We start from the raw sequence: 144,179 nt of genomic DNA, 5'->3' as shown, positions 1-144,179 counted from the left end.
ATACTGTGCATATGATATGAGTAATGTAAGACAAGTAAACATTATTAAAGTGGCATTATTTAAAGTGACATTGTTTAAAGTGACTAGTGATCCATTTGTTAAAGTGGCCAGTGATTGGGTCTCCATGTAGGCAGCAGCCTCTCTGAGTTATTGATGGCTGTTTAGCAGTCTGATGGCCTTGAGATAGAAGCTGTTCTTCAGTCTCTCGGTCCCAGCTTGGATGCACCTGTACTGATCTCGCCTTCTGGATGGTAGCGGTGTGAACAGGCAGTGGCTCGGGTGGTTGTTGTCTTTGATGATCTTTTTTGCCTTCCTGTGGTGTCATGAGGTGTCATGAGGGCAGGCAGTTTGCCCCCGGTGATGCATTGTGCAGATCGCACCACCCTCTGGAGAGCCTTGTGGTTGATGGCGGAGCAGTTGCGCCTTCTTCACCACACTGTCTGTGTGGGTGGACCATTTCAGTTTGTCGTTGATGTGTACATTGAGGAACTTAAAAAACGTTCCACTTTCTCCACTGCTATCCCTTCGATGTGGATAGGTGGGTGCTCTCTCTGCTGTTTTCTGAAGTCCACGATCATCTCCTTGGTTTTGTTGATGTTGAGTGAGAGGTTGTTTTCCTGAGTGCCCTCACCTCTTCCCTGTAGGCTGTCTCGTCGTTGTTGGTAATCAGTCCACTACTGTTGTGTCGTCTGCAAACACAGTCATTGGTGAACAAGGAGTACAGGAGGGGGCTGAGCACGCACCCTTGCGGGGCCCCAGTGTTGAGGGTCAGCACGGTGGAGATATTGTTTCCTACCTTCACCACCTGGGGGCGGCCTGTCAGAAAGTCCAGGACCCAATTGCACAGGGCTAGATTGAGGCCCAGGGCCTCCAGCTTGATGGTGAGCTTGGAGGGTACTATGGTGTTGAATGCTGAGCTGTAGTCAATGAACAGCATTCTTACATATTCCTCTTGTCCAGATGGGATACAGCAGTGTGCAGTGTGATGGCGATTGCATCGTCTGTGGACCTGTTAGGGCGGTATGCAAACTGGAGTGGGTCTAGGGTGGCCGGTAAGGTGGTGATATGATCCTTGACGAGTCTCTCAAAGCACTTCATGATGACAGAAGTGAGTGCTACGGGGCGGTAGTCATTTAGTTCAGTTTGTATTTTTATTTATTATGGATCCCCATTAGCTGCTGCCAAAGCAGCAGCTACTCTTCCTGGGGTCCAGTGAAAGTAAGGCAGTTTATACAATTTTAAAACATTACAATACATTCACAGGTTTCACAACACACTGTGTGACCTCAGGCCCCTACTCCACTACCACATATCTACATTACTAAATCCATGTATGTATAGTGCGTATGTTATTGTATGTGTGTGTGTGTGTGTGTGTGTGTGTATGCATGTATTTGTGCCAATGTTTGTGTTGCTTCACAGTCCCCACTGTTCTATAAGGTGTTTTTTAATCTGTTTTTTAAATCAAATTTTACTGCTTGTGTCAGTTACTTGATGTGGAGTAGAGTTCCATGTAGTCATGGCTCTATGTAGTACTGTGTGCCTCCCATAGTCTGTTCTGGACTTGGGGACTGTGAAGAGAACTCTTGTGGCATGTCTTGTGGGGTATGCATGGGTGTCCAAGCTGTCAAATCAAATCAAATCAAATCAAATTTTATTTGTCACATACACATGGTTAGCAGATGTTAATGCGAGTGTAGCGAAATGCTTGTGCTTCTAGTTCCGACAATGCAGTAATAACGAGCAAGTAATCTAACTAACAATTCCAAAAAAACTACTGTCTTATACACAGTGTAAGGGGATAAAGAATATGTACATAAGGATATATGAATGAGTGATGGTACAGAGCAGCATAGGCAAGATACAGTAGATGATATCGAGTACAGTATATACATATGAGATAAGTATGTAAACCAAGTGGCATAGTTAAAGTGGCTAGTGATACATGTATTACATAAGGTTGCAGTCGATGATATAGAGTACAGTATCAACGTATGCATATGAGATGAACAATGTAGGGTAAGTAACATTATATAAGGTAGCATTGTTTAAAGTGGCTAGTGATATATTTACATCATTTCCCATCAATTCCCATGATTAAAGTGGCTGGAGTAGAGTCAGTGTCATGACAGTGTGTTGGCAGTAGCCAGTCAATGTTAGTGGTGGCTGTTTAACAGTCTGATGGCCTTGAGATAGAAGCTGTTTTTCAGTCTCTCGGTCCCAGCTTTGATGCACCTGTACTGACCTCGCCTTCTGGATGACAGCGGGGTGAACAGGCAGTGGCTCGGGTGGTTGATGTCCTTGATGATCTTTATGGCCTTCCTGTAGCATCGGGTGGTGTAGGTGTCCTGACCACATGACTGAACAGAGCATCACTTTATTATAGACAGACTTCTCCCCATCTTAGCTACTACTGCATCAATATGTTTTGATCATGACAGTTTTGTTACGGTTTTCCTCTGGTGAAAAAGAGGAGGACCAAAATGCTGGTTATCTTTATACATCTTTAATGAAAGATGAAAAATGAACAATATACAAAACAAGAAACGTGAAAAACCGAAACAGCCCTATCTGGTGCAACAAACACAAAGACAGGAAACAATCACCTACAAGAGACCTAAAGATTATGGCTGCCTAAATATGGTTCCCAATCAGAGACAATGATAACCACCTGCCTCTGATTGAGAACCACTCCAGGCAACCATAGACTTACCTAGAATACTTAACTAAACACAATCCCATAAACTACAAAACCCCTAGACAAAACAAACCACATAAATCACCCATGTCACACCCTGGCCTAAGCAAAATAATAAAGAGAACACAGAATACTAAGACCAGGGCGTGACAAGTTTACAAACTAGTGTTACTCCAAGCAGTTTAGTCTTCTCAACTTGCTCAATTTCCACATGATTTATTATAAGATTTAGTTGAGGTTTTAGGGTTTAGTGAGTGTTTTGTTCCAAATACAATATTTAGGGCTAACTTATTCCTTGCCACCCACTCTGAAACTAACTGCAGCTCTTTGTTGAGTGTTGCAGTCATTTCAGTCGCTGTTGTAGTTGACGTGTATAGTGTTGAGTCATCTGCATACATAGTAACTCTGGCTTTACTCAAAGTCAGTGGCATGCCGTTAGTAAAAATTTTAAAAAGCAAGGGGCCTAAACAGCTACCCTGGGGAATTTCCTGATTCTAACTTGATTATATTTGATAGGCTTCCATTAAAGAACATCCTCTGTGTTATTTTAGACAAGTAACTCTTTATCCACATTATAGCAGGGGGTGTAAAGCCATAACACATACGTTTTTCCAGCAGCAGACTATGATCAATAATGTCCAGGGAGATGTGAGACCAGGAGCAATGAGGGATGGGCAGAGGCTGGAGGAGGCCAGCCAGAGCTTGTCGAGTGGTCTTGTTCTGTGCACAGACCGTTATAATGCGGCGACAAAGGCGGCGATGTCCGGAACCTTGAAGTTCCGCCTCCTCGAGCCAGTGCCTCCATTCCTACAATGCCAGCTTCACCGCGAGAAGCTCATGATTCCCCACATCGTAATTCCTCTCTGTGGTAGTGAGGCGGTGGGAGAAGAAGGTGCAGGGATGCAGCTTAAGGTCCAGGACAGAACTTTGGGACAGAACAGCCCACACCCCAACATTCAAAGCATCAGCCTCCACCACAGGAAGGGTCCGGATGAACCAGGATCAGAGATGTGGTGAAGCGGTGTTTAAGGCCCCAGAACACCCGGTCCGTGGCCGAGGACCACATGAACAGAACCTTGGTAGAGGTGAGGGCAGACAGGGTTGAGGCCAGGGTGCTGTAACCCCGGATGAAGCGGCGATAAATGTTGGCGAACCCCAGGAAGCATTGCAGCTGGACCCTGGACATAGGCTGAGGCCAATCCACCACCGCTTTAACCTTCTCTGAATCCATCTTGATGCTCCCAGCAGAGATGATGTAGCCCAGAAAAGGAATGGTGGAGCGATGGAACTCGCACTTTTCCGCCTTAACAAACAACTGGTTCTCCAGAAGGAGCTGGATAACCTGCTTGAGATGGAGCACGTGTTATTGGGGGGTGCGGGAGAAGATGAGAATGTCATCAATGTAGACGAAGACAAACCGGTTCAGCATGTCGTGGAGAAGGTCATTTACCAGGTGGCAGGCGTTACGTAGATCCAGCTTGGGGAACACAGTGGCCCCCTGGAGCAGCTCGAAGGCTGAGGAAATTAGTGGTAGCGGATAATGGTTCTTAACCATGATGTCATTAAGTCCCTGGTAGTCAATGCATGGAAGCAGGGTCTTGTCCTTCTTCTCCACGAAGAAGAACCCTGTGCCAGCGGGAGAGGAAGAGGGACGGATAAATCCAGTAGCTAGGGAGTCCCCAATGTAGTCCTCCATAGTCTTGATTTCAGGTCCCGACAGCGAGTACAGACATCCCATGGGCGGCGTGATGCTAGGGATAAGGTCAATCCCACAGTCATAGGGGCGGTGCGGCGGAAGGGAAGTGGCCCGGGACATGCTGAACACCTCCTGGAGGTCCAGGTACTCTGGGCGAATGGCGGAGAGGTCCAGAACCATCTCCTAGGACCCAGGAAGACGTCCCGGGGAAGGTTGCGCTGACTTCAGACAATGGGCGTGGCAGAACGGATTCCAGCCCATTATGGCACCCGTAGACCATTTGATGAGTGGGTTGTGTCGCTGGAGCCAGGAGAATCCCAAAACCACTGTGATCTGGGGGGACTTGATGAGCAGGAACTGAATGATCTCACTGTGATTCCCTGACACCCGTAGGTTGATGGGAGTGGTGTTATGGGTGACCCAACCTATAGAGCGCCGGTCCAATGCTCTAACATCCACGGGAATGGAGAGAGGCTGATTGGAAATGTTCAGCTCGGAAGCCAAAAGTCCAAAAAGCTCTCATCAGTCCCAGAGTCAATGAGGACCCAGAGAGATTTGGACTGGTTTCCCCACTGCAGAATGACATGAAAAGGGGTGCGAGTAAGGGAAGCAGAAAAGTTCCCCATATGGCCCACCAGAGTACTCGCTCCTACCGGTGAGCCTGGTCTTTTATCGGGCACGAGGACACAAAATGACCAAAAGTCCCACAATACAGACAGCTCTTTGTGCTGATCCGGTGTTGCCTTTCCGCTGGCGACAGCCCAGCCCAGCCCCGCCTATTTGCATGGGCTCGGGAAACAGTGCCTCGGCCCTCCTCGGTGACTCTCAAGGAAGGTTTGGAAATCTCAGGTGCTCTCAGCTACAGGACCGTCAGGCACTTCCGGTATGACTCGGAGGCGAGGTGGAATCCCTGGACGTGCGAGTGAAATCAAATTTCCTCTCTATCCATCGTTCCCGCAATCGCCCTTCAATGCTAATGGTCAAATAGGTGAGAGAGTCAAAATCTGTGGGTAACTCCCGTGCCGCAAGCTCGTCCAACCTCCTCTGAGATGCCGTGCAGGAACATGAGGAACAGTGCTTCTGGATTCCATGCATTTTCCTCTGCCAACGTACGTAAATCCACCACAGTCAGCCATAGTGCGGGCGTCCTGCCGGAGCTGGATTACTTTCTGAGGAAACTTCTCTCCCATAGAACGGGGCATCAAAGACCTTCCTCACCTCTCCCACAAACCCCTTCAGGCTCGTGCATATGGCCTGCTGCTGTTTCCATAAGGCGGCAGCCCAGGTGAAATCCCTTCCAGACATCAGCGTGACGAGGTAGGCTATTTTGGAGCAATCCGAGGGGAAGGAGGAGGGCTGAAGCTTGAAAATGAGGTCACACTGAGCTAAAAATGCCAATGGAGGCAAAACACCAATATCAACGTCAACAGTGAAGAGGCGACTCCGGGATGCTGGCCTTCTAGGCAGAGTTGCAAAGAAAAAGCCATATTTCAGACTTGCCAATAAAAAGAGAAGATGGGCAAAAGAACACAGACACTGGACAGAGGAACTCTGCTTAGAAGGCCAGCATCCCGGAGTCGCCTCTTCACTGCTGAGGTTGAGACTGGTGTTTTGTGGGTACTATTTAATGAAGCTGCCAGTTGAAGACTTGAGGCATTTGTTTCTCAAACTAGACACTGTAACGTACTTGTCCTCTTGCTCAGTTGTGCACCGGGGCCTCCCACTCCTCTTTCTATTCTGGTTAGGGCCAGATTGTGCTGTCCTGTGAAGGGAGTAGTACACAGCGTTGTACGAGATCTTCAGTTTCTTGGCAGTTTCTTGGAATAGCCTTTATTCCTCAGAACAAGAATAGACTGACGAGTTTGTTTCTAGCCATTTTGACCCTGTAATTGAACCCACAATGCTGCTGCAGATACTCAACTAGTCTAAAGAAGGCCTGTTTTATTGCTTCTTTAATCAGCACAACAGTTTCCAGCTGTGCTAACATAATTGCTAAAGGGTTTTCTAATGTTCAATTAGCCTTTTAAAATGATAAACTTGGATTAGCTAACACAACGTGCCAATGGAACACAGGAGTGGTGGTTGCTGATGATGGGCCTCTGTACACCTATGTAGATATTCCATTAAAAATCTGCCGTTTCCAGCTACAATAGCTACAATGTCTACACTGTATTTCTGATCAATTTGATGTTATTTTAATGGACACATTTCTTTCAAAAACAAGGACATTTCTAAGTGACCCCAAACTTTTGAACGGTAGTGTATATACAGTGGGAAGAACAAGTAGTTGATACACTGCCGAATTTGCAGGTTTTCCTACTTACAAAGCATGTAGAGGTCTGTAATTGTTATCATAGGTACACTTCAACTGTGAGAGACGGAATCTAAAATAAAAATCCAGAAAATCACATTGTATGATTTTTAAGTAATTAATTTGCATATCAAATACTTGTTCTCCCCACTGTATATATAAGTCCAAAAACGTAAGTGGCAACTAGAGATTTAAGTATATTAAACATGTACAAGTTTGAGCATGTAACTGTTAGGTTTATACATTTTTTTGTTGATCAGCAAGAAACAACGGTAACTGTGCTCCATTACGTTACCAGCAGAAATATTGTAATCAGATAACAGAACATTTTGAGAAATTACATGATTACTTCGAGGATTACTTTTAAATTCAGAAAGGATATCTGCGGAAAAAATCTATGACACTTCTCTGTTTTCTCAATGACATTCAAATCAGCATTGAAAAAAGGCGCAAGTTTAAGTTTGTTCCACTTGAGCGAGTCTAACCACAAGTCAGAGACCACTATGATGACACACCAAATGTGTTTGATGAATCGTGGGAAAAGAGCAGGAATAGGCGTTTATAGGCTACAGTCTAAGCTATGTCTTCCAAATGTTGCGACTGCTGCCGGCATCCAAAGATTATCCAACTTGAATAAACACTTGGAGATAAGGATGACAGCAAGGGTGTAGTCTACGGCGATACGAATATTACTTATTATTTATATCTACATAGCGCAATGATGTAAATCACACTGCTTCTCTCTCATTTAGCTATTTGCGTCTTACGGATTGTGGTTGTTGTGGATGGCTGTATTTGAACCCAATAATGGTTGAATTCAAGAAGTTTAAGCTTCCTATCAATCATTGTTTTTGAAACCAGTGGACAGCCAGTGAAAAATGTGGTCTTGCAACAGCTGTAAAGTGCGGATCCCAGCCTATGGAATAAAAGTGGGGCTTTTATTGCTCAATCTAATTCATGCTGATCAAAAAGAAAATCCATAGGCCTAATGGACACATGCTCTAACTTGCACACTTTTGATAGACTTAAAGAGGCAGTTGCTACATCCGTCTTTGGACTTATACATTATATATATATATATGTGTATATATATATATATATATATATATATATATATATATATGTGTATATATATATATATATATATATGTGTATATATATATATATATATATATATATATATATATATATATATATATATATACATACAGTTGAAGTCGGAAGTTTACATACACCTTGGCCAAATAAATTTAATCTCAGGTTTTCACAATTCCTGACATTTAATGCGAGTAAAAATTCTCTGTATTAGTTCAATTAGGATCACCACTTTATTTTAAGAATGTGAAATGTCAGAATAATAGTAGAGAATTATTTATTTCAGTTTTTATTTATTTCATCACATTCCCAGTGGGTCAGAAATTTACATACACTCAATTAGTATTTGGTAGCATTGTCTTTAAATTGTTTAACTTCAAACGTTTCAGGGTCAAACGTTTCAGGTAGCCTCACCCACTGGGAATGTGATCAAAGAAATTAAAGCTGAAATAAATCATTCTCTCCACTATTATTCTGACATTTCACATTCTTATAATAAAGTGGTGATCCTAACTGACCTAAAACAGGGAATTTGTACTTGGATTAAATGTCAGGAATTGTGAAAAACTGAGTTTAAATGTATTTGGCTAAGGTGTATGTAAACTTGTGACTTCAACTGTACATATACACATATACGTTGGATACGTTGGATCTGTATCTATTTTTGACTTAACCCTTCTTTTTCTTAAAACTGCATTGTTGGTTAACTGCTTGTAAGTCAGCATTTCACTGTAATACACACAACCTGTTGTTTTCGGCGCATTGGACAAATAAAATGTAATTTGATTTTAGTTATGGTCAGGCCTTAGGGGTCCTAGCCCGCCCTACTGTACCTCCTTGCCGGTCCAAATAAAATATTGAAATATTGATAATTTATTTAATGAGACACCGACAGAACGAAACATCAATCTCAGATAAAGCATCCGATCAAGCGAAACAGCGATCTGTATCTGATGCTGTCTGGACAAGAAGAGTATGGCACGTCATATTTCTGTCCAGACAGGATCAGATACATGTGCTACATTTAGTAAGGCAGAGGGGTGCTGTTGAGGTCGCTCAGATGCTTTCTCCAGTGATAGTTTTAGCAGACAGGAAGAGGTGAAGCGAGAGGGCTCACTCTTGCCAACATCTGTCCAGAATACATACAATATGTTTTTATGGGCATATTGTGCAGACCTAAGCTTGCCTTTGCGACGACTCCCATTGTTAGGGTTGAGACATGAGCATCTCATCATTATATGGGGCGGCAGGGTAGCCTAGTGGTTAGAGCATTGGACTAGTATATGGAAGGTTGCAAGTTCAAACCCCTGAGCTGACAAGGTACAAATCTCTCGTTCTGCCCCTGAACATGCAGTTAACCCACTGTTCCTAGGCCGTCATTGAAAATAAGATTTTGTTCTTAACTGACTTGCCTAGTTAAATAAAGGTAAAAAAAAATATATATATATATATATATATATATATTGATCTCTGGTTTCAGCCTCTTTCGAATTGGAAAGGACAGTTGCACAGCACACTTTTTAAAATAAATTCCCCATTACATGTCACCAGTAGGTCTAGTAAATGTACCACCATTTGGTTACATTAATATCTGTTAATACATATATTAATGACAATAATTTAGCCTACCGTTCTCATTGCCGTAGTGGAAATTGTTTGAATAGTTCACAACCTGCTACACTTATGAGAAACAAGTTTGGGTTTATTTCATAACCATCATTTACGAGTTTTGTCAACAACAAAAAAAGTATTTTGTTTGGAGTGCTCCATGTAAGCAATGAACATCTCATCATTATACACATATTTCTGGTTTAAAACTACAAGGGTTCAATGAACCACAGAACGAGGAATACTTCAGAAAGAGATTCAGTGATGAGAGCCTGGCTAACAGAATCATATCCCACATAAAGACATCTAGGAGTCTCCACAATGGTCAGCTCTGGCCTTTGTTTTGCTGACTTCAGGACAGGTCCTGGACATGTTTGACCTAAAGAAATACATCGGATCAGAAGAATGTCTTCTGAGCCTGCTGCCTGTAGTCAATGTTGTGAAAACAGCTATGTAAGTATGCACATTATATTTAAAACCTGATGAGCAGGGATATTTATCATGTGTTACATCATCAAAAGCAAAACCCTCATTGTCTTTTTAACGCATCTTGTCTAGGTTAAGTCAATGTAAACTTACAGAGACATGCTGTAGTCCTCTGGTCTGAACTCTGACCTCAAACCCCTCATACATGAGAGAGCTGACGTGAAAGATTCAGGAGTGAAGCTGCTCTCTAGTAGAGGATGATGAATCCTCACTGTGAACTGGAGACACTGAGGTCAGTAACTCTAACTGGTTCAACAAGTGTTATTTGCTCACAAGATTTGCATGGGTGTATAGAGCACAATATCAGCCTAATGTGCTAATGTGCTTTATTACCGCTAAACTGGATATTTGTATATAGGGTCCTGTCATCAGAGTAGATAATTATCACAGACCTCCTAAATTCTGATCATCAATGCAAATAATCAATTGAATAAGAAGCTAAACTGCAGTAATTACTGTAAGTGTAAAGGTAGGTTTACAGTTTGTCTGTTGACATGTCTGTAGGCAACTGTCACAGCGACATCATGAACATTCTATTGTCATCTGTTATCATAATGGCTCGCCATTACCTTGTAAATAATGATCTTGCTGTGAGTCTATTCCTGTAATAATGAATAAAAATGTGCTAGAGTCAAAATGTCAGCTAGCTAGCTAACAAGCTACCAATGAACCAAGACATAGTTCAGAAAGTTGTTTTAGTTGCCTGGCTTGCATATACAAAATATGTTTTAAATGGATGAGTTTATTGGGGTTAAAATAGAGGAAGTATGCTGTTTGGAGTACAAGGCTTCTGATGTCATGCACACCTGTCAGCATCGTTACGCTCATCTGCGCTGAATGACACTCACCTGGACTCCATCACCTCATTGTTTCTGTTTCTGTTTCATGTCTGTGCGTTGTTTTTCGTGGTTCTTGTTACGTTTCATTCATTCACTCCCTGAGCTTCCCGACTCCTAGCGCACACGTTACAGTCATGATGGAATAGGTTTGACTTTGAACTCAACCACACACACGCTCAAGTCAAGAGTTGAAAACTGTCAGGGAAGTCAAACTCCTGTTCAAACACAACCATGTGTCATGGTGGAATAGGTTTCACTTTGAACTTGACCACACACACGTGAACACACTCAAGTCATGAGTTAACATCTGTTTATGTACTGTACATAATCATTAATATACTCCAATGTAGTTGACCACAGTAGTTGAATATATAGTTGAAAGTCCGAGTTGCCCAGCAACAGCCCCAAAACATCACTGCTCTAGAGGAGATCTGCATGTAGGAATGGGCCAAAATACCAGCAACAGTGTGTGAAAACCTTGTGAAGACTTACAGAAAACATTTGACCTCTGTCATTGCCAACAAAGGGTATATAACAAAGTATTGAGATAAACTTTTGTTATTGACCAAATACTTATTTTCCACCATAATTTGCAAATAAATTAATTAAAAATCCTACAATGTGATTTTCTGGATTTTTTTTCTCTCATTTTGTCTGTCATAGTTGAAGTTTACCTATGATGAAAATTACAGGCCTCTCTCATCTTTTTAAGTGGGAGAACTTGCACAATTGGTGGCTGACTAAATACTTTTTTGCCCCACTGTACTCCACTGTAGTTGACCACTGTAGTTGAATATATTCCATCGTAGTTGACCACACTGCACTGTAAAAACATTTCATTTGGAGGAATCTCAAAGAGTTGTCTCATCATTTCTTATCCTTGGTTTTTATAAATATTCATGTTAATGTTTAGTTATGTCATTGTTGTGACTGTAATTCTCGTTCTCTATGAACTCAGTACACTGAATGGAATATCCTGTACATGTCAGTTTTATTTAGCAAAATTGAGTTGAATAAAATAATATTGTTTTGTTATAGCATGCTAATACCGGTTGTTTATCAATTTTATTTGCTTGATAGCGAGTTCACTCATTTTAAAATGCATATCTCCCATGCCTCTCTTGAGTCACTGCTTCTGTACATGGTTGGATTCACTTAGAATGTAACACTCAAACTTCCATCATTCCTAAAAACTCCAGCATTGTTTGCATTATATTTCAAACCCCCATTTTATCATCCCAGGTTCATCATTCATCTCTCTTCCTTTCTTCAGGCGGTTCAGATAACATTTCCTCCTCTTTTTCTAACCCTGCGTATCACTACTGTAAAGTCTTCCAAATGGATCTCTTTTTTCTTTTCTCAAATGGAAGGAGGCTGACAGAGGAGCGCTTTGTTTCTCACACTTGGTATCTTTAATTGCTGGTAAAAGACACACACACACACACACAGACAGTGTGTTGTTGAGTACTTGGTGACTGCAGTTCTTATAATAGGATCTCCATAAATGGTGAAGTAAACTAAAACATGCAGTCCAATGAGATACAATAATACACGTATAATATAATAAAAAGTCAGAAGTATGTTCGCGATTTAAGTGGGCGTTTTACAATGAAATGACAAGGGAACAACATTCCCACCTCTTTCATTGTCAATAATACAATTTTGTCCATATTCTTGATGAAGAATGTTAATAAACTCACTCACTTGAGACCACAAAATCAACGAAATAGTGCTGCTAAAAGCTCTATGTTGAAAACCAGAGATTCAGTTATAAAATAAATAAAGTTCATTATCCTTTATACAGCACAGCCATTCTACCTGGTTTAAGTCATTTAAGTTCAGACGGGAGTATTTTTTTTTTCATCAAAAATAAATAAATCATTATAATTGTATTTTTCTTTTAATTACTCAGACAACCGAGACCCACTCAAAACCTCCCAAATTTGCATCGTGACCCACCAGTTGAGAATCGCTGCATTAAAATACCTGTGTGACATACCTAGAAAGGACACACACACACACACACACAAACAAACACGGTGCTGTGTCTTGGTGAATACTTGGCGACTGCAGTTTTTACAACAGAATCTGGGTAATTAAGATAAAATAAAATCATATGTCACTTTTCACGAAACCAATGCTAATGTGAGCATAGCTATAGCATAACCATATTAACTAATGGACGGAGCTAGCATAGCTAACTGAGGTGAAATGCGAAATGTCCAGTTACTGGACAAAAGTCCAATTAAACCATCACAAAACACGCTAACATAAATAACGAGTATAGCACTTTAGAGGTTTGCAACTTACAACAAGTTATACAGTATATCAAAAAAAATATTGAAATACAATGGACAATAATACATAGCTACCTCCAGCAATGGTAAAATAACTAAGCTGAGAATGCAAAAGACCCAGGATGTAACCACAGAACTGCAGTCCCATTTTACGCCAGTAGAGATCACTCTGAACACATGACAACATGAAAAACAACTACTTTTGGCGAGTCCCTCAACTCAACAGGGACATTTCTAACCCTGTTAATGTATTTTATTCATTTATTTAACCTTTATTTAACTAGGCAAGTCAGTTAAGAACAAATTCTTATTTACCCCTGCCAAACCCTAACCCGGAGGACCCTGGGCCAATACACCTGTCTGTTCACAAGCTGCTCTGTTGCGCCATCAACAGTGTGTAGCAACATCTCTGCATATATGCACTCTGTTATTAATACATACGCATGTTGTGATGTAGCCCGATGTAATCATTTTGTTGTTACATTTTTTATTTGAATTATAGTGTTTATTGCTTAAGGAGATTGGACACATACAAACTCTCTCTCTCTCTCTCTCTCGCGCTCTCTCTCTCTCTCATACAAGTTCATATATATTGTGAGTGCAATAAAACAAATATTAGGATTTTAATATGCATATGCCACCATGTGATCACATTATAGCAATAAAATAGAAATAAAAACAACTTAGTGGCTGCGGTTCCGTATTTTCTGGAACAGGTATTTTCTGGACTAATGATATGGAGATTTCTGCACTTGTGCAGCAGGATCCGTTACCGCTTCCACCTTCGAGTCCTTTCACCTGCTGCTCAGTGCTCAATCTGTGACTCCGCTGCCGCTTGAACAAGAAACACAGCTTGAACAAACGTAGTTCTTTGTCTGTTTAACAGTAATCTATTGCAAACATAAGCACGACACAACAGGCAGTCTAGCGATTTCTTTTTCTTTTTTTCAGGAGGGGAGTTAGCCTACATGCAGCTATTTAGGCATTACTGCATGCAAGACACTGACAGGCAGTCAATAGCAAACATTGGCTATTGAGAGGCAGGAGGCAGAGTTATTTGTTATAGCAACACTGGCTATAGCAACACTGGCTATATGGCAGCATAACTATAACAACAGATAGCCTTCATATTTTTTGAACGTTAATTCAAATCAGCGTTTAAAAAAAAAAAATTCAGCACAAAACAACACCGGCAACAGACCAACAAACAACAACAAAAGAAACACTGCCGCTGCCACAGAGGTGAGTAAACCGCCCCATCCCACGACCTACCTTGGGTACTCATGACAGCAGGCCCCCATTTCTAAGGTGTCTGTTTGTCTTGATTTGACTCCCCCCTGCACTGCCTGTGAATTCTGAAACATTGCCTACTCAGATTTTCTTTAAACTACAGTAGGCTAGGCCTGCTTACAGTAGCCTACACACTTCAATGTAAAATATCAACTGTCTGTTCACCTGTTCAATTCTACTGTATGTTATAAACTGTGCCCATTTCGCATGCATAGAGTACAACATTGAAATGATAATAGGCACAATTAAATGAGAGATGCACATGGATGTATGGCTTCTTCGGGAATATGAACTCATCATGGCCGGGAAAGGTGAGTAATTGATTCTGCAATGTTTAGGATGTACACGGAGTGTACAAAACATTAGGAACACAGGCTCTTTCCATGACATAGACTGACCAGGTGAATAGGCTACAGGTGAAAGCTATGGTCCCATATAGATGTCACTTGTTCAATCCATCAATGAAGGGGAGGATACAGGTTAAAAAAGGATGTTAAGCATTGAGACAATTGCAACATGGATTGTGTATGTGTGCCACTCATAGGGTGAATGGACAAGACAAAATATATAAGTGCCTTTGAACAGGGCATGGTAGTAGGTGCCAGGTGCACCGGTTTGAGTCAAGAACTGCAAAAAACAATTTCCCGTGTATATCAAGAAGGGTCCACCACCCAAAGGGCATCCAGCCAACTTGACACAACTGTGTGAAACATTATCGTCAACATGGTCCAGCATCCCTGTGGAATACTTTCCACACCTTGTAGAGTCCATTCTCCGACGAATTGAGGCTGTTGTGAGGGCAAAAGGGGGTGCACCTCAATATTAGGAAGGCTTTCCTAATATTTTGTACACTCAGTGCATGTATTATGTTTATTAATGAAATATTGTCTACTTGAGAAATGTGACATTTACAGTAGGCTATTCAGACATAGTCTACAACCGTCAATGGAAAAGGTGAACCATCTGTTCTACTGACTGTGCTTCGGATCGGATTGCATAGATAGAGCAAAATACTTGAAAAGGCTTCGATTTACTACAGTGAAGTGGGTCCAATTAAATGAGAGATGGGACAAGTGGTAGCCTATATCCTAACTTGTTGTAGGCCTATAAGGCTATTTCGCGAGTATGAAACCATCACATTCAGAAAATGTTCTGCAATCATGGAAATGAAATAAAAAATACGAAATAGACGCCAATGAGCATCAATCAGAATGACTTTTTCCCCACAAAAGGGCTTTATTACAGACAAAAATACCCCTCAATTCAGAGGAATATTGAAGCCATATTGGGGAACACAGATTAGATTAACAGATTTTTTAAATGTTATTATTTTTAGTTGGCTAGGCCTTATTTATTTAATTTGACTCCCAGCTTCTGATAAAAATGTGATGCTGAACCAACCAAAAGTTTGATTGAGTTGTGGAATGACAGTAAATTGATGTCCCGACCACAAGATGGCCTCTTTGTCGCAATGGACAGAACATGACCAGCAGCGCTTGCAGCTTGTGCAGGGTCCCATATGAGAGACGACTAGGAGCGACCCTTTCAATTCCACCACACACACAGACACACACAGTCACAGACACACAGACACACAGTCACACACACACACACACACACACACACACACACACACACACACACACACACACACACACACACACACACACACACACACACACACACACACACACACACACACACACACACACACACACACACACAATTACGAATGGCCCTCATTAGTGGGATTGAACAGTGAACGTGGTTTATATTGATCTATGGAGCAGACTTCTCAGACTACCTTTCATATCCATTGTACCTCAGGTTAATGAGAGCATTGGTTTATCACTGCTACATACCCTCAGCTCTCTCTCCACTACAATGTCACCCCCACACACACCCACACACCTGCCTCTCAATACAAAAGGCCTGCTCGCAATGACAGACCATATTGATCCTTGTCAGTCTGTCTTTCTCCTCTTGTTGTCACAAATTGGATCTTAGGATAAAAAGGGGACAGTTATATCATTTGGGATTGAAACCTGCAGACATGTGCCAATGCATAGAAAGGTTTACACTACAGAACGCATTATACAATTGGTCAAATTTAGACCATTTAGAGGTAAAAAATAAATAAATGTCTGAAACAAAATATAGTTGATTAAACAAACAGGCCCGTCGATAAATGTTTGTTCAGATTTGAGATTTTCCACATCGTAGATCAATACTGTCTGTCCATGTCTGTCTTTACCTTGTTTATTATCTTGCTATGAAGTTTGTTTAACTTCACCACACATTTTCTCTTCCTCCCAGTCTTTTTAAAGTTGCCAATCACTGTCTAGGGAAGTGACATCATCGACCGGGAGTTGTATAAAGAACTCCGGTTACCACTGATCGTTTTCAGGGGTCAGAGTCAGACGGCATGTGACTGGCACATAAGATGACTAGGGCACGGGGCCAGGAATAACCCCACCCCTACCTTCCCCCACCCAACCCCACTTGTATAAGGAGGGGGAGTGAGGAGTAAGCCGTGGTTCATGACGCCTTTTCGACAGGTAGGCCTTATATTTAACATTCCATGTGCACCCGTTCCCAAAAGTGTGTGCGTCACGCATAGGGTGAACACAATAGAACTGGAGGGACTGAGTTGAAAAAGGCGCTCTTCACGTATGAAAATAGTATGTGAATAATTTGAGTCGATGTATAATTCAAACCCTACTTATACAGATATACCACGTATATGTAAAAACCACATGCACCAGGAAGCGAAGGCTGTGGAAGAACCGAGACTCCAAACTTGGCTTGTCTCGTTGAACATTTCCCAAACAGTAGCACGTACATGCACAGCGTCACATTGCTCCTTTCAACTCCCAATCATTTTCTGTGTTTGACTTTTTCCCAAGGGTTTTTGTGACTGGCTTGGATTGAACAGGTGGTGTAGTGTGGAGCTGATCTGGCACTTTTACCGGCTAATAAAAATAGCTGCGGTCTCCATGATGTCACCGCAAAGTAAATCACTGTCTCTAAGCTCTCTGGGTTGACTGTCCGTAGCTGCTCTGGGTAGGGGACCTACCTCCCTAATTATCCACCTCTTCTTTCCTGTAGTCTCTCTCTCTCTCTTTTCACTCCCTCTCTCTGTCTCTCTCCCTCACTATTTACAGCAGGTGCCACCCCTCACCCAACCTCGCTCGTTATGCGGCTGGTCACTTCGTATTTTTTTCTCGCTCTCCTTTTCTCACATTCCTCCTTTCTATTTGTGTCCCCCCCCCCCTTAGGTTTCTCTCAATGCCTTGATCGCTCTCCCTCCACCTCTCAGCTTGCATTCTAGTGTTTCACCAGCCTTGTCACCCTCCGAGTGCTTCACTCTGCATGCCATGTGGTACATAGGACTAACCGACAGAACCCAGGGCACCTTGGAGAATCAGGGTGATTCAGGAAAGGATGCAGAGGCAAGAAGGGAGATACTTGGGGGCCTGGGTGCACAAACATCTCTGCCATCTTGAACCCTGCTTGGTTAGAAAGGCACCGTCTAAAAGCGCCCCCCTGACATCACTCCTCCATACCTGGCATTCTGACGCGGAATCCGATCGCCTGTAAATCAGACTCTGTTTGACCATGTGACATGCCACATTTGTGTGGCACCCCAACCCACCTCCCCTTACACCCGTATTACCCCCCACCCCCATTTCCCTGCCTCATTCCCCTATCCATGTCTTCTTCACTGGGAGCTCACCACCAACCTCCACAGCCCCCCTATGAAGCTCGATCTCCCCCTCTGGAAGAATGTCCGTTGGGAAGGTGACAATCCCCTGTCCCCACAGCAGTGTATGTGACATGAGCGACCCACTGGCAGCTCTGCATGCACGCCAAATGGGGGGGGGACTGCGATGCATGGCCATACAGTGGGAGGAATGTGGCACCCGCCAGCTACTCCTGTCAATCTGTTAATTCGCATTCTGTCCATTTGAGAGGGTTAGTCTTTAATAAACAGACAGAGTGAGGGGAAAGTGGCTGCATTTGCAGACTGCCTGGGTTCGCATTGGACACATTGAACACTGGTCTTGCATTGGACACTGGTCGCACAATCAATCAACTTTATAGCCATCAAAATACCCTTATCTTGTATACTGCTTTGTCTTGCTATGCTAATGACATTTCACTGTGGTGACTGAGGTCATATCTTCTATTACTCCCTCAGGCTATCATCTGGAAAACAAATCAAAATCAAATCAAATTTTCACCTTCCCGTGAAATGCTTACTTACAAGCCCTTAACCTCTCTGAGGTAGGCGGGACGCTTGCGTACCACATGGCCAATAGCCAGGGAAAATGCAGAGCGCCAAATTCAAATACATTTCTATAAAAATCAAACTACACATGCAAGATAGCAAATTAAAGCTACACTCGTTGTGAATCCAGCCGACATGTCAGATTTCAAAAAGGCTTTTCGGCGAAAGCATAAGATGCTTTTATCTGATGATTGCACAACAGTAAACAATGAGAGTAGCATATTTCAACTCTGCAGGCGCGACACAAAACGCAGAAATAAAATATAAATCATGCCTTACCTTTGACAAGTTTATTTTGTTGGCACTCCTATATGTCCCATAAACATCACAAATGGTCCTTTTGTTCGATTAATTCCGTCGATAAATATCCAAAATGTCAATTTAATTGGCACATTTGATCCTGAAAAACACTGCTTCCAACTTACGCAACGTTGCTACAAAATATCTCAAAAAGTACCTGTAAACTTTGCCAACCCCCAAACGAGCCTCAATGCCATACAACACTCCTTCCGTGGCCTCCAACTGCTTTTAAATGCTAGTAAAACTAAATGCATGATCTTCAACCGATTGTTGCCTGCACCCTCCCACCCGACTGGCATCACTACTCTGGACGGTTCTGACTTAGAATATGTGGACAAATACAAATACCTAGGTGTCTGGTTTGACTGTAAACTCTCCTTCCAGACTCACATTAAGCATCTCCAACCGAAATTTAAATCTAGAATCGGCGTCCTATTTCGCAACAAAGTCTCCTTCACTCATGCTGCCAAACATACCCTCGTAAAACTGACTGTCCTACCGAACCTTGACTTTGGCGATATCATTTACAAAAAAGCCTCCAACACTCTACTCAGCAAATTGGATGCAGTCTATCACAGTGCCATCCATTTTGTCACTAAAGCCCCATATACTTCCCACCACTGTGACCCATATGCTCTCGTTGAATGGGCCTCACAACATATTTGTCGCCAAACCCACTGGCTCCAGGTCATCTATAAGTCTTTGCTAGGTAAACCCCGCCTTATCTCAGCTCACTGGTCACCATAGCAACACCCACAAGTAGCACGCGCTCCAGCAGGTATATTTCACTGGTCATCCCCAAAGCCAACACTTCCTTTGGCCACCTTTCCTTCCAGTTCTGTCAATGACTGGAACGAATTGCAAAAATCACTGAAGCTGGAGTCTTATATCTCCCTTTCTAACTTTAAGCATCAGCTGTCAGAGCAGCTTACCGATCACTGTACCTGCACACAGCCAATCTGTAAATAGCACACCCAACTACCTCATCCCCATATTGTTATTTATCCTCTTGCTATTTTGCACCCCAGTATCTCTACTTGCACATCATCATCTGCACCTCTGTCACTCCAGTGTCAATGCTAAATTGTAATTGTTTCGCCTCTATGGCCTATTTATTGCCTTACCTCCCTACTCTTCTACATTTGCACACACTGTATATAGATTTTTCTATTGTGTTATTGACTGTACGTTTGTTTATGTGGAACTCTGTGTTGTTGTTTTAGTCGCACTGCTTTGCTTTATCTTGGCCAGGTCGCAGTTGTAAATGAGGACTTGTTCTCAACTGGCCTACCTAGTTAAATAAAGGTGAAAAAATAATAATAACAATAATATATAAACTGCTCAAAAAAATAAAGGGAACATTTAAACAACACAATGTAACTCCAAGACATTCACACTTCTGTGAAATCAAACTGTCCACTTAGGAAGCAACACTTATTGACAATAAATTTCACATGCTGTTGTGCAAATGGAATAGACAACAGGTGGAAATTAAAGGCAATTAGCAAGACACCCCAAATAAAGGAGTGGTTCTGCAGGTGGTGACCACAGACCACTTCTCAGTTCCTATGCTTCCTGGCTGATGTTTTGGTCACTTTTGAATGCTGGCGGTGTTTTCACTCTAGTGGTAGCATGAGATGGAGTCTACAACCCACACAATTGGCTCAGGTAGTGCAGCTCATCCAGGATGGAACATCAATGCGAGCTGTGGCAAGAAGGTTTGCTGTGTCTGTAGCAGCGTAGTGTCCAGAGCATGGAGGCGCTACCAGGAGACAGGCCAGTACATCAGGAGACGTGGAGGAGGCCGTAGGAGGGCAACAACCCAGCAGCAGGACCACTACCTCCGCCTTTGTGCAAGGAGGAGCAGGAGGAGCACTGCCAGAGCCCTGCAAAATGACCTCCAACAGGCCACAAATGTGCATGTGTCTGCTCAAACGGTCAGAAACAGACTCTATGAGGGTGGTATGAGGGCCCAACGTCCACAAGTGGGGGTTGTGCTTACGTTTGGCATTTGCCAGAGAACACCAAGATTGGCTAATTCGCCACTGGTGCCCTGTGCTCTTCACAGATGAAAGCAGGTTCACACTGAGCACATGTGACAGACGTGACAGAGTCTGGAGACGCCGTGGAGAACGTTCTGCTGCATGCAACATCCTCCAGCATGACCGGTTTGGCGGTGGGTCAGTCATGGTGTGGGGTGGCATTTCTTTGGGGGGCCGCACAGCCCTCCATGTGCTCGCCAGAGGTAGCCTGACTGCCATTAGGTACCGAGATGAGATCCTCAGACCCCTTGTGAGACCATATGCTGGTGCGGTTGGCGCTGGGTTCCTCCTAATGCAAGACAATGCTAGACCTCATGTGGCTGGAGTGTGTCAGCAGTTCCTGCAAGAGGAAGGCATTGATACTATGGACTGGCCCGCCCGTTCCCCAGACCTGAATCCAATTGAGCACATCTGGGACATCATGTCTCGCTCCATCCACCAACGCCATGTTGCACGACAGACTGTCCAGGAGTTGGCGGATGCTTTAGTCCAGGTCTGGGAGGAGATCCCTCAGGAGACCATCCGCCACCTCATCAGGAGCATGCCCAGGCGTTGTAGGGAGGTCATACAGGCACGTGGAGGCCACACACACTACTGAGCCTCATTTTGACTTGTTTTAAGGACATTACATCAAAGTTGGATCAGCCTGTAGTGTGGTTTTCCACTTTAATCCAAATCCAGACCTCCATGGGTTGATAAATTGTGATTTCCATTGATAATTTTTGTGTGATTTTGTTGTCAGCACATTCAACTATGTATAGAAAAAAGTATTTAATAAGAATATTTCATTCATTCAGATCTAGGATGTGTTATTTTAGTGTTCCCTTTATTTTTTTGAGCATTGTGTATATTTTTTTAATGTAAAAATAATATAGGTCCTGGAAATCAGAGGCTGTGTTTACACAGGCTGCCCAATTCTGATATTTTGCCCAATTATGGGCAAAATATCTGATTGGTTAAAATACCAATTAGTGACAAAGGATCAGAATTGGACAGCCTGTGAAGCTCCTAGTTAGCTACAATGCCTTTAGAAAGTATCCATACCCCTTGACTAATCCTAATTTGGTTGTGCTACAGCCTGAAATCAAAATCGATTAAATATACAGTACCAGTCAAAAGTTTGGACACACCTACTCATTCAAGGGTTTTTCTTTATTTTTTACTATTTTCTACATTTTAGAATAATAGTGAAGACATCACAACTATGAAATAAGACATATGGAATCATGTATTACCCAGAAAAGTGTTAAACAAAACAAAATATATTTTAGATTTTAGATTCTTCAAAGTAGCCATACTTTGTCTTGATGACAGCTTTTAACACTCTTGGCATTCTCTCAACCAGCTTCATGAGGAAGGCTTTTCCAATGGTCTTGAAGGAGTTCCCACATATGCTGAGCACTTGTTGGCTGAAAACCGTCTCAATTGGGTTGAGGCCGGGCGATTGTTGAGGCCAAGTCATCTGATGCAGCCCTCTATCACTCTACTTGGTCAAATAGCCCTTACACAGCCTGGAGGTGTGTTTTGAGTCATTGTCCTGTTGAAAAACAAATTATAGTCACACTAAGCGCAAACTACATGGGATGGCGTATCGCTGCAGAATGCTGTGGTTGCCATGCTAGTTCAGTGTGCCTTGAATTCTAAATAAATCACAGACCGTGTCACCAGCAAAGCACCAACACACCATTACACCTCCTCCTCCATGCTTCATGGTGGGAAACACACGTGTGGAGATCATCCGTTCACCTACTCTGCATCTCACAAAGACACAGCGGTTGGAACCAAAAATCTCAAATTTGGACTCATCAGACCAAGGGACAGATTACCACCGGTCTAATGTCAATTGCTTCTGTTTCTTGGCCCAAGCAAGCATCTTCTTCTTATTGGTGTCCTTTAGTAGTGGTTTCTTTGCAGCAATTTGACCATGAAGGCCCGAATCGCGCAGTCTCCTCTGAACAGTTGACTTTGAGATGTGTCTGTTACTTGAACTCTGTGAAGCATTTATTTGGGCTGCAATCTGAGGTGCAGTTAACTTTAATGAACTTCTCCTCTGCAGCAGAGGTAACTCTGGGTCTTCCTTTCCTGTGGCGTTCGTCATGATAGACAGTGTCATCATAGAGTTCTTGAAATGTTCCATATTATCTGATCTTCATTTCTTAAAGGAACATGAACTGTCGTTTCTCTTTGCCTATTTGAGCTGTTCCTGGCATAATATGGACTTGGTCTTTTACCAAATAGGACTGTCTTCTGTATACCACCCCTACCTTCCCAAAACACAACTGTTTGGCTCAAACGCATTAAGAAGGAAATAGATTCCACAAATTAACTTTTAACAAGGCACACATAATCATTGAAATGCATTCCAAGTGACTACTTCATGTTGCTGGTTGAGAGAATGCCAAGAGTGTGCAAAGCCATTATCAAGGCAAAGGGTGGGCTACTTTCAAGAATCTCAAATATGAAATATATTTTGAATTGTTTAACACTTTTGTGGTTACTATATGATTCCATATGTGTTATTATTCTACAATGTAGAAAATAGTAAAAAATAAAAAGACAAACCCTTGAATGAGTAGGTGTGTACAAACTTTTGACTGGTACTGTACAGAGATTTTTAGTTAACAATCTACACACAATACCCCATAATGATAAAGTGAAAAAACATTTAAGAAATGTTTGCAAATTTATTGAAAATGAAATGAAAATGAAATACAGAAATATCTCATTTCCGTAAGTATTCACACCCTTTTCTTATGACACTCCAAATTGACCTCAGGTGCATCCAATTTCCTTTGATCGTCCTTCCAAGGAACTGTACGTATATCTGTGAGATAGAATTGTGAAGAGGCATATATTCATATATTTGGAGAAGTGTACAAAACTATTTCTAGAGTGTTGAAAGGTTGTAAGAGCACAGTGGTCTCCATCATTGGGAAATGAAAAAATATGTAACTACCCAGACTCTGTCTAGAGCTGGCCATCCAACCAAACTGGGCAACCAGGCAAGAAGAACCTTGGTCAGGGAGGTGACCAAGAACCCAATTAAAACTCTGACAGAACTACAGATCAAATCAACTAAAAAAAATGTTATATAGCCCTTCTTACATCAACTGATATCTCAAAGTGCTGTACAGAAACCAAGCCTAAAACCCCAAACAGCAAGCAATGCAGGTGTAGAAGCACGGAGGCTAGGAAAAACTCCCTAGAAAGGCCTAGGAAGACCTAGGAAAACCTAGGAAGAAACCTAGAGAGGAACCAGGCTTTGAGGGGTGGCTAGTCCTCTTCTGGCTGTGCCGGGTGGAGATTATAACAGAACATGGCCAAGATGTTCAAATGTTCATAAATGACCAGCATGGTCAAATAATACTAATCACAGTAGTTGTCGAGGGTGCAACAGGTCAGCACCTCAGGAGTAAATGTCAATTGGCTTTTCATAGCCGATCATTGAGAGTATCTCTACCTCTCCTGCTGTATCTAGAGAGTTGAAAACAGCAGGTGTGGGACAGGTAGCACGTCCTGTGAACAAGTTAGGGTTCCATAGCCGCAGGCAGAACAGTTGAAACCGGAGCAGCAGCACGGCCAGGTGGACTGGGGACAGCAAGGAGTCATCATGCCACGTAGTCCTGAGGCATGGTCCTAGGGCTCAGGTCCTCCGAGAGAGAGAAAGAAAGAAAGAGAAAAAGAGAGAATTAGAGAGAGCATACTTAAATTCACACAGGACACCGGATAAGACAGGAGAAATACTCCAGATATAACAGACTGACCCTAGCACCCCAACACATAAACTACTGCAGCATAAATACTGGAGGCTGAGACAGGAGGGGTCAGGAGACACTGTGGCCCCATCCGATGATACCCCCGGACAGGGCCAAACAGGCAGGATATAACCCCACACACTTTGCCAAAGCACAGCCCCCACACCACTAGAGGGATATCTTCAACCACCAACTTACCATCCCGAGACAAGGCCGAGTATAGCCCACAAAGATCTCCGCCACGGCACAACCCAAGGGGGGCGACAACCCAGACAGGAAGACCACGTCAGTGACTCAACCCACTAAGGTGACACACCCCTCCTAGGGACGGCATGGAAGAGCACCAGTAAGCCAGTGACTCAGCCCCTGTAATAGGGTTAGAGGCAGAGAATCCCAGTGGAGAGAGGGGAACCAGCCAGGCAAAGACAGCAAGGGCGGTTCGGTTCGTTGCTCCATTGCCTTTCCGTTCACATTCACACTCCTGGGCCAGACTTCACTCAATCATAGGACCTACTGAAGAGATGAGACGTCATTAAAGACTGAAAAGGTTGAGACCGAGTGCGTCTCTCACATGGGTAGGCAGACCATTCTAATAAAATGGAGCTCTATAGGAGAAAACCCTGCCTCCAGCTGTTTAATTAGAAATTCTAGGGACAATTAGAAGGCCTGCGTCTTGGGACTGTAGCATACGTGTAGGTATGTATGGCAGGACCAAATCAGAAAGATAGGTAGTGCTTTGTAATGCTTTGTAGGTTAGCAGTAAAACCTTGAAATCAGCCCTTGCCTTAACAGTAAGCCAGTGTAGAGAGGCTAGCACTGGAGTAATATGATAAAAAATGTTGGTTCTAGTCAAGATTTTAGCAGCCGTATTTAGCACTAACTGAAGTTTATTTAGTGCTTTACCCGGGTAGCCGGAAAGTAGAGCATTGCAGTAGTCTAACCTAGAAGAGACAAAAGGATGGATTAATTTTTCTGCATCATTTTTGGACAGAAAATGTCTGATTTTTGCAATGTTACATAGATGGAAAAAAGCTGTCCTTCAAACAGTCTTGATATGTGTCATGTTCTGACCTTAGTTCCTTTGTTATGTCTTTGTTTTAGTATGGTCAGGGCGTGAGTTGGGTGGGTTCTGTTTTCTATGTTGTGTTTTTGCGTTTGGCCTGGTATGGTTCTCAATCAGAGGCAGGTGTCGTTAGTTGTCTCTGATTGAGAATCATACTTAGGTAGACTTTTCCCACTTGTGTTTCGTGGGTGTTCATTTTCTGTGTCTGTGTGTTACACACACGGAACTGTTTCGGTTGGTTATTTCACGTGTCATTTATTGTTTTGTTTCAGTGTTCCTTTGTTTTAATAAAGAGCATGAACACGTACCACGCTGTGCATTGGTCCTCCGATCCTTACTACTCCTCGTCGTCGTCGTCGTCGGAAGACAGCCATTACAATATGTCCGTTAGAAGAGAGATCAGGGTCCAGAGTAAAGCTGAGTTCCTTCACAGTTTTATTTGAGACGACTGTACAACCATCAAGATTAATTGTCAGATTCAACAGAAGATCTCTTTGTTTCTTGGGACCTAGAACAAGCATCTCTGTTTTGTCTGAGTTTAAAAGTAGAACATTTGCAGCCATCCACTTCCTTATGTCTGAAACACAGGCTTCCAGCGAGGGCAATTTTGGGCCTTCACCATGTTTCATCGAAATGTACAACTGTGTGTCATCCGCATAGCAGTGAAAGTTAACATTATGTTTTCGAATGACATCTCCAAGAGGTAAAATATATAGTGAAAACAATAGTGGTCCTAAAACGGAACCTTGAGGAACACCGAGATTTACAGTTGATTTGTCAGAGGACAAACCATCCACAGAGACAAACTGATATCTTTCTGACAAATAAGATCTAAACCAGGCCAGAAATTTTCCGTGTAGACCAATTTGGGTTTCCAATCTCTCCAAATGAATTTGGTGATCGATGGTATCAAAAGCAGCACTAAGGTCTAGGAGCATGAGGACAGATTCAGCGCCTCGGTCTGACGCCATTAAAAGGTCATTTACCACCTTCACAAGTGCAGTCTCAGTGCTATGATGGGGTCTAAAACCAAACTGAAGCATTTCGTATACACTGTTTGTCTTCAGGAAGGCAGTGAGTTGCTGCGCAACAGATTTTTCATGTTTTTTGAGAGGAATGGAAGATTCGATATAGGACGACAGTTTTAAAAATATTTTCTGGGTCAAGGTTTGGCTTTTTCAAGGGAGGCTTTATTCCTGTCACTTTTACTGAGTTTGGTACACATCCGGTGGGATAGAGAGACGTTTATTATGTTCAGCATAGGAGGGCCAAGCACAGGAAGCAGCTCTTTCAGTAGTACAGAGTTCCTTGGCTGAGATGGGAGAACTTGCCAGAAGGACAACAGTCTCTACAGCACTTTACCAATCTGGGCTTTATGGGAGAGTGGCCAGGCGGAAGCCACTTCTGAGAAAAAGGCACATAACAGCACACCTTGGAATGTGCAAAAAGTCTCGTGAAAGACTCTGAGATCTTAAGGCAAAATATTCTCTCAAATCAAATCAAATCAAATTTTATTTGTCACATACACATGGTTAGCAGATGTTAATGCGAGTGTAGCGAAATGCTTGTGCTTCTAGTTCCGACAATGCAGTAATAACCAACAAGTAATCTAACTAACAATTCCAAAACTACTGTCTTATACACAGTGTAAGGGGATAAAGAATATGTACATAAGGATATATGAATGAGTAATGGTACAGAGCAGCATAGGCAAGATACAGTAGATGGTATCGAGTACAGTATATACATATGAGATGAGTATGTAAACAAAGTGGCATAGGATATACATAGGATACTGAAAAACAGCTTCTATCTCAAGGCCATCAGACTGTTAAACAGCCACCACTAACATTGAGTGGCTGCTGCCAACACACTGACACTGACAGTTTAACAAGTGGCTAGTGATACATGTATTACATAAGGATGCAGTCGATGATATAGAGTACAGTATATACGTATGCATATGAGATGAATAATGTAGGGTAAGTAACATTATATAAGGTAGCATTGTTTAAAGTGGCTAGTGATATATTTACATCATTTCCCATCAATTCCCATTATTAAAGTGGCTGGAGTTGAGTCAGTGTCAGTGTCAGTGTGTTGGCAGCAGCCACTCAATGTTAGTGGTGGCTGTTTAACAGTCTGATGGCCTTGAGATAGAAGCTGTTTTTCAGTCTCTCGGTCCCAGCTTTGATGCACCTGTACTGACCTCGCCTTCTGGATGATAGCGGGGTGAACAGGCAGTGGCTCGGGTGGTTGATGTCCTTGATGATCTTTATGGCCTTCCTGTAACATCGGGTGGTGTAGGTGTCCTGGAGGGCAGGTAGTTTGCCCCCGGTGATGCGTTGTGCAGACCTCACTACCCTCTGGAGAGCCTTACGGTTGAGGGCGGAGCAGTTGCCGTACCAGGCGGTGATACAGCCCGCCAGGATGCTCTCGATTGTGCATCTGTAGAAGTTTGTGAGTGCTTTTGGTGACAAGCCGAATTTCTTGAAGCATGTGGGAACAGCAGACTGGTATAGGGATTGATTGAATATGTCCGTAAACACACCGGCCAGCTGGTCTGCGCATGCTCTGAGGGCGCGGCTGGGGATGCCGTCTGGGCCTGCAGCCTTGCGAGGGTTAACACGTTTAAATGTCTTACTCACCTCAGCTGCAGTGAAGGAGAGAACGCATGTTTTCGTTGCAGGCCGTGTCAGTGGCACTGTATTGTCCTCAAAGCGGGCAAAAAAGTTATTTAGTCTGCCTGGGAGCAAGACATCCTGGTCCGTGACTGGGCTGGATTTCTTCCTGTAGTCCGTGATTGACTGTAGACCCTGCCACATGCCACATGCCTCTGCCACGGCATCTTCAACGCACGTTCTAATGAACTCGCACACCGAATCAGCGTATTCGTCAATATTGTTATCTGACGCAATACGAAACATATCCCAGTCCACGTGATGGAAGCAGTCTTGGAGTGTGGAGTCAGCTTGGTCGGACCAGCGTTGGACAGACCTCAGCGTGGGAGCCTCTTGTTTTAGTTTCTGTCTGTAGGCAGGGATCAACAAAATGGAGTCGTGGTCAGCTTTTCCGAAAGGGGGGCGGGGCAGGGCCTTATATGCGTCGCGGTAGTTAGAGTAACAATGATCCAAGGTCTTTCCACCCCTGGTTGCGCAATCGATATGCTGATAAAATTTAGGGAGTCTTGTTTTCAGATTAGCCTTGTTAAAATCCCCAGCTACAATGAATGCAGCCTCCGGATAAATGGTTTCCAGTTTGCAGAGAGTGGTCTGATGAGAAAAATAAAACCTCCCCCCTGAATGCAAAGCTTTATTGTCGAGAAAAAAACAGGTACAGCTCATCACCCATCTAACACCATCCCTACCGTGTAGCATAGTGGTGACAGCATCATAGTGGTAATAATAGAGAGAATAATAAATGGAGCCAAGCATAGGCAAACCCTTGATGAGAACCTGCTTCAGAGTGTAAATGACCTTCGGGGGCAAAGATGTACGTTCCAACAAGACAATGACCTCAAGCACACAAGCCAGAGCAATGCGGGAATGGCTTCAGAACAAGAATGTAGAAGAAGTCCTTGAGTGGCCATGCAACGCCCCGACTTGAATCCCATTCAAATCTGTGGAAAAACTTAAAGATTGCTGTTCACCGCTTCTTCCCATCGAACTTAACAGAACTTGACAAAAACCTACAAGAAAGAATGTGAGAAAATCCCCATATCCAGATGTGCAAAGCTGATACAGACATACCCAAGACGACTGACTCAAGGCTGTAATCGCCCCCCAAGCTCCTTTGACATAGTATTGACTAAGTGGTGTGAACACTTATGTAAATTAGATCAACCCTATAACAGCCACTATAGTGTTATGGAATAGGTTAGGTAGTTCACAATGCACGCTTTAGCTCACTACCACTACCACTTCCACACTCTATTCCCCCCAGGGGGCAGCTGCCAGCACCCAGGTCCAAGTGTTGTTCTGCCAAGCCTTGATCAGGACATGTTCTGCAAATGAAGGTGATCATCAGTGAGTGTCCCAGCTGGCAAGAGCTGTGAGGCTGCTGGGTTTCGCCTGTTTGTAGTTTTCCTTTTTCGTATGTGTTTGTTTCTGCCACCATCTGAACATAATTGGCTTGGGCTCTCTGACCCAAAGGAGTCAACTGGCCCTGGACCTAAGGTAAGGTTACTGTCTCCATGTGCATCCAACACGGTCCTCTCAAACGCTGATTTCTCACATAGATGCACACATTCATTCAGGTTACAGACCATGTAACTAGGCCTAGGACCTCTAATCAAAGTGAGCGCAACAATATCCGTAGGCTAGTTATTGGTTATCGTAACAATAGACCTAATAACTCAAGCCTGATAATGCAGTTTTCCTATATTCAATATATTGTCATGGATACAGTCTGGTTTAAGTAAAACAATGGTGAGTGCAGCATTCAGTCTGGGCTACCTTTGTCTGTGAACCAGCCAGACCTGTCTAGTCTAAGAGTCTGAAACTGTGTGTGTGTGTGTGTGTGTGTGTGTGTGTGTGTGTGTGTGTGTGTGTTTCACTGTCAGACCTATTTGGATGGCTCAGGACAGCTGGAGGGACTGTGAGCCACTGGGAAGACCAAGACAAGAGAGCAGCTGTTATGTCTATGTCTCTCTAACACATGCTGCATGGAGCAGGGGGGATTTGTGTAGCTAAAGCTAAAGCAGGCCAATAGGATAAACAAGTGTGGAATGCTGTGAGAGGCAGAGTGACCCCCTTGGGTCCATGCCAGACAGAGACCTTAAAAAAGGCGTTGTTGTTTCAGAGGTTATGGTTCAATCTTCCATAGCCGGGTTAAACCAGAATGAACGCTGCGTTCGCAATTGAAGTAAAGTAAAAACAATGGTTGTCTGCTTTAACCATGGTATCTATCTGTGCTCTGTCCAAACATGCAGTACTGTATATAGCCTGTGTGTTGTGTGCAAGTCATGCTTTGCTGGCCACTGCGACAGGTTCTTGGATGTTACTTAATTCGTTTTTTAGAATATGTTCAACGGTGATTGATAGCATGGATTATAAAGTATTCCTGGTGTCACGATCATATTGGAGGTCTAAATAAAGCTGGTGCCATTACTTCTTTCAACAGGTCAGCCAATCAGAGGCGTCGGAGCAGTTCTCCTTTAGCCTGTGTAGAAAGAGGATGGGTTTGGATGTCTGGGGTCATATGCAACAATGATGTAACTTGTTTATTTTCAGCTAGCGCACGCCACGGACACACACACGCAAACACATACACATTATTGTGCTTTAATACACAATAAATCATTCAAATAAATAAAGTATAAATCAATACAAGTAATTATTTATAAATCCATTGCCTAAATGAGCAATCATTATGCACAAATAATGGACACTAATGCTCATAATGATGTATGCAGACATTAACCTATTTTAACCTGCTTGTGCCCCACCTCTATTCTCTGCTCCAGTCAAGGGGTTGCGTCACTCGCCCTCCTCCCTTTCCTAGTGTGGTCAGTATACGACAACTGTTGCATTAATAACCACACACACACACACACACACACACACACACACACACACACACACACACACACACACACACACACACACACACACACACACACACACACACACACACACACACACACACACACACACACACACTGTTGCCAAATAGTGACAAATGACTGTAGATGATTGTTTCAGAGGAAAGGCAGAGTGAGGTAAGACAACGATGAGGTTTATGTGTTGCTGGGGAAGAGAGGGAAGAGGGAGATAGAAAGTCATGGTCATTAATACTAGAAGTCTCCATTCCATCAGCAGCAGCTGTTTATCACGCTGTAAGTTGGAGTGCACCAACATTGCATCACACACGGCTCTGGCTCCAGCACCCCAGCCGCCGGCTCTGCCCAGCTCCGTCCTGTATGTTAAATATTTAGGCAGACGACAACATCGAAAGAGCATTGTAAGAAAGAAAAAGACAAAATAAATGAAATAATGCCACAGCAGTGCTGAATCAGAGCTTAAACTGCAAAAGTAAAAGCATTAGTTGATACGCAACACATAAACACAACAACATGATATCCAAAATGTCCTTTGCAATGTTTCTACCTTCTGTAGACATTGTATCACAGGGATTCTAGACATCAACATCCACCCACCCACCTAAGCAGCAACACGACTTCACCCAAACTTCCCACCGGCCTCATCTGCTAACAGACATCAGAGGCATTCCAACTCATCTGACACTCGTCGAAGGAATTCTGCAAATATTCCACACAATTCTCCCAGGCAGTCCCGAGTGTCTGTCAAAAAGACTGGAATGCCGACCAAATCAGGCTCCTTTAAAACTTAAAGCAACACCTTGTTCTTTTAAACTATTAAAACCCCCCAGAGTCAAAGTCCGCGCCTCCATGGAAATCTAATTAGCTCCTTTAAAAATGAAAGCGCCACCTTGCTCTTTTAAACTATTAAAACCCCCCAGAGTCAAAGTCCGCACCTCCATGGAAATTGAATTAGCATTATAAACAAATCCCCATAAAAATCTGTACATTTAAGCTAGAGATATGTGTTTTTGCATTGCATATGGCTTAATCCACCGCATCTGCCAGTGTGTCGCACAGTGTCGCACTTTCGCACTTCCGTATCTGTGGTGAAAGAGACAGTGAGACATCCCGAAAATCAGTCTTCTCACAAAAATCGTCTGTAGTGTCTGAATGATTTGGGCTGCTCACTAGTATGACCACTCTGTGGAAAGGTATTCTGCTCTAGGACGCCCACAGGCGTCACAACACTCGTCTGAAGGTCCTCCAGTACGGTATGAAAATATTCAATACAAAAGTATATATACAGTGCATTTCGAAAGTATTCAGACACCTTCACTTTTTCCACATTTTGTTATGTTACAGCCTTATTAAAAAATGGATTCAAGAAACTATTTGCCTCGTCAATCTACACACAATACCCCAATAATGACGAAGTGAAAACAGCATTTCAGAAAATGTTCCACATTTTTGCAAATGTATTAAAATAAATAAAACAGAAATACCTAATTTAAATAAGTATTCAGACCCTTTGCTATGATACACGAAATTGAGCTCAGCTGCATCCTGTTTCCATTGATCATCCTTGAGATGTTTCTAAAACTTGACTGGGGTCCACCTGTGGTAAATTCAATTGATTGGACATGATTTGGAAAGGCACACACCTTCAATATCAGGTCCCACAGTTGACAGTGCATGTCAGAGCAAAAACCAAGCCATGAGGTCGAAGGAATTGTCTGTAGAGCATTGAAGTTCGCCAATAACACTGTGGCCTCCGTCACTGTGGCCTCCGTCATTCTTAAATAGAAGAAGTTTCCTCTTCCTAGAACTGGCAGCCCGACCAAACTCTGGAGCTCTGACTCCACTAATCAAGCCTTTATGGTAGAGTGGCCAGACGGAAGCCACTCCTCATTAAAGGGCACATGACAGCCCACTTTGAATTTGCCAAAAGGCACCTAAAGGACTCTCAGACCATGAGAAACAAAATTATCTGGTCTGATGAAACCAAGATTGAACTCTTTGGCCTGAATGCCAAGTGTCACGTCTGGAGGAAACCAGGCACTGATCATCACCTGGCCAATACCATCCCTACGGTGAAGCATGGTCGGTGGCAGCATCATGCTGTGTGGAAGTACTGAGAGATCGTTGATAAAAACCTGCTCCAGAGCACTCAGGATCTCAGACTGAGGCGAAGGTTCACCTTCCAACAGGACAACAACCCTAAGCAGACAGCCAAAACAACGCAGGAGTGGCTTCAGGACAAGTCTCTGAATATCCTTGAGTGGCCCAGCCAGAGACCGGACTTGAACTCGATCAAACATCTCTGGACAGACCTGAAAATAGCTGAGCAGCAACGCTTCCCATCCAACCTGACAGAGCTCGACAGAATCTGCAGAGAAGAATGGGAGTAACTCCCCAAATACAGGTGTGCCAAGCTTGTAGCATCATAGCCAAGAAGACTCGAGGCTGTAATTGCTGCCAACAAAGTACTGAGTAAAGGGTGTGAATACTTATGTACAGTGGGGCAAAAAAGTATTTAGTCCGCCACCAATTGTGCAAGTTCGCCGCAAGTTGTTATTATAAAATCGCACTATGACATCAGATGACATACTACACGAGGAAAGCTCCTTGTTTGTGTAACTGATGGGTGATAATTTGTCATGGAATTGTGTATTTCTTTTCTCCTGGTGTTGGTATGGCCAGTGTGTGCACCCTACAGTTGACACCTAAGTGTCATTCTGAGAATTCCACCAAATAGCTCCAATGTCCGCAGACTTTACTTGGCTACCCCATGGATGTTTTAAAAGATGGCTGACTTGACACTTTAAAATGGGAATAGAATACACATTTCCTATATCCACTGACCGAGCGCCTTCTCTTTAATGAAGTCACTTGCTTGTTAAATTACTCTATTTCCTCTACGACCATAACTGAATCTACTTCTGCGGTGGGCTTATTGGCCTATGACCCTCTGTGTAACCCTTGGAAAAGTTTATTTTGGGGTCAAAGAAGTTAAGGATCATGTCAAATAAATTAGACAGATTACATTATGGACATTGGAAAACGTGCATGGACAATAGAAAACGTGCATGGACAATAGGTAATTCGATAATAATAGATTTATTTTACAATCATGAACCGATTACTCACAAATTATCATTGGCTACATTTCTTAATAGCCTACAATTCTTATCTTAATCGAAAGAAATCGTAATATATTTTCGTGCTCTTTACTAAACAGTTTACGCTTATGTAATATTACAAATCAGAGCATTTATTTTAGCGGGAAGCTATTGGACAAGCTACAGGACACTCTTGTGTGTGTTTTGTTGTTTAAACCTCTCTCACCACAATCTGAGAGCGCAGCTGCTGTTGCGCAGCGTAGCAGAGAGCGCTCTCTGGAGTGGTGTCGAGCCTCGTGCTGCCTGCTGCGCATTGCCACTGACCGAGCGCCTTCTCTAGTTGCCTTGCTGCTGCTGGTAGCGGAATGTTGTCGCTCTCTTACAACGTTGGTTTCCATATGACAGTGCGACACTTCCCTTCCCTGGCCTGAGAGGACACCGTGTCATTACCATGAGTTGTTTGGATGTTATGTACCCAGCCTATGGACATTACGCACCGTACGCTCCAGCCGCCCCCGCGTTCATCAACAGCTTCCAGGTAAGGAGGCGCTGTCAAATGTTTTCGAATGAACTAATTAAACGCGCGAGAGAAACTTTGTTTTCCGAGAATAAGTTTATTTGCATAAAAATATAACCTATTTGATTGTTTTACCTACACAAAATGTATCTATGGGCAGATTATCAACGAGCTCTGTAAGAAACCAAATGTCTCCAAAAAATGTTTCCAAAACCTGCACTTCTCTGTTTCTAAATTTTCCATGATCAATGCTATGGATCTCACATTTTTTTTGTCTAATGTTGGTAGTTTATCAGACGCATAAGCAGTGGATGTATGTTGTCGGTATTTGTATGACAGGGGGCTTACCAATTGGCACATACTGATTTCGTTTGAATAGTTGTGGAGAAAACAGTGTCATGACCACAAGACTATTAGTCAATGCACACACACACACACACACACACACACACACACACACACACACACACACACACGTCTTATGTCACAATAGACTTGGTCTTCCAGATCTCTCCCTTCTAACAACTGTCCATTGACCCCCCTTCAGGCACCCATTGGTCTGAGGAGCCCCTCTCCTCGCCGCAGAGACTTCATGATGGAGAGCGCGGAGATGACAAGGTGTCCAGAGGGGGTATCGGCGGGCACCAGCACGGGCCCTGGCTCTTCCTCCTCCGCCTCTTCCTCATCCTCATATCCCCGTGCCGCTCGACCAGAGGAGTGCCATAAGGAGAAACAGGAAGTGCCCGAGGCTGAGTACCTGACGTCTCGTTGTGTCCTCTTCACGTACTACCAAGGGGACATCAGCAGTGTGGTAGACGAACACTTCTCCAGGGCACTCAGCTCCTACATGGAGGGAGAGGGCAAGAGGAGGGCATCGGACCTGGGCACAGGTAGTGTGTGTGTGTGTGTGTGTGTTTGTGTGTGTAGATATAAAATGACAAAACAAAACGGCAAAGAAATGGACAGAAGGGTGCTTGTTTAGTAGTGCCTGTTGTCCTCTGCCCTAATGGGGTCAGAGGTTAGGAAGGCTTGAGGGTCAAGGGTCAGGGATATTATTAGACAAGTGTGACATGCTTCATGCTCTCAGTTAAGTGTGTTTTTGGGCAGTTAAGTGTAGTTTGATGATTTTTCAGAAGAATATTAATGGTAAGATCAACAAAGTTCAGGATTTAGGCCAAGAAATTACCCAATGGTAGGCAGTATGTCATAAATGAAACTGATATTATAGAGAGAACCAGGTAAAGAGATTGTTTTACACAAAAGAGACTGACATTACTCAGATGAATGGGTTATTAACAATCAGTGGATGTTTTCTTGACAATCACCAACAGATGCAGACAGCGTCAACCAATGTCTTCACATTAATTGTATTCTACAGCTTTTTTTTTTTTTTACAAATGGTTTCAACTTTCTCTCGATCAATGGTACCACTATTACATTCGCCAAAGTAGTCACCCAAACTCGAGTTGTGCTCTGCCTGTCCTCCCGATTTCCATGTAGGACTTAGGTCCTCCCTCTCCCTCTCTCGTTGGACGTCTTCCTGCCTGACAACAGATACTATGTTTATACGCGGCCGTAAGCGTTGAACCCCGCGGGCCGGCATATCGCCTTCAAATGGCTCCGGGCGGCCCCACAATGGCCGTTGCTGATTTATCACACAACTGCTTTGATTGGGGCTGCTGCGTGCACTGCCGCACGACGGTGTCTTTTTTCAGAGTAATTCTAAATATAAAAAGTAACGTCTAAAAGCCTAAAACTGTCCCACTGACATTCTGCTTCGGGCGAACGGAGTGGTGCAGAAAAAACAACAGGTGGGGGGTGTGTTGGGGGGTTCGTGTACAGGTCCAGAGGAGGGGGTAAGTAAGGGGGCTGGGGGGAGACAGGACACAGGGCCAGGGTTCTCTTCCTCTCTGTGTCAGTGAGTGTCTGTATCTCTCTCTGCTTCAAGTTTTAATGTCCCATGCACAAACAAGTACAGTGAAATGCCTTTCTTGCCAGCTCTGAACCCAACAACACAGTCATCAATATCAATGTGGTACTAAAAATAACAAGGTAGAAGAAAAACGCACAACAAATACAAATAAGAAATAAGAACATGAGAAGTAAGTAAGCTACTGTATATACAGGGTCTGTTCCAATACCAATTTACAGGGATACTGGAGTGATATAGGTTGATATGTATAGGGGTAAGATGACTGGGCATCAGGATATACAGTATATGATGATTGTATGTGAATGTGTGTGCGTGTGTGTAGAGTCAGTATAAATATGTGTGCATGTTATGTGTGTGTGAGCAAATTAAGTGAGTGTGTGTGTGTGTTGGAGCATCAGTGTGTGTGTGTTGGAGCGTCAGTGTGTGTGAGTGTGTAGAGTCAGTATAAAAATACAAGGTCAACTCAGTCCATGTCGCCATTTTGTTAGCAGTCTTGGTGTCAGACTCGGTCTGTCTATTTGTTTCTCTCTCTCTCTCTCTCTCTCTCTCTCTCTCTCTCTTTAAGATTCTCTTGTATTTATTTCTGTGGCCTGCAGGAGACTACTGTTGGTAGGACTATGTGCTGTATGTACATATGTGTAAAAACCATGTGACCTAATGTTGTTTTCATGACTTGCATGCATCTCTCATGGGCTATTCCATATGTGTCTGTAAATCAGGCCATACAGTAAACACAACTGTCCGTGACATATGCCCCCCCTCTCTCAGATACCCCTTCACCCAGTAGTCGCCGAAGCTTCCCCCCCTCCTTCTGGGACAGCAACTACTCCTCCCCCCAAAGTCGATCCCACTGCGAACCCGGAATGCCCACCTATTCCATGGACCCCTACGCTTCCGGACTCCGCCCGGGCATTCCGCACCCTCACGCCCATCCTCACAGTCACCCCCACTCGCACCTCCACCCATCAGAGGGGTGGGGCTACACCCCGAGCCAGGCCTACGGGCCCTCCAGGCCCCTCCACGAACTCTACACTCCTGGTGGCCTGGAGCCCCACCACCCCTACAGCCCCTTGCTTATGCCCACCGTGCGGCCCCACCACCTGGGCTCCCTCCCCGTGCACCACCCCTATGACGTCACCAAGCTGGACCCCACCGCACCCTGGCCGGGCCTGCTGCCCCCCGGAGAGATGGCCCTCAACATGGACGCAGGTATGGAGTCGCTTCTCTACTTCAGCGGAGCCTACCGCAACCACAACAAGCACAACCACAACAACAGCCACCTGCAGCTTTTCAATAGCAGTCCTCTCTGCTGCAGCCACAGCCACCTGCGTGTCCACAGTCCCATAAATGTGCAATATCGGTTAACACCATGAACCTCAAACGCTCGACAGGCTTTTGTCCACTGACATTAACATTGGAGAGCTGCTTTTTGAGCCCCACAGAAAGTATTTTAATACAGATGAATGTGTACCCGCAATCCCAATGAAATGGACTTTTCAATATCATCTGTCAACACAGCGTAGTCATTTCAGTTGTCATTGTGATGTAAGCTGATCAATCATGTAATACTATTAAATGTCAGTTTCTCACCAGACGACCTGTCACCTGACCGTATAACGATGGCTGCCGAGCACACCAAACATTTATTTGGTGTGGCAGCCATCAGGGAATCCACCAGTATGCATTATTGACCAAAAAAAACAACATACTTTTACCAGTTCTCTATCAGTGTGTTTTGCCCTCTGTGCTGGGATGGTTTAGTGCCAATAATAAACTGTTGTAGTTTTGTCCACCTCACTCTCTAACCAGAGCCCAATTTGGCGATTAACATCCACCCACACCTTAGTCTTCAGTCTCGGTACACTACACCTCTACATTAACCTGGTCCTACAAGCCACCTCAGCAGTTTATTTCTTTCAGCTACATTTGTCACTTTTAGGTCACATTTGTGAGCTGTCCTACTGTATGTTTCTTTGCTGCTGTTGTATGGCATAAACAGAAAATTAGTGTCAGAGAAAACACATCATCAATAGCCTTTAAAAAAAAATTGAAGCTGTTTGGATTAAAGAGCAGGAGCAGCCATGACAACCATTGTGCCTCGTTCTCATTGTTTTCCTCCATTGTATCTTCTTTCTTTTTTTTCTACATCCCCAGGCCTCCAGCATCACAAGAAAGGGAAGGACCTGTACTGGTTTTAACAACCCTCCTCCTTTGCCATCGACCAGCCATTACCGGATCCAATTAGGACGTCTGGACCTGTACCATTGAAGCGCCCCCTCCTCACTGTTCCCTCATCCCCCTTTATCACTCACCCACCACCCCCCTCGTCCCCCCTCATTTGCCCTCGCCTCCCCCCAGGCCCACAGTGCCAGCGCAGCCGAGAGGCTCCAGGTCGGCATGTGTGTACCGTGGAGATAAAGACTCAGAGGCTGGGCTTATGGAGAGCAGAGCAGAGAGAGAAGATGTACAGCCTTGGAGACCACTGTTCTGTGTTCTGTGATGACTGGCCTATCCCTCTCCTCTCCTATCCCTGCTCAGGGCTCATCTGTGTGGTGTAGCAGCATAGAGACCATTGGAGGCCACTAGCAATGTGCTAACAACAGTGTCCTGGTTTGGATAGAGAGACAGAGAGGGACAGGCTCATAAGAAACTTCCTTTGGACACAGGGGGAAGTGCAAACAAAGACGGATGAGATGACATGGTATTTATCACATGCTTCGTAAACAACAGGTGTAGACTAACATTGAAATGCTTATACCGGTCGCCCAATCTTTCACGACACCCCTCCCTACTGCAGGTTCTCTTCTCTGTGTTGACACTGCACTCGTCATCTATATTATCTGGGCAGTTATCTGCATTTCGTCAAATGGACATGAGATGATTGGACTGGCTGTGAATGGTTTTGGATTGTGACTGTAATCATAATGTTTATTTTCTTTATTTTTTTTCTATTTATTTGTGTTTTAATATGCATTTCTGAAATGAAATCTTCATTTGGCCAGTGCTCTGGAAATACTCTGGTTGTGGTTTATTAAAAGCTGGTTGAGAAGTTCTTGAAGAATGATTGAGAGAGGCTATAAAAGGTGTTTGACAGTATTTGTTGATCTATGAACTAACCTTTTAGTTTGAGGAAAGGAAACACTACAATGTATGTCAAGGATCAGCATAGTTAATAATAAGCATTTTTATAAGCTGTTGATCAAGTATTGATCAGACACCACATTTGCTTTTAATCATTTGAATGTGTTCCATTGATGTTCCTTTCATCATACATGTGACTTGTAGCCGTTTTAAAAATGTGGACCTTAGAAGTGTTATTCAGGGCGTGCATTCTCTTGCTTGTGTCAAGAAATAACATTATTGTCAATAAATATTTTTATGGTAAATTCAAGACTGTCTTTCAATATCTGTACAGAATTATTTGAGTGATTTTTAAAAAGTATATGGATCCGTCAGCATAACCCAGTGGCAAACTGGTTACAATGATGTCATCATGAAGTCTTTTGTGACGTCAGGGTCAGGTTATAAACTGGTTACAATGATGTCATCATGAAGTCTTTTGTGACGTCAGGGTCAGGTTATAAACGGGTTACAATGATGTCATCATGAAGTCTTTTGTGACGTCAGGGTCAGGTTATAAACTGGTTTTAAAATTTAAAAAAATGGTTCTCTGACCAAATGACACATCTTTCCAATGACTTGTTTATGTTGTCATGAAAACCCCCCCACCTTTGCCTGGTTGTAATCTGGTCATATGATGTCTTTTCAAACAGGGAATTATGTAATTGTTACATTACATGTCACATTTTGCCTGCTGGGGAAAGCTAGTGGAAGCCTGAAGATATGTTACACTTGAAATGACCGTGATTGAGTTATCAATGTAAACAACATAGTTTTGTGGGGCGTAAATTTAAACAGAATTAAATTCCAAAAATGTAAGTTATTTTTCAAATAATCCAAACACCTCCGAAGACATTATGTTCTACTTCCATTTGACACTTTGACACCTATGAAGTGGAAACAAGCTTTGAATTCCAATTATGTGTAATCCGAGATGACTCCAACACTCCCAGTTATGCACAAGTGTTGCTGCACTATTGATCCAGATGATAATCAAATTGTGTCAGTATGCCAAGCATCGTACATGTTCATTTAGATGGACATTATGTTTGAGCCACTCGGGAGCAGCCAAGTATGTCACTGGCTGAGTCCCAAATTGCATCCTATTACCTATGCAGTGCACTACCTTTGTCCAGAGCGCTATGGGCCCCAGTCAAAAGTAGTGAAAAGGGTGCCATTTGGGACACAAGCATGGCCCCGAGGCTTGGAAAAACACGTAAAGTAATCAAGTTGGAATGACTTTTTGAGGAACTGTATTTTGTTGCTAAAAGCACCCTCTGCCAGACAACTTAAAGCCATGCATATACACAATTACAAAAGGTATATTATCAGGTATACCGTTTTGTAAGCGGTATAAGCATAGGGTATATTATATCCCATTTAAGCCACAAAGATCATATTCAAATACTTAGAATGAATTAATTAGAGTTCTAAGATGTAATTCTACGATGTAAGCATAGAAATGTTTATATATCAAATCTGCCACTACAACTGTAATGACCTAAAGAACATGTAACAGCATATTGTTCAGCTACACCAGTTAGACTATCCTTAGTGTCCCCCAAAGAGATGCACACTGAGATGTACACCTGCCCCTTCCATGACATAGACTGAATGGAGGTATTTATGGAGATAGTTTAGTGCCTAAAATAAGGGGATAAATACATGTAAATAAAGAAATACAAATAGTTTCTTGATCTGTCTTATATCTCCCAGATATAGGACAGACACTTCAGAACCAACTTCCTTCAGATAATGTTTTAATTGTTCCATGTAGGGAATCTGCTATTCAATACGTTTCTATTGGTTAATGCCAGTATTGCCAAATTCAATGTTTCATCCATTAAGTTTTTTAATATATTTTTTGACAGGGTTCTTAAAATACTAAATCAAACAGTTAAATCATCTTTGGAATGACCATCTTAAAACAATTCCAAAATGTTTGCTTTAGAACCCTTCTCCCTCCTCCGGCTTAGACAGGGCTTAGATTCTAGAGAGTTAAAGAATGATTTTTAAGTCTTGAGACAATTGATGCATGGATTGGGTATGTGTGCCAGAGGGAGAATGGGCTAAACAAAACATTGAAATACCAGGCACACTGGTTTGTGTCAAGAACTGCAACGCTGCTGGGTTTTAACCATACCTACATGTACAGTGGGGCAAAAAAGTATTTAGTCAGCCACCAATTGTGCAAGTTCTCCCACTTAAAAAGATGAGAGAGGCCTGTAATTTTCATCATAGGTACACTTCAACTATGACAGACAAAATTAAATTTAAAAAATCCAGAAAATCACATTGTAGGATTTTTAATGAATTTATTTGCAAATTATGGTGGAAAATAGGTTTTTGGTCACCTACAAACAAGCAAGATCTCTGGCTCTCACAGACCTGTAACTTCTTCTTTAAGAGCCTCCCTTGTCCTCCACTCGTTACATGTATTAATGGCACCTGTTTGAACTTGTTATCAGTATAAAAGACACCTGTCCACAACCTCAAACAGTCACACTCCAAACTCCACTATGGCCAAGACCAAAGAGCTGTCAAAGGACACCAGAAACAAAATTGTAGACCTGCACCAGGCTGGGAAGACTGAATGTGCAATAGGTAAGCAGCTTGGTTTGAAGAAATCAACTGTGGGAGCAATTATTAGGAAATGGAAGACATACAAGACCACTGATAATCTCCCTCAATCTGGGGCTCCACGCAAGATCTCACCCCATGTGGTCAAAATGATCACAAGAACCATGAGCAAAAATCACAGAACCACACGGGGGGACCTAGTGAATGACCTGCAGAGAGCTGGGACTAAAGCAACAAAGCCTACCATCAGTAACACACTACGCCGCCAGGGACTCAAATCCTGCAGTGCCAGACGTGTCCCCCTGCTTAAGCCAGTACATGTCCAGGCCCGTCTGAAGTTTGCTAGAGAGCATTTGGATGATCCAGAAGAAGATTGGGAGAATGTCATATGGTCAGATGAAACCAAAATATAACTCTTTGAATTCTGAGTTGCATCCAAAGAACACCATACCTACTGTTAAGCATGGGGGTGGAAACACCATGCTTTGGGGCTGTTTTTCTGCAAAGGGACCAGGACAACTGATCTATGTAAAGGAAAGAATGAATGGGGCCATGTATCGTGAGATTTTGAGTGAAAACCTCCTTCCATCAGCAAGGGCATTGAAGATGAAACGTGGCTGGGTCTTTCAGCATGACAATGATCCCAAACACACCACCCGGGCAACGAAGGAGTGGCTTCGTGAGAAGCATTTCAAGGTCCTGGAGTCGCCTAGCCAGTCTCCAGATCTCAACCCCATAGAAAATCTTTGGAGGGAGTTGAAAGTCCGTGTTGCCCAGCAACAGCCCCAAAACATCACTGCTCTAGAGGAGATCTGCATGGAGGAATGGGCCAAAATACCAGCAACAGTGTGTGAAAACCTTGTGAAGACTTACAGAAAACGTTTGACCTCTGTCATTGCCAACAAAGGGTATATAACAAAGTATTGAGATAAACTTTTGTTATTGACCAAATACTTATTTTCCACCATAATTTGCAAATATATAAATAAAAAATCCTACAATGTGATTTTCTGGATTTTTTTCTCATTTTGTCTGTCATAGTTGAAGTGTACCTATGATGAAAATTACAGGCCTCTTTCATCTTTTTAAGTGGGAGAACTTGCACAATTGGTGGCTGACTAAATACTTTTTTGCCCCACTGTACATACTACCTCAATAAGCATGACTAACCGGTTCCTGTATATAGCCTTGCTACACTTATTTTCAAATGTCTTTTTACTGTTGTTTTATTTCTTTACTTACCTACACACACACACACACCTTTTTTTGCACTATTGGTTAGAGCCTGTAAGTAAGCATTTCACTGTAATACAACACCTGTTGTATTTGGCGCACGTGACAAATAAACTTTGATTTGATTTGATTTTTCACTCTAAACAGTTTCACATGTGTATCAAGAATGGGCCACCAACCATAAGACATCCAGTCAACTTGATACAATTGTGGGAAGTATTGGCGTGAACATGGGCCAGCATGCCTCGAAGAATTGAGGGTGTTCCTAATGTTTGGTATACTCAGTGTATGTTCTCATTTTAATTGGTCATTGCATGGGAATTATATTACATTAGCCTGGTAGTGAACTTCTCACTTCACTTCCCTTGTAGTTTTTCCAAAAACAATTGTTTTGCATGTGTTGAGGCAGAGGTGTCAATGCAAACCACTACCTTGCAGTAAGTGTGGACAGTGTTGCCTTCTGGTGGAGAGTTCTCATTACCACTCCAGATAAACAAAATGCCATCTGCCAGTGTGAGTAAAGTATACTGAACAAAATATATATAAATGCAACATGCAACAATTTCAAAGATTTTACTGAGTTACAGTTCACATAAGAAAATCAGTCAATTGAAATACATTCATTAGGCCTTAATCTATGGATTTCACATGACAGGGAATATAGATATGCATCTGTTGGTCACAGATACCTAAAAAAAACAAGTAGGGGAGTGGATCAGAAAACCAGTCAGTATCTGGTGTGACCATTTATTTGCCTCATGCAGCGCAACAATTTCCTTCGCATAAAGTTGATAAGGCTGTTAATTGTGGCATGTTGTCCTACTCCTCTTCAAAGGCTGTGTGAAGTTTCTGGATATTAGCGGGAACTGGAACATGCTGTCATACACATCGATCCAGAGCAATCCAAACATGCTCAATGGGTGACATGTATGTTGAGCATTCAGGCCATGGAAGAACTGGGACATTTTCAGCTTCCAGGTATTGTGCACAGATCCTTGCAACATGGGGCCATGCATTATCATGCTGAAACATGTGATGGCAGAGGATGAATTTTTTATATATATATATATATATTTTTTTTTTTAACCTTTATCTACAGCCTAGGAACAGTGGGTTAACTGCCTTTTTCAGGGGCAGAACAACATGTTTTTTTCCTGTCAGCTCGGGGATTCGATCTTGCAACCTTTCATTTACAAGTCCAACGCTCTAACCACAAGGCTACCTGCCGCCAAATGGCATGACAATGGGCCTCAGGATCTCGTCACGGTATTTCTGTGCATTCAAATTGCCATAGATAAAATGCAATTGTGTTTGTTGTCCGTAGCTTATACCTGCCCATACCATAACCCCACCGCCAGCATGGGGCACTCAGCAAACTAATCTCCCACATGACGCCATACATGTGGTATGGGGTTGTGAGGTCAGTTAGACATAAGTCATTTCAGAGAATTTGCCATTATGTGTGCTGGCCTTATGATAGACTAGCATTATGATAGAGAAATTAGCATTCAATTCTCTGGCAACAGCTCTGGTGGACATTCCTGCAGTCAGCATGCCAATTGTATACTTGAGACATCTGTGGCATTGTGGTGTGTTGGCATTGTGTGACAAAACTCCCCAATTTAGTGTGTCCTTTTATAGTCCCCAGCACAAGGTGCACCTGTGTTATTATCATGCTGTTTAATTAGCTTATTGATATACAATGCCTGTGAGGTGGATGGATTATCTTGGTAAAGGAGAAATGCTCACTAAGAGGGATGTAAACACATACAATATGTGCACAACATTTTAAAGAAACAAGCTTGGTGTGCGTATGTAACATTTACGGAATCTTTTATTTCAAAGGATCAACACTTCACATGTTGTGGTTGTTTTTTGTTCAGTGTACTTGTACATAACAATAGGTCATGTACTTTTATGTCAATACAGGAACTGGTTCTCTGCAGCTCAGTTGGTAGAGAATGGCCCGGTCCAGGCCTATATGCTGCCCTAAGCGAGACAAGAAAAATTGTTGCTTGCAACACCAGGAAAGTTGGTTCAATCCCTGGACCACCAATTCGTAAAATATTTATGCACCCATGAGTGTAAATCGCTTTGAATAAAAGCTTTTGCTAAATGGCATATATTATATTAAATAAATGGAGAGCAATTTGAGTTTAGAATGGCCACCACGTATATTCCTTTATCAACATACACTACCGTTCAAAAGTTTGGGGCCACTTAGACATTTACTTGTTTTTGAAAGAAAATCACATTTTTTTTGTCGATTAAATAACATCAAATTGATCAGAAATACAGTGTAGACATTGTTAATTTTGTAAATGACTATTGTAGTTGGAAACTGTTTTTCTGGAATATCTACGTAGGCGTACAGAGGCTCATTATCAGCAATCATCAGTCCTGTGTTCCAATGGCACGTTGTGTTAGCTAATCCAAGTTTATAATTTTAAAAGGCTAATCGATCATTAGAAAACCATTTTGCAATTATGTTAGCACAGCTGAAAACTGTTGTCCTGCTTAAAGAAGCAATACAACTGGCCTTCTTTAGATTAGTTGAGTATCTGGAGCATCAGTATTTGTAGGTTTAATTACAGGCTCAAAATGGCCAGAAACAAAGAACTTTCTTCTGAAACTCGTCAGTCTATTCTTGTTCTGAGAAATGAAGGCTATTCCATGTGAGAAACTGCCAAGAAACTGAAGATCATGTACGAGGCTGTGTGCTACTCCCTTCACAGAACAGAGCAAACAGTCTCTAACCAGAATAGAAATAGGAGTGGGAGGCCCCGGTGCACAACTGAGCAAGAGGACAAGTACATTAAAGTGTCTAGTTTGAGAAACAGACGCCTTACAAGTCCTCAACTGGCAGCTTCATTAAATGGTACCCGCAAAACACCAGTCTCAACGTCAACAGTGAAGAGGCGACTCCGGGATGCTGGCCTTGTAGGCAGAGTTGCAAAGAAAAAGCCATATCTCAGACTGGCCAATAAAAATAGGCCAGAATCCCAGAGCCGCCACTTCAACTGTTGACGTTGAGACTGGTATTTTCTGATCAACTTGATGTTATTTAAAATGGACAAAAAATGTGCTTTTCTTTCAAAAAACAACATTTCTAAGTGACCCCAAACTTTTGAACGCCAGTGTATACTTACTGAACAAAAATATAAACGTAACATGCAACAATTTGTAAGATTTTGCTGAGTTACAGTTCATATAAGGAAATCAATCAATTAAAATGAATTCATTAGGCCCTAATCTGTGGATTTCATATGACTGGGCAAGGGCGCAGTCATGGTTGGGCCTGGGCGGGCATAGGCCCACCCACCCACTTGGGAGCAAGGCCGACCCACTGGGAAGAACAGGCCCAGCCGATCAGAATGAGTTTTCCCCACAAAAGGGCTTCATTGCAGACAGAAATACCCCCCACAGGTGAAGCTCGACTTCCTTAACATTAGAGATCGCGCACCAGCTGATTTTAACAAAGAGACTGATTAAATGCAATCAGTTACGCCCCAACCCTAAGTCTAAAGTACTGTGATATAATGTGACTGACATGCTTTGGGCCAGCAAATGCACATCAATTCGTTGCTGTTCAAGAAATGTCACCTGGATGCAATTCAAGATAAATAACCTGGTATTCTATGACAAGAAGGAAAGTTGGCCACTAACATTCTAGAAATGTTGAAATTAATTTAACCAATAAAGTAAAATCAGCTGACTTCCTGTGAAGGAAAATTACTTTGCCATAAAATCACATTGAACACTATTATATAACCAATATCACAACTTAATAATAATAAAATATTATCAAACCGGTCTCAATTAAAAAGCAGAATGGGAAGTAAATTATAAATAATCGTGATGAAGGTGAAAGTAAGGGAGCGGTCAAAATGTACACAATTGTTACCTGGAGGAAAATGGGGGAGGGTAATGCTTTTTCAATTTCTGCCAGGGGGAGAGTTTAGTATATATATTTTTGTTGTCTAGGGGAGGGTCATGTAATTTGTAACTGATTAAATGTCATTTTACTCAGGGTTTGAGAATTAGTTGGCTATTATATATCAATATGTATCCAATGATGCATCTTCATCCCTGATTCTCTGCTGGGCCCTCAAAATCAAGTGTGCCTAGTGTGGTCTCAATCAAGCTATCTATTCATAGGTTGCACCTCTGTCACTCGGTCGCGTCGTGTAATTGTTATGAACGCTCTCAAGCCGCCCTCTACCGGCGGCGCTATAGTGGTGCCCTAAAGTGGTGAAAAACCCAGTCATCCCGGACAAAGGCTAACTTCTGTTTCGTCTAAATTACACTATAGTGCCTGGAAATACGATGACATTGCGAAAGTAGTCAAATATTTAGTAGGAAACAACTCTGCCAGCATTATCAGGTCGTCAAATTTACTTGAGATAAATGGCAATGTTGTCATTAGCTAGCCAAGTTAGTCAAAAATAGCTAGCAATGCTAACGTCAGCTTGCTAAAATCCAGTGGCCTCTCCTCAATCTTAGCTATTGGCCATATACCAACATAAATAAACAAAATGTGCCTTATTGCCATCATTAACTGATTGCCAATGCAATTAGAGCAGTAAAAATAAATATTTTGTCATACCCGTGTTATAGAGACTGATATTCCATGGCTGTCAGCCAATCAGTATTCAGGGCTCGAAACACCCAGTTTATACTATAGGCTATAGGTCACGGCTATACGAAGAGCATGCTCGGAGAAGCACAGGGCAAAATTATATTTCTTAGAAAATGTACTTCCTTCCCGAGCTTTTGCCATGCTGGGATGGTGCATGTAAACTATGCTACACTGCAATAGATAGAAGAGAGCCGTTACATGTAGCCTATCTCCTCATCTGACGAAGAGGTAGAACAAGGATCAGACCAAAATGCAGCGTGATGATGATTCATGATATATTTTAATGAAGGAAAACCTATACATACAGAAACTACAAAACCCGAAACAACCTATCTGGTGAAATACAAAACACTAAGACAGGAACAATCACCCACAAAATACACAGTAAAACCCAGGCTACCTAAATATGGTTCCCAATCAGAGACAACGAGAATCACCTGACTCTGATTGAGAACCGCCTCAGGCAGCCAAGCCTATGCTAGACACACCCCTAATCAGCCACAATCCCAATGCCTACAAAAACCCCAATACGACAACACAATAAACCCATGTCACACCCTGGCCTGAACAAATAATTAAAGAAAACACAAAATACTAAGACCAAGGCATGACACTACACCAATCATGAGCCTTGGCCTGCCCTACTCTTGCTGATGTAAACCCCTTTGTGGTGCCTAACAAACGGCCGTGCTTGTACGGTGGCACAGGAGGTGAGTCAAAGGCTTCTTCCAAACTAGGCCTACTGATGCCCTGTTCAGTTTGAGAGGGAGAGCATGAAGATGAGGACCTGAGGTAAGCTACTGCTGTAATTGATTTGAATGAAAACAGTATGTTTCTTTGTCCATAATGGAGCTATTTATCAGAGTTTTTGACCTCACAATAAGCCATGTTAGAGTATTATTATTACTACATTACTATGAAGAGGCAGCTGCGGAGATGGACAGTGTATGGGTGCTAAAACAGTGTTCATTTTAATTTGTCTTTAGGCTACTAACAACAAGAGGGCTTTGTGTTGGAGACTTTCTTCCTATTCAAGAAATAAAATTTAGGTCTACTTGTTTGACAGACTAAATTAAAGTCTACTATCCATAGATTTTGTCAGCCAATCCCTTCAGTGACTATGCACTCCTTAAATATCTCAGTGTCCATGAAGGGCTTGGTGTGTTAAGTTAAAACCAGGGCTCGAATTGAGGGTATATGTGAGGGTATTGTAGCTTTTGTTAAAAAATGGCTAAAAGCATAGGCCTACCCCTTGTTAGTTTAAGATTGAGAAAGAAATTGAATGGACCTGATTATAATAGTTTAAAATAAATTCTCCATTGGTAAAGGGTGTCAATTTATCTCAAACACTGAGCGGAAGCATTCATATATAAAATATCACCATAAGCATTCATTTATAATTTTACCTTTATTTAACTAGGCAGGTCAGTTAAGAGAGAAATGCCTCGTTGTAAGCTCAGGGATTTGATCTTACAACCTTTCGGTTACAAGTCCAACGCTCTAACCACTAGGCTACCTGCCCCCCATAAATACAGCTGATACTAGCCTCCTTCTGGCTTAAAAAAAACAGCCTTATTCCTAAAATGAATTCCCAAATTCAGCTTTCTTTTTTTTGTAAGTTGTTGAATATGCAATTTAAAATCCCAAGATGTTTATGAGGTTACAGCTGTAGCCTGCCATTAAAGAAAACAATTGTGAAGCATTTGTGACACGCTACAGGCTGGCAGAGGTGATCAGCAACAACACATCAACAACAGCACTTCTACAACATCCCTATACATTTTGCATTTAGGCTGTATAAAATAAATAATAATGAAAGAAAAAAATGACATATTAGGCTATAGTCATTCTACAGTGCCTTTGAATTCACTTATTAAGGGAATCATGCGGTGAGCATTACATGCATAGTTTGTTAACTTAGTCTAGCAGATACTGTTATATTCCCATGCCCAAATCACAGTCAACACAAATTAATTCTTGTAACAACAATATCATGGAATAAAATAGTTTCCCAAATATATATTTTTTTACAAGTGCATATAGGCCTACCTGATGATCAACGGCTGCTGTGTTCAAAAATGAATAACTGTTTGTTTTTTTCCAAATTCATTTATGATTAGATACTTCAGTTGTGGTCTAAGGCACAGCATCTCAATGCAAGAGTTGTCACTGCAGTCCCTGGTTTGAATCCAGGCTACATCACATTTGGCCGTGATTGGGAGTCCCATAGGGCAGCACAAAATTGACCCAGCGTTGTCCAGGATTGGCTGGGGTAGGCTGTCGTTGTAAATAAGAATTTGTTCTTATTGACTTACCTAGTCAAATATTAAAATCCAAACGTCTCCTGTGCTGCAGCATGCACTCATTTGTTGTCATGCTCTGTTTTGAAAGGCTGATCATGTCTCATCAACACCATCATCTGCATTCGCATACCGCCTGAACAGATCCACAGATGACACAATTTCAATTGCACTCCACACTGTCCTACCTGGAAAAAAGGAACACCTATATGAGAATGCTGTTCATTGACTACAGCTCAGCGTTTAACACCATAGTGCCCTCTAAGCTCATCGCTAAGCTAACAACCCTGGGACTGAACACCTCCCTCCGCAAGTGGATCCTGGACTTCCTGACGTGTCGCCCCCCAGGCGGTGACAGTAGGCAACAACTCATCTGCCACGCTGACCATGAACACAGATGCCCCTCAGGGGTGTGTGCTTAGTTTCCTCCTATATTCCCTGTTCACCCACGTCTGCGTGGGTTTGCACGACTCCAACACCATCATCAAGTTGGCTGATGACACTACGGTGGTAGGACTGATCAACGACGACAATGAAGTAGCCTATAGGGAGGAGATCAGTGACCTGGCAGGACGACAACCTCTCCCTCAACGTCAGCAAGACAAAGGAGCTGATTGTAGACTACAGGAAATAGAGGGACGAGCACGCCCTATCCATATCGATAAGGCTGTAGTGGAGCAGGTCTAGAGCTTCAAGTTCCTTAGTGTCCACATCAGGAACTAACATGGTTCACACACACCCACACAGTTGTAAAGAGGGCACAACAATACCTCTTCCCCCTCAGGAGGCTGAAAAGTTTTGGCATGGGCCCTCAGATCCTCAAAAAGTTCTACAGTTGCACTATTGAGAGCTGCTTAACTGGCTTCATCACCTCTTGGTACGGCAACTGCACAGTACCCGACTACATGGCGCTGGGGCCGTGCTCCCTGCCATCCATGACTTCTATACCAGGCGGTGTCAGAGGCACACTCATACACACATACACTCACAAGTTGCTGCTACTGCTCCACATACGCTGCTACAGCTCAGTCTATTATCTATCCGTTGTCTGGTCACTTTACCCCTGCTTATATGTACATAGCTACCTCAATTACCTCGTACCCCTGCAGACTTGTCACCTGACTTCAGCTGTAAATGCAGCATAGGTTGATATCTTTATGCACCAACACCCACACAACTCACATAGCACAGGTGTTCAGTGGTTTAGTAGCAGACTGCTGTGAACGTGTTTGTGTGCTTGCCTGCTTGCCTTGTGCGTGCATGCGTGAGTGTGTGCAGTGGTGTAAAATATTTAAGTACTACTTCTATATTTCTGACATCTTTTACTTCACTACGTTCCTATAGAAAATAATGTACTTTTTACTCCATACATTTTTCCTGACACCCAAAAGTACTTGTTACATTTTTTATCTTTAGCAGGACAGGAAAAGGTCCAATTCACACACTTATCAAGAGAACACGTGGTCATCCCTACTGCCTCTGATCTGGCGGACTCACTAAACACAAATGCATTGTGTTAATAAAAGGAATTTGCAATTATTTAAACTTTTACTTTGGATACTTAAGTATAATTCAGCATTTACTTTTGATACTTAAGTATATTTAAAAATAAATTCTTTAGACGTTAAGTGAGGTGGTATTTTACTGGGTGACTTTCACTTTTACTTGAGTCATTTTCTATTAAGGTATCTTTACTTTTTCCTAAGTTTGACAACTGGGTACTTTTTTCACCACTGTTAGTGTGTGTGTGTGTGTGTGGCGGCTTTACTGTAAGACTGTGGTGGCCCGTCTGTCTCTCACCATCTCATTCAGAAAGTCACTATGTGGCTTAGGTGACAGTACACCTCCCCCACAAGCTCTGGGCTCATTTTGATAACTACAGTATACATTATTTGAAAATAAATATCAGCAAAACACAGTAAAACACACATACATATACAGTGCATTCGGAAAGTATTCAGACCCCTTGACTTTTTCCACATTTTGTTACGTTACAGCCTTATCTTAAAATGGATTCAATAGTTTTTTCCACTCATCAATCGACACACAATACCCCATAATGACAAAGCAAGAACATGTTTTACTTTTTTTTGCAAATTGATAAAAAATATTTTAAAAAACCTGAAAAAAATCACTTTTACATAAGTAGTCAGACCCTTTACTCAGTACTTTGTTGAAGCAACTTTGGCAGCAATTACAACATTGCGTCTTCTTGGGTATGGCGGTACAATCTTGGCACACCAGTATTTGGGGAGTTTCTCCCATTCTTCTCTACAGATCCTCTCAAGATCTGTTAGGTTCGCGATGGGGAACGTCACTGCACAGCAATTTTCAGGTCTCTCCAGAGATGTTAGATCGGGTTCAAGTCCGGTCCCTGGCTGGGCCACTCAAGAACATTCAGAGACTTGTTCCGAAGCCACTCCTGCGTGGTCTTGGCTGTGTGCTTAGGGTCATTGTCCTTTTGGAATGTCAACTGTCACTCCAGTCTGAGGTCCTGAGTACTCTGGAGCAGGATTTCATCAAAGATCTCTCTGTACTTTGTTACGGTCATCTTTCCCTCGACCCTGACTTGTCTCCCAGTCCCTGCCACTGAAAAGAAAAATATCCCCACGGAATGATGTTGGCTTCACCGTAGGGATGTTTCCTCCAGACATGGTGTTTGGCATTCAGGCCAAAAAGTTCAATCTTGGTTTCATCAGACCAGATAATGGTCTGAGTGTCTTTAGGTGCCTTTTGGAAAACTCCAAGAGGGCTGTCATGTGCCTTTTACTGAGGAGAGGCTTCCGTCTGGCCACTACCATAAAAGCCTGATTGTTTGAGTGCTGCAGAGATGGTTGTCTTTCTGGAAGGTTCTCCCATCTCCACAGAGGAACTCTAGAGCTCTTTCAGAGTCAACATCCCGATTGCTCAGTTTGGCTCAGCAGCAAGCTCAAGGAAGAGTCTTGGTGGTTCAAAACTTCTTCCATTTAAGAATGATGGCGGCCACAGTGTTCTTAGGGACCTTCAATGCTGCAGAAATGTTTTGGTACCCTTCCCCAGATCGGTGCCTGGACACAATCCTTTCTCTGAGCTCTACAGACAATTAATTTGACCTAATGGCTTGGTTTTTGCTCTGACAAGCACTGTCAGCTGTGGGGACCTTATATACTGTATACAGGTGTGTTCCTTTCCAAATCATGTCCAATCAATTGAATTTACCATAGGTGGACTCCAATCAAGTTGTAGAAACATCTCACGGATGATCAATGCAAACAGGATGCACCTGAACTCAATTTCAAGTCTCATAGCAAAGGGTTTGAATGCTTAAGTAAATACGTTTTTTATTTGTTATAAATATGCACAAATTTCTCAACCTGTTTTCGCTTTGTCATTACGGGTTAATGCGGGTAGATTGATGAAGAAAAACATTTATTGTATACATTTTAGAATTAGGCTGCGACATACAATAACAAAATGTGGAAAAAGTCCAGGGGTCTGAATACTTTCCGAATGCACTGTACCTTACCTTCCTACCAAAATAGATCAGACTGGAAATAAATAAATAAATGTTTTAATGAGTACGTACATTGCCATTCTGATCACAGTGTTTGGCTTACGTTTCATTTACATTTTTACTATATTTTGTCTGGGGCTTTTGTTTTGACAGGTAAGTCTTGTGACTTGCAAGCACACCCACGTCCACTCCCCTCATGACAACCATTGACCTAAAATGGCCATGCAGAAATTCACCATTGGAGAAGTTATGTCAAAAATAGTGACATTTAATCATTGTAGATATGTCACTAATGCTGACATATTAGGTTTCACTGAAGCTGACATATTAGATATGTCACTTTTGGTAACATATTACTTATGTCACTAACATAATTTATTAGTAAACCGTATAAGGGCAAATAAACCATTCCATTTGAGGGGCTAAATTTGAAACTCCTCGATTGGTGAGCAAAAGAAACTAACACCACCACCTGCTGGAGAAGGCAGATTTTTGGCCAGGTTGGGTCTCTCGTTCGCCTCTTCCTCTCTGGCTATATGGACACTGTCATGGAAATTTAGTACTGAGAGTGACGTGGTCATTTCTTCAAACAATCATCTTTATTTAATATTGATTAATTATTGCAATAAGGAGGCTGGTCGACCCCCACCCTTGAGTGGTGGACCGAGTAACCTAACCTTTTCACAAATGCAAATTACTACAGTGCTTTGCAAAAGTATTCATCACCTTGGCATTTTTCCTATTTTGTTGCATTACAACCTGTAACTTAAATGGATTTTTATTTTTATCTCATACAATTGACATACACAAAATACTCCAAAAAATCATTTTCAAAAACAGAAAAGTGGTGCGTGCATATGTATTCACCCTCTTTGCTATGAACAGATACTCCATATATGTATTCACCCCCTTTGCCCATGGACAGATACTCCAATCTCCGCTGTGGAGCTTTGCAGCTCCTTCAGGGTTATCTTTGGTCTCTTTGTTGCCTCTCTGATTAATGCCCTTCTTGCCTTGTCTATGAGTTTTGGTGGGCGGCCCTCTCTTGCCAGGTTTGTTTTGGTGCCATATTCTTTACATTTTTTAATAATGGATTTAATGGTGCTCTGTGGGATGTTCAAAGTTTCAGATATTTTTTTTATAACCTAACCCTGATCTGTCCTTATCCACAACTTTGTCCCTGACCTGTTTGGAGAGCTCCTTGGTCTTCATGGTGCCGCTTGCTTGGTGGCGTCCCATGCTTAGTGGTGTTGCAGACTCTGGGGCCTTTCAGAACAGGTGTATATGTACTGAGATCATGTGACAGATCATGTGACACGTAGATTGCACACAGGTGGACTTTATTTAACTAATTATGTGACTTCTGAAGGTAATTGGTTGCACCAGATCTTATTTAGGGGCTTCATAGCAAAGGGGGTGAATACATTTGCACGCACCACTTTTCTGTTATAAATTTATTTTCTGAAACAAGTAATTTTTTCATTTCACTTCACCAATTTGGACTATTTTGTGTATGTCCATTATATGAAATCGAAATAAAAGTCTATTTAAATTACAGGTTGTAATGCAACAAGATAGGAAAAATGCCAAGGTGATGAATACTTTTGCAAGGCACTGTATGTCTTGTCCATTTGCCAACCAGTATACCAGCAATATGAGAGACGTTTTTGGAACAGATCTCTCTCCATGCTCACTCCACATGTACTTCTTTGGCACTCCCGAGAGAAAAGGCAGTTGATGACTTCAACTGGAACCTGTACACCGGTTGCTGGCTCAGACTCAGGTCTCTCGATAGAAGTGGTGCAGGACAGGGCCGTAGTGAACGCCATTTCTTCAGCCGGTTAGAGGGGTTTTTGAGATCGACACCCTGTTTGGTCGAATTCCCTTCTATGCATCTAGATACCATCTCCACCATAACTTTGAAAAAGGACAGATCAGAACAGTAATTCAGTTCCGTGCATCTCTGATTCAGGAAATCCAGAAAAGCATTCAAGAAATCCAAACGAATGATCTACTGTATGACAAATGATTACTACTACCAATATTCTTAATGCAAATCTCTGAAGCACATGTCAAAGAAAAAAAATGACATCACACTCTGAAACACATTTTCAAATCCGCTTATCACACTGTCAACCTCATCGCAGAGTCATAGGATCAGGAAATTATCCAGATCATCCAGCAGACCCAATCTGGTGAGATTTATCTTAACAAAACAGAACAAACAATGCAACAATACACTCTTTAATACATCACTCAATACATCAATCCAAAAACCTAGAAAAAACAGGTGATTCACCCATTTGGACATAATTCACTAATGTGTAAAAACAACACCACTGGTTAAAATTGGTATACATTTTTAAATAACTAATCAAATTAGAATCACTACCCAGAAAAGAATTGTACCCATAACTTGATTCAAGAAATAGAAAAATAGACCTGTCTATAGTCTATAGAGATGGCATCATGAAAAAAAAAATAGATGGCATCATGAAGAGGGAAAATTATGTGGATATATTGAAGCAACATCTCAAGACATCAGTCAGGAAGTTAAAGCTTGGTCGCAAATGGGTCTTCCAAATGGACAATGACCCCAAGCGTACTTCCAAAGTTGTGGTATAATGGCTTAAGGACAACAAAGTCAAGGTATTGGAGTGGCATTCACAAAGCTCTGACCTCAATCCTATAGAAAATGTGTGGGCAGAACTGATAAAGTGTGTGCGAGCAAGGAGGCCTACAAACCTGACTCAGTTACACCAGCTCTGTCAGGAGGAATGGGCCAAAATTCACCCAAGTTAAACAATTTAAAAGGCAATGCTACCAAATACTAATTGAGTATATGTAAACTTCTGACCCACTGGGAATGTGATGAAAGAAATAAAAGCTGAAATAAATCATTCTCTCTACTATTATTCTGACATTTCACATTCTTAAAATTAATTGGTGATCCTAACTGAACTAAGACAGGGAATTTTTACTCTGATTAAATGTCAGGAATTGTGAAAAACGGAGTTTAAATATATTTACTTCCGACTTCAACTGTACATACTCTATTGGACTTCCATCAGTCCTGGAAGCAAGAATCCTACTCAAGACGAATCAGATAATAGCGTGTTTCATTAAGTGGAAATCGACACAGTCTAAAATAAACAATCCCAGGGCCCCTTTCCGGTAATCTTATGAATTTACCTGTTGTATTAATTTAGTAAAAATTGGTAGAATGCTCGCGTGCTTCTATTTGTGTCTTTATGACTTTGGACCAACAGAATGATAGATTCCCCCAAAACCAAAGGAAATACATTTAGTCTTTCTGAAATAATTGTTTCCATTGATTATAAATAACAATTAGGTCTATCGAACAATTCAAACCTTTAATTAAGTTAATTGCAGAATTTGCTTTGATTAATTATGATTCATCATATTATCCAAATCCCCCCCCAAAAAATGTAAAGGGAAAATCCACTCAAACAATATTCTGGTATTTCTTCCATTAGTCCACTGTTGATACAGTGCTAAAAGGATTTGCATGTCAGCAATCAAGTTTTTGAAATATTGGACTTTCAAGAATCAAAGTGTCACCAGCCACATCATCAATGTTTGTCTATGGAGATTGCATGGTTGTGTGCTCAATTTTACACACCTGTCAGGAATGGGTGTGGCTGAAATAGCCAAATCCACTAATAAACAAACATTGGCAGTAGAATGGCCTTACTGTAGAGCTCAGTGACTTTCAATGTGGCACCGTCATAGGATATCACCTTTTCAACAAGTCAGTTCATCAAATTTCTGTCCTGCTAGAGCTGCCCTGGTCAACTGTAATGCTGTTAATGTGAAGTAGAAAGACCTAGGAGCAACAACTGCTCAGCTGCAAAGTGATAGGCCACACAAGCTCACAGAACGGGACCACCGAGTGATGAAGCGCGAAAACATCTTATTTTCTCAGTTGCAACACACACTACCAAGTTCCAAACTGCCTCTGGAAGCAACGTCAGCACAAAAACAGTTCTTCGGGAGCTTCATGAAATCGTTTTCCATGGCCGTGCAGCCACACACAAGCCTAAGTTCACCATGCGAAATGACAATTGTCTGCTGGAGTGGTGTAAAGCTCACTTCTATTGGACTAGAGCAGTGAAAACGTATTCTCAGAAGTAATGATTCACGCTTCACCATCACCCATCTGGCAGTCCGACGGACGAAAATGGGTTTGACGGATGTCAGGAGAACCCTACCTGTCTGAATGCATAGTGCTAACTGTAAAGTTTGGTGGATGAGGAATAATGGTTCGGGTTAGGCCCCTTACTTCCAGTGAAGGGAAATCTTAACGCTACAGCACACACTTACACTAGCGTTCAAAAGTTCGGGGTCACTTAGAAATGTCCTTGTTTTTGAAAGAAAAGCTCATTTTTGGTCCATTAAAATAACATAAATACATTGTTAATGTGGTAAATGACTATTGTAGCTGTAAACGGTTGATTTTTAATGGAATATCTACATAGGTGTACAGAGGCTCATTATCAGCAAACATCACTCTTGTGTTCCAATGGCACGTTGTGTTAGCTAATCCAAGTTTATAATTTTAAAAGGCTAATTGACCATTAGAAAACCCTTTTGCAATTATGTTAGCACAGCTGACAACCATTGTTCTGATTTAGAGAAGCAATAAAACTGAACTTTAGAATAGTTGAGTATCTGGAGCATCAGCATTGTGGGTTTGATTACAGGCTCAAAATACCAGAAATAAAGAACTTTCTTCTGAAACTCATCAGTCTTTTCTTGTTCTGAGAAATTAAGGTTATTCCATGCGAGAAATTTCCAAGAAACTGAAGATCTCATACAATGCTGTGTACTACTCCCTTCACAGAACAGCGCACACTGGCCCTAACCAGAATCGAAAGAGTGGGAGGCCCCGGTGCACAACTGAGCAAGAGGACAAGTGTCTAGTTTGAGAAACAGACGCCTCACGAGTCCTCAACTGGCAGCCTCATTAAATAGTACCTGCAAAACACCAGATGCTAGCCTTCTTGGCAGAGTTCTTCTGTCCAGTGTCTGTGTTCTTTTGCCCATCTTAATCTTTAATTTTAATTGGCCAGCCTGAGATATGGCTTTTTCTTTGCAACTCTGCCTAGAAGGCCAGCATCCCGGAGTTGCCTCTTCACTGTGAGAGTCGCCTCTTCACTCCCTGCTGGCCCATATTGACTCACAAGCTGTCTACAGTTGTGTCAAGGTGGCTGGATGTCTTTTGGGTGGTGGACCATTCTTGATACACAGGAGAAACTGTTGACTGTGGGAAAACCAAATAGTGTTGTAGTTCAAGACACAAACCGGTGTGCCTGGCACCTACTACCATACCCCGTTCAAAGGCACTTTTTGTCTTGCCCATTCACACCCTGAATGGCACACATACACAATCCATGTCTCAATTGTCTTAAGGCTCAAAAATCCTTCTTCAATCTGTCTCCTCCCCTTCATTCACACTGAAGTGGATTAAACAAGTGACATCAATAAGGGATCATAGCATTCACCTGGATTCACCTGGACAGTCTATTTCATGGAAAGAGTAGGTATTACCTAACTTTTTCTACACTCAGTGCATGTCTATTGTTGTGCTATCACAGGAAAATGAGGAGTACAGACGCATCATCTCCCAGCGCTGCCTGGGCTCCTTCAATGCCTCCAAGCCCTGTGGCGGCTCTACCGTCTTACCCATGCTTGGGGACAATGATCTGCCTACCACCATGGACTGGAGTGACAAGGGCTATGTCACCTCCATCAAGGATCAGAAGGATTGTGGCTCCTGCTGGGCTTTCAGCACGGTAAGGGAGGGAGAGGGTTGGAAGGGGTTTTAAGAGAGTGAGTTAACTACAGTATAGACTCTGCTCTACTTAGATGTAGAGTAATTGTTCAGCCTGTTCCACTCTTTTATCTTTGTATCATGTGGTGAGAGCGAAACAACAATGTGTGTGTTTGGGTGGTGTATCTTATATCTCCAGTCTGTAAATGTCAATTTTTGTATTCGGCTGTTTTCAAAGAATTGTGGGCTGTGGCCCTAAAACTATGCCAAGGTACATATATTTGAAGTCAAAATACTTTAACGTACTACCTCTTTGGGCTTTCATCCTGTGAAATTGCAGAGCGCGAAATTCAAAATTCGTAATATTAAACATTCATGAAAATACAAGTGTCTTACATCGTTTAAAAGCTTAACTTCTTGTTAATCCAGCCGCTTTGTCAGATTTCAAAAAGGCTTTACGGCGAAAGCACACCATGTGATTATCTGAGGACAGCATCCCGCGTACATAAGCATTACAAACATTTTCCAACCAAGCAGAGGTGTCACGAAAGTCAGAAATAGCGATAAAATAAATCACTTACCTTTGAAGATCTTCCTCTGTTTGCAATCCAAAGGGTCCCAGCTACAATGAAAGCCCTAAAAAGCCTCCTCATGCTTTTGCCCAGTCTTCCCCTTTCGGCCCCAGGTTCCGAGAAGTGTTCCCAAGTCATGTCATTTTCACTTTGTTCCCCATCTCCTCCATTGCCACAACTCTACATCCTCTCGAGGTAACTCAGCACTGTGCTCTTCACTGTATATGCTTTCACATCAATGCCTTCAACATGTTGTTTAGAGTACAATTACCCCAACATCCTCTTTCATATGATTCATTAACCAATAAACCAGCTAACCCCAATCCAACTATGATGTATAAAATAGCTCCCAGACCCAACCCATCGGCATGTCTTACAGTAGAATCTAGTCTCTCTTTCTCTCCACTTCCTCTGTCATGGTGTCTTCAAGCTCACCCATTATGCAGCTGGACCTCACTTCACGTGAGAACTTTGCACCCACCGAGGAGAGACATGACGATCTTTACCGCTGCAGGTGCTGTAAGGAGTACTGTGTGTGAACCAAACCAACGCTGTCCCAACACCCCTGCCTGGTGCATCTTGATGTACACTCAATCCCCAGAATTCAGCCCGTGCCCTTGGTTATCTCTGCTTTCACTTGAGGATATACACACTGCAACACATGGGTCATTTCCTGACAACCTAGACTCTCCTGTTATGGCAAGATCATTCATTCTGATATCCCAACAATGCTACTAAAGTAACCCCTGCTACTACTAACATGGCCCATGACTATAGAATCTTTCAATTACGGTCCCTACAGCGACTGCCGTGAGAATAACAACTGTATGTAATCTGTCAAGTGTTCGCGGCTGTTAGAAATTGAGAGAGAGTAATGAGTTGGAAGAATATCCAACCTAACAATACTCTGAGTCACAGGGTTCTTGAAGGTTTACCATAATGTCTGAGATTCCACCACTATCTCTTCTACTCTCACCATGATCTGGGTATGTGTAATGTTCAATTTAACTCATACTAATCCCTGTATTGTGCACAGTTGTAAGGGTTTTCCTGTGGTGAAGGAGAAGCGGACAAATGCAGCATGGTGGTTATTCATGTTCTTTAATAAAGGAACTAGACATGAAATAACTAACAAAACAATAAATGTGCGAAAACCTAAACAGTCCTATCTGGTGCAAACACAGAGACAGGAACAAACACACAGTGAAACCCAGTCTACCTAAGTATGATTCTCAATCAGAGACAACTAATGACACCTGCCTCTGAGAACCATACTAGGCCGAAACATAGAAATGCCCCAAAACATAGAAAAACAAACATAGACTGCCCACCCAACTCACGCCCTGACCATACTAAATAAATACAAAACAAAGGAAATAAAGGTCAGAACGTGACAGTACTCCCCTCCAAAGGTGCGGACTCCGGCCGCAAAACCTTGACCTATACGGGAGGGTCTGGGTGGGCGTCTGTCCGCGGTGGCGGCTCTGGCGCGGGACGCGGACCCCACTTCACCATTGTCTTAGTCCGCCTCATTGGCTCTCTAACCATGGCAACCCCTCTCAATGACCCCACTGGACAGAGGTGCAGCCGCTCGGGACAGAGGTGCAGCCGCTCGGGACAGAGGTGCAGCCGCTCGGGACAGAGGTGCAGCCGCTCGGGACAGAGGTGCAGCCGCTCGGGACAGAGGTGCAGCCGCTCGGGACAGAGGTGCAGCCGCTCGGGACAGAGGTGCAGCCGGCGCCTCTGGGCTGAGGGGCACTGGCGGCACTGGCGGCCCCTGGCTGACTGGCGGCCCCTGGCTGACTGGCGGCACTGGCGGCTCCTTGCAGACTGGCGGCACTGGCGGCTCCTTGCAGACTGGCGGCGCTGGGCTGACTGGCGGCGCTGGGCAGACGGATGACTCAGGCGGCGCTGGGCAGACGGGTGGCTCAGGCGGCGCTGGGCAGACGGGTGGCTCAGGCGGCGCTGGGCAGACGGGTGGCTCAGGCGGCGCTGGGCAGACGGGTGGCTCAGGCGGCGCTGGGCAGACGGGTGGCTCAGGCGGCGCTGGGCAGACGGGTGGCTCAGGCGGCGCTGGGCAGACGGGTGGCTCAGGCGGCGCTGGGCAGACGGGTGGCTCTTGCGCCTCTGGACTGAGGGGCGGGAGCTCTGGTAGCGCCCGAACAGGCGGGAGACTCCGGCTGTGCTGGAGAGGAGGAAGGCTCCGGCAGCGCTGGAGAGGCGGGATCACCTGTAGGGGTGAGACGGAGAGACAGCCTGGTGCGGAGGGCTGCCACCGGAGGGCTGGTGCGTGGAGGTGGTACAGGATAGACCGGACCGTGCAGGCGCACTGGAGCTCTTGAGCACCGAGCCTGCCCAACCTTACCCGGTTGAATGCTCCCGGTCGCCCTGCCAGTGCGGCGAGGTGGAATAGCCCGCATTGGGCTATGCAGACGAACCGGGGACACCGTGCGCAAGGCTGGTACCATGTAAGCCAGCCCAAGGGGACCAGTGGGGACCACTGGGGACCAGATGCGTAGAGCCGGCTTCATGGCACTTGGCTCAATGCTCACTCTAGCCCGGCCGATACGCGGAGCTGGTATGTACCGCACCGGGCTATGCACCCGCACTGGGGACACCGTGCGCTCCACAGCATAACACGGTGCCTGCCCGGTCTCTCTCGCCCCCGGTAAGCACAGGAAGTTGGCGCAGGTCTCCTACCTGACTACGCCACACTTCCTGTGTGCCCCTCCCCAAGACATTTTTGGGGCTGCCTCTCGGGCTTCCTTGCCAGCCGTGTTCCCTCATATCGCCGGCTCCTCTCTCCGGCTGCCTCTGCTCTCCTAGCTGCCTCCACCTGTTCCCATGGAAGGCGATCCTTTCCCAGGATCTCCTCCCAGGTGTAGCAACCCTTGCCGTCCAATACATCATCCCATGTCCATTCCTCTTTGCGCCGCTGTTGCTGTTGCCCGTTACCACGCCGCTTGGTCCTGTTGTGGTGGGTGATTCTGTAAGGGTTTTCCTGTGGTGAAGGAGAAGCAGACCAAAATGCAGCGTGGTGGTTATTCATGTTCTTTAATAAAGGAACTAGACATGAAATAACTTACAAAACAATAAATGTGCGAAAGGACTGTTTTTAGGTTATCTGGTGCAAACACAGACAGGAACAATCACCCACAAACACACAGTGAAACCCAGCCTACCTAAGTATGATTCTCAATCAGAGACATCTAATGACACCTGCCTCTGATTGAGAACCATACTAGGCCGAAACATAGAAATACCCAAAACCTAGAAAAACAAACAGACTGCCCACCCAACTCACGCCCTGACCATACTAAATAAATACAAAACAAAGGAAATAAAGGTCAGAACGTGACAACAGTTAGCTCATAGGAGAGGGAGGATAGCTATCTCCTGTAACAATATACCTAGTTTCTGGGAATGATACTCCTCTATCACCACAAACTTAATTTATGAGCCCCCACAGATCTCCACTGCAGTCACGTTCCACCCCACTTAACAGCCCTCGCCTCGCCTCCTGCTAAATATACATTTGCACATACTAAAACATTCTCAAATCAATTAGTCAATATACATCAGTCCCTCCTCTGGAAAAAATTATCACTCTTATGTTCCACGAAACCTAAAAACATATTGATTTGAAAAGAAAAGAGAAAAAAGTTCATGTTTAATAACTTCACATCACCCGTTGATGCAACAAACATAATTCTGATGACATGGTAAAACAAAAGAACAATTTTTTTATGGTTGACCAAAGCTATCATCCAGCCCCCACCCCTCGCCGTTCTGTAGTAACTCTGTCTTGCTGTATCCAAATCATATCTACAACATTTTTATCAATTATCCAACCCAAATTTAGAATGACAGTCCTCAATTCCAGCTTCTAAATTCAGCACACATCATCCCTGTTAGCACATAAATTTATAAACAAAACCTTTTTATTGTCAGTAATTCTCATTTACAGCCCCACTTTGTCCCTGTTTTCCTGTCACGAATGAAAGACCAGTATCTCAATGCATCCTTAGTCTAAATTGTTCACAATGTGTAGACCCCCCTGTCCTTTTCCCAGCACTTATCATTCTAGCGTGTCTTTTTCAGATATTGTTTACAGTTCATCTTCCCAATGGCCCTAGCTAATGTCCCGATTCCAATATCCAAATAGATACATCCATTTCTCCCACGTACAATAGTCTGTCACCTGAGCAGTTCTCAGCACTCCTGCTGCCCGCACCCCGGTTTATGGCTCAGACTCAGATAGAAGTGTTAAAAGTCACTGTCGCATTGCACGCCTTTGTCTCTTTCTTTCACAGATCAGAACAACAGTTTAGTTCAATTAATTTATGTTTCAGGAAATCCAGACAAGCATTGACAATATGACAAATTATTACATGAACCTTTTCTTGATAACGTTATCTCTACGACAAATGTCAAAAAGCATAGCAATATACTGTTACTGCTAAAACCATTTTCAAAATTAATCCATACTCCCTTATTCTACTGGCGACCTCTTGGAAGAGTTACCAGATCATGAAGTTAGCACCCTAACCCCTCGCAGAAATCCCACACTCCAGTATCCCAATTTGGTAAAATATGTATCGAAACAAAAACAAAAAATGAATATCAGCAATACATACAGTTGAAGTCGGAAGTTTACATAGTCAATTAGTATTTGGTAGCATTGCCTTTCAATTGTTTAACTTGGGTCAAATGTTTCGGGTAGCCTTCCACAACCTTCCCACAATAAGTTGGGTGAATTTTGGCCCATTCCTCCTGACAGAGCTGGTGTAATTGAGTCAGGTTTGTAGGCCTCCTTGCTCGCACACGCTTTCTCAGTTCTGCACACACATTTTCTATAGGATTGAGGGTCAGAGCTTTGTGATGGCCACTCCAATACCTTGACTTTGTCATTTTTTCCACAAGTTTGGAAGTATGCTGGGGGTCATTGTCCATTTGGAAGACCCATTTGCGACCAAGCTTTAACTTCCTGACTGATGTCTTGAGATGTTGCTTCAATATATCCATATACATTTCCTGCCTCATGATGCCCTCTATTTTGTGAAGTGCACCAGTCCCTCCTGCAGCAAAGCACCCCCAGAACATGATGCTGCCACCTCCGTGCTTTACGGTTGGGATGGTGTTCTTCGGCTTGCAAGCCTCCCCTTTTTCCTCCAAACATAATGATGGTCATTATGGCCAAACAGTTCTATTTTTGTTTCATCAGACCAGAGGACATTTCTCCAAAAAGTATGATATTTTTTCCCCATATGCAGTTGCAAACCGTAGCCTGTTTTTTTTATGGCAGTTTTGGAGCAGTGGCTTCTTCCTTGCTGAGCGGCCTTTCAGGTTATATCGATATAGGACTAGTTTTACTGTGGATATAGATACTTTGGTACCTGTTTCCTCCAGCATCTTCACAAAGGTCCTTTGCTGTTGTTCTGGGAATGAGTTGCACTTTTCGCACCAAAGTACATTCATCTCTCGGAGACAGAACGTGTCCCCTTCCTGAGCGGTATGATGGCTGCGTGGACACATGGTGTTTATACTTGCATACTATTGTTTGTACAATAGAACGTGGTACCTTCAGGCATTTGGAAATTGCTCCCAAGGATGAACCAGACTTGTGGAGGTCTACAATTTTTTTTTCTGCCAAGTTAGTGTATGTAAACTTCTGACCCACTGGAATTGTGATACAGTGAAATAATCTGTCTGTAAACAATTGTTGGAAAAATGACTTGTGTCATGCACAAAGTGGATGTCCTAACCGCCTTGCCAAAACTATAAATTTGTGGAGTGGTTGAATAACGAGTTTTAATGACTCAAATCCAGAGTGTATGTAAACTTCCATCTTCAACTGTATATCACAATCCATTTGTAGTAACTGTCATACCTTTTTAACCTCACTAGCCTCCCACCTGGCCAACATCCAGTGAAATTGCAGAGCGCCAAATTCAAAAACAGAAATAGTCTTTATAAAAATTAATGAAACATACAAGTGTTATACATGGGTTTAAAGAAACTTCTTGATAATCCAACCACGTTGTCAGATTTCAAAAAGGCTTTACGGCGAAAGCATAGCATGCGATTATCTGAGAACAGCGCTCAGAAGACAAATCATTACAAACAGTAACAAGCCAAGAAGAGGAGTAGCAAGTCAGAAATAGAGAAATGCATCACTTACCTTTGATCTTCATATGGTTGCACTCCGAAGACTCCATGTTACACAATAAATGTTCATTTTGTTCGATAATGTCACTCTTTATGTCCAAAAACCTCAGTTTTGTTGGTGCGTTTTGTTCAGCAATCCATTGGAACAAAGCACGGTCACAACAGACGAAAAATCAAAAAAGTACCATAAAAGTTAATAGAAACATGTCAAACGATGTTTAAAATCAATCCTAAGGTTGAATAAATAATCATTAATATTTCAACCGGACAAAAGCTTCGTCAATAGAAAAGGAGAAACAAGAAAGACGCTCCTGATCACGTGCTGGACTCATGTCTGGAAATTTCCACTGTCCTCTCATTGAAAGTGCTGTATCTCCCTCATTTTTCAGAGTAAAAGCCTGAAACGATGCCTAAAGACTGGCCACGTGTAGAGGAAGCCATAGAGATCGTGAACTGGGTGCTAAGTATTTGTATGGTGGATAGGCTTTCAATAGAAAAACAGCCTTTCAAAATAGGGGTACTTCCTGGATGGATTTTTCTCAGGTTTTCGCCTGCCATATCAGTTCTGTTATACTCAGACATTATTTAAAAAAACTTTAGAGTGTTTTCTATCCAATTGTATGCATATCCTAGCAAATGGGCCTGAGTAGTAGGCAGTTTACTTTGGGCATGCTTTTCATCCAAAATTCCGAATGCTGCTCCCTACCCTAGTGAAGTTAACATATATTTTCCCTTCTATATGCAGCCTGAACAAAGTACCTTTGTATATTTACCCAAAGACCATGACCCAGGGAACCCATGATACAAAAACATGTTAAATAAAAAATAAACCAATTTGAATAACTAATCAACTTAGGGAGTTATAAAGAGTTGTAATAGTATCTCTAAGTAATGGTACACTTTAAATAGAGTCTGGTGTTTCTCATTAATTTTATAATTAAATCCCACCTGTTCAGATCTTTTATAGTGAGATTGATCAGGCCTCACCAGAAAGTCAGGATTCAGTGCATTCGACACCATTAAAATATTTCCTCTCCCTTTTCTTTCCCTGTCCTTCAGAACCTATTTCACAACCTTCCACACATTTCCATTCTAGTGCATACCCAATTTAAAACTGAATTGAAAAGACCCCATCCAAAATAAATCCCACAGTATCAACACCACTAACGCATATTCGTAACCAGTGTGTGTGTGTGTGTGCTGGTGAACTGTAGGTCCAGAACACACATGAATGGGCCTCACTTATCTGGTACACCATTTATGGCCTAATCCAGATACTTTTATACTTAACTGCCAAATATCACTAACTGCTCTCCTTACCCCAATCATTAAACGTTTATTTTAATCCACCCCATCCTTTATTTAGCATGTCTTAGACACAGCGACATTATCCTGTCACCGAGTCTAACAATTCACTGGTCTCTTTTCCCATGATTCTCCGTAACCACCACACAACATTAAAAAAATGTAAAGTTAACTTTAGGTTTGGTAACCCCTATACTAATTCCTCGTGACCCCTCCAACCTTTTGTCCATTCTAGAAATCTATTTCAGAATAAGACGACATGAAATATGTATCTATTTCCAAGTAAAACCACATAAAATGTCTCATGAGATCATAAAACCCCCCACGGCTTTCTGAGTTTGCAAGGAGTGTTTGGCCATATAATTAAATGTGTTACCTTTAGAATCCATTCCCCTGGCATTTCGCCTAGATTCTTCAACCCAAAATACATTTTCCTGTGGCAGATTTAGCCAATTTCTCATCGTAAGGAATCTGCGATATTTGATCCCTGGCCTCTACTAAAAAGTTAGGTATGGTGTGATCTCATACTCTACCTTCACGTAGAAATTGTAATCTATATGAACCACGTAACGATCGAACCGAGGCTACACACCGATATGTGACATTTCCTCTCCTGCTTCTCTCAAAAGGATTTGTTGTTGCTCTTTTGAAAACAATGCAAACGCTTGCCTGTCAGCATTTTCTCTGATTACAGCAGGCTCCATACCCACTTTACACTCCCTTTTCCAATTACCAAAAGCCCCACCGAAAACAAGACTCTGTCTCCCTACGCTTTGACGTTTTTCCACTACGTTTCTTTGGTTTACCTTGGCCATTGAAACTATTGTTAGTCATTTTCCCTATGGTCCTATTACCCCTCGCACACCTGCGAAGTGAGCGGAGTTTTATTCCACTCTCAAACATCCTGCCCTATTTCATCCACTACCCCCGCAGTGACTCTCTTTTTTGATCACAGCGTTTAAACCTGTCATCAAAGCAGAAGTGCGAATTCTATCAATGCACTCCTGTCTATATAATACACACCTTCTATGAACTATTTTCCAAGGTAGCACTACCCTCTTCCCCGGATTACAATTAATTGGTCCCGGCACTTAATACCTTGTATTAGAACCGTTATTATAGCGCCTGCAAATGTATTACTGGAGAATACGGATGACTTAATGTCTTATTCCAGTATTTCCTCAAATATCCCTATTATTGATAACCCATATTTCCACAATCTCTCATGGTTCACCACCCCAACAGGGCATAAAACTAACCTCTTTCACACACACACTCTCACCCTGCGCTCTCACAGCCACTGCAACTGTGCTTCCACCCTTCTTACAGGTCTGGCCAATAAACCGTTAGACTAGGGTTTTACCCTCCACAGGACTACCCTGTTGTCACGTTTTGACCTTAGTTCCTTTATTTTGTCTTTGTGTTAGTTTGGTCAGGGTGTGAGTTGGGGTGGGTAGTCTGTTCTTTTCTTTCTATGATGTATTTCTGTGTTTGGCCTGGTATGGTTCTCAATCAGAGGCAAGTGTCGATTGTTGTCTCTGATTGAGAATCATACTTAGGTAGCCTGTTTTCCCCATTTGTTGTGGGTGATTATTTTCTGTTTAGTGTTTCTTCATCACCTTACAGGACTGTTTCGGGTTTTCGTATATTCACGTTGTTGTTTTGTTCGGTGTTCAGTTGTTTCATTAAAATAATGGACACTTACCACGCTGCGCATTGCTACACCTCTTCTTCCACCAACGACAGCCGTTACACCTGTTCAGGACTTCCCCCCTCTATATGAAATTTGGCGCTCCACAGGCTTTCTGCTCGGGGCTTTATCTATGAGATTTTACCCTCCACAGATCTATTTTGCTCGGGACTTCCTCTTGAAATTTTACCATCCACAGGATCTCTCCTGCTCGGGACTTATGTGACTTACCCTCCACAGATCTATTCTGCTCGGGACTTACTCCAAATTTATAGCAGTCACATGAACTAACCCAATCGGGATTTACCCTCTAGGACTTACCCTACAGGTACCAACCAGCTCGAGTTTACCTTCCGGGATTTACCCTATACTTTATAGTACTAGCAGGAACCAACCTACTAGGGATTTACCCCCTAGGACTTACCCTACAGGTACCAACCTTCCGGGACTTACCATTTCACATTCTCAAAACCCAACAACACCAAGAGTTGTCTGTATTGAGGTACTACTGGTCATTACGTGTCTACCTGTCCATTAAAATACCAGGCTCATCAGTAGGTACAAGTACTCTGGTGGGCCATATGGAGAATTTTCCTTCTCCCCTTACTCTTACCCCTCTCTATGCCATCCTGCTGTGGGGTGAACAGTCAAAATCTCTCCGGGTACTCGTTGACTCTGGGGCCGATGAGAGTTTCATGGACACTACCCTGGTGTCAGAGCTGGGTATCCCCATTCAGCCCCTCTACATTCCCATGGACGTCAGGGCGCTGGATGGGTGCTCGATAGGCAGAGTCACCCACAATACTACTCCTATCAACCTGCCAGTGTCAGGGAACAACAGTGAGTCCATGCAGTTCATGCTCATCAAGTCTCTTCCGGTACCCGTGGTATTGGGGTTTTCATGGCTCCAGTGACACAAGCCTCTTATTGATTGGACTGCTGGTGCTATCATGGGCTGGAGCCCATTCTGCCATGCTCATTGCCTGAAGTCGGCGCAGCCTGCCCCGGGACATCTTCCTGTGGGCTCGGAGGAAGCCTCGGACCTCTCCGGGTACGGGTCTACGACTGCGTGATCGACCTTCTCTTCTGCTATGAGACTCGAAATTGACCTCAGGTACATCCTGTTTCCATTGATCATCCTTGAGATGTTTCTACAACTAGACTGGAGTCCACTTGTGGTAAATACAATTGATTTGGAAAGCAAAAACAGTCTTTTAGACATTATTGCTAATGTATACAAATATATAAAAAATAGAAGTACCTCATTTACATAACTATTCAGACCCCTTTCAGTCCACCTGTGGTAAATTCAATTGATTGGACATGATTAGGAAAGGAACACAGCTGTCTTCATAAGGTCCCACAGTTGACAATGCATGTCAGAGCAAAAACCAAGCCATGAGGTCAAAGGAATTGTCCGTAGAGCTTCGAAATAGGGTTGTGTCGAGGCACAGATCTGGGGAAGGGTACCAAAACAATTCTGCCGCATTTAAGGTCCCCAAGAACACAGTGTCCTCCATCATTCTTGAGTGGAATAAGTTTAGACTTGAACCCGATCAAACATCTCTGGAGAGATCAAATCAAATTTACAGCGAAATGTTTACTTACAGGCTCTAGCCAATAGTGCAAAAAAGGTATTAGGTGAACAATGGGTAGGTAAAGAAATAAAAACAACAGTAAAAAAGACAGGCTATATACAGTAGTGAGGGTATAAAAGTAGCGAGGCTACATACAGACACCGGTTAGTCAGGCTGATTGAGGTAGTAGGTACATGTAGATATGGTTAAAGTGACTCTGCATATATGATGAACAGAGAGTAGCAGTAGCGTAAAAGAGGGGTTGGCGGGTGGTGGGTGGGACATAATGCAGATAGCCCGGTTAGCCAATGTGCGGGAGCAGTGGTTGGTCGGCCCAATTGAGGTAGTATGTACATGAGTGTATAGTTATAGTGACTATGCATATATGCTAAACAGAGAGTAGCAGCAGTGTAAAAAGAGGGGTTGCAGGGGGTTGGGGGGGCTTACAGTGCAAATAGTCCGGGTAGCCATGTGATTACCTGTTCAGGAGTTTTATGGCTTGGGGGTAAAAACTGTTGAGAAGCCTTTTTGTCCAAGACTTGGCACTCTGGTACCGCTTGCCATGCGGTAGTAGAGAGAACAGTCTATGACTGGGGTGGCTGGGGTATTTGACCATTTTTAGGGCCTTCCTCTGACACCGCCTAGTGTAGAGGTCTTGGATGGCAGGCAGCTTAGCACCAGTGATTTACTGGGCCGTACGCACTACCCTTTGTCGTGCCTTGCGGTCAGAGGCTGAGCATTTGCCGTACCAGGCAGTGATGCAACCAGTCAAGATGCTCTTGATGTTGCAGCTGTAGAACCTTTTGAGGATCTCAGGACCCATACCAAATCTTTTTAGTTTCCTGAGGGGGAATAGGTTTTGTCGTGCCCTCTTCACGACTGTCTTATTGTGGTTGGACCATTCTAGTTTGTTGTTGTGGACACCAAGGAACTTGAAGCTCTCAACCTGCTCCACCACAGCCCCGTCGATGAGAATGGGGGCATGCTCGGTCCTCCTTTTCCTGTTGTCCACAATCATCTCCTTAGTCTTGGTTACGTTGAGGGATAGGTTGTTATTCTGGCACCACCCGGCCAGGTCTCTGGCCTCCTCCCTATAGGCTGTCTCGTCGTTGTCGGTGATCCGGCCTACCACTGTTGTGTCGTCTGCAAACTTAATGATGGTGTTGGAGTCGTGCCCGGCCATGCAGTCGTGGGGGAACAGAGTACAGGAGGGGACTGGGCATGCACCCCAGGGGAGCTCCAGTGTTGAGGATCAGCGTCGCAGATGTGTTGCTACCTACCCTCACCACCTGGGGGCGGCCCGTCAGGAAGTCCAGGATCCAGTTGCAGAGGGAGGTGTTTAGTCCCAGGATCCTTAGCTTAGTGATGAGCTTTTAGGGTACTATGGTGTTGAACGCTGAGCTGTAGAGCTGTAGTCAATGAATAGCATTCTAACATAAGTGTTCATTTTGTCCAGGTGGGAAAGGGCAGTGTGGAGTGGAATAGAGATTGCATCATCTGTGGATCTGTTTGGGCGGTATGCAAATTGGAGTTGGTCTAGGGTTTCTGGGATAATGGTTTTGATGTGAGCCATTACCAACCTTTCAAAGCACTTCATGGCCACGGACGTGTGCTATGAGTCTGTAGTCATTTAGGCAGGTTGCCTTTGTGTTCTTGGGCACAGGGACTACGGTGGTCTGTTTGAAACATGTTGGTATTACAGACTCAATCAGGGACATGTTGAAAATGTCAGTGAAGACACCTGCCAGTCAGTCAGCACATTCCCAGAGCACTCGTACTGGTAATCCATCTGGCCCCGCAGCCTTGTGTATGTTGACCTGTTTAAAGGTCTTACTCACGTCAGCCACGGAGAGCGTGATCACAGTCGTCCGGAACAGCTGATGCTCATGCATGCCTCAGTGTTGCTTGCCTCGAAGTGAGCATAGAAGTTATTTAGCTCGTCTGGTAGGCTCGTGTCACTGGGCAGCTCGCGGTTGTGCTTCCCTTTGTAGTTTGAAAATAGCTGTGCATCCAACCTGACAGAGCTTGAGAGGAACTGCAGAGAAGAATGGGAGAAACTCCCCAAATACAGGTGTGCCAAGCGTGTAGCATCATAACAACAAAGACTTGAGGCTGTAATCGCTGCCAAAGGTGCTTTAATCGGGATAGGCGGCAGTATTTTCATGTCCGGATGAAAAGCGTGCTTAAAGTAAACTGCCTGCTACTCAGGCCCAGAAGCTAGGATATGCATATAATTGGTAGATTTAGACAGTGTCTAAACACTCTAGTTTCGAAAACTGTTTGAATAATATCTGTGAGTAAAACAGAACTGATATGGCAGGCAAAAACCTGAGAAATCCATTCAGGAAAAAAATTGAGGTCACTCTCTTTTCAATGGGGTTTCTATGTGGATCTAGATTTCTGTGGCACTTGCTTGCAGTTCCTATCGCTTCCACTGGATGTCAACAGTCTTTAGAAATTGGTTGATGTTTTTCCTTTGAGAAATGAAGTAGGTCTGTTCAGAACAAGGGTCGAGTCTAGTGTACTGTTTGTTAGGGTCGCGCGACCTGAAACCTCGCTCCACTTAGTTTTTATCCGCTATAGTCACATATTTATTTATTGAACGCAGTTTATCCCGTCTTAAATGTTATTGATTATTTACGTAAAAAAATACCTAAAGTTGTATTAGAAAAGTTGTTTGACACGTTTGGAACAAGTTTACAGGTAACTTATTAAATATTTTGTAGTTATGTTGCACAAGTTGGAACCGGTGTTTTTATGGATCAAACGCGCCAAATAAATGGACATTTTGGAGATATAACAACAGAATTTATCAAACAAAAGGACCATTTGTGATGTTTATGGGACATATTGTAGTGCCAACAAAAGAAGCTCTTCAAAAGGTAAGGCCTGAATTATACCGTTATTTCTGTGTTTTGTCGCGCCTGGCGGGTTGAAATATGAATGTCATGTGTTTGTTTGGTGGGGTGCTATCCTCAGATAATCGCATTTGCTTTCGCCGTAAAGCCTTTTTGAAATCTGACACATTGGCTGGATTAACAAGTGTAGCTTTTATTTGGTGTATTGCATGTGTGATTTCATGAAAGTTTAATATTTATAGCCATTTCGCCGGATGTTGTCGAGGGGTTCCGCTAGCGGAATGTCTAGCCGTAACAGCTTTTTAACAACGTAAAGCAAAAGAGAATCTACAAAAACGTTGGTTTTTTTGCTTTGTAAATGTAATATATTACAGTTTAAAACATTTTTTTTTTACACATTTTCAAACATTTCTAAAAACCTGTTTTTGCTTTGTCATTGTGGGGTATTGTGTGTAGATGGATGAGGGAAATGGACCACACTGTGTATGTGTGTGTGTGTGTGTGTATATATACATATACAGACTACATAAAAAATAAGTGAGAATTTACAAAATTATCCAATGGATAATGATACTTTTTCCCCCAGAAAACTATAGGTCCAAAAACATAAGTTTGCACCTCCTTTTTTAATTTAGGCCACGGCTCAGGCAGCCAAGTGGACACAAGGCTCTTTGGGTCATCTCAGTCACAAATAGGAATAACTTTGCATCTGTTTCTGATTAATAAGCAATGCCATGCTGGTGAGTGGTAACATTCAAATAAACCCATTCCTGAAACGAATCATAGGCTGTCATTTCAGAGTAAAATATACCACATTCACACAGATTTGCACAAAGTGGGCAGTTTTTTGTCACTTCAAGTCCCAAAACATCATACTTTGACTAAAACAATGACTTATTGACTTAGATCTTTGTGTAGTATCATGGGTAAGCTCTGGCCATCGTCTCTCAGCTCGAAAAAGTAGATATCTACTGGTGTGGACGTTTAAGTGTACTTTTTCTCCCCCCCTACCTCCCTCCTTCCATCCCTCCCTCAGACTGACTCTCTGGAAGGCCAGCACTACAGTAAGACCAATAAGCTGGTGTCCCTCAGTGAGCAGCAGCTGGTTGACTGCTCCGGCGAGTTCGGCAACATGGGCTGCATGGGCGGTCTCATGGACCAGACCTTTGAGTACATCAAGTCCTTGGCCCCTGGAGGCCTGGACACTGAGGACTCCTATGCCTACCATGCTGAGGTGAGCATTGAACAGTGGGCAGGGTTGTGTTCATTAGGACCACACGTTTAAAAACATTTCAGTTCATTTTTTTCCATTTGGTACCTAATGAATACACACCAGATCTTGATAGAAGTTGTCTTTAGGTACAGATTTGCATCAGATGGGCTTTGGGGAGAGCCCATGGCTAAGCATTAGAAATGAAAAATGCCAAACTGACCTTAGATCAGTGTATAGATAGGATCAAATTCATCCTTCTTTCATGCCAGCCCACATCAGCCCCATACAGAGCAGTAGTAGGCTGCAGGTTTAGGCTCAATTCATAATTCATAAATGAGAATGCCTCATAAATTCCAATTAAATTCTTGAATTTAATTTGAATTGAAGTAGTAAACATGATACAAAATTGCAATTAGAATTTGAAAGAAAGGAAATAGAATTGAAAAGTGAAATTCAATTAAATTCTAATTATTCTATTCCGTAATAGGTGTAGTCTATACAATCCTACATCTTGTACATACATACATCAAACATGCTGTTATATACATGCATATAAAATATTGTTGAAACAATTGATTATAAGGACAAACTTCTAAAATGTTAATGATCAAAGAAAACAAACCTTGTATGTGAATATTCTAAGTTGTTATATTTCATTAATCACTTAATGTTCTTAAAATATGGGGTAAAAACTAAATTACCCAGAATGCATTAGTTGAACCCTCAAGTTGACCGCGAAAGAAGCCAAACAAATGAAAATGGTTGGTGGAAATATACACTGCTTAAAAAAATAAAGGGAACACTTAAACAACACAATGTAACTCCAAGTCAATCACACTTCTGTGAAATCAAACTGTCCACTTAGGAAGCAACACTTATTGACAATAAATTTCACATGCTGTTGTGCAAATGGAATAGACAACAGGTGGAAATTATAGGCATTTAGCAAGACACCCCCAATAAAGGAGTGGTTCTGCAGGTGGGACCACAGACCACTTCTCAGTTCCTATGCTTCCTGGCTGATGTTTTGGTCACTTTTGAATGCTGGCGGTGCCTTCACTCTAGTGGTAGCATGAGACGGAGTCTACAACCCACACAAGTGGCTCAGGTAGTGCAGCTCATCCAGGATGACACATCAATGCGAGCTGTGGCAAGAAGGTTTGCTGTGTCTGTCAGCGTAGTGTCCAGAGCATGGATGCGCTACCAGGAGACAGGCCAGTACATCAGGAGATGTGGAGGAGGCCGTAGGAGGGCAACAACCCAGCAGCAGGACCGCTACCTCCTCCTTTGTGCAAGGAGGAGCAGGAGGAGCACTGCCAGACCCCTGCAAAATAACCTCCAGCAGGCCACAAATGTGCATGTGTCTGCTCAAATGGTCAGAAACGGACTCCATGAGGGTGGTATGAGGGCCTGATGTCCACAGGTGGGGGTTGTGCTTACAGCCCAACACCGTGCAGGACGTTTGGTATTTGCCAGAGAACACCAAGATTGGCAAATTCGCCACTGGTGCCCTCTGCTCTTCACAGATGAAAGCAGGTTCACACTGAGCACATGTGACAGACGTGACAGAGTCTGGAGACACCGTGGAGAACGTTCTGCTGCCTGCAACATCCTCCAGCATGACCGGTTTGGCGGTGGGTCAGTCATGGTGTGGGGTGGCATTTCTTTGGGGGGCCTCCATGTGCTCGCCAGAGGTAGCCTGACTGCCATTAGGTACCGAGATGAGATCCTCAGACCCCTTGTGAGACCATATGCTGGTGCGGTTGGCCCTGGGTTCCTCCTAATGCAAGACAATGCTAGACCTCATGTGGCAGGAGTGTGGCAGTAGTTCCTGCAAGACCTGAATCCAATTGAACACATCTGGGACATCATGTCTCGCTCCATGCACCACAGGCTGTCCAGGAGTTGGCGGATGCTTTAGTCCAGGTCTGGGAGGAGATCCCTCAGGAGACCATCCGCTACCTCATCAGGAGCATGCCCAGGCGTTGTAGGGAGGTCATACAGGCATCCAGACTTCCATGGGTTGATAAATTTGATTTCCATTGATGATTTTGTTGTCAGCACATTCAACTATGTAAAGAAAAAAATATTTAATAAGAATATTTCATTCATTCAGATCTAGGATGTGTTATGTTAGTGTTCACTTTATTTTTTTGAGCAGTGTATTTGGCTATTCTAAGCACAAAGGTTAAAATAGTATGAACATTGTTTCCAGAGAAAGGTGATATATTCTTTGGTATCTGCAAGAATGAACTTTCAGATTCAATGAAATTCATGTTCTATGACTGAGTGGAATTTATTTTAATTGCACTGAATTCATTTCTACTTCCTGTCACTCAAATTCTAAGTCTACATCTTGTGGGGTGTGGCCATTTCAACTCTAATTCAATTCATGAATTGGAGTCAATTCCAATATTCTGAATTGACCACCTCCTGACTCAAGGAAGAAGCACAACAGTGACATCTAGTGCAAATGCTTAGTGGTGCAATATAATCAGACGACAAGGAGCAGGCAGTTGAGAGCATTATTTTACAATTACACATTTAGGTGTGAATATAATATATGTGCTTACTTATAATAGTTCATGCTATTTTTGACCAATTTTAAGAATACTTTATATTTTAACATAGTCTAAATAATGCTTTTCTACTGCACTTTTGCCGTAAACAATTAGCAACTACATTTCTAATGTGTATTTAACAAGGTTTTTCTATGACAGGACAAGAAGTGCCACTACAAGCCAGACAGTCTGGGTGCCACCTGCACCGGGTACGTTGACATGACCAGCGGTGACGAGAGCGCCCTGCAGCAGGCCGTGGCCACCGTCAGACCTGTGTCTGTAGCCATTGATGCTGCTATTGATGCTGTCTTTTTTTTTTAGACATGCCTCTTTCCAGATGAATAAGGTAAGACCTTTTAAGAACTGGCTCTCTCTAGATGAATCAAATTAGTCTTTTTAATACACGACTTTCTCCAACCTGGACCTACACTTGTCATCTTGGTCAAACTTTAAACAAACTATAACTTATAAAGCGTAATAAACCCTTCATAAACCCTTTATAAAACCATTTATAACCTTAACCCTTTAGCTAATAACAGGTTGTGACATCTGGTTCTTTAACAAATGTGGCATTGGTTTTATACTACCCTTTAATTAGTATGACATTTTCTCATGAATGATTTCTGAAGCATTTATGTAGGTAGGCCTTATAAAGGGCTTATGAAAGCTTCATTGAGACTCCATAAGTTATGGTTCATAACTGTGTACTGAATGATCTGTGACGTGTTTTCTTTCTTAGATGTACAGTAATACTCCCTGTGTGTTTTGTACATTGAAAGCAATGTATTGACTTGGGCGTCAAGTCATGATACATATCCTTTGCAAAATATTAAATATGTGACACATATAAACTGATACCAGGCTGATTGTGTGTACAGTATATTGAGAATAACTGAATGGTTGTTCATTCCCAGGTGTCTATGATGAGCCAGACTGCAGCAGCTATGGCACTAGTGATGATGGCCAGGACTACTGGCTGGTGAAGAACAGGTAAACAACATGCTGTATTAAATCAACCTAGGCCTATCTGATTGGTCAAGAGCAACCATAAGCCAATGGTGTTGCAGTTGCATTTCCTAATCTCAGCACTGTAAGAGATGGGCTCTCTTATTAGTTAGAATGGGATCTAATGTGCCAAGAACAAACTATGATGCTTAAAACAGGTGGTTTAAGCGGTCCAACACACTGATATCAATGTTGCTATGTCATTGCTAAATGCTAAGTGTTTGGTTGATGTGTGTGTTCTAGCTGGGGCCTTGACTGGGGAGATAAGGGCTACATAATGATGTCCAGGAATAAGCACAACAAGTGTGGCATCACCACGGCTTCCAGCTACCCACTGGTCTAAGGGTGAGTCTTTCGTGCATCAGTGTTTATTACAACTACTGTATATCTATACTCGCTTACTATCTCATTAGTTACCATAGCATTAGATCACAACTATATCTATAGTTTAATAACCAAGGGCTCTATTCAATCCGTATTGCAGAAGTTCAGCTTGACTGAAATTTGAAGGCAATTTTCCTGTGTTAGTGGAGTCTTCATCCACTGCTTTAATGACCTTTAAATTTCTATCGCGCAATCGGTAACGCTTCAGCGATACAGATGAAATAGACCCTACTAGCAGTGTCTATCCCAACTACATATGACTCAAATGATAAACATGATCAGCTGATATTAAACTACAGCTTTACTGTGTATACTCCCTCCCAGACAGAGGGGCCTTTGTGTACTGAGTAAACATTCCTATTGGATTGAAGCAGATCCAGAAGTAAACAAAACGTATATACTTTGCAAGGCCAAAAGTTAATTCCGTTTGGCAATTCAGCAGACATTTTCCCACAAACATATCAAAGCAACTTAATCATTGTCATGCACAGTGATTAATCTTCATTTAAGACAGTTTTCCACAGCATGAAAATAATCCTGCAGCAACAGGATATGTTAATTGTTATTTGGATGGAAAATCCTTGTAGGGGTTGATACAAAACGAAAATCTAGTCTGAAATTTCAAACTTCAGAAGTTTTTTAAAACTTCAAAGACACTACAAGTTCCCCTGCAACAGGGTGATCAAATAGGGGGGGCTCTATGTGATACTGATCACACTCCAGATGTAGGATCTTAATTTGAGCCAGTTTGCTACAGCAGGAAGATGATCTTGCAGCAACAGGAAATGTGAATTATTATGTGGATTATAGTTAAATGGATTTTTTTGTAGAGACTGATACATTTTACATCAGGGCAAATAAAATAAAAAGTCTGACATTTTTAATTGGAAATTACAAACTTTAGAATACTTTTTAAACCTTGAATACACTACAAGTTTGCATTTCCTGCTATGCAGGAAAATTCTCATCGACAAAACAGTGTTCAAATTAAGATCCTACATCTGTTTACATTTTTTGTGCATGTAGATATCGTTGATCTTGTTCGATAAAGCCATTGGACGTCTTTCTGTGATGTTCCTATTGGCGGATGAATTGCTAAATTAACAAGCCGACACATTTTTTTCTGGTCTCTGAAAGACTACAACTCGTGTGGGGTGGTGCCTTGTGCTCTGGGCCCCATCTCTCACCCAAGGCAGGCTTTTTTGAAAGGGAGGCAGACACTAACAGCACTATCCTTTGGGCAAAATTGAAAGAACTGACCAGACTGCAATGACTTCAAGTGATTCCTCTCATCAACACGAATTTGACAATGGAGCATTTTTTAAATGTTCATTTGGCTCCATGGTGACATTCAACCATAGATATTTCAACCAGAAGATGATTCAAAACAAATAGTTGGATTTAGCTAGAAGCTGAGCTACAGCTGATGCCAGCAGCAAGAGGGCAGATGACAAATACGGTGGCTAGCTAAGTAAGTTATTCTTACTGCAAGCCACCTCGCTAGCTAACTTTAGATTAACTACTAAAACCCATTTTGTGTATTGCTGACTAACGTTAACATACTACTATATTACAGTAGGGGGAAATTCTTATTATTAGTAAAATCTCTTCTCTTTTTAGTCGTAGATACAGGGCATTCGGAAAGTATTTAGACCCTTTGACTTTTTCCACATTTTGTTATGTTACAGCCTTATTCTAAAATTGATTAAATTCCTTTTTTTCTTCATCAATCTACACACAATACCTCAGAATGACAAAGTGAAAACAGGTTTAAGAAATTTTAGCAAATGTATAAAAAATAAATAAATGCCTTATTTACATAAATATTCAGGCCCTTTGCTATGCGACTCGAAATTGAGCTCAGGTGCATCCTGTTTCCATTGATCATCCTTGATGTTTCTACAACTTGATTGGAGTCCACCTGTGGTAAATTCAATTGATTGGACATGATTTGGAAAGGCACACAGCTGTCTACACAGTTGACAGTGCATGTCAGAGCAAAAACCAAAATGTCTGCAGCATTGATAGTCCCCAAGATCACAGTGACCTCTATCATTCTTAAATGGAGGAATTTTGGAACCACCAAGACTCTTCCTAGAGCTGACCGCTCGGCCAAGGTGCGGAATCTGGGGAGAAGGGCCTTGTTCAGTGAGGTGACCAAGAACCTGATGGTCCCTCTGACAGAGCTCTAGAGTTTCTCTGTGGAGATGGGAGAACCTTCCAGAAGGACAACCATCTCTGCAGCACTCCACTAATCAGGCCTTTATAGTACAGTTGAGTGGTGAGGCGGAAGCCACTCAGTAAAAGGCACATGACTTTGCCAAAGGCACCTAAAGGACTCTTAGACCCTGAGATTTGCTGGTCTGATGAATCCAAGGTCGAACTCTTTGGCCAAGTCTGGACGTGACAGTGAAACATGGTGGCAGCATCATGCTGAGGGTATGTTTTTCAGTGGCAGGGATTGGGAGACTAGTCAGGATCGAGGGAAAGGTGAATGGAGCAAAGTACAGAGATACTTGATGAAAACCTGCTCCAAAGTGCTCAGGACTTAGGATTGGGGCAAACGTTCGCCTTCCAACAGAACAACAACCCTAAACACACAGCCAAGACAGCACAGGTGTCTCTGAATGTCCTTGAGTGGCCCAGCCAGAGCCCGGACTCTATCTGGAGAGACCTGAAAATAGCTGTGCAAGCGATGCTTCCATTCAACCTGACAGAGCTCGAGAGGATCTGCAGAGAAGAATTGGAGAAACTCCCCAAATACAGGTCTGTAGAGCTTGTACCGTCATACCCAAGAAAACTCGAGGCTGTAATCACTGCCAAAGGTGCTTCAACAAAGTACTGAGTAAAGTGTCTGAATACTTAAGTAACTGTTTTAAATACATTTGCAAAAAATGATAAAAAATATGTTTTTGCTTTGTCATTATGGGAGAAAAAAATGTAATCCATTTTAGCATACGGCTGTCACGTAACAGAATGTGGAAAAAGCCAAGGGGACTAAATCATTTCTGAATGCACTGTATGTTTACTAAACAGCAGGCTACAATGTTACAACCAAGGGCTGGAACACAAATTATTTTTAATCGTTTTGTTCCACTGTTCCGACCAGCAAATTAATGTTCAGAATCGGTTCAAACCCCAAAAAATAATGGTTTATATCTTTCCTTTCTGCTCCTTTTTAAACCTGTGTAATCAACATTACATTACTTCACCAATGGATAGAGCAGCTTGCAATTGAGTGGGAAAGCTATGCGCATGCATTGGACAGACAAGTGTAGTGTAGGGTGCGACATGGAACTGACATTGCGTGTGAGGAGAGTGCTGGGCAACTTGTTGTTATGACATGCATTATCTGAATTAGGCCCATGGAATTATACCTACGGAGGAGCGGCTTCTTTGAATGTCTTTGAACTTTAGAGAGTTGCCTTAACTAATGTTGGACAAGAGCTAACCCTTGATCATGACTCACATTTCCATTACATTACACATAATGCCACCTAGAGTTTTTGAGAACTAGACCAGAGCTACCTTAGCTAGCTAACAAGCTTGTGTGTGCAGAGCGGCACCAGAATTAAAATGAAAACACATCTTACCTTTTGTAGTTAATACATGCAATGTGAAACGTGATAACTAATAGTATCCTTAACTAGCATTGAAAATGTTTATCCATTCTCTAATTAAAAATCTCTCTCCCTAATTTCTGAATCACGTCTGTAATGTCATTAGCTACAGTAGACGATGCATGCTTCGGAGGGAGGGGGAGGGGCAGATGGCCTACACGCTCATCTAATAACTTAGACACACACCAACTATGGAAGTCTGTTCGGGTCGTTGCGAATCAAAAACATACAGGTTAAATAACCCTATTTGACCCGTCAAATAACACTGGACTGACTAACTGACACTGGAAAACGTTTGAGTGACTGTGAGGGCTTTGCATTGGCTCTTCGTTGCATTTTTTTGTGGGACTGGAATAAAAATGCCCGGAATGTAAAATAAAGTTATCATCTGGTTCCCATGCTTTTTAAATAATGGTTCTGTTCTGGAACCGTATAGATCACTTTTGTTCTTGGTACTAGTTTTGTTGCTCTAAAAATGTAATTATTTTCCAGTTTTACTGAACCAGTTACAACACCTGGTTACAACCAGCCACCTAAAGCTAGGTTTACCAGCAAATGTTAGCACATGACTGGAGTTGTCTAGCTAATTAGCCTGGTGCCTGCTAACTTGTTATTGTTTTCTTTCTATTAGGCTAGATATTGTTCTAAATGTAATCTCTGTGCCTGTGCACATGCATGCACGTTCAATTAGTCTACGCTAATGTTGATGTTATGCTGGTACAGTTCAACTGTCATTCAAACTGTACAATAGACTATCAGTTATCTTTTTTTGTCTTACAAACAATACCGTTTGGTGCCTGGGATTCTTCCTGAAGATGGCACGTAACAGAATGAATTTGTCTGTGTGTGTTATTGTATCATCCGTATCCCGTGAACTGTATCTCTCTTGATGGATTGGACATTATGCTGGATTTGAAGCAGAAGATGACTCAAGGGGAGCTGAATGGCAGTTTGATCATGACAACACTCCTCCCACAGGCTGTGCAAGTATTCCCTGAACTTTACATACTGTATCTTACTGTGTTTCTTTGTTAATGGCAATTTCATCATGAGCACCTCTCCCATCATTTGCTGATCACCAGTTCTCTTGGCTACAAATTGTTACACCAGATAGTGATTTAACTTGTTGAATCTAGGGTTGTTGTTTTTTTGTTTAAAAATAACGTTCCCAAAGTAAACGGGCTATTTTTCAGGACCAGAAAATAGAATATGCATATAATTGACAGCTTAGGATAGAAAACACTCTAAAGTTTCCAAAACTAAAGATATTGTCTGTGAGTATAACAGAACTGATATTGCAGGCAAAATAATGAGAAAAATCCAATCAGGAACGCAGCGGTTTCTAAATAAGAGTCCCTTCCTATGCTTCCCTATTGAGCAGTGAATGGGATATCAACGAGAACTTTTTCTATGGCTTCCTTAATGTGTCTAGTATCAGAAGACAGTTTCAGGCTTTTATTTTGAAAAATGAGCCTGAGCGACAACATTGCGTCAGTGTCCACCTGATGGCTCTGTGTATTTCTCACGCAAAAGACAGAGGTAGCCATTTTTCCACCCAGTCTTACTGAAAAAAGCTCTGTCCGAATGGATATTTGAAAAACACCTTGAGGATTGATTATAAACAACGTTTGCCATGTTTCTGTCGATATTATGGAGCTAATTTGGAAAAAAGTTTGGCGTTGTAGTGACTGCATTTTCTGGGGTTTTTTCATAGCCAAACGTGATGAACAAAACGGAGCTATTTCTCCTACACAAATAATCTTTTTGGAAAAAATAAACATTTGATATCTGAGTCTCGTCATTGAAAACATCCGAAGTTCTTCAAAGGTAAATGATTTTATTTGAATGCTTTTCTTGTTTTTGTGAAAATGTTGCCTGCTGAATGCTAGGCTTAATGCTATGCTAGGCTATCAATACTCTTGCACAAATGCTTGTGTAGCTTTGGTTGAAAAGCATATTTTGAAAATCTGAGATGACAGTGTTGTTAACAAAAGGCTAAGCTTGTGTTTCAATATATTTATTTCATTTCATTTGCGATTTTCATGAATAGGAAACGTTGCGTTATGGTAATGAGCTTGAGGCTATGATTACACTCCCGGATACGGGTTTGGAGTCGCAAGAAGTTAATCGACCTGGCGTGTCGGATTTCAAAAAAGCATACCAAGCGTTTATGTAAGGACATCTCTCTCAGCGGACAAAACATTACAAACAGCTAGCAGCCAAGTAAATTGGTCACGAAAGTCAGAAATGCAATAAAATGAATCGCTTACCTTTGATCTTCAGATGTTTGCACTCACGAGACTCCCAGTTACACAATAAATGTTCCTTTTGATTAAAGATTATTTTATATCCAATATACCTCTATTTGGTTGGCGCGTTATGTTCAGAAATCCACAGGCTCGAGTGGTCACGACCGGGCAGACAAATTCCAAATAGTATCCGTAAAGTTCGTAGAAACATGTCAAACGTTTTTTATAATCAATCCTCAGGTTGTTTTTACAATATATAATCGATAATATTTCAACCGGGCTGTAGCTTCTTCAATAGGAGAGAGAGAGAAAATGTCTGCTCCAAGCTGTTGCGCATGCAAAACGCTGCTGGCACATAGCCATCCAATGACGCGATGTGATCTTTCTCGCTCATTTTTACTAATAAAAGCCTGGAACTATGTCTAAAGACTGTCCACACCATGTGGAAGCCATATGAAAAGGAATCTGGTTGATATCCCTTTAAATGGAGCGAAGGCAGGCAATGGAACAGAGAGCTTTCAGAAAAAACAGCACTTCTGGGTTGGATTTTCCTCAGGTTTTCGCCTGCAATATCAGTTCTGTTATACTCGCAGACAATATTTTGACAGTTTTGGAAACTTTAGAGTTTTCTGTCCTAATCTGACAATTATATACATATTCTAGATTCTGGGCCTGAGAAATAGACCGTTTCATTTGGACACGTTTTTCATCCAAACATCAAAATACTGCCCCCTACACTCAACAGGTTAACCAATTGGGACTATTTTGTGTACGTCCATTACATGAAACCAAATAAAAGTCTATTTAAATGACAGGTACTAATGCAACAAAATAGGAAAAACATGAAGGGTGATGAATACTTTTGGCAAATCTTACCATGACCATCTTGTTGCTCCTCTCCTATAGGCAGAAACTATAACAGGAAGCTCCCGTGCTTATGGTCTAGCCAACACTGGTTAGAACAATCGGATTCCACGCTTCAAGATTGCTTCGATCACGTGGACTGGGATATGTTCCGGGTAGCCACAGATAATAGAGCGCGTTTATAAGGAAGTGTATAGGAGATGTTGTATCCATCGTGACTATTAAAACCTTCCCTAACCAGAAACTGTGGATTGATGGCAGCATCCGCGCAAAACTTAACACGTACTACTGCATTTAAACATGCCAAGGTGACTGGAAATATGGCTGAGTACAAACAGTGTAGTTATTCCCTCCGTAAGGCAATCGAACAAGCAAAGTGTCAGTATAGAGGCAAAGTAGAGTTGCAAATCAACGGCTCAAACACGAGACGTATGTGGCAGGGTCTACAGACAATCACCGATTACAAAAAGAAAACCAGCCCCTTCTTGCTTCCAGACAAATTAAACAAATTCTTTGCGCGCTTTGAGGACAATATAGTGCCACCGACGCGGACCGCTACCAAAGACTGTGGGCTCGCCTTCTCTGTGGCCGACGTGAGTAAAACGTTTAAACATGTTAACCCTCGCAAGGCTGCCAACCCAGATGGCTTCCCTAGCTGCGTCCTCAGAGCATGCACAGACCAGCTGGTTGGTGTATTTACGGACATATTCAATCAATCCCTATCCCAGTCTGCTGTCCCCACATGCTTCAAGATGGCCACCATTGTGGAAAGCTAAGGTAACTGAACTAAATGACTATCGCCCTGTAGCACTCACTACTTTTATCATGAAGTGCTTGAGAGACTAGTCAAGGATCATATCACCTCCACCCTAGACCCACTTCAATTTGCTTACCAAACTCATCATTAAGCTTGAGACCCTGGGTCTCGACCCCGGCCTGTGCAACTGGGTCTTGGACTTCCTGACAAGCCGCTCCCAGGTGGTGAAGGTAGGAAACACTCCACTCCGCTGATCCTCAACACTGAGGTGTGTTCTCAGCCCTCTCCTGTACTCCTGTTCATGGTCCACGCACACAGACAGTGTGGTGAAGAAGGCTGAAAAAATGTGTCTTGTCACCGAAAACCCTCACTAACTTTTACATGTGCACAATTGAGAGCATCCTGTTGGGCTGTATCCTCGCCTGGTACGGCAACTGCACCACCCACAAACGCAAGGCTCTCTAGAGGGTCTGCATAGCGCATCACCGGGGGCAAACTACCTGCCCTCCAGGACACCTACAACACCCTCCAGGACACCAACAAGGCAAAAAAGATCATCAAGGACAATAACCACCCGAGCCACTACTTGTTCACCCTGCTTCCATCAAGAAAGCGAGGTCAGTACAGGTGGAAAAAGCTGGAACAGAGAGATTGAAAAGCAGCTTCTATCTCAAGGCAGACAGATTGTTGAACAGCCACCACTAGCACAGAGAGGTGGTTGCCTACCTACAGACTTGATATCCTTGGCCACTTTAATAAATGGAACACCTGTCACTTTAAAACATCTTAGGGGTGCAATCCCTTTAACGGGATCGATATGGCAACAGCCAGTGAAAGTGCAGGGCGCCAAATTCAAAACAGAAATCTCAGAATTAAAATTCCTCAAACATACATGTATCTTATTCCGTTTTAAAGGTAATCTTGTTGTTAATCCCACCACAGTGTCCGATTTCAAATAGGCTTTACAGCGAAAGCACCACAAACGATTATGTTAGGTCACCACCAACTCACAGAATAATTCAGCCATTTTTCCAGCCAAAGAGAGGAGTCACAAAATTGCACAAATAGAGAACAATTCATCACTAACCTTTGATCTTCATCAGATGACACTCATAGGACTTCATGTTACACAATACATGTATGTTTTGATAAAGGTCATATTTATATATTTTTAAATCTGTGTACATTGGTGCGTTATGTTCACTGTTGTAGTCAACAGAAATCAGAAATCACATTATAAATATTCCTTTACCTTTGACGATCTTCATCAGAATGTACTCCCAGCAATTCTAGTTCCACAATAAATGCTTGATTTGTTCGATAATGTCCATTATTTATGTCCAAGTAGCTACTTTTGTTAGCGCGTTTAGTACACAAATCCAAACGCTCGTGCAGGTCCATCCGAACGTCGGATGAAAACTTCAAAAGTTATATTACAGGTCGAAGAAACTTGTCAAACTAAGTATAGAATCAATCTTTAGGATGTTGTTATCATAAATCTTCAAAAAAGTTCCAACCGGAGAATTCCTATGTCTGTAGAGAAGCCATGGAACGCAGGTCGCTATCATGTGAAATGCGCGTGACCAGGACCTGGCTCTCTGCCAGACCACTGACTCAAAGAGCTCCCATCCGGCTCCACAACACAGTAGAAGCCTCATTCAAGTTTCTAAAGACGATTGACATCTAGTGGAAGCCCTAGGAAGTGCAACTTTATCCATATCCCATTGTGTATTCAATAGGGGCTTGGTTGAAAATCGACTAACCTCAGATTTTCCACTTCCTGTTTGGATTTCTTCTCGGGTTTTTGCCTGCCATATGAGTTCTGTTATACTCACAGACATCATTCAAACAGTTTTAGAAACTTCAGAGTGTTTTCTATCCAATACTTTCATCCAAGCTAATACTGCCCCTGCAGCCATAAGAAGCTAAATTAATAATGCCACTAAGAATGTTTACACACCGTATCTCGCATTACTCATTACATACAGTTGAAGTCAGAAGTTTACATACACTTAGGTTGGAGTCATTGAAACTCGTTTTTCAACAACTCCACAAGTTTCTTGTTAAACTATAGTTTTGGCAAGTCGGTTAGGACATCTACTTTGTGCATGACACAAGTCATTTTTCCAACAATTGTGATACAGTGAATTATATGTGAAATAATCTGTCTGTAAACAATTCAAGTGGGTCAGAAGTTTACATACACTAAGTTGACTGTGCCTTTAAACAGCTTGGGAAATTCCAGAAAATTATGTCATGGCTTTAGAAGCTTCTGATAGGCTAATTGACATAATTTGAGACAATTGGAGGTGTACCTGTGGATGTATTTCAAGGCCTACCTTCAAACTCAGTGCCTCTTTGCTTGACATCATGGTAAAATCAAAAGAAATCACCCAAGACCTCAGAAAAACAATTGTAGACCTCCACAAGTCTGGTTCATCCTTGGGAGCAATTTCTAAACACCCGAAGTTACCACGTTCATCTGTACAAACAATAGTACTCAAGTATAAACACCATGGGACCACGCAGACGTCATACCGCTCAGGAAGGAGACGCATTCTGTCTCCTAGAGATGAGCGTACTTTGGTGTGAAAAGTGAAAATCAATCCCAGAACAACAGCAAAGGACCTTGTGAAGATGCTGGAGGAAACAGGTACAAAAGTATCTATATCCACAGTAAAACGAGTTCTGTATTGACATAACCTGAAAGGCCGCTCAGCAAGGAAGAAGACACTGCTCCAAAACCGCCATAAAAAAATATGTTGGCAGAACTGAATAAGCGTGTGCGAGCAAGGAGACCTACAAACCTGACTCAGTTACACCAGCTCTGTCAGGAGGGATGGGCCAAAATTCACCCAACTTATTGTGGGACGCTTGTGGATGGCTACCCAAAACGGTTGACCCAAGTTAAACAATTTAAAGGCAATGCTACCAAATACTAATTGAGTGTATGTAAACTTCTGAGCCACTGATGAAAGAAACAAAAGCTGAAATAAATAACTACTATTATTCTGACATTTCACATTCTTAAAATAAAGTGGTGATCCTAACTGAGATTAAAAGATTAAATGTCAGGAATTGTGAAAAACTGAGTTTAAGTGTATTTGGATAAGGTGTTTGTAAACTTCCGACTTCAACTGTATGTATATAATGTATACTGTATCCTTCAATATCTATTCTTTACTATCTATTGCATCTTAGCCGCTCTGTCACTGCTCATCCATATATTTTATACTTAAATATTCTTATCACATCCCTTTACTAGATTGTGTGTATTAGGTTTTGTTATGGAATTTGTTAGATATTAGGTTTTGTTGTGGAATTGTTAGATATTACCTGTTAGATACTGCTCCACTGTCAGATCTAGAAGCATAAGCATTTCGCTACAATTGCAATAACATCTGCTAACCATGTGTATTTGACCAATAACATTGGATTTGATTTAAGATTAAGTAAAACATTAACCAAAACATGAGCAAAGTAGAGTTGTGTGAACTTTCTGCATATGGCTAGACTGAAACATGTTTTATCAAATTGGAGAGCCAAGGTGAAACGGTAACAAGTGCACCTTAACCTGTTACGCTGTAAGTAATGGTATGTGCAATGAAACTAGCTAGACCCATTCAGGCTGTAACCATCCAGGTAGAAACTAATATTGCATAGCATTAACATTACAATCAGGTCAACACAGATAAACCGACACGAAAAAGTGTTGGGACCAGCACCGCTGTGGAAAATAGGAATGTAGGCTACTGCGTTACTAACGTTAGCTAGAGAGCTAAGTATGGCCACATGACTTACTCAAAACCTTTTTTTTGTAGCATTTCTCCTGCCGTGTTCGCTAACTGAATTAAATGCCTGGTATTGTCATCAGCCTGTAACAATTTGAACACAAGCCATGGTATTTACAACAAGTAGCAAGCCAAAGTTAAATATGAAGTTGTCACTCAACAGCAAGCAAGTAACCCTGTAGCTAACGTAACTGTTCAAACAGTTATTACTTCCAGTCCTACTATAGCACGTACTGTAGCTAGCTAGCTAGAGGCATGGCAGGCAGCAGGCTGCAGATCTCTTTTCAATGATGTAACATTACGATAAAGTTGTGATCATTTTAAGGAAAACAAAAACGACTTACATTTGAACACCACCGCAGAAGATTCGCTTTTTGCCATCTTTCAAGTTGTTTTGTTATTTACTTGAAGAGATCTAGGCATTTAAAATATGCTTGATTTTTCAAAATGTCACATACTATTAAACCATTTTTTTTTCTCAAATACTCGAACAGAACATAATTTAGGATGCAAGTATGGGTATTTGGACACTGACAGTGTGTGAGAGAAGGATAGGAGGAGAGAAGCAAATGATTTGATTTGGTTAAATCCTCCGTTAACAGTCGAAGGCTATGTGGTCTCACAAAATACTATTACCGGCAATCAATTTAAGTTAGAACCCTTCCCACGGAAACTAATTAGGGGATATAATTTGCCTTTTTGATTCCAAGCACAGCCAACCAGAGAGGGGGTCCAATCTACATTGTGCAGAATGGAACGGGTGAAAACATCAGGTGTTGTTGGAAGCAAAGTAACCACGCTTATTGATCCATCAATTTAGACAGCACAGAAGAAGAGAGACTGAGCAGGAAATAATGCTGTATTAATGAATGTGGTATTTCATACATGGGAAAACAACAAGAAATGGAAGGATCCCACAGTAGCCATTTTGAATCAGCCAGTCAAAAAGGGTACTTTGGAGATAATCATTTTTATGTTGAATAAATTAATGTGATTTTTATTTTTTTCAGAATCTAGACATACTCAATATTTTAAAGCCCACTATAAGGAGTATAATGACACCATTATGTTCTGATCTGTATCATTCTTCACCATTTTCAAAAAATGTAAATGTAAAAAGACTGTCAAACATCCTTCCTCTCAATTAAGTTTCTCTGAGAATTGGCGGAATAATCAGATATCAAAAGTCTTTTTTAGGGCACGCTGTGATGGAATCGCGCTACGTATACACAGGCCTTGCTCATTAGGAAGGCTTTATGATCTGATTGTATCAGTGTATCAAGTGCAGTTGTTCACAGCCAAATGCTGATATTTTGCCCAATTATTGCCAAATGCTCTAATTTGTCATAAGACCAATAATGGCAAACGATTAGAATTGGGCTGCCTGTGTAAATGCAGCCATATAGGCCTACACTCAGAAGATTGGCTTTAGGGCCTTATGTTGTATTGACATGATAGAGCTCAATTTTAAATCCCTAAGAAATTATACCTTCTAACCACCCACTGTCTGTGTTCAGTAGATTAGAAACAGTTTGGCATTTAAGTACATCTATGTTCAAGAAGCTAAATCAAATATCCTTTACATGTAAACTGCATCATCTTTTGCCATTCAATGCTACAAGCTACTCACCAGTACCAATAAGTGATGTGGTCACAGGATGTGACTGACACATTACTGAGTCAGAAGAGCAGCAACTAGAGCAGAAATATGCAGGTCGCCATTTCAATCAGTAGATGGCAGCAACTGAATGCTTCTGAGATATTCCCACCACTACCATCAACAGCTAACTACCATCCACAGCTACAGCAGCCCACCTCGACCTTCACGAGCAACAAAGAGCCATCACTGACATCAGTAATAGTAGAGCAGTGACAACGCACGCACGAGCGTGCACGCACACACACACACACTCAGAGCAACATACAGTACAGTACTAGGTGGAGCTCAGAACTTTCTTACACCACATGTCCACATTCCCAAGACATTGTCTCATGTCAACAAACAGCACATGTCACGCACCGAAACGTCTGGTCGGCCTAATAAAGAGTGTCACACCGCATTCCTGCCCCCTTTGACGCTGCCCTTCACTCGGGATGGAATCAGGTGCCAGTCAAGCATTTCAGCCATCTTGGATTGTGGCGGTGGCAGCCGCTGCCGCTCCTCTGGGACCCCAGATGGGACTGTATCATGTATGCGCTGCTCGGCAAAGGCGGGATATCAACTTCCCTTAATCCATTTGGTGTTGCGTGTGGGGAAATGGGATGTCAAGTGTGTTTGTCACATTAATGGGAAACATGTGCAATTGTGACAGACAGGAGGTCTCTATAGTGCGCTCCACTGGCTCGCGCACACACACAAACATACACACACACACACACACACACACACACACACACACACAAATACACAGATAGAGGGAGCGAGGGAGGGAGGAAAGAGAGGAAGAAAAGAGGTGGGGAAAGGCATTCCAGCTAAGAAAGCATCCAATATTGGCCAATACAAATCAAAACCACAAAAGAAGCCAAGAAAACCCTCCCTTAATCTTCTTCTCATCCCAGCTGCATTTCTTGGATGGAATCTGTCGGCTTTCTTTGAGTACTGAAATAATGATATAAATGCTTCATAAATAATCCTGGCAATCCCAGTTTGACACTCTCATAGATCGCTATGTTATTGTTGCAAATGTATGTTTGATTTTTTAAATGCATTTTATTGTCTGCATGACATCATCTTACAAATAAACTGTAGTCTCTCGCACTCTCTCTCAAACACGCACACACACGTGCACACACACACACAATTCAATAAAAACAACCTGTTCGTTAGTCTTACAGCACGTTGTGGGGTGGGTGATGTTGAAAGTATCTATCTAGGGCTGGGTGGTAGAGAGGTAGGTGTGTGTGTGTGTGTGTGTGTGTGTGTGTGTGTGTGTGTGTGTGAGTGAGAGAGAGAGGAGAGGTAAAAGGGAGGTACATTACTGTATCATCTCTGCTAGCAAAGAGGGAGTTCCCACATGAATACTTCACTCCCATCCTCCCACTGCGCATGCAGCATGTACACTATGACACTATGACAGCACCCCACAGATACAATGGAAAGAAATGAGATTTGTTTGTTATTTGTTATTTTATTCAGATCCACATTAGCTGTTGCTATTGCAGCAGCTACTCTTCCTGGGGTCCACGCAAAACATAAAACATGACCTAATATACAATATTAACAGACAAGAACATCTCAAGGACAGAACTTAATACATTTTAAATAAGAAAATATATCTTACCTGTACTGACAAAACACTAAGAAAACAGAGACCTATGCTCTAGGCCTGCACTTAGTAGCATCTATCAATTAGATGTCTTCTTTTGAAGGCCTTTCATTGAAAACGTTCAAAAGAGAGATCAAAATAAAGTGGGGATTACTTGGTCTCTCATGGCTGGATGGCACAGCTGGATCTGTTGGCTCACATTCACATTCACACAGGGAACTGCATGAATAGGGTGGAATGTAGCCTAGCGGTTAGAGTATTGGGCCAGTAACAACAACGGTTGCTAGTTTGAATCCCAGAGCTGACAAGGCTGACAAATCAGTTGATGTACCCTTGAGCAAGGCACTTAACCCTAATTGCTCCAGGGTCGCCGTTGATAATGGCTGACCCTGGCTGTGACCCCACTCTCTGAGGGTGTGTCAGGGGGAGTTGGAATTTGCTAAATAACTAACAGGACAAATATAAACACCAACCAACCAATTTTATTATTATTACTACTACTACACACTATTGGTGTACGTTGAGCCCAACTGACAGTTAAGCAACAGGGTCAAACATCTTGTGTGTGTGTGGGGTGAGTGGAGGGGTGTGAGTGTGTGGGGGGGTTTAGTGTGTGTGTGTGTAATACTACAATTGAGGCCAGAGCAAAAACAACTGAGTAATGATGTGTTTCATCATGTACTGTACAACCAAAATGGCATCCTGAGGCTAGGGGTCAGAGGTTAACATGGATGGAATTCCAGGGTATCCATCATGGAAACAGCGGTCATATCTTTAACCGCGTTATGCTTTATTATGGCCCTAGACTTCTCACTCCTTTTGGAACTGACCCACTCTTTGAAGTTGAATTGTCTATGTACGTATGTCTCTATACATCCTCCATCGCTCCGCCTCGCTCTCTCGATTCCTCAGCTGTTTTTGCTCTCCCTCTCTGTCTCCCCTCTCTCATCGATGGACAGAGTTAATCAGGCAATTAAGATCTAATTAAAAGAGACTGCAGAGAGACGTAAGGGCTCTGACAGCTTGTTGTGGCTAGAATAGTGGTGTGTATGTGTGTTTGTATAATGTCTTGGCCGCGCGCACACACACACACACACACACAAAACCCACCACACACTCACACCCCTTCACTCACCCCACACATACACAAGATGCTTGACCGTGTTGCATGGCTGTCAGTTGGGCTCAGCATACACCAATAGCGTGTAGCAGTAGTAATAATAATAATAACACATAAACACACGAACATACAATTGTTATTCTCAATAAACAGAGGTGTGGGCGATAGAGAGCATAGGTGACAAACAAAACAATGAAAGTAACAAAATAAACTTCTTACTGTTTGAAACAAACTCATATAATACACTGCTGTTGCCTCTTGACCAAAGGCTATTTGTCAAACCTGGCACATCAACAGAGATCTCTGCTTGAGTCAATGCAATCCCTCCGCCGGGCGAATTCTACAATCTAAAGCAGCTTGACAGGAAAAATAGAACAACACCTGATTTAATCTCGGAGACCCTTGTCTCCAGAGAGCAATTTCACAACAGGCAAGAGAGAGAGGGGGCTTCGAATCCAAATGAATAAGAAGACATGACAGCGCGCAAAGAGAGAAGGCCACGAAGACAGCATCATGCTCCCGTCGCTCTTGTCACTCTTATCGCTCTTTTCACTTTCGTGGCTCTTGCATTGCCTAGCCATGCTTCGTCCAGAGTGGCTCACCATGTTGTTGCTATCAAGCCGACAGGTAGGTATCAATAGCCAAGTAGGGTTTGGAAGCTATAGTGAACTTAGATTGGTCAATCATGCTGAGTATTTGCATAACGTTCAGCTCACACCCTTTTCACGATCCCTTGCCCATGCTCGCATTGTCCAATGGTCTCCTGCCCACTTCGCTTCTTCAATTGAAAATTAGTGGCTTCCGTTGTTTCATCGCCCAACATTGTACGCAGTTAACACAGGCTGTTATCGCTCTCGTCGCTCTTGATACTCTCATCGCTCTCGTCACTCCCAGACCCTGGGCATCGGATACGGGCAGTTGCGTTTCACATAGTAGGAGAGGATAGGGGGAGGAGGAGTGAGGAGAAGAGGACCTGCTAAAATGGACCCAGCTGTTCTAGTCCAACTCACTTCCTGTTTACATGGGGTAATCCTACTCTGACTTCTTTCAATAAGTAGGGGATTAATTAGCAAGAGATAAAAATGACAAAAAAAATATTGTTTAGCTGGCCAAGGGGAGGAAGACTGTTTGGCATCTGTGGATCTAGGTAAAGCTCTCTGTTAGCTTATTGCAACTGGCTATGGGTTGTGGCTATGGTACACCTGCAACGTGGTATATGTAGTTGTTCATGTGCACGTACACATACAGAGTTTGTATCTTTCATGTGGGAGAGCATACAGGGAGTCGCCCCTGGAGATATACTGGGAACTTTGTCACAAATGGCACCCTATTCCCTATGTAATACACTACTTTTGACCAAGTCCTATGGGCCCTGGTCAAATGTAGTGCACTACATAGGGAATAGGGTGCCATTTGCAACACAAACTTGCTGTCTCCTCACTGTTTCTCCTCGGGGCAAATCAGCCTCCAATTCATTCATGTGTTGGGAGAGAAGGAGAAGAGTGTCAACCTGTATGCCAGGTGGAAAGCCTATGTTTCCCAGCACGCTCATGGCTTCTGAGTAGGCAGAGTAGGCCAGCAGGCCCGGTTGTAATATGGAGAATAAAAGCAGACCAGCAGGCCTGGTTGTTCCCCTTGGCATACTCCCGGATTAGAGCGGTAGTCCTGGACAGACTTGGGATGGGAGTGAAGGAGGGAAGGATTCAATGTACAGTAGAAAGCGAAGGAGGGAGAGACAAATTGGGAGGGAGGAAGGGAGAGAGAGAGGGAGGGGGAGCGATCTCACGGGATATGTCATTTCTCCTCCTTCTTTGTCTCTTGTTTTATTCATCCTTTATTCTCTTGCAAGTAGCTGTCTGGTTTTCTCTGTCGGTTTCGCTCTTGCCAACAACACACATCAACAGTAGACATGTGCACTGAAACAAGAACACTAATAAACACATACACGGTAAAACAAACATGGTAACACACACACACACACACACTCACACACAAATACCAATCTCTTATACATAGTAATAAGGGAGCTCCTTCAAGCCCAAAGCACACAATCAGTATAGGTGGAAGGTGTCCAAAATAATATTTACCCTTGATTTAGAGGCCATTTAAGATGCATTAGCTCCTTAGTAATTATGAGAAACTCAATTATAACAATCCTCTGAAGACTAGAACCAAACTGGAGGGCTTAGGTTTTTAAGCAATGGTGTTACAAAACCAATAACTACCCTACTGAGTTTTTGTGCACTCATGTGGTGGATTGCAATAAACAGGCAGAACCTGAAGCTAGCTCAAAAAAAATGTTACCTCCTCTGAAAATCTGTCAAGTTTTTAGGCCATATCGTCACGGCAGAGGGCATTGCAACCGACCCAGGAAAAGTGTCTGCAATCAACGACATCACAGCAGCTGACCTGATGGAAAATGGCCTAAAACCTTGACAGATTTTCTGAGGTAACATTTTTTTTGAGCTAGCTTCAGGTTGTGTTCCTTAAGGCGGGAGAACACCATTTCAAGACGGTCCAGGGCTTCCTGCTCACTCTTCCCGAAAACCAGGAGATCATCCAAGTAGCACAGGAGGGACAAGTAGTTCTGATCGCCGAAGATCGAGGTCATCATTCTGGCGAATGTTGCTGGGCTGTTACATAACCCCTGAGCCATTCTGTTGTACTCAAATGAACCTGTGGGTGTTGTGCACGCTGTGTAATTGCGGTCAGCTTCATGTATGGGGATGTTGTAGAATCCCGAAGTCAAATCCATAGTACTGAAGAAGCAGTTCCCTCCAAAATCAGCGAGAGCATCGGCTTGATGGGGCAATGGGTATGCATCTTTACGGTGTCCTTTGGTTCAACCATCTGAAATCACTTCCAAACCAGGACAAGGGGGAGGCCCACTCACTACTGGACTTTCGGATGATTCCCCACTCCTCCATTACCTCCAACGTCTGCTTCAGTTTCTGGTAGTCGGATGGAGAGACCCTCCTGTACGGCAGGCTGAAAGGCTTTTCATCTTTGAGTCGGATACGGTGGATGACGTTCTTTGCTTCTCCACAGTCAAGTCGGTCCCTGGAGAAGATGCCTTCATACTGAGCAATAAGGCCCACTAGTTTTCCTTTCCACATATCAGACACTTCACAGGACTCTGTCATCTTCTGTTAAGCCCAACTCTTCCAACTTTTGTAGATACTCCTTTGTCCCTTTTCCACTAACTGAACATTCTTTCCCAGCTTGGGTGACATTCTGAAGAGCAGACTGGACCTTACTGGGGTTCTCAGCATGGCTGGAATAGAGCTCTAGGTCTTCTAGGGCTAGGCATGGGTGAACATCAGCCAACTTGGAGAACAATAGGGTGGTCCAACATGTTGATCCCTTTCATGGGGACCCACTTGTCACCCCTCAAAGGACATACAGTGCGTCCTACTAGTACACTTCTTGGTGCAGATCGTGCTGTAGTGGCCTCTATGACTACAGTACTAGCAACTGATAGCGGCACCTTTTCTTTCAGTTTTCCCCAGACCAAATGTTCATGTTGAGACATGAGAGTCACACTCTGCTTGAGCATTACAGTTCCCACTTTGTCTGGTATTTTGTCACCGTGCCAGCGGTTCACGTTGGCTAGCATGCTGAGTAAAAGTCCATGTGAATCTCCTTTGGCAGGTTTGGAGAGGCTGTCCCAATACCACTTTGTTTTCTTAACCCGTTGCATTATGTGTTTTATGGCGTTCGATCCAACTATCATATTGTCTGTCTGTCCAGGTACAACTAAAACAGACACTGCCATCTTGCAATCTAAAAGATCAATGTTCAAGTCATATTCATACTTAGGCTGTGCCTGGTTGCCCCCGCAGCCTACAAGAACTACTTGAGTTGGCTTTCTAGACTCATTACATTACATCTCAGAAGTGTGTCTTCAGCTGACTCACTCAACGAACAGGTCATAGACCCACTATCTATCAGAGCTTGAAGTTCTACAATTTCTTGCACCATTACTGGATCATAGAAAAGACTGTCAATACTCTCTATTTTCGGATAAATCGCCTCGGTTTTCATTGTGTTTCCAGTCCTTATATCCGTGATGTTCTGCGGGGGTGTAACATGTTCGCCCACACTGCCCCCCTCTTGGAGTGAGCATGTTAGTTTAGCGGGCCCAGGGGGAGCCTCGGCAGTTGCCTCTCCAACTTGTTTTCTTGCTGGACATTCAAAGCCTCTGTGGCCTGTCCTGTGACACTTGAAGCATAAGCCCTCCTTAAGGCAGTGTGACTGAGTTGAATGGTCTGAGGCCTTACAAATTCTACAGGGACCAGCAGCTGTATTAGTTTGTGGCGTTCTGGCCGAAGTTCTCCTTTGATTCTGTTCCTGGGTTGACAGGAGCTTTTCCAGGAGAGAAATCACTTTGTTCAATGGAGCCTGATCACTGTTAGTGGGCGTGGCTGAATTATCTTGACCGACTGCTTCTGGTTGAGTCATACATCAAGCATTGGGGGTCATCACAACTTCTACCTTGGCAGTACTTTGCGCCCTGTGTCTGGCTGACTGTTTGTCTCTGTGATGGCTGTCAATCATTGCCTGCAAATCTCCCAACGGTCCAATTTTCAATAGGCATGCACCTAAGAGTGGCATGCAGTGCTGGATCAGGGCAGTGCTTAACAAACATCATGGTCACCTCATGACCTGGATCATCCACTCTTTTTCCCTGTCTTTGCAAGCATTCATTGGCAAGGTCAATTGCTTTGTTCAGTCTAACCCAATAATCCAAGCAGCTCTCCGACTGTCTTGGAAAGGTTTCATAGAAGTATCCTAATGCAATTGTGGATGAGATTGCTTCTCCAAAGTGCTGCCTCAAGATATTGTATATGGCTTCAGGGTCTCTGCTTATGTTAACGAGAGGGTTTCCACGGAGCCCAATTCTGACTATGTCTTTAGCCCGCCCCAAATGTCTATCCTGTATCTCTTGCCCCTGTTCTGATATACTGCATCCCTTCTTTTTCAAGTAAGCTTGCATAAGTTCTTGCCATTCAGTCACTGTGCACCGGTCTGTGCGATCACCCCGGAAGTGGGGTGGTTCTCTGACGTCTGACTTCAGAATTAGGTTGACCTTTGACCAATCAGGTATTTCAACTATTGGTTGGGGAGGGGGAGTGCTTGCACCAGCCCCTGCTAGACTAGCGGCAATTGATTTCCTATTTCACTGCCCAGTTGTTTGACTAACTCTGCTATGGCTTGCAATTGGGTTCGGTTTTCATTTTCACCCCCTACTAGGCTTTCTGGGACTCTTCACTGTTATCCTTACCTGATTGGCTACTGCTAACATGCTCTGGTTGGCTACTGATAACACTTGGCACTCTAGTATCGACTGCTGGGTATCTAAGAGGACTGGCTCTAGCACTATGTTCCACCATACTGGCCAACTGAGCCCCCCGCCCCACCCCAGTGGCAATACCTTGTGGACCTCTCACAGTAACACCAACCGGAGTAACATGTACATTGTTATCACCAACACCTGATATGTCTTCTCTCTCCTGTTCTGTAATCTCATACAACTGAGGTGTACGCAACATATTGTCCAAAGTTCACCTTGCCCTCAAATGTTCTAAACGTGTGATGTTGATCCAGTTCTGTGTAGGGGTCCCCCGGCGATCTGCTGCAGCTGATCTGTTGATCCGCTTCTTTTTTCACCCCCCTTTTGACCTCCTCCTTTTTCCGCAGCAACCAGTGATCCGGTGTCAACAGCATCAACGTAACAGTCTCTGACCAAGAAATGAAGAGCGACACCACGGCTGTCTTTTAGGCTTTTATGTTGATCTGCAATAAATCAAATCAAATCAAATCAAATCAAATCAAATTTATTTATATAGCCCTTCGTACATCAGCTGATATCTCAAAGTGCTGTACAGAAACCCAGCCTAAAACCCCAAACAGCAAGCAATGCAGGTGTAGAAGCACGTAGTATCACAATAGTATTGTGAAAAGACAGGACAGGAACACATCAGTCTCCAACTCACCGGCTGACAAGTTGTTCTTTCTCTCTCAGTGTTTTCTTAGACTCACACTCATACAAAAAGCCATAATGTATACTATAAAATAATAACCAGTCCCTAATAGAAGGAATGTATCATCTTAATTATTAGACAATAGAACCATACCTGCAATAGTATTGTGAAAAGACAGGACAGGAAAACATCAGTCTCCAATGCATCATCTGACAAGTTGTTCTACACAGGAGTATGAAGAAAGGTAAAACACATATCCTGTCTCACATCTCCAATACATTGCTAGGTGCTTTCAGTGTTGACAGTACCAAAATACAACAACTCATGTACAAAAACACTGCAACATAAACAACATAAAGTTACAACGTGAAATCGCCTCTATTCCATTTAGACCGTAGAGGACCAAACTACATCTCCCATAATGCAACGCCAGCACCAGCCGGCAGCTCAGCTAACCGTCTGCATCACAAAACGGCATGCTAGCTAGCAACAGCAGCACTTTTAGCACTCTGTAAACTATATTAATAACAACAATAAAACTCTGAAGGTTACATGATTCAATAGTCTCACACTCCCTTATAACAATATATACAATATATACAGCATTAACTTTGGGATATTTCACGTTATGGACTTCTACAAAGGAGTAATCTGCAACACATACCTTTCTCTCTGTGTTTTGGGCTCCAGGAGAACGGGAGCAACGGGTAGTACCAGGGTGTTAGTAGGTGACGCAAGCACCCAGATGAAATAAAATACATTTAATGAAACAAAACCCGAAGATGTTAACATCATTCAGCTACTGTAGTTCCCTACCTAACTTCAACAGGCAGCACCAGTAGCGCAACAATTAAAAATAGACACCAAAAGTAAAGTTCCTGGTGATCATAGCGATCTGACTCCCCCCTTCTGTCTGAACTTGGAATATTCCTGTTTGCGGGCTTTGTTCACTGACCCTCAACCTGGTTGTTCTGTTCTGCATTGTGTACTATTCTAATAATTTGAAATTTGATGGAATAACCATTTTAACTCTACTACATTTAACCACATTCACTATTCAGACTTGAGATAAGTTGACTTAATATGGATTTACAGGGATAGTTCAGGATTTTGGCAATTAACCCCTTCTATCTACTTTCCACAAGTCCTATGAACTCGTGGATTCCATTTTTGTCTCTGTGTGTAGTTTAAAGGAAGTTGCTAAATAGCGTCAGCGCAATTGCTAACCATGGAAATAGATAGCATATTAGCTGTCCCTACAGACTTCAAGTAATTGCTCTAATGCTAGTTATCATTGGTCCGCGAAACTACCTCTAACTTCCTTCATACTGGATGCAGAGACATAACAATGGTATCCACGAGTTCATCTGACTCTGGGGAAGTAGATACATCCTATACTATCCTTTAAGTCAATAAAGCATAAAAAAATGAATCTCAAGTCTGACTATGCAGAGTGTAAAACCACAGAGATTGGGATATATAGTCCAGAAGGGGTGGCGGTGTTTTCTAACCTGGCAGCAGAAGGCATGTGTGGCATTTGCCTGCTTTCGCGTGGGCGCCCGTGGGTCATATTGCTGTGCCCTCCCCACACTCTAGGCCTGATGGTGACCAGGAATGGTGCTGGCTGTCCCCCTACCGCTGGTGACGTCATCCCCCGGGACCATACTAGCAGAGCAACAGGGGAGAGAGAGAGAGAGAGAGAGAGAGAGAGAGAGAATGAGAGTGCCTGCAAAGGAAGGCAGAGGGAGCCATTGGGCTTTGGTATAGCCTTAACTTGGCAGTCATAAGCCATTGGAGTAGACCATGTAATCTTTATTTAACTAGGCAAGTCAGTTAAGAACAAATTATTATTTACAATGATGGCCTACCCCGGCCAAACCCGGACAACGCTGGGCCAATTTTGTGCCGCCCTAACACAGCCAGATGTGATGCAGCCTGGATTCAAACCAGGGACTGTAGTGACATCTCTTGTACTGAGATGCAATGCCTTAGACCGCTGCACTACTCGGGAGCCCATAATTGAAACCTAAAATGCTTTACAGTCAAGGAGAGATGACCTTAACTCAAAACTCTTGTGTCATGAGAGTACCAGGATCCCAAAACCAAAATTGGGCGGATACCTAGAAAATTGTTTATGTATGGTGCCAGAGAATCAACAATCAAAACTGTTTGCTTGCCTCATTGGTTACATCTCAGCATTAACACCATGGAGTGTAAACCAATGAGAGTGGTAGGGGTTAGCATGCTGTATATTTATACCATCCCCTTAATTTGCCCCATGTGACTTGCTCCTCAGTGAATTGAGGCATGTCACTGAACTGTAGCATCATGTAGACAGACAAAAGTTTACATGTATCTCCATTCAGGTCTGTGATCCTCAGCACCTTGGGAATAGCTAATTGAGTTGATGAAGGTTGGAAGATTGGCTGAGGAAGATGGCTGACAAAGTGTCTCTTTGTCATGATGGCCCATGTGTGTGTGTGTCTGTCTGTGTGTGTGTCTGTGTGCGTGCGTGCATGTCTGTGTGTGTGCGAGTGCCAGTATGTACCGCTATGGAACTTAAAACTTCTTCAGGCTAGGGTTTATTTTTCTCCACTTCCTGTCTGACTGATGTGCCCAAAGTAAACTGCCTGTTACTCAGGCCCAGAAGCCAGGATATGCATATAATTGGTAACATTGGATAGAAAACACTTTGAAGTTTGTAGAAATGTTAAACTAACATATGAGCCTATAACACAATAGATATGGTAGGAGAAAATCCAAAGAAAAACCAACCAGATAGTTATTTTTTTGAAAGAGCCCATGCTCTTACAATGGAAAGTATGGGGGCATATCCAAATGCAGCTCCCAGATTGCAATTCCTATGACTTCCACTAGATGTCAACACTCTTTATTCAAGGTTTCAGGCTTGTTTCCTCCAAAACAAGGGAGAATTCTGAGTTTTAGTATTGGGACTCAGAGATGGAAATCAGTCTGTGCATGAGATAAAGAGGATGCGCACCTGCTAAAATCGTTTTCCTATTGAACGTACTTCTTTCCGTATGAAATATTATAGTTTAAATACATTTTAGGGTACCTGAGAATTGAATAGAAATGTATTTTGACTTGTTTTAACAAAGTTTAGCGGTAGCTTTTTGGATTCCTTTCTCTGCATGGATTACTCAAATCGATGGCGCCAACTAAACTGACTTTTTGGGATATAAAGCAGGATTATATCTAACAAAACGCCACTACATGTTGTAGCTGGAACCCTTTGGATTGCAAATCAGAGGAAGATTTTCAAAAAGTAAGTGAATATTTCATCGCTATTTGTGATTTTATGAAGCATGTGCCGGTGGAAAAATATTTTGGTGGGCCACCGTTCTCAAACAATCACATGGCATGCTTTCGCTGTAAAGCCTATTGTAAATCGGACAGTGCAGTTAGATTAACAAGAATGTAAGCTTTTAACTGACATAAGACACTTGTATGTACCTAAATGTTTAATATCCATATTTTTTATGATTATTTATTTGAATTGCGTTCTCACCAGAATTTCACCGGACGTCGTCGACAGCGGGGCGGCTCGCCCTAATTAATGAGGCCCTGTGATGGATGCTGTGCCAGACACACGTCAACTCCAAACCCTCTTTTTTCCCCAGAGACCCTGGCTTCCTCATAGGTAGCAGTCCCACTATTTGGACAGTCCCATATAGATGATCTACAGATGGTCATACTATCAACAAACTATCTGTTGATAAGCAACTACTTGCTAAGGTTTCAGTTAGAGTTAGGTTGAGAGTAAGGTTTAGGGTAAGGGTTAGGGTTAGTGGATAGTTAGTTGAAATGTTGTTCACAGTTATTGAACATCTACTGAACATCTACAAACAATCTACAAACCATCTACTTGGGACAATCTGAAGAAAGCATTACCAGCATCGCTCCCTTAATTGCAACCCTCTCTTACATTCCTCTACCCAGCTTTGTTGTTCTGAACTCCACCGTCTACCTCTGTATACTGTACTTCCTCTCTTTCTTCGTCATTTGACATGCGTCAACTAATGGTGATTGTTTGCAAGTGCTACGTGTTGGAGTGGGGTGGGGTTTTGGCTTTAAATGCCCAGTGTTTAGCTGATTTATTTTATCCGTGTACAGGTTGGAGTGCTCTAAAGGCAAAACCCCGCCCCACTCCAACAGGTATCACCTGCAAACAATCACCATTCGTTGACGCATGTCAAACCAGGAAGAGCAGCTGCTGCATGTGCAACAGCTAATGGGGACCATAATAAACTAAACTAAACAAGGTATTCTGCTCCCTGTAAAGTGGGACTCTCTAAGTAAAGGCAGAGAAGAGGAGCGTTGACCTGACTGTGAGGCTGAGACAGGGACACACACGGCAGGTAGCAACCGAGCAACACTCTGACACTGAAACTCAGCGCACAGTCATCCATCACCACGGCAACGCTGCCTGTCGGAGCCCGCAGCCTGGAGACTTCAGGGCGGGGGCAGATGGGAGGGGGGATGCAGCCCCTAATGTTCCAGCGGCATGGCCGGAACCACAGTAAGACAGGGGCAGGAGGTACAGTATGTGCACTGACACACATTGAATATATTGTTTTAAACAAATCAGGTATTTCAGCAGTACATTTTACTACTATAATTCCAAATGGTAGCACATAGTGACTCTTTCCAAGTTGTCCTATTTAAGCAGATGGAGAATGATGATGTGGTATTTAAAGCCACATCAATATATATATATATATATATATATAATAAATAATTTGGGTGTACCAATAAATGTATGTCAAATTGATAAATTTCTGAGGTAAAAATATTGAAATGTAGTGTTCAGCAGTTTTCAAACTATACACGTTACAGTAACTAGGCACTACATAATTTTGTTTCAGTATTTAGCAGTTTTGAGCAGGTTGTTTATTTTATAGTTATTTTTATTTTAACAAATTACAAGAAAATCATGCGAAAAATAAAGTGAATATTGCATGTTAAAAGCAAATACTTAGATTGTATATGTATCCAAATTGAAAGAGTGAACAAGGTACTTTGTTAATTTGTTTGTTGAACTTAGAAATATGAGTCATTTTGATGATGTGTTTAGATTTTTGTCCTTAAGAGTTGTGAAAATGTACCACATACAGTTGAAGTCGGAAGTTTACATACACTTAGGTTGGAGTCATTAAAACTTTCAACCACCCCACAAATTTCTTGTTAACAAACTATAGTTTTGGCAAGTCGGTTAGGACATCTACTTTGTGCATGACACAAATCATTTTTCCAACAATTGTTTTCAGACAGATTATTTCACTTATAATTCACTCTATCACAAATCCAGTGGGTCAGAAGTTTACATAGACTAAGTAGACTGTGCCTTTAAACTGCTTGGAAAATTCCAGAAGATTAGGTCATGGCTTTAGAAGCTTCTGATAGGCTAATTAGCATAATTTGAGTCAATTGGAGGTGTACCTGTGGATGTATTTCAAGGCCTCCCTTCAAAACGCAGTGCCTCTTTGCTTGAAATCATGAGAAAATCAAAATAAATCAGCCATAACCTCAGAAAGAATTGTAGACCTCCATAAGTCTGGTTCATCCTTGGGAGCCATTTCCAAACACCTGTAGGTACCACGTTCATCTGTACAAACAATAGTACGCAAGTATACTCACCATGGGACCACGCAGCTGTCATACCGCTCAGGAAGGAGACGCTGAGATGTCTCCTATAGATGAACATACTTTTGTGCGAAAAGTGCAAATCAATCCCAGAACAACAGCAAAGGACCTTTTGAAGATGCTGGAGGAAACCGTTACAAAAGTATCTATATCCACAGTAAAACGAGTCCTATATTGACATAACCTGAAAGGCCGCTCAGCAAGGAAGAAGCCACTGCCCCAAAACCACCATAAAAAAGCCAGAATACAGTTTGCAACTGCACAGGGGGACAAAGATTGTACTTTTTGGAGAAATGTCCTCTGGTCTGATGAAACGAAAATAGAACTGTTTGGCCATAATGACCATCGTTGTGTTTGGAGGAAGAATGGGGACGCTTGCAAGCCGAAGAACACCATTCTAAGTGAAGCACAGGGGTGGCAGCATCATGTTGTGAGGGTGCTGGTGCCCTTCACAAAATAGATGGCACCATGAGGATGGAAATTTACGTGGATAAATTGAAGCAACATCTCAAGACATCAGTCAGGAAGTTAGAGCTTGGTCGCAAATGGGTCTTCCAAATGGACAACGACCCCAAGCATACTTCCAAAGTTGTGGCAAAATGGCTTAAGGACAACAAAGTCAACATATTGGAGTGGCCATCACAAAGCCCTGACCTCAATCCATTAGAAAATGTGTGGGCAGAACTGAAAAAGCTTTTGCAAGCAAGGAGGCCTACAAACCTTACTCAGTTATACCAGCTCTGTCAGGAGGAATGGGCCAAAATTCGCACAAGTTATTGGGGGACGCTTGTGGAAGGCTACCTGAAACATTTGACCCAAGTTAAACAATTGAAAGGCAATGCTACCAAATACTAATTGAGTGTATGTAAACTTCTGACCCACTGGGAATGTGATGAAAGAAATAAAAGCTGAAATATACCTTTCTCTCTACTATTATTCTGACATTTCACATTCTTAAAATAAAGTGGCTATCCTAACTGACCTAAGACAGTGAATTTTTACTACGATTAAGTATCAGGAATTGTGAAAAAACAGAGTTGAAATGTAGTTGGCTAAGGTGTATGTAAACTTCCGACTTCAACTGTAAGTCCGGGTCGCGGGGTAATTGCAGTCGAGTCGCAAAGAAAAATAAGAATGGTTACCAAAAATTAGGAGTACAGATAATTTTATGGGATAATACAAATGTTTTTGACTAAATGTATGTATTTGTTGTCTTAATTTTGATAAGAGAGATGACAATGCAACGATTAAGGTTATTTGTTGATGTGATTTTATAGTTTTGTCATTAGATTTGGTGTGGGGTGGGGTTACCAGCATTTATAGCCCTATAAATATTTGTGTGTGTGTGTGTGTCTCTTTTTTTGTTGTATGTCTCACAAATATTCATCAGCGTTTTCAAGTCATATGTTAGTGTGAGCATATTTATGTGTTTCCTTTTGAAGATGCTGTTTGGTGGAGGACAACTGATAAACATCAAATCAGACAAAACACAGTCTGAGACTTTGAGCGGTAGTTTGATAGAGTTGCTCATATTTTGATTGTATGAAAATACTTCAAACTGTCATCAAGCTTATTAAAATCAACAGTAATTGTTTGTCTAACACATTTGAATCCAAATGACAATTAAACCTGATGATCTCATCGACGGTGTCGTCAGCAGATTAGGGAACACAAACCAATCATAGTCGGCGAGATGAAAAGGAATAAGAAAACAATGATATTATAATATTATTCATCTTAATCTTGATTGTTTACGATCTTTTGGCCAAAACCACTGAGGGATTGTGGCTAGTTATAAAACCCCAAACGCCATTGAAACCAAACCATCCAGCTTGGTAAATGTTTTTGCAGTCTGGTAGGCCTACAAACTGTACAGTTTGTGATTAGCTTTTTCCCCAAGAGTTGAAAAAGTACCATGAGTTTCAACTAACTGGAGTCTGTTCTTGGGCTCTGGTACACTTGAGTGTTGGCCTCGATGGAATTTGATGAAGCAAATGGTTTATTAGATCTTGAGCTCTGGGGTTTACCAAAAAAATGTCATTTTTTCCCCAAAGGCTTACATGACAATGATCAGAATAGGAAACTGTACACAGTACAGTCAAATGAGTGAACCTTTTCATGAACACATTTACCAATCAAACCAAAATGTATTTCCAAGGGCAATCACAACACCAATCAGAATGTGGAACTGTAAAGTAGATGTATTTCCAAAGGCATATGCACAACCAATAAGAATTGGTAACTGTACACAATATATTGCATAAATCTTTTCAGGAATACATAAACAGCCTGAACAGTCAGTCTCTTTTGTGTCTTCAATTCCTGAAACTATACAATTACAGTATGGTTGGTGCACTGAACACTAGGGATGGGCATTTGAAATTATTTGATCGGTGACAGTTCTTGTGGAACCTCAGTTCTGTGCACGCCTGTAATTGCTATTTGATGTTGAGGAAGTAGCATACCATTGTCAGTGCTGACTGGAGGGCTAAATGAGCGAGCTCAATGCACTGTCATAAAAAACTACATTGCATAGGGGTACTGTGATGCACATTCAAGATCATTTGTATCTATTAAACATAATTCCTTGGCATATACTTCTCCCTTTATTTCTAAATGTATTTGGCTGGTATTTTAGGAGTCTCTGTGTGTGTGCAAAATGGACCATAAAGTGGCCTTCTTTTAAACAGGTTTGGTGGTGAGATTGTATTTCTGACTGTAATTGTAACTATGTTCGTCTGAGGAAGAAGGAGTAGACCAAAGCGCAGCACGTGTTCATATTTCCTTTAATTAACTGAACATTAAATACAAAAGAACAAGAGCATAAATGAAACCGAAACAGTCCCGTATGGTGCAAACACTGAAACGGAAAACAACTACCCACAACCCATAGTGGGAAAACAGGCTGCCTAAGTATGGTTCTCAATCAGAGACAACGATTGACAGCTGCCTCTGATTGGGAACCATACCAGACCAAACACCTAGAAATATAACACACAGAACCAAAACATAGAATGCCCACCCCAACTCACCTAGAAATATAACACACAGAACCAAAACATAGAATGCCCACCCCAACTCACGCCCTGACCAAACTAAAATAGAGACATAAAAAAGGAACTAAGGACAGGATGTTACAGTAATAAAGCCCTTTTGTGCTGTAAAACTAATTCTGATTGGGTGGACCTGGCTCCCCAGTGTGTGCACCCCTACCCAGTCATGTGAAATCCACAGATTAGGGCCTAATTCGTTTATTTCAATTGACTGATTTCCTTATATGAACTGTAACTCAGTAAAATCTTTGAAATTGTTGCATGTTGCGTTTATATTATTGTTCATACATTATATACATTTTTTTAACCTTTTATTTAACTAGGCAAGTCAGTTAAAAACAAATTCTTATTTACAATTCCTTAGACCGATGCGCCACTCGGGAGCCCGAGTGCACTGGGTATACTAAAACATCAAACTTTGCAATGAAAGGTTCTGTACGTACACTGAGTCTACAAAACATTAAGGACACCTGCTCTTTCCATGACATAGACTGACAAGGTGAATCCAGCTGAAAGCTATGATCCCTTATGGCACTTCAGACATGGCTTGTGAATGGGCAAGACAAAATATTTAAGTGCCTTTGAACAGGGAATGGTAGTAGGTGCCAGGCGCACCGGTTTGAGTATGTCAAGAACTGCAACGCTGCTAGGTTTTTCACGCTCAACAGTTTCCGTGTATATAAAGAATGGTCCACCACCCAAAGGACCTCCAGCCAACTTGACACAACTGTGTGAAGTATTGGAGTCAACATGGGTCAGCATCCATGTGGAATGCTTTCAACACCTATGCCCAATGAATTGAGGCTGTTCTGAGGGCAAAGGGGGAGGGTGCAACTCAAAGGAAGGTGTTGCTAATGTTTGGTATAATCAGTGCCTTCGGAAATTATTCAGAACCCTTGATTTGTTTTCCACATTTTGTTAATTTACAGTGTTGGAATCGGCTAAACTTTGAACATTGAGATATTGAATAAATTATAGAGAAGAAGAATCCTTGAATAGGAAGAGTGGAAGAGAATGGGTTTTGTGTCAGAAGTTAAGGGCTCTCTGTAAAAAGCCAGAAGGCTTTGGAATGTGTTTGATGGAGGAGAGGAGAGCGATTTGTTGATATAGGGAAGACAGATGGATATCTGTGGATTAACCAATAGAGATAAATGTTTTGCTGTCTGATTACAGCTGTACAGAACCTTTGGGAAGAATTCAACTTGGTTAAAGCTTCTCTTGTGTCCGTGAGTTATTTACTCTGAAAAATAAGAACCTAACAGTCAACAGGATTCACCACGATTTTTAATCAAACCAAAGAGTCCAGATCAGTGGAACAGGAGCCGGCACAGCAAATAAGGTAGGCAAGTTCCTACAAATGTTACAACTCATTTTGACATCTTGGGGAGATGAGAATCGTAGGCTGAATAATTATAGGATACGGACCTTGAGAGACTGAGTTAATTCGGCAGGCCCATTGTGTAACGACCTGTCGTAGCTTTGTGGTATATGCCAGTACCATATAAGTAAAGAGTAAGTCCCAAGCAGGATAGATCCTGTGGAGGGTTAGTCTCATAGCGAGTAAGTCCCGAGCAGAATAGATCTGTGGAGGGTAAATCTCATGAGTCCCGAGCAGGATAGTTCCTGTGGAGGGTAGAATCTCATAGATAAAGTCCCGAGCATAAGCCTGTGGAGGGTAAAATTAAATAGAGAGAAGGGACGTCCTGAACAGGGTAATCCTGTGGAAGGTAAAACAATGGTGTAACGGTATATAGACCCGTAAGAAGGGCAAAAGGCCAAGTAGCAGTGGCCATGAGAGCGCAGGGTGTGAGTGAGTGTGTGAAAAAGGTTGGTTTATTCCCAAATGAGGAGAGGACGCGATGAGAGATGATGTGGGTTATCAATAATAGTGATATTTGAGGAAGTACTGGAATATGCTCAAGTAATACATTTGCAGACACTATGGTATGGGTACTAATAGAAGGTATTAGGTGCCGTGATTAATTAATTATTATTCGGGGCGCACAAGCATTCTACCAATTCGTCTGGAATATGGGTCAAATTGAGCAAATTAGATCAAATTGACAACCTTTTCCTGCTGACAGTGAATTCAAATCAAATAAAGAATTCAGGGAGGCAATTATGACTTGGCACAAGGACATAAAATCAGAATCAAAGCTCAATATACCAGCGTTTTGATGTCAGCATTCTATCAACAGAAAATGTATAACGATAAACCCATAAAGTGTAACACTAGTACACCACTACAGAAGGACTGGGAATGGGAGTGTAATTGTTAACATTTTCGCTTCTGCTTTGATGACGGAGTTGAACCCTGTGATCAAAACGGTAATTGCGGGGGTAGTAGATTTAATTCAAGACGATGTTTTGAGAGTTGAATATGACTCCGCTCACCTCGCAGACGTGCGAGGGGTTAATAAGGCCATAGAGAAAATCACCAACTATGGTTTCAATGACCAGGATAAAACTAAGAACCGTAGCGAAAAAACATCAAAACGTAAGGAGATGGCTCCCTGTTTTAGATGTGGGACGATCGGGCATTGGAAGAATGAGTGTAAGGTGATACTGGAACCCAGAGCATTAGCAGGGAAGGCAGCTATACAAGAGTTTGCATCTTTTTCAAAAGAGCAACAACTACTTGTTTTGAGGTTAGCAAGAATGGAACTTTCACCGAGAAGTGTATAGTTCTGTTCGATCAATAAGTGGTTCATAGAGAATACGGTTTCTATGTGATGGAAGACGTATTAGATCACGTTTTACCTAACTTTTAGTAGAGTACCGATGGGATTTACAAATAGTCCCACGTGGTATCATTTTGCATTGAAACAATCGTTAAAAGGGTGTCAATTGTAGGTTCTGTGTTGGTACAGTACGTGGAGGATTTGTTATTAGCGTCAAAAGACGAAGAAAGTCATATGCGAGACCGTACCACATTGGTAGACAATTTAGCGGAACATGGTCATAAAGCATGTATGAACAAGCACAACATGTTACTAGTGCAAGATGGACAAACTGGGAGTTAATGTTAAATGGGGAAAATGTACGATTTCATAAGATCGGTGCTTTGAATCCTGCGTTGTTAACGGCGTCGCATGGGGAGGGTGAATCGCATACATGTGACCCAGATCAGATTACTCCAAAACCTAGGCCTGATTTGCAAGAAACAGCATTGGAATCAGGAAAAGTATTGTATACAGATGGCTCTAGTGACATGGCAAGCATTTGGAGTAATTCATGATTTGGGTACATTGTGGTCACCACGGGGCATGTTAGCAGCGACAGGAACACCAATGGTCTGGAGGTAGATGCATTATTAGAACAATGTCAGTTAACCAGTAAATTAGCAGTGGTGAAATGTGAAGCCCATACAAGTTGTACAGATAAAATCACCATAGGTAATCGTAAAGCAGCCGAAATGGCTAAGGCGGCTGCCTTGGTGAGAGAAAGTGTTATGGAGCCACATGTATATATTTCGGATTCCTTACAATTAGACATTGGCTAAATTTGTCACAGGAAAACTTATTTTGGGTTGAGGATTCTAGGCAAAATGCAGGGGAATGGATTTGAAAGGTAACACATTTAAATTATATGACCGAACACTCATTGCAAATGAAGAAGGCCTTAGGGTTTGTCTAAATCATTAGACATTTGATGTGGTTTTTATTTTGAAATACATTTACGTTTGATGTCGTCTTATTCTGGAATGGGATTCTAGAATGGACGAAAGGGTGGAAGAGTTACAGGGAAGTAGCATTGGGGTACCAAACCTAAAATGAACTTTACATTTTTTGATATGGTATGATGGTTATGGAGATCCATGGGGAAAAGGAGACCAGTGAATCATTAGACTCGGTGGAGAGATACTATCGCCGTGTTGTGGGATTTATTGGAAGGAGTCTTTTCAATTCAGTTAAAATGGGTATGCGGGAGGATGAAATGTTTTGAAGAGGTATTTAAATGGTTTCCCGAAGGACAGGGAAAGAAAGGGAGAGGAAACATTTTAATGGTGACGAAAGCCCTGAATATGAAAAATTCCTAATGAAGAATGATCAACTTCATTAGGAATTAAACGGAAGGGGGGTTTCAGCATAAAATTCATGAGAAACACCATTCTCTATCCAAATTGTACCATTATTTTAGGAGATAACTATTATTTCTGTAGGGAGTTATAAAGAGTTGTAATTCTAAATGGTTTATTTTTGATTTAACATGTTTTTTTTTTAATCACGTGTTTGAAAGGGGTAAATGACCAGTTCCCTGAGGTCCTGGTCTTTGGGGTACTTATACAGTGGTACTGTGTTCAGGCTGCATATAGAAAGAGAAATATATGTTAATAAGGGGTGACAGTAACTTCAAATGGACTGTCATATATGTAATGCTATTTTCATGATCTGGTAAGTCTTCCTAGAGGTCGCCAGTAGAGTAAGGGAGTATTGACTAATTTAGAAAATGTTTTGTTTTGCAGTAACATTATGTTATGCTTTTTGACATTTGTCTTAGAGATGGTATAAAGAAAAGGTTAATGTCATAATTCGCCATATAGTCAATGTTTGTCTAGTTTCCTGAAACAGAAATGTAATGAACGCAACTGTTGTTGTGATCGGTGTTTTTTTTTTTAGGTTATCGTGGAAAGTGACGTCAGATCGTGTTTCAATGCATGGTAGAAAAATTTGACCTGATCTTTCTTTACCAGGCCACTCATGACAGGAAAACAGGGACAAGGGGGGACTGTAATGAGAAGAGTTATGACCGGCAAAAAAAAAGGTTGTTTATAAATGTATGTTCTAACGGGGGGGATGTGTGCGGAGTTGATAAACTGGAATTTGAGCCCTAGACTCAAAGTAAGCACTGAGGTCAGTCATTCTAAATTCGGGTTGGATAAGTTATAAAATGTTTTCGTTGTGATTGGGATACTGAGAGAGAGATAATGGCTAAAGCACGATGAGGGGCTGGGGCGCTGCTAACATTTATGTGGCCGAGAGAGTTTCTAGAAACTTATCTCTAAGTGTCATCGTAAGGGGAGGTCATTTGTTTAGGGGAATCACTGGATGACAGCTTAGGACAACCATGAAAGTTTAACATTTTTTTACCCTGTATTCAGCGTATTTATGTTACACCGCATTAATGAGTTGTGCTGAGTTATTAAACATGTACTTTGTTTCTCTTTTCTTTTCAAGTCAATATGTTTTTAGGTTTCGTGGAACATGAGGGTGTTTCATTGTTTCAGAGGAGGGAATGATACATATTGACTGAGTTGAGAATGTGTTAGTATGTTTGTAAATGTAGAAAGTGCATTAGGAGTATAGTGTGTTATGGGTTAGATGTAATGATTGAGGAGTATAATTCCCAGAGACTGAATATTATTACAGGAGATAGCTCATAGAAGAAGGAGAGCAGCTAACTGTACACAATATGGGGATTTAATTGAACGTTACACATACCCAGATCATTGTCACGTTCTGACCTTAGTTCCTTTGTTATGTCTTTGTTTTAGTATGGTCAGGGCGTGAGTTGGGTGGGTTGTCTATGTTTGTTTTTCTATAATTTGGGATTTCTGTGTTCGGCCTAATATGGTTCTCAATCAGAGGCAGCTGTCAATCGTTGTCACATTTGAGAATCATACTTAGGTAGCCTGGTTTCACTTTTGAGTTGTGGGTGTTTGTCTTCCATGTCAGTGTTTGTTACCACATGGGACTGTTTAGTTTATTCACGTTTATTGTTTTGTTCCAGTGTTCTGTTGTGTTTGATTAAACATTATGGACACTTACCACGCTGCGCATTGGTCCTCTGTTCCTTCTCGCTACGGACGAGATCCATTACAATCATGGTGAAAGTAGAAGAGATAGTGCTGTCATTTCAGACACTATTGTCAACTTTCAGTAATGAGTTTGTCACAGAACACTTGAAAGAATAGCAACCAATCCCTGTATACAGGAGGCCACATCACCAGAAGGGAAGTTTGCTGTGATAATAGCATCACATCTCCTGCAGGGTGTGATTGAGAGACATGTGACTCAGAGTTTTTGTACGTTTGGATACTCTTCCAATGCCACTAATTTCTCCCCCATTTCTGACAGCTAGTAAACACTTGACATACTGTACCTCCCAGTAGATTGGGACCGAACCACGGTAAATGGTAAATGTCAGAAGGTGGCTGCTTATCAACCGTTGTGGCCCAAAGTCTACACTGTAGCAAAGGTGTTTAAAAACGGCTGAGGGGTAGATCGGCCTTGGGATTAGAGATGTGTACCTAACTTAAGCACAGGCTTGTATTATCCGCAGGTACCAACTGTAGCAGAATACAGGAGGTCAGTGGAGATGTTGGTGACTAGAGACCAAGGAATAAACTGGGAAACAGGTAGGGGGTATCTGAAAGTTCAGTCCTAGACGTATCAGTAAAACATGAAGACAATAGGAGAGCAGGAGACAAATTCCGAGCAATATCTATTCTCACAGCAGTCGCTGTAGGGACAGTAACAGAAGGAGCAGTACTAGTAGCGAAGAATGCTATATTGATAGCATGGAATTGGACTACTGCGCAAATGAGGGGTATTGTGAGACTATAATCATGGGCCATGATGGAAGGAGCAATCGTTACTTTTGTAGCATTGTTGGGATATCAGTTTATGATGACTTATGTCACATAGATTGGTTACTAGTAACTGGGGGACCGATGGGATGACAGGGGATACGGTTATTCAAATATCACAAATTATGTTGTCAGGAAATAACATATCAGGAAATATGTCAGGAAATGCATATCCTCAGGTGGAAGCAGAGATATAACCAAGGGCATGTACTGAATTCTGGAGATTGAGTGTACATCAAGAGACACCAGGCGGGGGTGATGGAGCAGCATTGATTTGAGAGACACACTACTTCGAACAGTACCTACAGTGGTTAAGATCGGGTTGGGTCTGGGAACTACTATAAACATCATAGTTGGTTTGGAGTTTAGCTGCTTTATGGGTTAATGCATCATATGATAGAGGATAGAGGGGTAATTGTACTGTGAACAAAATGTTGAAGGCTTTGATGTGAGAGCAGATACAGTGCTGAGTTCCCTCAAGAGGATGGAACGTGGATTAGGGATAGACACGTGCATATCAGGTGTTCGTGCCGATCAGGTGAAATGGAGAAGATGGGGAACAAAGTGAAAATTACATGACTTGGGAACACTTCTCGGAACCTGGGACCTAAAGGGGAAGACTGGGCGAACGCATGAGGATGCTTTTTAGAGCTTTCATTTTTGTGGAACCCAACAGGAAATTATCCTGGAGGCATAGAGTCAGGTGAAGAGAGAGTGGGAATTGTCATGGTTTCAGACAGACGGATATCTGTGGATTAGGTGAAGGAGGGGTTGAGGTCAGGAGGTGAGGGGTGAGGTCAGTTCCCCTCAAGGGAGTAATCAGGGTTAGTATCTGGTTACCTTCATTCTCTTGGGCATAAACTTTGGATTGGAGAGAGGGAGTGTCTTAAGTAGGATGTATATAACTAATAGAGATAAATGTTTTGCTGTCTGATTACAGCTGTACAGAACCTTTGGGAAGAATTAAACTTGGTCAAAGCTTCTCTAGTGTCCGTGAGTGATTTACTCTGAAAAATAAGTACCTAACAGCAGCCTTATTCTAAAATTGATTAAATAGTTTTTCCCCTTATCAATCTACACACAATACCCCATAATGAAAAAGCAAAAACCTTATATATATATATATATATATATATATATATATATATATATATATATATATATATATATATATATATATATATATATTCTAATTTACATTTTTATGAAATATCACATTTAAATAAGTATTCACAGCCTTTACTCAGTACTTTGAAGCACCTTTGGCAGTGATTACAGCCTCGATTCTTCCAGGGTATGACGCTACAAGCTTGGGACACTTGTATTTGGGGTGTTTTTCCCATTCTTCTCTGCAGATCCTCTCAAGCTCTGTCAGGTTGATGGGGAGCATTGCTGCACAGCTATTTTCAGGCCTCTTCAGAGATGTTAGATCGGGTTCAAGTCCAGGCCCTGGCTAGGCCACTCGAGACTTGTCCCGAAGCCACTCCTATGTTGTCTTGGCTGTGTGCTTAGGGTCATTGTCCTGTTGGAAAGTGAACCTTCGTCCCAGTCTGAGGTCCTGAGCGCTCTGGAGCAGCTTTTCATCAAGGATCTCGCTGTACTTTGCTCCGTTCATCTTTGCCTCGATCCTGACTAGTCTCCTAGTCCCTGCTGCTGAAAAACATCCCCACAGCATGATGCTGACACCAACATGCTTCACCGGAGGGATGGTGCCAGGTTACCTCCAGACGTGACGCGTGGTATTCAGGCCAAAGAGTTAATTCTTGGTTTCATCAGACCAGAGAATCCAATTGGCTGTCATGTGCCTTTTACTGCTTCCGTCTAGCCACTCTACCATAAAGGCCTGATTGGTGGAGTGCTGCAGAGATGGTTATCCGTCTGAAAGGTTTTCCCATCTCCACATAGGAACTCTAGAGCTCTCTGAGTCACCATCGGGCTCTTGGTCACCTCCCTGACCAAGGCCCTTCTCCCCCGATTGCTCAGTTTGGCTCGGCGGGAAGCTCTAGGAGTATTGGTGGTTCCAAACTTCTTCCATTTAAGAATGATGGGAAGCTAATGTGTTCATAGAACCTTCCATGCTGCAGAAATGGTTTGGTACCCTTCCCCAGATCTGTGCCTTGATACAATTCTGTCTCTGAACTCTACGGACAATTCCTTTGACCTCATGGCTTGGTTATTGCTCTGACATACACTGTCAACTGTGGGACCTTATATACGTATACAGTTGTTTGCCTTTCCAAATCATGTCCAATCAATTGAATTTACTACAGGTGGACTCTAATCAAGTTGTAGAAACATCTCAAGGATGATCAATGGAAACAGGATGCACCTGAGCTAAAATTCGAGTCTCATAGCAAAGGGTCTGAATACTTATGTAAATAAGGTATCCGTTGTTGATTTTTAAATTAATTTGTCAAATATTCTATAAACCTGTTTTCACATTGTCATAATAGGGCATTGTGTGTAGATTGCTGAGGAATTTTCTTTATTTAATCGATTTTAGAATAAGGCTATAAAATTCAAGGGGTCTGAATACTTTCCGAAGGCACTGTAAAGTCATTCATGTGAATGACAGGAAATTAGCTTTAAAACTGCAACATTTTCTCTTAACCTCATAACAAAATGTGTAGAATCGCAGGAAATTAGTCCCCCACTCCCCCAAAAAAGCAGGAAATCTGGGAATCCTGGGAGGGGGCCCTTAATGTTCGTAAGATATACTTTTGGTCTTGCTCTTTGTAAGGTGAGTACGTGTAGGGTTTGTTAGGGGGATGACATCAAAGCAGCACAGTTAAGAGGCATCTCTCGTGATCATACAAAAGCATTATGTACCTGGTAAGGAGCATGGTGGTAAGCAAGCAAAAATTAGCTGGCTCCATTGTTGTACTTTTCGAGTTCTGTGCTAAAACAGGGAAAATAACACTCCTACTGTAGGTTACATTGACAGCTGGGATGAGAAGAAGATTAAGGGAGGGTTTTCTTGGCTTCTTTTGTGGTTTTGATTTGTATTGGCCAATATTGGATGCTTTCTTAGCTGGAATGCCTTTCCCCACCTCTTTTCTTCCTCTCTTTCCTCCCTCCCTCGCTCCCACTATCTGTGTGTGTGTGTGTGTGTGTGTGTGTGTGTGTGTGTGTGTGTGTGTGTGTGTGTGTGTGGTGCATGTTCATGTGCCAACGTGGACATATGTGTATGTGTGTGGTAGCCTAAGAGTGGGCTTTACAGTCCTGAGTTGCCAGGACTGTAAGACCAGAAAGGAGAGAGGGAGGGTGACTGACGACTGGATCGTTCCACCATATTGGTGCCTTTTGAGAAGTGTATCTTGGAGAGAAAAATAAATGTTTGATTTGACATAATTTTAACATTCTGTCATAAAGCGCACATAAAAAATATTTTTGAGTAAGTCTCTAAGAGCTTTGCACACCTGGATTGTACAATATTTGCACATTATTATTTTAAAATTCTTCAAGCTCTGTCAAGTTGTTTGTTGATCATTGCTAGGCAGCCATTTTAAGTCTTGCCATATATTTCAAGATGATTTAAGTCAAAACTCTAACTAGGCCACTCAAGAAAATTCTTGGTAAGCAACTCCAATGTATATTTGGCCTTGTGTTTTAGGTTATTGTCCTGCTGAAAGGTGGATTTGTCTCCAAGTGTCTGTTGGAAAGCAGACTGAACCAGGTTTTCCTCTAGGATTTTATCCCCCCCCAAAAAACTTCCTAATCCTTGCTGATGACAAGCATACCCATAACATGATGCAGCTATCACCATACTTGGTATTCAGTGATATGTTGTATTGGATTTTCCACAAACATAATGCTTTGTATTCAGGACATAAAGTTAATTTATTGCAACTTTATGGGGCCATTTTACTTTAGCACCTTATGCAAACATGATGCATGTTTTGGGATATTTGTATTCTGTACAGGCTTCCTTCTTTCTGTCTGACAGTCTGTCATTTACGTTAGTATAGTGGAGTAACGACAATGTTGTTGATTCATCCTTAGTTTTCTCCTATCACAGCCATTCAACTCTGTAGCTGTTTTAAAGTCACCATTGGCCTCATGGTGAAATCCTTGAGTGGTTTCCTTTCTCTCCGGGAACTGAGTTAGGAAGGACACCTGTATCTTTGTGGTGACTGGGTGTATTGATATTATGTGACTTGTTAAGCAAATGTTCACGCATTAATTTATTTAGCCTTGTCAAAACAAAGGGATTTAATACTTATTGACTCAAGACATTTAAGCTTTTAATTTTTTATTAATTTGCAAACATTTCGAAAAACATAATTCCACTTTGACATTATGGGGTATTGTGTGTAGGCCAGCGACAGAAAATCTCAATTCAATCCATTTTAAATTCAGGCTGTAACACAGCAAAATGTGGAAAAAGTGAAGAGGTGTGAATACTTTCTGAAGGCACTGTATATCAGACTTGTACAATTCCTTATTGGTGCACTATTTCTACTTAACATATCAAAGGGACTCAAAAAGGCACTCTTTTCGTGGAACGACCTGACTATAGCAGAGAAGCTTCTAACAGCTCTGTGTGCCTGCGTGTCTCTAATAAAACACCATACAGTATATAAAACATTTTCCACAATGCTACAGGAGTGTTTACTCCTGACCTACCATTTAATTCAGCCTTTAAATCAGGCAATTCTCGCTGGAAAAAGAATGCGCGCAACGTCAACACTCCCGACAGCACAACTCTGCATTTGGGCATGACAGAGCCAGAGGAGAGGGGTGACAAAAACAAAATACAACAGAAAAACATGGCTGCTGTGTTTATTTTCAAACCAACATTATTAAAGCCCACACAAATAATTCCAATTAACTCTGCTGGCGAGCAACGATTACAGCCTCACTGCTGCCTGAGACACCTGCCCGCTAGAAACGTAACACATATTTAATATTTTTAGGCTCTGATAAATATTGCGCCGCACCCAATCACCACTGAGGTGCTATGATGATTGAGCTGCTATGGGAGGGAGGGAAGGAGAGGAATAAAATTTTTCATCTGCCCTTTGTGTTTTTCTTCCATCGTTTATCTGCAGAGGTCAACAGCTGTGGTCAGTGTGTGTATCCATTTACTTGACCCCACGTGTACACAACCATCCGTTCTGTGTCTCTGTGTGTGTGTGTGTGTGTGTGTGTGTGTGTGTGTGTGTGTGTGTGTGTGTTTTGCTCTGTGGTATGCCAATGACAGATATCAGCTCGCAAAGTGGCATGAGTCTTCTAAAACAGCACAGCGTTCTTCAATGCACCCTTAACCTCACTACGCCACACAGTTTCTGCAGACAAGATACAAGATAAAAAGATAACACCTATAAAAAACGCTCATAGAAGAAAGCACAATATCCAGCTTGCCCTAATTTATCCACATAGTAAACACAAGCAACACCCAAACATCCACCACATCAATCAAACCCAAGCCAAGGCATCCTGAGGCCCAATCAAAACTCTCCACAGGACAGTTGTAGTGGAGTAATACACAAGTCTGCAGAGTCATATCTCTCCACAGGGCCCTGTTTGGTGAAGCGGAGGGATATGAGCGTTACCTTGGCTGACTGGTAGTGACAGGGCCAGCCAGGGGAGCTACAGTAGCTAGGCGCCCAGGGTGTTATGATGGATGGAGCAAAGCCTGTGTGTTGAACAGGAGCTCTTCAAACCCTGTTGTCTGTTCTCTGGGCCTGGTATACTGCCTGACTGGCTGTATACACTTCATACTGTGGATGTCAACACTGAGAAGAGAGGCTCTGTCTCAAATGTTACCTTGGATGAAATTCGCTATCATTCACAAGGATGGAGAGATTTGAGGTGTCAAATATGTGTGTTTGAGGTGTGTATGTGCAGTAGGGTTGTAAAGTTCTCGTGACTTTCCCTATTCACAGGTTTTCCAGAAATACCGGTTGAAGGATTCACAGATTTTCTGCTTATTCACATCTGATTCCAGGAATCTTCCAACTGGAATTTCTAGAAAATCTTGACATTTGTGGGAATATTTACTGGAATTTTGCAACCATAGTGTGTAGCATGTATATGTTATTGTCACTGCAGTGTTTTTAATGTTGACATACAGTGCCTTGCGAAAGTATTCGGCCCCCTTGAACTTTGCGACCTTTTGCCACATTTCAGGCTTCAAACATAAAGATATAAAACTGTATTTTTTTGTGAAGAATCAACAACAAGTGGGACACAATCATGAAGTGGAACGACATTTATTGGATATTTCAAACTTTTTTAACAAATCAAAAACTGAAAAATTGGGCGTGCAAAATTATTCAGCCCCTTTACTTTCAGTGCAGCAAACTCTCTCCAGAAGTTCAGTGAGGATCTCTGAATGATCCAATGTTGACCTAAATGACTAATGATGATAAATACAATCCACCTGTGTGTAATCAAGTCTCCGTATAAATGCACCTGCACTGTGATAGTCTCAGAGGTCCGTTAAAAGCGCAGAGAGCATCATGAAGAACAAGGAACACACCAGGCAGGTCCGAGATACTGTTGTGAAGAAGTTTAAAGCCGGATTTGGATACAAAAAGATTTCCCAAGCTTTAAACATCCCAAGGAGCACTGTGCAAGCGATAATATTGAAATGGAAGGAGTATCAGACCACTGCAAATCTACCAAGACCTGGCCGTCCCTCTAAACTTTCAGCTCATACAAGGAGAAGACTGATCAGAGATGCAGCCAAGAGGCCCATGATCACTCTGGATGAACTGCAGAGAGCTACAGCTGAGGTGGGAAACTCTGTCCATAGGACAACAATCAGTCGTATATTGCACAAATCTGGCCTTTATGGAAGAGTGGCAAGAAGAAAGCCATTTCTTAAAGATATCCATAAAAAGTGTCATTTAAAGTTTGCCACAAGCCACCTGGGAGACACACCAAACATGTGGAAGAAGGTGCTCTGGTCAGATGAAACCAAAATTGAACTTTTTGGCAACAACGCAAAACGTTATGTTTGGCGTAAAAGCAACACAGCTCATCACCCTGACCACACCATCCCCACTGTCAAACATGGTGGTGGCAGCATCATGGTTTGGGCCTGCTTTTCTTCAGCAGGGACAGGGAAGATGGTTAAAATTGATGGGAAGATGGATGGAGCCAAATACAGGACCATTCTGGAAGAAAACCTGATGGAGTCTGCAAAAGACCTGAGACTGGGACGGAGATTTGTCTTCCAACCAGACAATGATCCAAAACGTAAAGCAAAATCTACAATGGAATGGTTAAAAAATAAACATATCCAGGTGTTAGAATGGTCAAGTCAAAGTCCAGACCTGAATCCAATCGAGAATCTGTGGAAAGAACTGAAAACTGCTGTTCACAAATGCTCTCCATCCAACCTCACTGAGCTCGAGCTGTTTTGCAAGGAGGAATGGGAAAACATTTCAGTCTCTCGATGTGCAAAACTGATAGAGACATACCCCAAGCGACTTACAGCTGTAATGGCAGCAAAAGGTGGCGCTACAAAGTATTAACTTAAGGGGGCTAAATAATTTTGCACGCCCAATTTTTCAGTTTTTGATTTGTTAAAAAAGTTTGAAATATCCAATAAATGTCGTTCCACTTCATGATTGTGTCCCACTTGTTGTTGATTCTTCACAAAAAAATACAGTTTTATATCTTTTTGTTTGAAGCCTGAAATGTGGCAAAAGGTCGCAAAGTTCAAGGGGGCCAAATACTTTCGCAAGGCACTGTATTTATGAAATGTGTTTTCACTTTATTGGACTTGTAGGATATGTTTCTGTTTATTTGTGTCTGCAGCCTAAGAGTGTGGAGGTATTCTCGTGTGTGTGTGTGTGTGTGTGTGTGGTTTTTTTAACCTTAACAAGGGCCCCAGGACCAGTGGAATCAAAATAGCCCCATAACAAAGATCCACCACCATATTTTACACTAGGTATGTGGTTTGTTTCTGCTAATGCATCTGTATTTCGATGCGAAGCCCACCACTGTGCATGGCCAAAGAGCTCTATTTTCATGTCATCTGACCATAGCGCCGGTTCCAATCGATGTGCCAATACCGTTTAGCAAACTCCAGGCGTTTACATTTGTTGGATGATACTAGAGCTCTTTTGTCACCCCCTTTCCTCACTCCCGCTCTTCCTTATCTGTGTCCTTCTACCTCCTGCTCTTGCTTTCTCCACCTCTTTCTATTTCTCCCATGTCTGTGGCCCTCTCTCCTTTTCCTTTCAACACTTTTTTCTTTATCTACAATACATCCCTCTCTCCCTCTTCCTCTCTGTCTCCATCTTTTCATCATATCAAAGTAATGTAAGCATCCATGAGACAATAAGGAAAAGACTCTCAAATTAGTGAAGCAATATAGAGCTTACTAAACACTAATGAGTATCCCCATAACATAAAAGGGCTGTACATTTCTGTTTTTATACATAGCTAATCAGTCAATTAAACTCCTCTGCGTTGGCCTTGGTCGTAATCCACCTGTCTTAGACTACCTATACCCTCCCTCCCTCAAACAAAAGTGACACAAATCTGTTTCTTCTCCTTCCCCCTCTTTCTTCACTTTCAGATGTGTCTCATTTATCTATGAGACCTCGCAGGGCGTCAGCCCAAAGCGCGCCTCAATCGATCAGGAGGTCTGGCAGGCGTTTTTGGAGTGGCCGTGGGGAGTGGCATGCAGTGGCCTTCTCGCTCCCTCCTCCCCATCCGCCCCCACATTCCCCTGTCTCTTCAGCGCCCACACTCCCCTCCCTATCTGCCCCCACACACTACCCGCAGGCATGGGGCTGGTGGAGCTGCTGGTGTGACAGGTACAGGAAGAAGAGAGGAGGAAGAGACACGACGCCGCCTCTGTTGCCGTGGCAGGGTCTAATTAGCGCGTTGCCATGGGACACCAGGGCAAGGGGAGGAGGAGATGTGATGGTAGGATTGCAGGGTGGGCTGGGAGATGTTAGAGGATTAGAGGGAGGGCTGGAAGGGAGAAGAGAGGAAGAGTGAGGGGAGAGTTGTACTGCTCACATAGGCTCAGGTGAGACTAGTCCACAGGCCCTTACACAGCAGGTTCTAATGAGAGACTCAACATCTAGGTGTCAGAGGCACAGGAAGACCCTCCTAATCAAATCAAAGTTCATTGGTCGCGTACACAGATTTGCAGATGTTATCGCAGGCGCAGCGAAATGCTTGTGTTTCTAGCTCCAACAGTGCAGTAATGCCGAGCAAAAAAAAAAAAACAAGACACCCATAATCCAGTAAAATAAAATAAAAAAGTTAAAGGATGAGCCATGACTAGAATACAGTATGTACATATTAAGTGGGTTAAACAGAATGTAAACATTATTAAAGTAACCACTGTTCAATGAGTCTATGTACATAGGGCAGAAGTCTCTAAGGTGCAGGGTGGAGTACCAGGTGGTAGCCGGCTAGTAACAGTGGCTAAGGTTCAGGGCAGGGTAATGGGCGGAGGCCGGCTAGTGGTGCCTGTTTAACAGTCTGATGGCCTGGAGATAGAAGCTGTTTCTTAGTCTTTTGGTCCCAGCTTTGATGCACCTGTACTGTCTCCACCTTCTAGATGGTAGCTGGTGGACAGGCCGTGGCTTGGGTGGCTGAGGTCCTTGATGATCTTTTTGTCCTTGGTGATCTTCCTGTGACACCGGGTGCTGTAGATGTCCTGGAGGGCAGGCAATGTGCCCCCAGTGATATGTTGGGCTGACCGCACCACCCTCTGGAGATCCCTGCAGTTGCGGACGGTGCAATTGCCGTACCATGCGGTGATACAGCCCGACAAGATGCTCTCAATGATGCATCTGTAAAAGTTGGAAGGTCTTAGCGGCCAAGACAAATTTCTTCACCTTCTCCCGGTAGGCCATCTCATTGTTGTTGATAATCAGGCCTACCACTGTTATGTCATCAGCAAACTTGATGATTGAGTTGGAGATGTGCGTGGTCACGCAGTAATGAGTGAACAGGGAGTACAGGAGGGGGCTGAGCATGCACCCCTGTGGGGCCCCTGTGTTGAGGATCAGCATGGCGGAGGTGTTGTTGCCTACCTTCAACACTTGGGGTCCAGGACCCAGTTGCACCGAGAGGGCACTTGGAGGTTGAGCTTAGAGGGCACTATGGTGTTGAAGGCTAAACTGTAGTCGATGAACAGCATTCTTACAAAGGTATTTCTCTTGTCCAGGTGGGACGTAGGATGCTGTGAGAGGGGTGTGAGATGAGATAGCACATTTGTTCGTGTGTGTTTGTGTATATGTACACATCTTTCTGTCTGTGTTTTTGTCTATGTGTGTATGTGTGTGTGAGTGTCAAGACGGCCAGGTGGCCCTACACCACAGCTCTCATTGATAAGGGATGAATAACAGTAATTAACTGGAAGAGAGGTGTTTAATAGACAGCATGGGCAATGCTAAATCACTCAGCATACGTGAATAGGATTCTCCTACTGAGTTTGGATATCTCCAAACTAAAGACCCAGCTACATAAATACCCTAATTAGATCGTGCCTGTCTCATCTTAACCAATTTGCTTTTCCTCCTCATAGGCAGTATTCTGAGGCTATGTCCGAAATGGCAACCTATGGGCCCTGGTCAAAAGTAGAAGAAAAAATTCTGAGGTCTTGGCTGATTTCTTTTGATTTCCCCATGATGTCAAGCAAAAAGGCACTGAGTTTATAGGTAGGCCTTGAAATACATCCACAGGTACACCTCCAATTGACTCAAATTATGTCAATTAGCCCATCAGAAGCTTCTAAAGCCATGACATAATTTTCTGGAATTTTCCAAGCTGTTTAAAGGCACAGTCAACTTAGAGTATGTAAACTTCTGATCCACTGGAATTGTGATACAGTGAATTAAGTGAAATAATATGTCTGTAACCAATTGTTGGTGCACAAAGTAGATGTCCTTAACCGACTTGCCAGAACTATAGTTGGTTAACAAGAAATTTGTGGAGTGGTTGAAAAGCGAGTTTTAATGACTCCAACCTAAGTGTATGTATACTTCCGACTTAAGTTGAGTTTGTGTGTGTGTGTGTGTGTGTTTTACTTCATGTACACTACCGGTCAAAAGTTTTAGAACACCTACTCATTCAAGGGTTTTTCTTATTTTTACTATTTTCTACATTGTAGAATAATAGAGAAGACATCAAACTATGAAATAACATATATGGAATCATGAGGTAACCACAAAAGTGTTAAACAAATCAACAAACAAAAAATATATTCTTTATTGCAGCCACCGTTTGCCTTGATGACAGCTTTGCACACTCTTGGCATTCTCTCAACCAGCTTCATGAGGAAGGCTTTTCCAACAGTCTTGAAGGAGTTCCCACATATGCTGAGCAATTGTTGGCTGCTTTTCCTTCACTCTGCGGTCCGACTCATCCCAAACCATCTCAATTTGGTTGAGGTTGGGGGATTGTGGAGGCCAGGTCATCTGATGCAGCACTCCATCACTCTCCTTCTTAGTAAAATAGCCCTTACACAGCCTGTAGGTTTGTTGGGTCATTGTCCTGTTGAAAAACAAATTGTAGTCCCACTAAGTGCAAACCAGATGGGATGGCGTATCGCTGCAGAATGCTGTGCTATCCAAGCTGGTTAAGTGTGTTTTGAATTCTAAATAAATTACAAACAGTGTCACCAGCAAATCACCCCCACACTATCACACCTCTTCCTCCATGCTTTAAAGTGGGAAATACATATGCAGAGAGCATCCGTTCACCCACACCGCGTCTCCCAGACACGGCGGTTGGAACCAAAAATCTCAAATTTGGACTCCAGACCAAAGGACACATTTCCATCAGTCTAATGTGTTTCTTGGCCCAAGCAAGTCTCTTCAACTTATTGGTGTCCCTTAGTAGTGGTTTCTTTGCAGCAATTCGACCACGAAGGCCTGATTCACACAGTCTCCTCCAAACAGCTGATGTTGAGATGTATCTGTTACTTGAACTCTGAATCATTTATTTTGGCTGCCATTTCTGAGGCAGGTAACTCTAATGAACTTATCCTCTGCAGCAGAGGTAACTCTGGGTCTTCCATTCCTGTGGCGGTCCTCATGAGAGCCAGGTTCATCATAGCACTTGGTGGTTTTTGTGACTGCACTGGAAGAAAGTTCTTGATTTTTCCTGTATTGACTGACCTTCATGTCTTACAGTAATGATGGGCTGTCATTTCTCTTTTCTTATTTGAGCTGTTCTTGCCATAATATGGACTTGGTCTTCTACCAAATAGGGCTATCTTCTGTATACCACCCCTACCTTGTCACATCACAACGCATGAACCTTTCCGCTCTCCTTGAAGTTCTTAATGATCTGATAAATGGTTGATTTAGGTGCAATCTTACTAGCAGCAATATCCTTGCCTGTGAAGCCATTTTTGTGCAAAGCAATGATGATGACACGTGTTTCCTTGCAGGCAACCATGGTTTGAAGCTTCTAGTCTGTTATTTGATCTCAATCAGCATGACAGAGTGATCTCCAGCCTTGTCCTCGTCAACACTCACACCTGTGTTAACGAGAGAATCACTGACATGATGTCAGCTGGTCCTTTTGTGGCAGGGCTGAAATGCAGTGGAAATGTTTTTGGGGGATTCAGTTCATTTGCATGGCAACGAGGGACTTTGGAATGAATTGCAATTCATCTGATCACTCTTCATAACATTCTGGAGTATATGCAAATTGCCATCATACAAACTGAGGCAGCAGACTTTGTGAAAATTAATATTTGTGTCATTCTCAAACTTTTGGCCACAACTGACGTGGTGTATTACAGAGACCCGTCTTTGTCTAATACATTCAGAGTCTCACAGCCTGACAAAGAATAAAACCACATTTTCACAAGATTTCACACACACATGGGCTCGATTCGGTCTTATGTAGCAACATTTGAAATTGTGTTTTTTTACATTGGATAAAAGTATAGACTCAAAGCTAGAAAATGGTATACATACACTACAGTTGAGGAACAATGGGAAAGTAATTCTGCTTTGATAGTTTATAAACTTGTAACCTCACTTTTGAGAAAATGGACCTTGAATGTTTTGGTACCTACTGGAGAGCTCTTCTTTGTCTACACCTATTCAGCATCGTTTACACCCTCTTAGGCTTTAGCTCCATCCATCTCTTTAAGGATTCACATGTGAGGCTATGTACTAAACAACCAAAGGTTTCAAGACTGAAGGCTGGCTTATACTACGGGTGAGTATGAAAATGTAATCTGGAGTGCTAGAGTGTACTCTGTGCGTGCGTAAATTCAGAGCGTTGTCAGATTGGCCTTTTGTAAATTCGGAGTATTTAGCTCTCGTTGCGTTCAGAGCGCACACTAGACGCTCTGGCCGAGGAGTAGGGTTGATCTAAGCGTTCTGTCCAAACAACAGCAGTCAAGCAACTGGCTAATCTATCAACAGTTGTCGCAGTGACATCATAAACATTCTATTGAAATAGTTACTTGCATAGTTTAGTATTTTGTTTAGACATGTATCTAGCTAGTAGCTAGCTAGCTAAACAGTGAACTAAACAATGAACCATTATCCCAACTCATAACATTACTAACCTGCATGAATCTGCAGGTAACTAATCAACCAGGTTCAATGTTAGCTAGCTAACATTAGGTTATAACTAGTAATGCAAATGGCTCTGAGATACGAATAATATTACTACACAGATCATACACATAACGTTAGCTAGTGTCATGACGTTGGCCTCTTTGAGTATAGCAACCCCATCCCCCTCTAACTGCCTCCCCCCTTTCCTCCTTCAACTAGGCTGCTATGGTCAGAGGTCGTAAATTCCTCAGAAGACCCTGGCTCATGGCCACACAGTATTAGAGATAGGGTAAACTTTCATAGAGGTCAAAGGAAATCCTTCCACCGCACAGAACTTGAGGTACGAACAAATTTCATGTTCCGGAGAAAGTGTAAAAGATCGGTGAAGAATCCAGCTACGAACTGGTCTGTTTGTCACAACTTGGGAAGCTCATGGAAGATGGTGTGGCCACATTTCCATAACACTGTTTATATAATAGCCTCAGATATGAGGTTTACATCTAATTGTTGTATAAGATGAATGAGTGAGTATGATACTGTTTACACAATTTTACAGTGTGATTTTGGACTGTTTAATGAAGGAAAACTCAAAAAGGGAATTTGATTTGAAATAAATCAGAGGACCGCCGCTGAGCCCAGTTAGGGTCAGACATCCTGGGACAGCCCTTTTCTGCCATTCCGAATAAAACCCAACTTTGAGAAATTATCACCAGACCAAGTTTTTCTCCATTAGAGGAGGACAAAGGTTGTAGACCATTGCTGAATCTTTTAACCATACCACGTGGTTAAAGTCTTAGACTATCGATACCGACAGAATAAGAACAAGTCTATGACATTGATTACTAGTGTGCAGCTAGGAATTCGGTATCATTGAACGCGAAGAACGACAACCGCCGAAACATCCATCATACAACGAACGTCACTTTGAACTATCCCCTCTAACCGAGAGAGAGAGGGAGAGAGACGGACAATTCTACGAAAGACACAAACTTTTCACAAGCGTTCAAGATGACACACTGACACAATTAGCATTCTAATTGTTATAATTAACTCTGTAGTGACGACTTAGTCGACCCCCCCATTTCCCCTTTGTCTAACAAGCCGCCATGCCGGTTCAGCCCACTAGGGCACATTTTCCTATAATTTAATGTAACCACATTTACCATGTTTGTTTGTTTATGCATTTCTGTGAATTACTTAGTTAGTAATAAATAAATGATTTAAGACAATTGATGTATGGATGACTCATAGTGAAGACTGGATTCGTGCAGATACCTAACAATTTACGACATTTGGAATGAGACTAACGTGAGGTAAAATAAATTAATCATTAATCAGAAGAATATTGATCAGATATGAAAATATCTGAAAGGTTATATTGAGAAATTATAACTTTGTAATCTGAATACTTTCCTTGGTGCCCCGACTTCTTAGTTAATTACAGTTACATGATTATTCAGTTTAATCGCGTAATACTAATTACAGGAATCTTGGATAAAAACTAAGTCTTCAATTTAATAATAGTAAAGACACGACACTAGCTAACAGGACACTTTAAGAAGGAAAGAAATTCCACAAATGAACTTTTAACAAGGCACACCTGTTAATTGAAATGCATACCTCATGAAACTGGTTGATAGAATGCTAGGTGGCTATTTGAAGAATATAAAATATATTTTGATTTGTTTAACACTTTTTTGGTTACTACAAGATTCCATATGTGTTATTTCGTAGCTGTGAAGTTGTCACTAATTCTACAATGTAGAAAATAGTAAAAATAAAGAAAATCCCTTGAATGAGTAGGTGTTCTAAAACTTTTGAACGGTACTGTATGTACATGTGTGTGTGCATTGTGTGTGTGCATTTCGATACAGTATGTGTATGTTTGTGGGTGTGTGCAGGCACCCCGAGCCATTTCTTATCACAAGCAGTTAAAAAATGTACAGTTGTCTTTTTTGTCAGAATACACAGCTATAGACAGTTAAAAGAGGGCAAGAGAGATGGAGGAGGAGATAAGAAGTGATCAGATAAGAGGTAAGAAAAGGGAGGGAAGGGGCAGGGGATTTTGACTTTATAAATGAATGCTTTTCCCTTTGCTGGGGAGACCTCTGACACTGCCTCTGGGCAGGAGTGTATGTGTGAGAGGTGTGTGTCTGATCATTTATCTTTCTCCATTCCTCCTTCCCTCCATCGCTCTGGGAGGTCATGAATATAGATGAAGGCTGATGCAGAGGGGAGAGGGGAGGGCCATGCTCCAGCACTTCCCACACCCTGCTGGCACATGCACATGTGTATGTCTGTGTATACATGCACAAGTGTGTGTCCATGTTTAGCTTTGAATAATATATTTCGCAATCAACTGTGCCTCACTCCCTAACTCAATGTATTTGCCATGTTTTGTGTTGCACAGTGAAAGTCAAAAGGTCTAATACACTGCCTCATCCAGGGTTAAAGCTAATGATACATGTTCCCCTCCTGACAATGAGACAGGCTAATGATGCCACATATGATAAAGCTGTTACCCTGTCTTTTGGACAACGCCATGGATGGACCATGCTCAAATCTGGGCGCTCATCCACCAAATTAATATGACTGTCTGTGTGTCTGTCCCAGCGTGTGCATCGCAACCACAAATTGCCCTGCTCACAGAATATTTCATTCATCTGGAAAATAGATTTTTTTTAATTAGTGTGTGTGTGTATGAGAGAAAAATATTTGACAGCTTGTCTGACAGCTTGTCATTTTCCCAGTCTTCTCTTTCTTTATTTTTTGAACAATTAAGAGAGACAATGCTTCCCAAGGAATGTGTGATAGAAACGAGGTATTTTGACAAAATCCCTGCTTTTACAGTAGTTAGTTTCACTATATGATTATAATGCCATACAAATAAAGCAATGACAATCTTAAAAAAAACATCAGTCAATCTAGTCAATCAATTATAGAATAACATATTCAATATAGTAGTCCCATGCAGAGACAGTCATTTACAAAATAGGTTACATCCAAAAAGCTAGACCACTTACACAATGTCATGACTTTGTTTATCTCACTTCTTCATGCTCTATTTCCAGCTAAAAGATATTGATGCCGAAACAAACAGTTCAAACTATCGTGTCAAGCCAGACTGAGACATTTTCATTTTTACTGTTGATGTTTTCTTCCCACTCTTTCCTCTGTTTGTGCATTTCTCATTTGTGCAACTTCCTACTCGGAGACAGAAATTAAAAACTATTTTTGACAGCCACCAACAACAATAGTTGTCATGGATTTGGCAGAAATCCAGAATAAATATCTCAAGTTTGGTTGAAATACTCTACTATAGGCAACAATACTGTTATGAATGCTCTAGCTGCTTTAAGAAGGATGAGACCGCTTGTGGAACAAAGAATGAACTCTATGATGACACATGCAACGTCGTGATTCTCTACCTGTCTACCCTAAGTGTGCGTTTGTTCAATTCCATTCACAGATTTTAAAGGAAGGTACATTTAAATCCACAGTGAAGAGTGTACACATTCACACTTAAGTAGAAAGGTAGACAAATAAGATGTAGAGATACTGGCCTGTATATCTCACTGCTGCCACCAAATGTAAGAATAGCCTTGGCCTCCTACATGTTTACCAGATGACAGGCAGATGGACCGTTGCGGCCCCACTGATGACCAGGTGGCTTAGCCACAACATGAGCCTGGTCGGTTCCGTCGGTCAGTCCTAATCCCCCAAGCCACTCTCTGTGGTACCATGAACTCACCACGCCAGGTCTGCATCACCTGGGTAAGCCAGAACACTCCCTTCCCTTCATCTCTCCATCCCAACAGAGCTGGCCATCTGTGATTGCAATGTACATGGGATGGCATACCAGGCAGACTGCATAGATAAGATGGGCCTCCTGTGAATATGGAAATAAGCATACTTGTTTTAAAAGCGCTAAATAACTGTCAGTGTGTCACCAGAAATGTATTTCTGTATGTATATATATATATGTATGTATATATTTATATTATATACCTAAAATGTTAGTAATTTAGCGAAATTAAGTGCCTTGTTCATGGGCACATCAACCTAGTCAACTCGGGGATTCAAACCAGCGACCTTTCGATAACTGGCACAGTGCTCTTAACCGCTAGGCTACCTGCCACACCACGTTGCCACATGTCCAAATGTGCATGCGAGGAAGGTCAGCTTGTGTGTGTGGGAATATGATCTATATTATAGGGAGAAAAAAAATCCACTTACAGTACAGTGGTATTGCGAGATTTGGGGATTTAGGTCTTTTTTTTTTTACTAACCCAGAGTCAGGTGAACTCATGGATATCATTTGTATGTCTCTGCTTGTAGTTTGAAGATAATTGACGTTAGTACATCGTTAGCTTAGCGCAATTGTTGGACGTTTCCGGGTCCTCCTCTCAAAATCAGGGAAATAGACCTTTAACTCAGGAATGGTAAACTTTGATGGGGGTGGGGGCCACAAAAAAATCTGATCTCATCATGAGGGTCCGCAGTAGCTCGCAGGTCTGTGTACCCACATACCCACACATGCAGTCAGAGCCAGCCATAGCCTTTTGGGGGCCCCTAGAAAAATGTTGTTGCGGGGCGCCGCCACCTTGCGAGCAAAACATTTTAGTGGCCCTCCTCTTGACATTAGAGAGAACAAATTGTTTTAGAGTTTATTTTCCTGCAATTCTACACATTTTGCCATGGGGCGTAGAGAAAATGTTGCAGTTTTAAATCAAGTTTGCTGCAATTCTACACCTTTTGCCATAAAGTGGAGAGAAATGTTTGCCATTTTTAATATGATATTTGAGTGAAAGTGACTAACAAAATCCATGGGGGCCACTCGGTCATTAATTCGACCATGATTACTACAAGTTTGGATAGCTGGCCGCTAGACTAACTTACTAACCTTAAAAATGTTTGCTGATGTGCTAATTGAGTGACTGTCATAACCAAACAAAAACCGCTGATGCACAAGCAAATTTTGAAATTGTACCTTGATTCTACTATTCTAGCTCTCAACAGTAAGTTGAGACCCCGACTGAGTTCCTAATTTTATATATATATAAATTACTGAGAGTTACAGTTAATCTAAGGAAATCAGTCAATTGAAATATATTCTTTAGGCCCTAATCTATGGATTTCACATGACTGAGAATACAGATATGCATCAGTTGGTCACAGATACCTTCAAAAAAAAAGTAGTGGCATGGAACAGAAAACCAGACAGTATCTGGTGTGACCGCTATTTGCCTCATGCAGCGCGACACATCTCCTTTTGCATAGAGTTGATCAGGCTGTGCATAGTGGCCTGTGGAATGTTGTCCCACTCCCCTTCAATGGCTGTGCGAAGTTTCTGGATATTGGCGGGAACTGGAGCATGCTGTCGTACACGTTGATCCAGAGCATCCCAATCATGCTCAATGGGTGAAATGTCTGGTGAGAATGCAGGCCATGGAAAAACTGGGACATTTTTGCTTCCAAGAATTGTGTACAAATCCTTGCGACATGGCGCCATGGTTTATCATGCTGAAACATAAGGTGATGGCGGCAGATGAATGGCACAACAATGGGCCTCAGGATCTCATAACGGTATTTCTGTGCATTCAAATTGCCATCAACAAAATGCAATCGTGTTTGTTGCTCATATCTTATGCCTGCCCATACCATAACCCCACCACCACGGGGCACTCTGTTCACAATGTTGACATCAGCAAACCGCTCGCCCACACAACACCAAACACGCTGTCTGCCATCTGTCCGGTATTGTTGAAACCATGCCATTGAAGGTGAGCATTTTCCCACTGAAGTTGGTTACGACTCCGAACTGCAGTCAGGTCAAGACCCTGGTGAGGACGATAAGCACACAGATGAGCTTCCCTATGAAGGTTTCTGATAGTTTGTGCAGAAATTCTTCAGTTGTATAAACCAATAATTTCATCAACTGTCCGGGTGGCTGGTTTCAGACTATCCCGCAGGTGAAGAAGCCTTATGTGGAGGTTCCTGGGCTGGCGTGGTTACACATGGTCTGCGGTTAGACGTGCTGCTAAATTCTCTAAAACGACGTTGGAGGTGGCTTATGGTAGAGAAATGAACATTAAATTCTATGGCAAAAGCTCTGGAGGACATTCCTGCAGTCAGCATCTCAATTGCACACTCCCTCAAAGCATGAGACTGTTGTGGCATTGTGTTGTTTGACAAAACTGCATATTTTAGAGTGGCCTTTTATTGTCCCCACCACAAGATGCACCTGTGTAATGATCATGCCGTTTAATCAGCTTCTTGATATGCTACACCTGTCAGGTGGATGGATTATCTTGGCAAAGGAGAAATGCACATTAACAGGGATATATATATTTATATATATGTACACACACTGAGTGTACACAATATTAGGAACATCTGCTCTTTCCATGACATAGACTGACCAAGTATATCCCAGTGAAAGCTATGATCCCTTATTAAATCTACTTCAATCAGTGTAGATGAATGGGAGGAGACAGGTTAAAGAAGGATTGTTGTAGACAATTGCCTTTGAGAAAAGCCTTGAGACAATTGAGACATGGATTGTGTATGTGTGCCATTCAGAGGAAGAATGGGCAAGACAAAATATTTAAGTGCCTTTGAACAGAGTATGGTATTAGATGCCAGGAGCACCGGTTTGAGTGTGTCAAGAATTGCAATGCTGCTGTGTTTTTCATGCTTAACAGTTTTCATGTGTATCACGAATGGTCCACCATACAAAAGACATCCAGCCAACTTAACACAACTGTGGGAAGCACAAACTGAGGCTGTTCTGAGGTCAAAAGGGAGTGCAACTCTATATTAGGAAGGTGTTCCTACTGTTTTGTACACTCAGTGTATATTGTTATTATTATTTATCCACAAGCCTACAAAAGTGGGGCCACCAGTTGCCCATCCCTGTTCTAAGTACTCCAAAGCTGGGTGGTTGGTCATTTATAGACTTCCAGGAATTGTGCTAAGCTAACGTCAATTATCTTCCAACTGCACACAGAGACATACAAATGGTGTCCATGAGTTCATCTGGCTCTGTGTAACTAGAAGAAATACCTAAATCCCCAAATCTCTCAGTATCCATTTAAGACTTCAGCTTTTGACCCTGAAGGAGCCAGAAAGTATAAAACAACATTGGGCTCCCGAGTGGCACAGCGGTCTAAGGCACTGCATCTCAATGCTAGAGGTGTCACTACAGACCCTGGTTTGATTCCAGGCTGTATCACAACTGGCTGTGATTGGGAGTCCCATAGGGCGGCACACAATTGGCCCAGCGATGTCCGGGTTAGGGTTTGGCCGGGGCAGGCTGTCATTGTAAATAAGAATTTGTTATCAACTGACACTTTCATAGTTAAATGAGGGTTCAATAAAACATTACAGAAAGTTGTAGAGGTTCGGGCTGAGGGACATGTTAATCGTTCCACGAAAAAAAGAAAAATCTAAAACGAGACAGGCCATGACAAATTGATGCAAGTTAGAAGCAATGCCAAAAAGGGAAAAAGCTTTTCAAACCATATGGGGCCAAAACAAAGTCATAATTTATGGCAGGTATAAAAAGCCTTTAAAGCAGCCTCAGTCATGATCAAACCTGCTGACACTTGAAAACTGTGCCTCTCAAGGGTAGAGCTGTATATTTCCTCCTTGTAAAGGAGACCTTCGCATGGACTAGACTCTTTTTAATGATTGACTGCACCAAAAAAAAGCTATTTCTTTGTTTGAAAACAGCCTATATGTCATCGAGGTGAGTCAGAAACATGTATTCTAGTGTCAAAACTTGCTACAACGTGTAGATAGGATAACTTTGGTCATAACGTCAGTCACGTCCAATCATTTGTGAGTTCGTCATGACATACACAAGGGTTGGGTTGGATTCCAATTATGTCAACATACATGCCCAGGTTTTAACCATTAACATGTGGTGGCAAAGCCTAGGGAGAATTGCTGCCACAGATTATTTTTGGCAGTAGCTTGATGTGCAATGCACATATTGCTCTGGAAATGCTTTAGTGAAAATAGGCTTCCATAAAGTTGTTCAACAAAAAATATATATAAAAAATGTGTCACATGCTTCGTAACCAAAGGGGGAGACTAAGTGAAATGCTTACTTCCCAAAAATGCAGAGAAAAAAAGTATTAAATAAGGACAAGGAAATAATTAACAATAATGATGAATTGGCTATATACATGGGGTGCCAGTACCTCGTCGATCTGCAGGGGTACGAGGTAATTGGGTTAGATATGTACAGTCGTGGCCAAATGTTTTGAGAATGACACAAATATTAATTTTCACAAAGTTTGCTGCTATAGTGTATTTTAGATATTTTTGTCAGATGTTCCTATGGAATACTGAAGTATAATTACAAGCATTTCATAAGTGTCAAAGGCTTTTATTGACAATTACATGAAGTTGATGCAAAGAGTCAATATTTGCAGTGTTGACCATTCTTTTTCAAGACCTCTGCAATCCGCCCTGGCATGCTGTCAGTTAAATTCTGGGCCACATCCTGACTGATTGTAGCCCATTCTTGCATAATCAATGCTTGGAGTTTGTCAGAATTTGTGGGGTTTTGTTTGTCCCGCCTCTTGAGGATTGACCACAAGTTCTCAATGGGATTAAGGTCTGGGGAGTTTCCTGGCCATGGACCCAAAATATCAATGTTTTGTTCCCAGAGCCACTTAGTTATCACTTTTGCCTTGTGGCAAGGTGCTCCATCATGCTGGAAAAGGCATTGTTCGTCACCAAACTGTTCCTGGATGGTTGGGAGAAGTTGCTCTCGGAGGACGTGTTGGTACCATTCTTCATTCATGGCTGTGTTCTTAGGCAAAATTGTGAGTGAGCCCACTCCCTTGGCTGAGAAGCAACCCCACACATAAATGGTTTCAGGATGCTTTACTGTTGGCATGACACACCTTCTTGACACCAGGCCATCCTCCAAAAGTCTTCACCTCACTGTGCGTGCAGATGCACTCACACCTGCCTGCTGCCATTCCTGAGCAAGCTCTGTACTGGTGGTGCCCCGATCCCGCAGCTGAATCAACTTTAGGAGATGGTCCTGGCGCTTGGACATACTTGGGCGCCCTGAAACATTCAACCGCTCTCCTTGAAGTGCTTGATGATCCGATAAATGGTTGTGATTTAGGTGCAAACTTAATGGCAGCAATATCCTTGCCTGTGAAGCCCTTTTTGTGCAAAGCAATGATGATGGCACGTGTTTTCTTGCAGGCAACCATGGTTTGAAGCTTCCAGTCTGTTATTCGAACTCAATCAGCATGACAGAGGGATCTCCAGCCGTGTCCTCGTTAACACTCACACCTGTGTTAATGAGAGAATCACTGACATTGATGTCAGCTGGTCCTTTTGTGGCAGGGCTGAAATGCAGTGTTTTTGGGGGATTCAGTTCATTTGCTTGGCAATGAGGGACTTTGGAATTAATTGCAATTCATCTGATCACTATTCATAACATTCTGGAGTATATGCAATTTGCCATCATACAAACTGAGGCAGAAGACTTTGTGAAAATTAATATTCGTGTCATTCTCAAAACTTTTGGCCACGACTGTACACTACTGTTCAAATGTTTGGGGTCACTTAGATATGTCCTTGTTTTTGAAAGAAAATCACATTTTTTTGCCCTTTAAAATAACATAAAATTGATCAGAAATACAGTGTAGTTAATGTTGTAAATGACTACTGTAGCTGGAAACGGCTGATTTTTAAAGGAATATCTACATAGGCGTACAGAGGCTCATTATCAGCAAACATCACTCCTGTGTTCCAATGGCACATTATGTTAGCTAATCCAAATGTATCGTTTTAAATGGCCAATTGATCATTAGAAAACCCTTTTGCAATTATGTCAGCACAGCTGGAAACTGTTGTGGTGATTAAAGAAGCAATAAAATGGGCCTTCTTTAGACTAGTTGAGTATCTGGAGCATCAGCATTTGTAGGTTCATTCTTTGTAGGTCTATTCTTGTTCTGAGAAATGAAGGCTATTCCATGTGAGAAATTGCCAAGAAACTGAAGATCTCGTACAACACTGTGTACTACTTCCTTCACAGAACAGCGCAAACGGTCTCTAACCAGAATAGAAAGAGGAGTGGGAGGCAATAGGAAGACCTTCTCAATCTACTACTACTTATACACACGGATCACTCTCAAACAAAATTCATCATGTCCCCCTATTGCAAGGTTTAAAACAAAACAAACATGATAACGTTCTCCATATTGTAAGGCATTGTTTCCATTTTAGTCTACCCTAATGTTACTCTATGTATTTATTTATTCACACAGTAAATGTCTATTATTTTAAGAGTAACACGTAATGCTTTGGAGGGATGGTTGAGTAGGGGAATACAGCAAATCATTGGTCCTATTTAACAGGGTATGGGGTTTATTTCAAAATGTATACCCATTGTGGAAGAAATCTATTAAGCATTTATAGTTTTATTGGTTAGGGGTAAGTCAAGTCCTGTACGACGCTTTAACCTTATATTTCTTAAATTATCCATGAAAGGGCGACCACCACGAACATTCCTCAGAATACTTTTTACACCACTTACATACTTCTATGTGTGGGTGATTATTATTATTATTTTTCTAGAGTTACTTCATAAGATCTCTAGTAACCCATTATAGTCAGTATTGTGCTACTTTATCTCTAGTAACCCATTATACATTTGTGTTGCATCACAAATTCCTCCTCTACCCCAGTGTTCTATTCATGCAAGGGTTTAAATATTCGTGCTAGTGTCCTATTTAACAGCATATTCGGAAATAGTACTTCAATTCGTTCATATCTTCACTTTCACTTTTCCCTATATAACTTCTGTACTTAGATATTCACATCCACACCACTCATATAAAACAACACCACATGCTCAATAACACCACGTGCTATGATTAGTAGTCCCAGACTACGATGGGCGGTGGTGGACGAACCCCCTATATAATGTTCTAGATTTTTTTAAAGTCAGCCACACAGAACTGGAAAACTCAGCTCACACTTCACTCCACATTCACACTGGAGCTAGTCCCCTGACAGCTCTCTTAACATGTCCTTTCCACACTCAGACAACCACACATAACTTTCACATCCACATTCACTTAGTACTATTCCCAAGCAGACTCGGTAATCTCCCTTATTTATTTTAGTTTTTATTTAACCTTCTTGGTGACAGGGAGCAGTATTTTCACGTCCGGATTAAATGCATGCCCAAATTCAACTGCCTGCTACTCATAGGGCGGCGCATAATTGGACCAGCTTTGTCCGGGTTAGGGTTTTGCCGGGGTAGGCCATCATTGTAAATAAGAATTTGTTCTTAAAACCTCTCTGGGCTGGCGAAAAGCCAGGGAGAATGCAGAGCGCCAAATTAAAATAAATTACGATAAAAGTTTAACTTTCATTAAATCACACATGCAAGATAGCAAAATTAAAGCTACACTTGTTGTGAATCCAGCCAACATGTCAGATTTCAAAAAGGCTTTTCGGCAAAAGCAAACAATGCTATTATCTGAGGATAGCACCTCCGTAAACAAAAAGAGATAAGCATTTTTCAACCCTGCAGGCGTGACACAAAATGCAGAAATAAAAATATAATTCATGCCTTACCTTTGACAAGCTTCTTTTGTTGGCACTCCAATATGTCCCATAAACATCCCAAATGGTCCTTTCGTTCGATTAATTCCGTCGATATATATCCAAAATGTCCATTTATTTGGCGCGTTTGATCCAGAAAAACACAGGTTCCAACTTGCGCAACGTGACTACAAAATATCTCAAAAGTTACCTGTAAACTTTGCCAAAACATTTCAAACTACTTTTGTAATACAACTTTAGGTATGTTTTAACGTAAATAATCAATAAAATTGAAGACGGGATGATCTGTGTTCAATACAGGAGGAAAACAAACTGTAGCTAGCTTTCTGGTCACACGCCTCTAACAGTACACTTCAAGTGACCCTCGTTCAAGATGGCCGTACTTCTTCATTACACAAAGGAAAAACCTCAACCAATTTCTAAAGACTGTTGACATCCAGACTGTTGACATCAGCCAGGAAGTTAAAGATTGGTCGCAAATGTGTCTTCCAAATGGACAATGACCCCAAGCATACTTCCAAAGTTGTGACAAAATGGCTTAAGGACAACAAAGGCAAGGTATTGGAGTGGCCATCACAAAGCTCTGACCTCAATCCTATAGGACATTTGTGGGCTGAATTGAAAAAGCGTGTGCGAGCAATGAGGCCTGTCAGGAGGAATGGGCCAAAATTCACCCAAATTATTGTGGGAAGCTTGTGGAAGGCTACCTGAAACATTTGACCGAAGCTAAACAATTTAAAGGCAATGCTACCAAATACTAATTGAGTGTATGTACATTTCTGACCCACTGGGAATGTGATGAAAGAAATAAAAGCTTAAATAAATCATTCTCTCTACTATTATTCTGACATTTCTTAAAATAAAGTGGTGATCCTAACTGACCTAAAACAGGGACTTTTTACTAGGATTAAGTGTCAGGAATTGGGAAAAACTGAGTTTAAAAGTATTTGGCTAAGGTGTATGTAAACGTCCGACTTCAACTGTATGGTTCCTATAGAATTATAGTCCCCACAGCATCTATAGTCCCTCAGCTTCCATAGTATCAATAGTTTATATAGTCATAAATTCTATAGTCTTTATAGACTTTATAATCTTGCCACTTTCCACACATATAGAATAGCACCTCGTGCTATTACTTAAGATTAGTGGTTGATGCCCCCCTTTAGGTTGTGCCGTGGGGGAGATCTTCGTGGGCTATACTCTGCCTAGTCTCAGGATGGTAAATTGGTGGTTGAAGATATCTCTCTAGTTGTGTGGGGCCTGTGCTTTGGCAAAGTGGGTGGGGTTATATCCTGCCTGTTTGGCTCTGTCCGGGGATATCGTCGGATGGGGCCACATTACCTCCCTACCCTTCCTGTCTCAGCCTCCAATATTTATGCTGCAATTGTTTTTTGGTGGCTAGGGTCAGCCTGTTATATCTGGAGTATTTCTCCTGTCTTATCTGGTGTCATGTGTGAATTTAAGTATGCTCTCTCTAATTCTCTCTCTTTTTCTCTCTCTTTTTCTCTTTCTTTCTCTCTTTCTTTCTCTCGGAGGACCTGAACCCTAGGACCATGCCTCAGGACTACCTGGCCTGATGACTCCTTGCTGTCCCCAGTCCACCTGGTCATGTTGTTGCTCCACTTTCAACTGTTCTGCCTGCGGCAATGGAACCCTGACCTGTTCACCAGACGTGCTACCTGTCCCAGACCTACTGTTTTCAACTCTCTTGAGACAGCAGGAGCGGTAGAGATACTCTGAATGATCGGCTACAAAAAGCCAACTGGCATTTACTCCTGAGGTGCTGACCTGTTGCACCCTCTACACCCACTGTGAATATTATTATTTGACCCTGTTGGTGATTTATGAACATTTGAACATCTTGGCCATGTTCTGTTATAATCTCTTCCCGGCACAGCCAGAAGAGGACTGGCTACCCCTCATAGCCGGGTTCCTCTCTAGGTTTCTTCCTAGGTTCTGGCCTTTCTAGGGAGTCTTTTCTAGCCACCGTGCTTCTACACCTGCATTGCTTGCTGTTTGGGGTTTTAGGCTGGGTTTCTGTACAGCACTTTGTGACATCAGCTGATGTAAGAAGGGCTTTATAAATACATTTGATTGATTGATTGGTACCCTCCTTCTACATCTTTATGTTTAGTTTTATTGGTTTCATAATGTTTTTATACAAGTCCATTTAAATTGACTTACTGGTATCAGTTGCCGTCCCTCAATTGTTCGGCGATGATGTGTCTCCTCCTGGGCACCTCACAGTTTGAGTTTGGTCTGGGCGGATCGTATCGAATTTTGGTCAGACTGCAATTTCCCTCACGCTTCTTAAAATTCGCCACCGGTTTTCCAGACCCCCACTGGAATCATCCTGTTCGTTGACGCCAAATTCTTGTAGAAATTCTTACACAGGGACACTCAAAGTCAATCTTAAATGAATCACTCTTTATTGTCAGCAAGCTGGAGAGGTCACAGTCAAACTTAGATGCATAAAGTATCGGTCAGAAGTGAGCTCTAACGGGGCAGCCCCATTAGTTCTCTTATATACTGACAAGTTATATTTCAATGATTTAGGTTATTCATCATTCATAATTAATGTTTGCTTCATTCATGTGACGACCAATACTTTGTCATGCATGTGACAGACCAACACCTCAAGAGGCTTCTAATCTCTAAGCTAAGACCTTGAAACTGAGATATCCCTTTCTCTAAACAAGGTTCTGGGCGTACTGCCAAATTGCAGATACTGATGGT

At 42.3% G+C, this 144,179-nt stretch overlaps 2 protein-coding genes and 1 long non-coding RNA gene across 3 annotated transcripts; 2 read left to right on the top strand and 1 right to left on the bottom strand.

Annotated features, from left to right (window-relative positions):
• The first annotated feature begins 34,666 nt into the window (after positions 1 to 34,666).
• vgll2b (vestigial-like family member 2b) lies at positions 34,667 to 40,273 on the top strand. Its single transcript, XM_024429732.2, has 4 exons — positions 34,667 to 34,970; positions 35,497 to 35,839; positions 37,651 to 38,091; positions 39,037 to 40,273. The coding sequence occupies exons 1-4, from the start codon at positions 34,884 to 34,886 to the stop codon at positions 39,078 to 39,080; spliced, it is 915 nt and encodes a 304-aa protein (XP_024285500.1). The 5' UTR covers positions 34,667 to 34,883; the 3' UTR covers positions 39,081 to 40,273.
• Positions 40,274 to 51,141: 10,868 nt separating this feature from the next.
• LOC112255725 (procathepsin L-like) lies at positions 51,142 to 79,333 on the top strand. The gene is given in 6 exon segments (XM_042326288.1): positions 51,142 to 51,291; positions 59,866 to 60,063; positions 75,248 to 75,445; positions 78,145 to 78,331; positions 78,900 to 78,975; positions 79,234 to 79,333. Coding segments are annotated over 6 exon segments (909 nt in total).
• A 14,446-nt stretch (positions 79,334 to 93,779) lies between these two features.
• LOC112256462 lies at positions 93,780 to 102,104 on the bottom strand. The gene is made up of 3 exons (XR_002954415.2): positions 101,690 to 102,104; positions 101,179 to 101,247; positions 93,780 to 100,837 (listed from the first exon to the last, which is right to left on the bottom strand). It is a non-coding gene; the product is annotated as an uncharacterized LOC112256462 (long non-coding RNA).
• Positions 102,105 to 144,179: the final 42,075 nt, after the last annotated feature.

Source organism: Oncorhynchus tshawytscha, linkage group LG08 (genome assembly GCF_018296145.1).
Source record: "Oncorhynchus tshawytscha isolate Ot180627B linkage group LG08, Otsh_v2.0, whole genome shotgun sequence".
In the NCBI taxonomy this organism is placed as follows: domain Eukaryota; kingdom Metazoa; phylum Chordata; class Actinopteri; order Salmoniformes; family Salmonidae; genus Oncorhynchus; species Oncorhynchus tshawytscha.
The sequence above is the reverse complement of the archived record's forward strand: the minus strand, read 5'-3'. Positions and strand labels throughout refer to the sequence as shown.

Bases quoted from the DNA above. Each gene is read 5' to 3' on its own strand.
- vgll2b (XM_024429732.2), top strand. From the start codon at position 34,884: ATGAGTTGTTTGGATGTTATGTACCCAGCCTATGGACATTACGCACCG. The intron at 34,971-35,496 runs GTAAGGAGGCGC...ACCCCCCTTCAG, and splicing joins CGTTCATCAACAGCTTCCAG to GCACCCATTGGTCTGAGGAG. The intron at 35,840-37,650 runs GTAGTGTGTGTG...CCCCTCTCTCAG, and splicing joins GGCATCGGACCTGGGCACAG to ATACCCCTTCACCCAGTAGT.